At 38.5% G+C, this 144,179-nt stretch overlaps 1 protein-coding gene and 1 non-coding gene across 2 annotated transcripts; one reads left to right on the forward strand and one right to left on the reverse strand.

The window, feature by feature from the left end:
- Positions 1-31,728: 31,728 nt before the first annotated feature.
- Positions 31,729-109,123, reverse strand: LOC108717039 (leucine-, glutamate- and lysine-rich protein 1). Its single transcript, XM_018263764.2, has 13 exons — positions 108,896-109,123; positions 104,585-104,693; positions 98,921-99,135; positions 80,004-80,123; positions 77,875-78,050; positions 72,390-72,575; positions 56,779-56,860; positions 45,826-45,903; positions 41,936-42,139; positions 41,611-41,704; positions 37,641-37,805; positions 35,023-35,322; positions 31,729-33,005 (listed from the first exon to the last, which is right to left on the reverse strand). Exons 2-13 carry the CDS (start codon positions 104,672-104,674, stop codon positions 32,583-32,585), a joined length of 2,133 nt encoding a protein of 710 aa, XP_018119253.1. The 5' UTR covers positions 104,675-104,693; positions 108,896-109,123; the 3' UTR covers positions 31,729-32,582.
- On the forward strand, positions 57,799-57,997 carry LOC121393975. The gene has a single exon (XR_005961436.1). It is a non-coding gene; the product is annotated as a U2 spliceosomal RNA (small nuclear RNA).
- Positions 109,124-144,179: the final 35,056 nt, after the last annotated feature.

The following is a 144,179-nucleotide window of genomic DNA, read 5'->3' on the forward strand; positions in this document are numbered from 1 at the left end:
TGATTAGAAAATCTCCTCCATCCCAAGCTTAATCCTGGGGCTGACCCTAAACTGTGTAATATTAGGGTGGATGATGCAGGAGGGCTGAGCACACAGTTAGGGCTGCTGAGCTTGTTGGCAAGTGATGTGGGTTACAGGGAGGCACAGAATGGAGTGTTATGTGGGTGTGTGAGGTCAGGGCCATATATTCCATAAAGACACCTGAGGGCCCAGGCCTAGGGCCAGTCCTTAGGTTTCTACATATGCCCGCTGGGGTCAAACTGCTGTTTTCTACATCTGAACATGTTTGGATTGTACTGTGCATGTGGCTGTTGATAAAGCAGGGTGGGGTTATAAGGGCAGCAACTGACCCAAAATTCTTGTACAGTAATAGCTGCGTGTGTGACCATTTAATTGCTGGATCATGTTATGATTTACATAGTAGTAAATTTTACACAGTAACACCAAAAAATAAGTGTTTTAAAGGAAAACTATACCCCCCAAACAATGTAGGTCTCTATAAAAAAATATATTGCATAAACAGCTCATATGTAAAACCCTGCTTCATGTAAATAAACCATTTTCATACTAATATACTTTTTTAGTAGTATGTGCCATACTATAGTTTTCCTTTAAAGTAATTGACATAATATAATAAACTGCAGGCGCGCAGATCCCCAGTGCTCCAGTGCGCCTGCTCTCACTAGAGCGCTGGATACCATGTGTGTTATTGTCTAAATCATACTAAACAGAAGTGGAAAGAACCTTATTATAATATGTAGATGAGGAAATCTACCCCAAACCCTTAAATGTACATGTAGAGCTGAGACTTTTCTCAGGTTATTACTATTACTTTTCATTCCCAGTAAAATATAATTACACGTCCATCCAATGATCACACTGGTATATTGACCCTTTAATGTAAACCTGCTGTTGCCTCCTAGAGCCACTTGGTGGCAGTGTTAACAAAGTTAACCTTCAGCTCTGCCAAGTTTATTCATGGAAAAGCTCTGTATCAAATAGACATTGTTCTTATTACCAGTGTATAGGAATATGCTATTAACACTTTACTGACAGTGACCCGTTTGGTTCATAGTGTCCCTTAAAGTTGGGTTTTGCCAGTGAAGAGAATCCCAGTCTGAAGACAGATATAGTAAGAAGCCATAATGACCACTGGCCTATGCAGAAGATGTTGCCATTCTGTTATAAAAGATTGCCTGTATATAAAGACTTTATAAAGGAGTACGGGTGCTGGTGTATGAATGGAAGGCAAGTGGGACACATGGTTTGAAACTAGTGAGACTTGACTGAGGCAATAATTTGTTTGGGTAGAGGGATCTCACGTGATCCTATGATTTTTTCCCAGCACTTATGAAGTTAAACCAACTCCTGAAACATGCGCCAAGGGTCTTTTCTGCTTCCACACGCTGGTTAAAGCCTAATTCTGTTATTGACCTTTTTTCTAAAGCAAAACACCCGCTGACCTGTGAGTGTTCCTTCCAGTAAGTGTAGGTGTATTAAAGGTACATGGAGCTCCATGAGACAGGGAAGTCTCCCAAAGGTGGAGGTGAGCAGACCAGCCTGACTGCATCTCCTCATCACTAGGGTTGCCTAGGCCACAAGAGAAACAGCAGCCAGAGAGCCAGGAACCCTGGGAGAAAGCCAACAATAACAATTAGTCACAGCAGCCACCCAGCCTTACATTTCATCTGTCTGATGCCAAGAGAAACTGAAATGAAGACAAAGTTCTGCAGTTCAGGATAATTGGGTGTTTCCCAGGAACAAATAGACCATCACTGCTGCTGTAAAGGTGGCCATAGACGCACAGATCCTATTGTACGAATCGAGGATTCCTACGATTTTCGGATCGTGTGGAGAGTGCCGACATCTTTCGTCCGGCAGAGATCGTTGTTTGGTCAATCGGACAGGTTTGATTTTGACTCAACCGATCCCGCCGGAGCCCATTGTGCATCATAATCAGCGCCGGATTTGTTTGCCGGCCGCCCCTAGGCCGCGAGGTCTGACCAGGCAGCCGCGTGGTCTTAGCGCCCGCCTACACCTCCCCTTCCCAGCGCAGCTGGTGTAATTGAATGGGGGCGCACACGTCCCCATAATGTGGCTGGGCGGCATGCCGCCCCATTTTTTTGCCGCCCTAGGCCTGGGCCTATGTGGCCTCGCCACAAATCTGGGCCTGATCGTAATCTAGTAATAATAGCCATGCTCGTTAATGGCATATCGGGAAAGATCCGCTTGTTTGGCGATTTCTCCAAACGAGCGGATCTTTGCGTCTATGGCCACCTTAAGACTTACCAGTGCCACATTACTAGTAACACTGACTCCCAGACAATAACATGGGAACTATATAACTTGTGTCCAACTGTACTTTACGGCAATAACTGGAACAGACCTTTCTATATGGCATACACATCCATGTGCTGTGTGTATTTCACACTGTAAGGGGCAGATTTATCAAAGGTCGAGTTCTTTTTCCACAAAAGTTTTTGAGGGTATTTTTGTAGTCAAAACTCGAATTTTCAAGTTAATATAAAACTCAAAAAATGTGAGTTTTAAAAGAAAAAAAACACATTTTTCCAGATTTATTGTACCCCGAAGCTGGAAATCGCTCAAATCTGAAAATACACCATCTAAAACCTGTCAAGGTCATGTGTTTGGTAGTCTGGAATAAATCACTTTGTAGCAGTAAATCTGCTTCTGGATTGCTCTCCTCATTTCCTTTGATTTAAAGGGATACTGTCGTCGGAAAACATGTTTTTTTTTTTTCAAAATGAATCAGTTAATAGTGCTGCTCCAGCAGAATTCTGCACTGAAATCCATTTCTTAAAAGAGCAAACAGATTTTTTTATATTCAATTTTGAAATCTGACATGGGGCTAGAAATATTGTCAGTTTCCCAGCTGCCCCCAGTCATGTGACTTGTGCCTGCACTTTGGGATGGAACTACTTTCTGGCAGGCTGTTATTTCTCCTACTCAATGTAACTGAATCAGTCTCAGTGGGATGTGGCTTTTACAATTAAGTGCTGTTTTTAGATCTATCAGGGAGCTGTTATCTTGTGTTAGGGAGCTGCTATCTGTTTACCTTCCCATTGTTCTGTTGTAAGGCTTTTGGGGGGGGGTGAGGGAGTGGGGTGATATCATTCCAACTTGCAGTACAGCAGTAAAGAGTGACTAAAGTTTATCAGAGCACAAGTCACATGACTGGGGCATCTGGGACAATGACAATATGTCTAGCCCCATGTCAGATTTCATAATTGAATATAAAAAAAATCTGTTTGCTCTTTTGAAAAATGGATTTCAGTACAGAATTCTGCTGGAGCAGCACTATTAACTGATGCGTTTTGAAAAAAACCCAAAAAAAAACATGTTTTCCGATGATAGTATCCCTTTAAGGTCATGTAGGAGTCAATGGCAGAGGTCTCTTGAACCATTTGAAGATGTTAATAGCCTTCATGATGTTTGAGTTTTTTTCAGTGGGTTTCACTTGAAAACTTGATCAACTTAAGCAATTCACATTTTTTTTCACTGAAAACGCAATCAATTCAAGTATTCAAGTTCACCCCGACTATACTAATTACATTTTTTTTTTATTTTTTAGAAACTATTTGAGTTGTGAGTTCATTCGAGGTCTAAAAAAGCTCACATAACTCTAAAATTCAACCTTTGATAAATGGGCCTCTAAGTGTTTATGTTTTATTACCAGCTTAGTCACAGACTAGTGCTACCCCCTAGCTATAACTTCTGATCAGGACTTGCTCCAGTCTGCCCTGGCATTTGGGCAAATCTTTGGCACTGGACAACTAACCAATTACAATCCGCACTTGAAACTGCTGCCCTTCAATTACCCCCAGCTAGCTGCCATCTCTTTTTATTGGCTGCCCAGTGATCAAAAAGAGTTTGACAGCAACTGCCTGTGACTGTAAGTGACCACACTGGGCTCATTTAAAAAACATTGGGCAAATTTGCACATGGGCAGAAACCCTTAGCAACCAATCAGCTTTTAGCATTGGTCACACTTGTGCAGGTAGAACAACAAAAGCAACAATTGTATTTGTTGCCAGCTGATTATGGTGTGAAAATGCTACATTTTGTAAATCTGCGCTACTCTCTTGTACCAGTGATTATTTTGAGTGTACAGATCTGCTAATCAATCAACACTGCCACCTTTCTGCTTGACTATGGGATTGATCATGGGCCAAACATTGATAAAATGATTGTAATGCTTTCTGTAATGAAGGTCTACTGGTTGTTAATAGGGGTGTAACAACAAAGGCATCAAGCCGGGGTATTATTATTATTATTATTATTATTATTATGCATGCCAATTATTACATGAAAGGGCAGTTAATGCTGGTTCCAAACATTTGTTTTCATGTTGCTGGTGGAACAGGCCAGTTTCTAGGGTTAGTAACCCTGTGCCATAAAAGGTTACACTTACCCAATCTGCTGCCACTTACCTTCTGGGTTTCACTGCAGCACATGCATGATGTGTATATGGGATAATGAGAAATAACACTGACCAATAGACAGGAAGAACGTCTGCTTTTAAATAGAATATGGGGATATGGCAGTAATTGTCGAGGGTTTAATGACACAATGAATGAAAAATTACTTATTAACAAACAAGGAAAATAACACACGTCAGACATCAGGTTGTGGAGAAAGGGTTAACTATTCAATGTTAAAACTGACACAACCTTTTTGCTTAGATAACCATTGAACAGTCCATACAGTTGATCTCATACCAACCTGAAACCCAGCTAAACTCTGCTTAGCCCCCAACATGCCACCTTATTTGTTTGCCCATAACAGCCCAGGGATAACCTTCATGACAACACCATTAAATTGATCTTGGGCATCCCCATACCTTGGTTGCTTTATCCATGGAGCAGAAGTCGGCCTGCTGTTGTGTTTTCAGACCACCCTCCACTCTGTGCCTGTACACAAGCAGAAGCTGTACTTTTCAGTGCAGATCGATGGAGCTGGGGAAGGGAGCGGATCTGCTTCTCTCAGCCTGGAAAAAAATGATCCATTTGCCCTGCCATAATGGCCTTCTCCACCTGACTCCAATTCACAATGACCATTAGAACCATTAGATTTACACTCTTGGCAAACTTTGAAATGCAAAAAATTCGACTTTTTCCTACAGTGTTCCTACTGCTGCTCATAATTACACTGTGTGGGAACATAACGTGAAACGGTGCTAAGCCTCAATTCTTGTTCCTCATGAGGTCAGGGCACCTTATTGAGCCAATGTCATTGCCAGACACGTTTATAATAATTATAGCTGGAATTCCACATCTATTTGCCAGGTAACGTTTCTTTCCTTTCAATCCCATTTAAATTAATTTAACACCTTTGAAGCCTAAATTGATGCCATAAAGGAGGTGTTCAGCCCACTTCTTGGCCCAAAATACAAATGAATAAACAAGGATCCAAATTAGAATCTGTTCCTCTGCAAAAAATATCTGTGTGCATAACCAGAAATGAATAATCTACTAAACTTGGGGCATAAACTTGCAGAATCTTAAAGCGGCTGTTCACCTTTAAATTAACTTTTAGTATTATGTAGTGAATGAAATTCGGAGGAAATTTGCAGTTGGTTTCTGTTTTTTTATTACTTGTGGTTTTTGAGTTATTTAGCTTTTTATTCAGCCGCTCTCCAGTTTGCGATTTCAGCAATCAAAATCAAATTGCCCTAGCAACCATGCATTGATTTGAATAAGAGACAGGGATATGAATAGGAGAGACCTGAATAGAAAGGTGAGTAAGAAAAATTAGCAATAACAATAAATATGTAGCTTTACAGCACATTTGTTTTTTGGATGGGGTCAGTGACCTCCACTTGAAAACTGTAAAAGTCAGAAGAAGAAGGCAAATAATTAAAACACTATAGAAAATAAATGATGAAGACCAATTGAAAAGTTGCATAGAACTAGCCATTCTATGCCATACTAAAAGTTAACTTAAAGGTGAACCACCCCTTTAAGAATAAGACTTTGTCCTTTTTGGAATTCTTCAAGAAATTCATAACTTGTCCTTAACTACCACAATATTGAGAGTATTCAGCCTGCCTGGCTTTGGCTTGCTAACTGACACCACCTCGCTGACCCTGCAAAAAATGATAAAAGTATAAAGAAACCTGTAAACAAGATGGATTCATATTCTGAATAATAAACAGCAGCAGAATTGTAATGACTGTAGCCAGTAGCAAATAGCAATTGTTTTTTTTGGTAAGACAGGACGTCCTTGTGCTGCCAGAACTCTCCTTCAGCAAAAAAGACTGAAATCTTGTTAGAAAATGTGTAATACCTGATTTCATTGTTGCTAATTCTGGCATGTGAATAGTAAGCTTCATAAAGCACCAACATGTGGCGTAGGATCCAGTCCTTATCATCTCATGCTTCTCTGAATATAGACCAGTTCCAGCAACTTACTCAATAATCATTTCTTAGACGATCAGACAATTCTGGCAGGTACCCCTAATGGTAATGTGGATAAGGGTCATGGCAAGGGGCGACTGCAGCTGAGATAACGGATAGATATTGGCAATGCCAGTAGTCATGTGGCTGCTGATAAAGGAACCTCTATAGGAAACAAAGCACATACTTCCCTCTTGTTATTTCGGTGCCAGAGGTGAATGATTGACGGCATCATTTTTAATTTCTATACAGGTATATGTAGCAATTTTCTATGCAACATTTGCCACTCTGAATTGTACAAGAATTCAAAAGACCTTTTAGAAAAGCAAAAAAAAATGGTGGTGTCTAAACTGGGTGTTTATACCAATTTGGTGCATGTAAGCACTGCTCTACAGTAATATTAATACACTTATTTAACCAATTACTGGGGGGCCAAAGACACACTCCTCTTATTTTGAGACCCCAAGTGGAGAATAAGGGTTGTAGTGTAACAGCTGTGTAACTACGGCTGGGGAGGGGGCTGTTCTACATAACTGTAGAGGAAGCAGACCCTGCAGTCCAGGCCCCCCTGCAACCAAGGGGTCTGCTTTCTCTATAGTTACACCACTGGAGTGTTACCTTCCCAATAAGAGACAAGCCTTGAAGCCCTCCTGGAAGAAGCATTTTAGTAAATACCTGGCCATACAAACATCTATGCTTTCTTGCTGCTTTCTTGCTGCTCCATACTAATTGAGAGGTTCTCCATGTTCAGAGCAGCCCCTGAAACTTGTCATCAATATAACAGCAATACAAGTGTCAGTTCAGCTGCCCTGGATCATTAACAGAGGTGGAGTTATCTGGAGCAAGCCTCTCTTATAAGTACTTATAAATACCTACTTTACGTGTTTCAGGAGTCAGAAAAAAAGATAATGAACCAGTCTCATTAGCTTACAGCAGGATATCTTTTGGAATACAAATCTTAAAAGACCTGTATAATGGGCCAGAACAACAGTTGAATTAAGAAGGTGATGTGAAATGAACAGTGTCGTTCCAGTATTAGAAGTTACAGTAAGTATTTGTGCATCAGGAATAATGCAGAAGACTGAGCACATACAGTATGGTACAAACAGTTACTTTATATCAAAGGCAGTTAATAGTTTCAGTATGACACCGAACTTTCAGTATTGCTCATCTCTAGGCTACTGAAATAAAAAACAAATCAACAGCAACTGAAATTGGATATTTCGGAAAAAAGGTCAGCCAAGTGGTCGGCTGTGAGCTCTGTGTATAGAGTAGGTGGTTAAGTAAGGGAAGATAAGCTACTGACTGTAAGACTAGGGCTTCATGTTATAACTCAGATACAACATTACTGCACGGTAGCCCAGAGCAGCCAAGTAGGCACTTATTAGGGATCTAACTGCATTAGACCAATCATTGTTGGTACAAGGTGCTCTGCTTTACTAACAAGCTGATCGGTTTTATAAACTGCCAGGAGAATTACTTCTGTATGGCAGTTAATTACAGCTTAACCCATGTACTGCTCAAAATCCTGCAATTTCTGATTATCCTGGGGCAGATATCTATTAATTTTCTACTCAGCAGAACAGGCTACTCATTTTAACCAAGAATAATGTAACATTACTGGACTTCCTAAATCATACAAAATCTAGGTAGGAGAGTCCATTTAGGCACATAATCCATACCGCAAATTCCATTCAACATGAGTGCAATGAATAGGGTTTATGTTTATCTACTTTTTACCTGTTATTTCAATCATGAAAAATCTATGGTTTTATCTTTTTTTTTTAGCTAAATGGGGCAAACAGAGATAATTGAAGCTAATTCATGCTTGTTCTTTGCAAGGCCTATAATTAGATTGCAACAGCATTTATAATCCCCCTGCATAATGGATTCCTCCTAACAAAACAGTCACAGCAGAGGGTGAAGGAAGGGGCTATATACTGCTCATGTTATAATCTGTCTCACTAGGACCAACCATGGAGTCGTTTCTGTTTTTATACATTTAAATCACACATTCAAATGTAATTTTCTGTTCACTGTTTCACCCTCCACATCCAGATCCTTGGAACAATATTGCTAAAACCACCATTAATCCACCATTAATCCACTATATCTCACTGCACACCTTTCATTGACATCCTTCCCACTCAAAAGTCCAGTTCCTGAAAAAAATACATTTAAGAATTTTAGTATGTTAAAGAATGGCTAATTCTAAGCAACTTTTCAATTGGTCTTCATGTTTTCTTTATAGTTTTTGAATTATTTTCCTTCTTCTTCTGACTCTTTCCAGCTTTCAAATGGGGGTTACTGATCCCTTATTCAAATCAATGCATGGTTGCTAGGGTCATTTGGACCCTAGCAACCAGACTGCTGAAATTGCAAACTGGAGAGCTGCCGAATAAAAAGCTAAATAAAACAAAAATGAAAAATAATTAAAAATGAAAATCACATGCAAATATTCTCTATATCATACTAAAAGTTAATAACCCCTTTAACAGACAACACATCTCTCAACACTTTAAACACTGTCCCCCAGATGTCCCATAACAGGGGCACTAAAAAAATCAGGTATCAACATAAAATACCTATCCACCCCCACTACCATTATTTGCTGATGACCCTCTGCAAAAACAAGTTAAACTCTAGGTCAGAAGTTTCCAACATTTTAACCGACTGTTTATGTGTTTGTCAAATATGTATAGAGCTCTACTATTACTGACTATTGCCTATGTTACTCATATACTGTACACTATAACAGTGACCAGACTTTTTTGCCATGCTAAAGCATCATCTTGGTGAGAATTCCTGCCATTTTTGTACTCGGTAATACTCGGTTGTTTGGATTCCAGTTATAGTTACATTCCTTTGATAGCACATTATTTGGTTTGTTCTTTCATGGGAAAATCTAAAATTACACATAATCTGTTTTTGATGTTTATTTTGAAACCACTGAAATTGCACGCCTGGATGGGTAATTTCATATGAGCGGCATATTCATATTGCACTTTTGCATGCACTCCCAGGGTTCCTGACAAATCCTTCATGCTTATTGCTAAACTAACAACATTTGCATAAAGAGCCTGAATTTAATAAATTGCAAATAGCACAGGTCACCCTAGCGCTGGAATAAGTCTGCATTCATGTGCAGTGAGTAGCCGCAATTAGATCACTGGCACAAGCTTAGATTAATACATTACATAGGCTTTGGGTGTAAGGGGAATGGCAAAAAGCCCAAAAGTGCCCACAAATAGCCCCTGTGAGGATTACCTGAAAATGCCCCCACCTACTAAAAACATATAAGGAATAGAGCAGCTGCAGGTAACTATTTTTAGGCAATTGCTACCTCCACTCACTGTTGCTATTCACTTTACTATATTTACCATATAAAGTTATTTTACATCTCAGTGGCTGAAACAGATCCATTGTTTGCCCAGAGTTGGCACAGCCTTTTTAAAGGTCCCATCTTCTTTAGGTGATATAGTATTATCTTTTCCAAATATCACCTAGGTATTATGGTCTTTATAGCAGATCATTGATTTGAACCTGCAAAGCTGGTTCATATTCAAAAGCCCTCAGTTCTTTATAGGCCTGTGAGAAGCTCAGGGTAAAGGCTAAGGAGGGTAAGATTTGGTTAGACAGCCTGTTTGGAGATTCTCATGTAAGCCCAGCTGGAAGGTTAATAAGAGTAACATTTGGGGTGAACAGGTACATATTTTTAAAACTGTCACCAAATAGCTAATAAAGCCATGCCGCCATACTGTAAGCTTGTTTTGAACTAAGGGAAGCCTAGCACACAGGTGGACTTCAAATGCAAGCTTGAGTACCAAGATATGTGACTTATCTACAGGAACAAATAAAAAGGTTTGCTAACATTCCATCTTCTCACACTATGTGAGTGTGAGCTCTCTGACGGAAGAGGCACAAATAGTTTGTTAGCTCAACATATTTCCATACAAGTGGATCCTTGGCGTCAATAACTCTTTAAAGTTCCACCGAAATGCATTTATAATAGCAAATTATAGACCTTCATGGAAACCTGCTCTTGAAATGAGAAGAATCTGATAGGGCAGAGGCAGGTGCAGATGGGATTGTGCAGAAGTTTATATCTACAGAAGAAAAGAAGGGGGTTGACCAATTAATTGCTGTACTCATGTTTATGAAGAAAGACAAGGCTGGTCTTTCCTTTCTTTTCCACGTTGCTTGCTGGACTGTATTTGGGTGCTGGACAGACCAACTTGTAAGTCAATCTATTAGTGTAGGTAGGGGTTTTATGGGGAAAAGATTTTGCTGAAACTCCTTACTGCTTCACAAATGGATGATTCAACCATTTTTTGGAAACAAGAATTTTTTGGTCCCCAACAGCTAAAACCTTTCAGCTCCCTATATTCCTAATCTCTAGGACATTTGCCTGTTCAGACTTCAGTGATCCTCATTAAGATATAAATACCTCTGGTCCCTCCAGCAGCCAATTTGCTGTTCTAGATATTCTTGGAACCCTGTAGGAGACTGACTATTATGATAATATTTCATAGATCCTTAGTAGGGCTGTTAGAAAGCAGGAATCATGCCAAGATTGTTCCATTTTATGGTTAACTGATTCCTTCACAGAAGGTTGTTCTATTCTGGTGGCACAGATTGTATGATGAGCACAGAAATGGAACAATCTGCTCTTTAGAAGCTCATATAGTTTCTTCATAAACCACAGAAGTTAATATAGTAGATAAGATCAGTTTATAGAGGCAATGCTCATATAGAGGCTTGGCAGCAGATGATGGCAGGTTTCCAAAGGCAGCATTATGACTTCTGTGCAAGCAGCCGAGATTCGTGACACCTAATTTTGGTTTGTTACTTCCTCTTGCATTCTTACTTTACATGCCAACCCCTTCCTTGACGTGCTGACCTACTGTATTTATTATATGTATTTGTTAACTTTTGACATTGCAGGTAAAGTTGTTGTACTGTGTTAGCCAGTAAATAATATTACAGGGCAACCCTTTTGAAATAAAAATTAACAAAGTGGTATAAAGGTGACACCACTGGCATAACTATAAAGGGAAGCAGACCCCGCGCTCATGAGGGGGGGGGGCTGGAGAAAAGGGGGAGCCGAACCGCAGGGTCTGTTTCCTCTATAGTCTTGAAATCCCCCTCCCCGCCGCTTTCCTCTTTTAAAAATTGGTGTGCAGATGCAAGGCCCGGCACGCTGTTGTTACACCCGAGTGATACCTTTATTGACTAACTAGGATAATCATAGTAAGCTTTCAGAACATATTAGTTCCTTTTTCAAGCTGAATATAATGAAGCTGTGGTGTTCTCTGGTATATATATATATATATATATATATATATATATATATATATATATATATTTATATATATATACACAACATTCAACTCATAGATCAAATGACCAACAAAAAGCAATATCAACCTGTAAGATGGTAAAGTCATTTACGAGGGGATCTGCAAGAGACAAGCAGATAAAGTACAAGATAATGTGGGTCGAATATAATTTAGGGCTGAATTAATGGAGTGTGGAATAAATATATGATATTTAAAATAAATATGATCTCTTAGTCCAGATTCACATGTTTTTTATTTTCTGACCTTTCTTTGTCCACATAATTAGCCATAAATTCAAGGCCCAGGTTTAATCCCTTCTCCAGTGTATTGAAAGTTTCTATTAATTTGTACTCCCACACTTTTCTTTCATTATCTGTTTTTAAATTGCCCTTAAAGGACAAAGAAAGTCTAAAATAGAATAAGGCTAGAAGGCTGTATTTTGTAACATAAGTATGAACTTACTGCACCACAAAGCCTAATCAAACAAATGATTTATTCTTTCAAAGTTGGCCACAGGGGGTCACCATCTTGTAGCTTTGTTAAACATCTTTGCCTGACCCTGCACATGCTCAGTGTGGTCTGGGCTGCTTAGGGATCGTCATAAACAAAGCTGCTTGAGTTCTGCATGGCTAGTAAGTAAGGCGGGGGCTCCCCCTGCTGTTCATAAGTATGAATGTTTCCCTGCTCAGCAGTTAGGGATCGTCTGACAATTCCTATCCACAGCAGTAAATGAAGGGAGAATTTCACTGCGCACAGTCAGGTTTCTTATAAAAACAGTACACATTTTTTAATTAAAGTATATTGGGGATAGGTTTCTTTTTCATTAAAGAAAGTAAAAATGGGATTTTATTTTTTTGCCTTTTCTTGTCCTTTAAGAACCAAAATATATATCCCACTAGTAAAAACTGGACTGTATTGTTTTTGTATTACAGTGCACCCCTAACATGGGGCTCTACTGGAAATTTTCCGGGGTGGGGGCAAAATTCAAGTTCAACAAACAGGTTCAGTAGAAGCAAGATAGGGCTCATTTAATATTGTACTGGGAATAATAAATCCTATTAGGAAACATGCTTGTTTCTATGTACGGCCACTGCCTACAGCACGTCTCCACATTAACTCTAACCTTCTATTTTATATTACAGGGGCATCGGAGATGGACTTACATTCCAGCAAGGACCGCCTATACATACAGTATAAGGCTATCACCAGGTAAGGCTGCTCTCTAAAGTGGGTGCTGACAAAGATACCCAAGGGGCTCAAGGAGATACTAACCCAATTATAAACATTGTGTATCTTCCATGTAAATGTGATTAAATAGAAATACTGTATAACAGGGGTTTGCCTGGTGTTTCTCCGGAGTGTTACATTTCCCATATTTATTAGAACATTCTAATGAGAGTTGCCACGTTATTTGCTCTGTCTATAGAGTTCAATATAACAGCTCCCCTAGTGGTAATAAATACATATTGCTTTTGCTTATTCTGCCTTTGGAAAGAAATTGTCACTCTCATTAGTATTATGACTGGGGATTAAACACAGTAACACAAAAATTTCACCGGCACACAGGATAATGCAAGCAGGATTAACCTTGCTATGTGATTTATTGCAGCATGCAACGTTTCGGGGTTACCCCCTTTGTCAAGCATACAAACACTAATTGCACCAAAACATTTATAGGTGAAAACAGTCACGTGATAAAAAAGTGGGTGTATCTAATTACAAAGTGAATTCATCAGATTATTATTTAAAATCCATATAAAGTGCAACAGCTGATATAAATATGAAACTTGATATCAGTGAACAAGTGGCATCTTGGATTTGCATCTTGAGTGTATAGATAATCCATAAAAAATTTAAATATCCATAATAGAACGACCATCATAAAATGTCCAATCCAAAAAAGTGTCCAAAAAGGAATAAAAGAGTGTCCATGAACAATGTGTACAAAATATCAAAATGTATATAGAAGTATCAAAATACACAAATAAGATAACAAATTTAAAAATTGCAACATTATAAGCGAATTATTAGTAACAGGAACAAGGGCTATCTTACCCTATACAGAGGAAGGAATCTATCCCTGAGAAAAAAAAAGCATGACATATTATACTCTTCATTTAATCCTTTAGGATACCGGGACTGCAGAAACCAGATCCAGTAGCATTCCCTCTGTAAGAGGTGTTTCTTTTTATCCATTCCTGGTTTAAACTGCACCTTTTCTAGAATCTGCCATCTCAGCTGGGATAGCTGATGACTATTTGAAAAAAATGTTTCGCCAATAGAGTCTCAGTTTTTTGTCTATCAACCCAGTTGCCTGAATTTTTCACAGTCGAAGAAGGTTGTGGTAAGGGAGGTAACGGGCGGTAGTTTCGAATATTTGATTTGTGCTCATTGAGCCTCACCTTAATGTCCGATATAAATTAACCCACATGGGCACTTAATGCAATAAATTACATCTTTCGTATCACATGTAAAAAATCCCTTAATCTCATGCCTGGTGCCAGAGTGTGGGTGTGTCACATAGTTACCAGATGTGATAGCGTTGCAATGGCTACAGTTCCTACAAGGGAAAGTACCATTGCTCTGCATACCTAGTATGTTACGTCTTCCCTTCAAAGGCAATGGTTTACGCTTAATCAATTCACCCACATTTCTCCCTCTCCTGTAAGAAAACAGGGGGGGAGCCCTGAACAAATGTCCATACTTCAGATCAGTGCCCAAAATTTTCCAGTGTTTAAGAATCACTTTACGATGAAAACTAGAATTAGTGTAAAATGTTGTTACAAATGGAATTCTCTGTGTTTTATTATTTCCACCTTTGGATTTCCTAGTTAATGCAACCTCTCTGGGAATATCCCCCACGTCCTTCTGTGTTGTTAGCAATGCAGATCTATCGTACCCTCTCACATCAAATTTATCCACCATTTTGGCTGATTCAGCCATAAAAAGCTCAGAAGTAGACGTAATACGTTTTACCCGCATGAGTTGACTCCGTGGGAGACCTTTAAATAACCCTGGTGGATGAAAACTTGATGGTCTAAGTATATTATTTCTATCCGTTGGTTTGGTATATAAGGTGGTGACAAAGGAAGACTCTTTCACTTGAACGTTAACATCTAAGAAATGTAACTCTAATGGGTTGGCCTCAAACGTAAACTTAATCGTTTGATGCACGCTATTAAGGTGGGCCACAAAATCATGCAACATATCCATAGTCCCAGACCAGATAAAAAACGTATCGTCCACATAACGCATGTATTCATGTATGTACTGATTGTAATCACCATTGGAAAAGATGTGCCTTTTTTCGAAATTATCCATAAAAATGTTTGCATAGGCAGGTGCCATGTTGGCACCCATGGCACAGCCTTGTAACTGTAAGTAATAGTCATCATTATATATAAAATAATTTTTAGTCAAAACAAGCTCCAGTAGCTGACAAATGAAGGTAACTTTATACCCTGGTAGTTTAGAATCAGATAAATACTTATGAAAACATTCTATGCCTTCGATATGTGGAATAGACGTAAAAAGGTCCTTGACATCCAGTGAGCATAAAAAATAATTGCCAACTGGTATGCTTACCTTGTCAAGTCTGGTCAAAAATTCAGTAGTGTCTGTGAGACATGGTTTCAAAGTGGACAAAACCTCTTGTAGGTACATATCTATGAAAATGGCAGGAGGTTGCCAAATCGATCCTACGTTGGAAACTATAGGCCTTCCTGGCGGTCTATCCAGACCTTTATGTACTTTAGGCAAAAAATACACATACGGTACCTTGGGATACTTCTCAATAAGCAATTGGAGGATTTCCTCTGATATCACACCTTCCATTACAGCACCATTCAGGAAAATATTTAGTTCACTTTTAAACTTAATGGTAGGATCCCCCTCCAACCGGGAGTAGTGCAAAACATTATTCAACTGCCGGGAAGCCTCCATATCAAATAGAAATACTGTATAACAGGGGTTTGCCTGGTGTTTCTCCGGAGTGTTACATTTCCCATATTTATTAGAACATTCTAATGAGAGTTGCCACGTTATTTGCTCTGTCTATAGAGTTCAATATAACAGCTCCCCTAGTGGTAATAAATACATATTGCTTTTGCTTATTCTGCCTTTGGAAAGAAATTGTCACTCTCATTAGTATTATGACTGGGGATTAAACACAAACATGTCTATAGGGCTTATGGTGGATCTACAGGGAGGAGGTGGGGATCTGTGAGATCACAGATTTTGAGGATCCACTGGTGGGCCCTTATTTGGCTGCCATCTGTATAAATACACCTGCAAGAGATGAGTAAATGTCATACAGTAAAAATGAGGACTTGTGATCCAGAGAAAATAATACAGAATATGAGTAACTCTGGAAATGATTAATGTTCATGCTTTTAGCATAAATGGCCCTTGACAAGGAGCAGACTCTGATATTTACCACCTCTGCACAAGAAATGTGTGTTTGCTTATGTATAATCCATGTATTTATACTTCCTAGCTCTTGTAGGAAAGAAGAGTTTGCTATTCTGTAATTTCCCTTCCCTTGCATTGCTCTGAATGATGTTAGTATTTCATGCAGCTGCCTAACAGTAGTCACATTAATGGTTCACTAGAAAGGAACACACTGCGCCCAGGGGTTTCGGGGAGTTGCCTTTAGCCGTGTATGCTGGGCCTGCATGTGGGAGAGTCAAAGCAGAGGGCCTGATGTCAATAAAGCTAAAAGTGAACGATGGCCACATACAAAGTATCCCAAGTCATTAAAGTAGAGGATTTGGTTCAGTACAAACTGTCAATTACTACACCTGCTATCTGACATTTAATCTGGCCATACATGTTTCGTACAATTTTCAGTATGTGTATTGAGGCCTCACAATTGAGACAATTATCTATATCATCACCTATCCGCAAATTGCCTTCAATTATCAAAAATTCTGGTCAGGAGTATGGGGAAAGTCAGTATGGGAAAAGGCTCGACAAAATCAATTTTAATCGTACTTTTAATCGACTTTTTCAAATTGTCGCTGATAACCTCGACTTTTTCGGATTATCGAACGAAAACCAGCACCGATCACAATGGCAAGAAACATCTTCATATTGTAAAATAGACATCTGACATTAACTTCTACATGACCTCGCCAGGGTTCAGCTGGAGTTTGGATATATAGCAGCTTTGGAGTATAGGTATTGGATCCGTTATCCTGAAACCCGTTATCCTGAAATGTCGTGAATTACAGGATGGCTGTCTCCCATAGACTCCATTATAATCAAATAATTCAAATTTTTAAAACTGATTCCCTTTTTATCTGTAATAATAAAACAGTACCTTGTACTTGATCCCAACTAATATATAATTAATCTTTATTGAAGGCAAAATAGCCTATTGGGTTTATTTAATGTTTAAAATAATTTTCTAGTAGACTTAAGGTATGAAGATCCAAATTTAAGAAAGATCCATTATCCGAAAACCCCCAGGTCTGGAGCATTCTGAATAATGGTTCCCATACATGTATAATAAATCTCTAAAAATTCCAGCTTTTCCCTTTTAAAAACTCGACCAAAATTCAAGGTTTAATAAATAGGCCCCTATGTGTAGGAGGCTAAAGGTTTTTCCAAACTTTAATTCCTTTAGTTCCCAGGAGAGTGTTGGCAAGCTACGTATGGGCCTATACTATAGTTGGGAAGGGGGGTATGTCCCTTGACAGTTCAGTATTTGGCAATAAGGTGTCAGCATTCCCCTTGTAGTTTATAAGAAAGGAAGCCAACGTGTGCTTGGCCTCTATTGGATCCCACTTGCTGGAGGAGGTGCTGCTGAAGGGCCTGAAATGGAGGGAAGCTCCAGTATGTCAGGTAAGTGCAAGGAAAGATTTGTAGTAGTTCACATTAGGAGTGAGCGGTAGGAATAGGGTAGTTAGCAAAGCAGTCAGAGGTTCCAATGAGGAGGCTAATAAGGGATAGTACGCTACTGTGTCAATACTGCCAGTATAAGGACTCAAGTGGTCAGGCTCAGGAATAGAGAAATTCCTAGAGCAGTGATCCCCAACCAGTAGCTTGTGAGCAACATGTTGCTCTCCAACGCCTTGGATGTTGCTCCCAGTGGCCTCAAAGCAGGATCTTATTTTTGAATTCCAGGCTTGGAGGCGAGTTTTGGTTGTATAAAAACCAGATGTACTGCCAAACAGAGCCTCAATGTAGGTTGACAATCCACACCAGGGCTACCAAATGGCCAATCACAGCACTTATTTGACACCCCAAGAACATTTATATGTGCAGTATGTTTGGATATTTGGACGGCACCCGGTGTTTAAAAATCTCTTTATAATGTGTGCTTCCCCTTTAAATCTTCCACTGCTGTTGAAAGCATGCACAAGAAAGATCCCTTTATATCCAAGTAGTTGTATCCACCATGTGGCTAAAATGTCTACTTACAAGCCTTAATTAAGGTATATTGTCCGTAGTATTAGCAGATCCTTCCTCTCCTTTTAGCACAGTTCCACGAATCCCAATATAGAAAGATATAAATCCAAAATAGTATAACACCATTTATTAAATATATATACTTTAAAAACAAGTTTGCACTCACATTTGTTTTGAAGTAAAATCACATATCAGCTTCTGTTGTTGCACAGGCTTTTACAGCTTCTATGGACTGGCTCTGCCGGTGTATGTAGCTCCCCTGTGGTTCTCCCTGTGAGTCTGATGTGATGTCACGTTTTCCATCTAAAACTATACTGCCCGTCACTGCATACAGTAAGCCCCTTATAATTCATTGTCCCACAGTAATTAATACTTACAGAAATGTGGTTTTCAAATACAGGTATTGAATCCGTTATCCAGAAACCCCATTATTCATAAGGCGCTGAATTTATAAAAATGATTTCCTTTTTCTCTGTAAGAATAAAACAGTACCTTGTACTTGATCCAAACTGAGATATACATACGGTAATCCTTATTGGAAGCAAAACCTGCCTATTGGGTTTATTTAATATTCACATGATTTTCAGTAGTTTAAGTTAGGAAGATCTAAATTATGGAAAGATCTGATTCTGCATAACAGTTCTCATATCTGTACAAATTATTCCTACAAATCAAGCTGTAGTACTTTAATTATAATTCCTTAAAAAAGGTTGTTGTTTTTTTTTCAACTGACAAGGTAATTTAACAATCAGGGGTACATATAGTCCAGCAGTATGTACTGTAATAAATATAAATAATAGCAATGCAGTCATTGTTTGTTCAGACAAACTTCCTTAAATTGTTCCCCAGATAGTACAGAACATCACAGAGTTTCCATAGGAATCAATGTCAAGGCAATTTGCCATCTTCTCCATCGAACAAAAGAGAACAATAAAGCAATCTACTCCTGCACTGTGACTCAACCCCACCTTAAAATCACTTAGCTCTTATAGCTATGATCCTCTGGGCTTATTTGCTTAGGCCGCTGGGATCAGGTGACTCAGCTAAATATATTTCCAGCAAGTGACGTGGGATAAGGTGGCACTTTTGGCTGGACATTGGGCAATTGATGACTATGATGACTAGGCTGAACCATTCTGCCACAGGGAAGCTGTTTGCCCTGGATTGGCTGCAGTGCTTGCGGGTACATTTTAAAAAGACTAGGGACGCACCGAATCCACTATTTTGGATTTGGCCGAACCCCCGAATCCTTTGTGAAGGATTCGGCCGAATTCTGAACCGAATCTTAATTTGCATATGCAAATTAGAGGTGGGAAGGGGAAAAAAATGTTACTCCCTTGTTTTGTGACAAAAAGTCACGTGATTTCCCTCCCCACCTCTAAATGGCATATGCAAATTAGGATTCAGTTCGGCCATGCAGAAGGATCCGGCCGAATCCGAATCCTGCTGAAAAAGGCCCAATCCTGGCGGAATCCCGAACCGAATCCTGGATTTGGTGCATCCCTAAAAAAGACCCCAGAGAACACTAAGGGGGTAGATTTATCAAAGGTCGAAGTTAAAAAGACCAACCGCATGGTGGTCGAAGTTTTTGGGGTCGAAGTGGGCCTACTTCAAATCGCACGATTCGAAGTGGAGCTACTTCGATCTACTGCGATTCAAAGTTTTTTTTAACTTTGACCTTCGATCACCCAAACTCTCCCAATTGTCTCCATACAGCTTCTAGGAGGTCCCCCATAGGCTAAAACAGCACTTCGGCAGCTTTTAGGTGGCGAATGTTCGAAGTCGAAGTTTTAAAGAGACAGTACTTCAAAAAAATTCGACCTTCGAATTTTGACGTTTTTTTCAACTTCGAATCGACGTTGGACTATTCGATGGTCGAAGTACCCAAAAATTACTTCAAATCTTCACTTCGACCTTTGATAAATCTGCCCCTAATTGTGTAGCAGTTTCTAACATCAATGCAAAGTTGCTGCATGAGGGATTGGGGTGTCCGGCAAATAAATGCATGTATGTGGATAGGGGCAGGCTGGTGGCTGCTGTTGTAATAACAATAGGGGAAGTTTCAGAAGCCACTGCTAGAAAAACTGACCACAACCTCTTTATTCAGGAATGAGCTGTCAGTCTTAGTCTCACGCAACCTCACGCTGGCATTAAAGAGAACCTACATGTATTTGCCTTGGATTTTATCCCCACTCGTGTACCAATGAGATGTGTATATATTTACACTGCCCATATTTCACTGACACAATAGCTTTATATAGTATCCTTCCACTGGGAACACAAAGACCCATGGTGAGATGGATGACTGAGCAGGGACAGAGTTTTCCCATTACAATTATCAGGCATTTTAGGCAAAAGCAACGTCTGCAACCCTTGCGAACTGGAATCATTAACTCTAGCAGAACATGAGAGAAGTATACTAGGGCAGATTTATTAAAATGTGAGATAAGAGTTCACCATAATAAAAACACCCACTTTCTATTCATCACTATGGGGTTTTTAGAGGATTATTTATCAATGGGTGAAAGTTATCATTTGATAAATACCCTTTTAAAAATCCCATAGGGTGTTTTTTTTATGGTGAGCTCTTACATTTCGCACATTTTGATAAATCTGAACCTAGAACTTTTCATAGAGCGGTGATGCTCAGCATTCAATCTGCTAATTATTAGTTGATCTACAGCTACCACCATCCCTTCGAAGCCTTTCAGATGAATTGGGCTGCTCAAAACATTAAAATCTTACAAGATATTTTCAGTTAGGATCAAGTACAAGGTACTGTTGTATTATTACAGCAAAAAAAGAAATAATTGTTTAAAAATTTTGATTATTTGGATGAAATGGCGTCTATGGGTGAGAGCCTTTCCATAATTCTCACTTTCTGGATAACGGTTTTCCGGATAAAGGATCCTATATATGTACAGTATATGATCAGCTGCTTTTTTTGCACTTTTTCTTTCTCAGTCTGCTATTTAAGACCTGTCTAGCCTATAGTTGTGTGTAAGTAAACAAACTAGAAGATCATTTACCTTGATTATGTATTGCTCTGAATCCTATAAGCCAAGATAGTGTATTGTTCTCAATCCTATAAAGCATGAAAGTGTATTGCTCTGAATTCTATAAGGAAAGATAGTGTATTGCTCTGAATTCTATAAAGTACAAGATGATATTGCTGTGAAACCTATAAACCAATCTAGTGTATTGCTCTTGTAGGGATGTGATAATGTAGACACCCTCACATAATATTGTCAGGCACATCCTAAAGGTTTCAGATACTTAAATGGGTCCTAATAGGGACTTGTATCATTGCTCTGCTTATGTAAGCCCCTGTAGTTCTCACAGTGTATGCTAGATGGCACTGTGCTATAGTATAAAGGTCTAGGAAACCATGTGGTCTGGGTCCATTTTACTTTAGCCCTTACCTGAGCAGGCAGGAAGGGAATGGGTAGTGGAACCTAGGTGCTTAGGCCCTAGTAAAATGGATAGCTGTACTCTGTCATAGATCACTCTACGTGTGATAGATAGGTTATATAGTTGAGCAGCTCAAGGCACTGACGAGGAGAGTCAGAGAGATTAAGCTCCAGGGTACTAATAACCCAGAAGTAGAAGTGCATAGACTTAGGGATGATAGAATTTCCCCTAGGTTCCACTTAGGGCACAGGCTGAAAGCTGGGGTACCTTCTCTATTTGCTGCTTAACTACTGCTGTAACTGTTCCCTTGCCTGCAGGGATAAAGCTGTGTTCTTGGTGCTGTGAGTATCAGCTAATCCTTTATGCTATTTGTTCTCTGTACTCCTATGTGGATTGTTCTGTAAATACATCAAGTTCCTAGTTAAGCATAAAAGAACCACTGGCGCCCAGTTCTTGTGCATAAGCACATTGTTACAGTTGCACTACACCCTGCCTCCACATTGTTTGTGAGGGCTTGCACCTGTGAGAAAGGTCTCATCCGTGGCACAAATATATTTGAAAGTAAGCTCATAATAGAGAATAGCGCCGCACTCTGAATTCTATAAAGCATGAGAGTGTTTTGCTCTAAATTCTATAAAGCATGAGAGTATATTGCTGTGAATCCTATAAAGCATGAGAGTGTATTGCGCTGAATTCTATAAGGCAAGATAGTGTATTGCAGCAAGATCTAACTCTTTAAGTAGCAGGAAACGTTCCAGTGTGCAAATACAAAACAATATTTTGGAGAAATTAAAATAAATGTGTTCTCCCCAAAGCTGAATGGCTTTATGTATTTACCCATTACGTGTTGTGGTTAGGCACAAAAGGAACTTTTTAATGGTGGTGTCCTTTTAATATTCAGTACAGAAAAGTAGAACATGACCAGTTTTTGTTTCCCCCTTTGCACAAAACAACATTTGTGTGAATGCCAGAAAGGCACATTCCATCTGCCAACACCCACTTTGTTTTACGTCAACAATGTTTAAAAAAAAAAAAAAAATGTCTGTGGTTGCCAAGGAAATAAGTGCACTTGTAAAGGCACAGCAGGTGTGGGAGTGCAAGCTTGATCTTGTTCATTGAGGATGTTCTTAAACAGGAATACTGATCAGTTAATGTACATGGTAAAGTGGGTGCTTAGACAAAATGTAACCTGGCTTACCATGACAAAGCAGTTCATTGCCATTCAGTTCAGCAGGCGACAGTAACGCACTGATGAAATCTAGACTCTCTTTAAACAGAAATGATGAACTGGGGCATGGCATGTACTATGTTTGATGACAGAGGGAAGCTATTTATATAGTCAATGTCTCTTAGAACGAAGCACGTTAAACCATGGAACACCTCTGACACTTATGTTGACAGAGCAAACAGGTTACGTGTGACTCTGCTACTAATGCAGCCAAACAACCCCCAAGCCTCAGACACCAGATTTTTGCCTTTTACAGGCAATATACAGTATACCATTAGATTGGGCTTATTTAGAAAGATGCAGGTGCACCATGTGAACTTACAGAAATAAATATAATTCTATTTTATTTTACACAGACATAGGTGATTCTACCAGAATTTAGGCAAGAAATAACGAATTCATCTTTTTCCGGGAGCATCACAAACATAGTAAGCAATGTTGAACTGGGGCTTTTAGGTCCTACCAAACAGGGTCAGACTGGGCCAGCGGGAAAAACCCAGATCTGTGGCTTCTTCCGGCAAAAACATTGCACGTGTACACTCACACGCCGTGCCGGCGCATAGACGCAGTTGGGGAGTTAGGAGGGGGGCCCTGGGACAGCAGCCCCCGTGGGCCCCGGGCCCCCAGTCCAACCCTGCTACCAGATATTCCCTCTCAAAGCAACTGGATGCAGATAGCAATTAATAGAACAGGTGTTATACAGGCCTATGGTGGAAATAAGAAAGGGTCAATGGCAGTTGTCCTTGGCTGGACCGAATGGGAGATCCTCTAGTAGTGTGAAAAAACATCTGCTTGTAATACATTTCCATGGGAGTCGATGACTCCCATGAAACCTGACTTTTTGTTTAGATAGGGTCATTTTTTTTACAGCAAAATCGAACTTTTGGCTATGAATAGATAAGATCATAATCCAACTTACATGGTGTACCATGGCATTAATTTTTGGTGTTTTTAAAGGAACAGTTCAGTGTAAAAATAAAAACTGGGTAAATAGACAGGTTGTGCAAAATAAAAAAAAATTCTAATATAGTTAGTTAGGCAAAAATGTAATGTATAAAGGCTGGAGTATCTCACATAACAGAACATTACTTCCTGCTTTTCAGCTCTTTAACTCTGAGTTAGTCAGTGAGGGGGGCCACATGGGACATAACTGTTCAGTGAGTTTGTAATTGATCCTCAGCATTCAGCTCAGATTCAAAAGCAACAGTTATGACCCATGTGACCCCCCTCAAGTCATTAATTGGTTACTGCCTGGTAACCAATCAGTAGAAACTAAGAGAGCCACAAAGCAGGAAGTAGTGTTCTGGCAATTATGTTAGACACCCAGTCACTCCAATCTTTATAGATTGCATTTTTGGCTAACTATATTTGAAACCATTTCTATTATACACAGCCTATCTGTTTACCCAGATGCTTTTATATTACCTTTCTTACTACCCTGTTCCTGTATGAGGGGGCTGCCATATTTGTGCAGCAGGAGTCCGTTAGCATTAGAAACTCTAACTGACAGGTCAGGTTGGCAAAACAGTCAGGTTTAGGAACTTCAAGTGACAATTACTTACAAAAGCAGAACTATCAGTGAAAAACGATCAACATGACCTATAGGTAACATTTACTGTAGATTAATATTTTGAAAATAAATGTTTTTAGTGTCAGTATCACTATAAATATGTGTTCATACATGGTGGTGTTATATTGATCTTACTGCACAAGACCCATAACAGCTGATATGCTTATATGGGTTCCTCACCTGCAACAACTTTGCCCATGTTACTACACCACACAATAGCTCTCGGCTAATATTTTAACCTGACCTGCCATTCCATGATTTCAGTAAGACCACTGTGCCCATTTATGGCTACTACCTGTCTCACTTTCACCACACACACCTCCCTCATGGCTAAATCCACCAGCATCCATTCACTGCAGTCACACTTCAGACATACTGCTATCACACTGACAGACATGTGCCACTGCTCTTCTTTAATTAATCTGTCACCTTGCAATTACTCTAGAATGATGAATACATTGTGAACATTCCAGGCAATCACACAGTACAAAGAATCCAGCCCAAGAAATAGACAATATCTCCCCCAATCCTGCTGTACCTCTCCCTACTCAGCTCTGTATGGACATTGGAGGAGCAACGCGTTTTTTTTGCTATTATTTCTTCACTGGTCGGCCTTTTATATTATTGAAAAAGGCTAAACAAGATCTAAACGCTATTGATTAAAAGTATGATTAACTTTGATGTGTGAATATACAATCCCTCTCTGGGGCTTTTGTGAAAACAGAAATAAAATCCTCACTCGGTCAGACCACTAACTTGCCCCTTTTGCAGAGCTAATTAAAAAGGTTTTCTTTCCACAATCAAAGCAATATACACAGTAGTGAATAGATCACTATTATATATATATATATATATATATATATATATATATATATATATATATATATATATATATATATATATATATATATAGCAGAGTGAGGCGCTACAAGTGGACCAGCTGGGTCTGATTAGCCTCAGATGAGTAATCAGGAGTCCTTAGGGTAGAACTCCACAAGCGGCTTTTGTTGGATCGACACCCGGCAACAAAACACACGACAAGTCGGATGGAGACGCAGGCGTCAAGATTCTAATTGGACTGAATGAAAAGTCGCAGGTAAAAACATTACATTCCAGATGTTGGACGTGGATGCAGAAAGCAGAGTCTTCATCCGACAGTTGGACCGTGTAGTTGTTACCTCCAACTTTTCATTTAGTCCAATTATATCATGACGCGTGCGACTACATCATGTGTTTTGTCGCTGGGCGTCGATCCGACGAAAAACGCTCATGGAGTTCTACCCTTTAACCCCAGGCTGGTCAGTCTCTGGAAATCTCTGACTGGGAGAGACACACAGAGATGGTCTGGAATTCTGACATTAAGGTTTCTATGTGCATGTACACACAAGGACAATCATGGGAAGGTCTGTAATTTGACTGCCTTTTTGTTGTTATTGAACTGATACTGCTGCCAAAAGCTATTTTTGTTGTTTGTAAAGAAAAACTGTCTTTATTTTATACGTTTGCTGCCGGCTGAAATAAAGGCCAAATTTTCTTTTTCAGACTTTTGCTGTCCTGACGCTTACTCTGTGGGAACCTTTCATAGTCCCCCTGCCTCACAGAGCTGATAATCTGCATTGCTCTGCCCTTTCAACAGCTGCCCCAGTACCCCAGCAGTGCTGATATTTCTATGGTCCTGATTGCTGCAGGGTCAGTGACAGGCTGCTTAATGGACCAAGCTCTTATCCAATCAGGAAAGCTCAATTAGAAATCCCGCAATGGAATATTGAAGCTGAGACTTCAATTGCACATTAAATATCAACAGCTGATTAATAAGATCCATAGATTATTATGCAATATAACTCTATATGGGAAATGCAAAGCACCATCGCCAAAAGCACCAGCTTTTATGAGTTATTCTGCTTGTGAAATTAAACTCCTCTTATCAAGGGAAATACATCATTATTTCAAAATTACAACACAAGACTTACTGACATTTTAAGCTTGATGCGCATGCAGCATACACAGCACAGCTGATCTGTAGTACAGGTATGGGATCTGTTATCCAGAATGCTTGGGACCTGGGGTTTTCTGGATAAGGGATATTTCCATAATTTTGATCACCATACCTTAAGTCTCTTAAAAATCATTTAAACATTAAATTAAAACAATAGGATTATTTTGTCATCAACATGGACACATGCAGCTTCGATACCATCAAGTACAAACTACTGTTTTATTATTATGGAGAAAAATTAAATCATTTTAAAAAAAAAACAATGGCAATTTTACATTTTAAAGAAAAAACAGATACAGATACAGTGGTTTCCTGCAATTGACATGATGTTAGACCCAATTACGTTGGCAAGTTTTGGAAGTTGTTAAATATCGAGCAAGAGGAGGTGACTTACAGAAACTGAAGTAATCTGGATAAAAAAACGTAATAGCTTAGCACCATTAGGTATGAATGATTCATGGAGCATAAAATGTTTTTTGTGGTAAGGCAACTTGTTGTTTGATATGTAATATCTAATCTGCTGCTTTTCATCTACAGATAATCTTATGCTGCCCTAGTTATAAATGAAATCAACACTTGGTAAGATAATGTTTACTGATATGAAGGCAACTGATTTTTGAAATAGTGGATAGGAGAAAACCTATGGGTGTAACATGCTACTTACCGGTATGTTAGGTGAATCTTAAATCTATGGGTATAAGACCTTTGGTTACCAGGGTAGTTCCCGTTGGCCATCAAAATTTGGACTGCATTCATTTGGGTCAGGCTTTCACGTGACCAGAGAGCAATTACCCAAAAGAAAAACTAATTTGTTTGGAATTCAAACCAACTAGACTGTTGTAGTTGGACCAATGAACTCGCTGGGAGGTGTGGCATGGACTAAGTGCCTAATTTACGTAGATTTAAACACTGGTTGGGGAATGTAAACGTACACTTAACAAAGAACATGCTGACCTGAAACATGTAGTGTTGCTGCATTGCTAATTAAATGAAGTTTGCAGCATAGTTCTGCCCCTCTGCTTCCTCCAATTTTATTTTTATAATACAGATTTCACTGGTTTCTGGATAAAGCTGGCCATAGACGCAAAGATCTGATCGTACGAATTGAGGATTCGTACGATTTTCGGACCGTGTGTGGAGAGTCCCGACATTTTTCGCCCGGCGGAGATCGGTCGTTTGGTTCGATCGGACAGTTTAAAAGATTTCTGTCGGCAGCGGGTAATATCTCTGCATGTATTGCCGATCGTACGATTTTCAGTGGGAGACTGTCACTAGCTTTTGTCGGACATAACTATCGTACGATTGCTGTCAGGGGCAGAACATCGGGTCATCTGTTCTTTTACTACTTTATTTGATCGGAATGGTTAGTGGCAGGTCGGGAGATGGGGAAGTCCGATCGTAGGTTGATTCGTACGAACGGATCTTTGCGTCTGTGGCCAGCTTAAGGGATCCTTTACCTATACAGATATAAGATCTGTTCTCAGAATGCTCGAGACCTGGGGTTTTCCACATAAGGGGTCTTTCCATAATTTGAATCTTCATGTCAAGTCTACTAGAAAATCATGTAAACATTAAATAAACCAAATAGGCTGATTTTGCTTCCAATAAGGATAAATAACATCTTAGTTGGGTTCAAGTACAAGCTACTGTTTTATTATTACAGAGAAAAATGAATTCAGTTTTAAAAATCAGAATAGATTAAAATGGAGTCTATGCAAGTGCTACATGTACTGAACCCATAACTACTGGTAAATGAGCCATTTTGTCTCAGTCATGGCAATGAACACTACTGTCTTTTACTGTCCATGTTACGATTTAGGATGAGACTTACCAATAGTTGTACCAATACTTCTGAATTCGTCAGACTGCTGACCCCATAGCTGGAAGCACCTGCAGTGATGTAGTGGTGTACACAGGTAAAACAAAGGCAGGTCAATGTAACTGGGGAACACAATCTGCTCATAGAACCAGGTGTTGGTTGCTAATAGAATACAAAGGAATGCTGTGTAGCTGGTGACAATGATATATCAGTATGAGAATCGAGGCAATAAAGGAACTCATAAATAACATTAGATCATTGATTTGTCAATGCATATAGCTGATATGTACCATCAGTGAAGATGTCAGTCAGTACATGATATTTAGCAAACCTATGTTGAACCTGAATGAAGTAACCCTTTATTTGGAAGTATTTCCAACTCTTTAAAGTTGGATAAATAAAAAAAACCTAATTTTGTAGGCAATTAATATGGTAATAAGTTATATATGGTGTTGCTTTTACATGGTGCTAAAAATTAATATTATCTTTAAAAATAGTCCCTTTATTAGAGCTCCCTATAGATGTTCAATGGTCCCTGTTCGTGTTTCAAATGAGGGGAGGGCATGTCCTAATGGTCCTTGCCAGAAGCACAGTAGGAGGGGATAGCCAATCACAGCCCTGCAGTCACAAAAGCACAGACAGGCTTCAGTCCCCTATCAGGTCCTGCTAGCTGCTGATTGGTTCCTGTCCTACAGTGCAGTGAGCCAGCGAGTGAGTGCCGCCCTCTCCCCTGCACAGCCTGGGAATTCAGGGAGCAGGAAGTGGAAGAGAAGAAAGGGATTATTAGGGTTTTTGCAGAAATATTCAATAAATCAGTCTAAAACACTACTTTTTTAAGCACAATTCTTCTATCTGTCTAAATGAGTATAATGCACTGGTACGTTCTTATTTTTTACACAAAATGTCTCCTTTAAGGTCGCAGACATGGTGTAGATTAGCATCTCATAAAGATTCCATCTGCCGACTTGAATGAGGACATTTGCTAATCTTAGACTTTGTTTTTAAAGAAAAGTGCAGTTTGCCCAGAGTTCTGTCAATCATTTCAGAGAAATATGTAGAGGGTGATTGAGATGAAAGATTGTTAAGTACGCAGGCCGCTTTAGGAAATCTGTCCAATCATGCTGAAAGTGTCATGCAGAAATATGAGGTGTGGAGCATGTGCAGTATGGCTATTGCCATTATACACAATGAATGCATCACAAGGAAGTGTCCTTTAAATTGACTTTACAAGAATGACTTTAACCTCAAGCTGGTTATAGATATAGTAGGTCTGCTATTACAGATAATGTAGCACACCTCATTATGCCAAAAAGAGCCTCTTTCCCATTAGTGTAGGACTGAATTTGTTCTGAAAAGGTTCTATACACTGATTTTTTTCAAGGTTGCTTCCAAGTGGCTGTCTGCTTATATTAAATTATAATGGCAACATAACCCTTTCACTGCCAAGGGCATATAATTTTCTTTGCCAACAAAAGAGGAACAAAGTGCCTGCATTGTAGATTCTACCTTTCTGCATTCCATTCAAACACCTGCATTTAGTTGCATTTTTTAAAGGCAGCATACAGCATTTTCAAACATTCATTTTTGATGAGTATATATACAGGCATGAGATCCATTATTAAGAAACCTGTTATTCAGAAAGCTTTAAATTACAGAAAGGCCGTCTCCCATAGACTCCATTTTATCCAAGTAATCCAATTTTTTTTAGATATAATTGATAGTGATGGGTGAACCAAATACATTGAAGTTTTGACGCGCCCCAATTTTTTTTTTACCTATTACAGTCTATGGCTGTCATTTTGGCAGCAAAAATTTCACTCATCACTTATAATTAATTAGAAGCAAAACCAGTCTATTGGATTTATTTAACGTTTACATGATTTTCTAGTAGACGTAAGGTATGAAAATCCAAATTACGGAACGATTAGTTATCCAGAAAATCCCAGGTCCCGAGGATTCTGGATAACAGGTCCCATACCTGTATTTATAAAGAACTCATGAAATTCCATTTACATTAAAATAATACACATGGACACTATATACAGGTTTTGAGCATGTGTTTTCACAATCAAATACTTGTGTATAAAGGTCATTAGATGAGAGGAGGCTTATCAATGCAGGATATCTGGAACTCCTATCTAAGGTGAAAAGATTATCCAACCTGTGCCTCTCCAGTTGTTGTTCAAATATATACATTGTGCTGGGTTTTCTGCATAACAGATCTTCCCGTAATTTGGATCTTCACACCTTAAGTCTACTAGAAAATCATATAAATATTACATTTTCCCAATAGGCTGGTTGGTCAAGTACAAAGTACTGTTTTATTATTACAGAAAAAAGAAAATTATTTGGATAAAATGGAGTCTATAAGAGACAACCTTTCCATAATTTGGAGCATTCTGGATAATGGGTTTCCGGGTAACTAATCCTATATCTGAATTAAAAATCATTAGGCATATAATATATTCTTTGTACACTTATCCTTGCCTCTCAGATGCTGGGGCCCGTAGCCAATGCCCTGCCCCAGCTAACAGCCGTGACAAAATATAAATATTTACAGTTAGTGCAGTGAAGACACACGGGCAGATTTGGGGAGCAGAGTGAATAGAGTGAGGCCATGGATAGGTGGGGGATTCAGTAGGGCAAAGAACTGTAGGGGTTAATGGGCTTTGTGGCAAATACACTGGGAGAATGGTTGCAGGCAAAACCCACAGCCAACCTGTACCTATAAGATTCAATAATGAATGTAGTTACACAGCTACACACAGGTTCATTTATTAGTCTCTATAACTCACACACACAGGGTTTGTCAGATCTTCTTACATTACACACATTAACACTAAGAGGCAGATTTATCAATGGTCATATTCGAATTTTTGAATTTTTTTATGGTCAAAACTGTCAAATTTGACTAGGGAATTATTCAAATTCGATTTGAGGTTTTTTTTTCTAAAAAAAAAAATTGATTTTCAAAATGTATCATACTCTGGACCTTTAAGAACTCAAATTCGACTATTCGCTACCTAAAACCTGCCAAATTGCTGTTTAATTCAATGGGAGAGGTCCAGGGATCAATCTTGAGTTGTTTGCAGCCTTCCTGACATTCGAGTTTTTAAAATTCAAATTGAATTTGATTCGAATTCGATTTGAGTTTTTGGGTCAATTCCATTCGTCCGAGTTTTATATTTAAATATGTTTTTTTAAAATAAATTTTGATTGGTCGAATTTATGGGAGTTTCGGGGGATAATCACATGAATTTGAAATTCGACCTTTGATAAATTTTAAGGTGTGCTAACTAGAGATGCACCAAATCCAGGATTCGGTTCGGCCAGGATTTTGCCTTTTTCAGCAGGATTCGGCCGAATCCTTCTGCCCAGCCGAACCGTATCCGGATTTGCATATGCAAATTAGGGGCGGGGGAAGGAAAATTGTGTGACTTTTTGTCACAAAACAAGGAAGTAAAAAATGTTTTCCCCTTCCCACCCCTAATTAGCATATACAAATTAGGGTTCGGATTCGGTTTTCGGCCGAACTTTCGCGAAGGATTCGGGGGTTCGGCCGAATCCAAAATAGTAGATTCGGTGCATCCCTAGTGCTAACCATAAGATTTAAGCATTTTATAAGCTTATTGCAGGTTCTTAATGGTAATTTTAAAAAAAAGTGTTCATGTAAAAAGGAACAAAATATTATACTATATAGATGTGGCAAGAGAATATCCTTTATTATGGAATACAAGTCCAGTGAGGGGCAAGTGCCCCCCCTTGCCCCTATCTGTGGATGCCCATGCTGCAAAATATCATCATGGAGACTCAGAGTCGTCAGTGGACCAGAGACAATTAGATCAGACTTGAAATCATCATCACTCTCTCAGAAACCATTTTTATCATTTAATAATGTATTCATGCAATGATTCTAGCCTCATCTGTATTTCCTGGTTGTAAAGCAAGCCCACATACATACATCACATAGTGAGCCAGTGTCATTTACAGGTAACCCCTCCATGCCAGTAAGAGTGTGGATGCCTTATATCATAAGCTGTGATCAGATTTGCACCCGCATGCTTAGGAGAGAGAAACATCTTAAACATCATTCTTCCAAGGAAAAGAGAAACAAACATCTCCACTTGAACTTCAGCCAATAGTTCTTTAAAAAGAACAAAACAAAAAAAATGTCACCTTTATGTGGAAATTCCCCAGCTTTAGGCAATAATGTGCATAGATATATTATAAAATAACTGTCCTTTCTCTGATCCCTATTCTTTTAAAAACACTCACAGCAGATGTTGAGACAGAAATATCCCATGATCTACTGAGAGAATTCTGCAATATTTAACCATTACGTAACCCTAACCCAGGAGAAAAGTCCTTGCTTTGTGGCACTGGAAATGCACATCATGGCTGAGTAGAATTTCTTTTAAGAATGGCAGTTATTGTTTGTCTCATGTCAGTGACAGATGCTGCTCTCTCTTTTGCTGGAGGTGGTGATGGTAACAAGGGCAAACTCCTGTGGCTGCTGTGTCTGTGTTTGTTCATAGTGGATGTGATCCCGGTCCCTGGTGCTGGTGCATAGGATCCCAGAAGACTTGTTAGTTTGGCTGGAGCAGTGGATGATATGCCTAGTGAATGCTTCTGCCCTGGGCTGGGTAGAGTGTTGGAAAGTGCAGTCTTATCAGAATGAAAAGTTCTCTGTGATAATGAAAGGCCCCCACTTACTCTTTTCAGCTCAATAAGCTGTTCTCTGGCCTGAGTTAATGCTTCTGTGAGCTCATAGCGTTCTTCACACTCCAAGCGCACTGTTTCCTTAAGGAATGCGTTCTGGAAATAGAAATCCAGTTATATCCTATGTTTCACTTAATACAAGAGATGTAATCATATAAATATATAAAGCCATACATGTAGTGATGAGCGGATCTGTCCCGAAAAATTTGCGAAACGGCTACATTCAACAAAATGCATTGAAGTTAATGACTGTTTTTACGCGCAACAATTTTTTACGTGTGCAAAATTTTTCTCACTCTAAATACATTAAAGTCAGTGGGAGTTTTTTCTTTTGAGACTTTTTTGTCCTAATGCATTAAAGTCAATGGGTGTTTTTTCTTATGGCAATATTTTTTGTCCTAATGCATTAGGGTGGTAGCACACATTCAGATTCGGGGAGATTAGTCGCCCAGTGACAAACCTCCTCTTCTTCAGGCAACTATTCTTCCCGAAATGCCTTCCTGCCGGCAAGAATGTGGATCCCCGGCGGGATGGCACTCGGGGATGGAATTCGGCTTTCCTTATGGCGACTTTTTTGTCCTAATGCATTAAAGGCAATGCCCGTTTTTTCTAATGGTGACTTTTTTTGTCCTAATGCATTGGAGTCAATGGGTGTTTTTTTCCTCATGGCTGTTTTTTTCCAGTCAAATTTCCCGCAGCGGATCTTCGCCGCAGTTTCGTGAAAAAAATTGGGAAATTCTGAATTTGACATAAAACCATGGCTGCCGAATAAATTCGCTCATCACTACATACATGATGCCATGCAATGAATTGTTGCAACAATTAAAGCAAAATTTAACAGTAAAATTCCCCACACTAAGCAGTCTGTTTACTAAAGCGCGGTACATTTGACAATATGTTTCCGCATGTTATCGCTGTGAATATTTTTCCGCCAAAATATTCGCAGTGACTACATTTACTAAACAGCGATGCAGTCAGAAGTCATTGCAATCACTTGCTGTAACTACATTGATGAACCAGCTTACGTTGCGAATTTTCTGGTGACAAATTAAGTTTGCGAATATTTATGCTATAAAATAGTCTTGTTTTATGGCGTTTATTATGGCATGATTCATGGCCAGATATGTATCTTCAAAACTGCTAAACTTTATAGATATTATCAACAACACAGTAACCAGATTTCACCCAATCAAACATGTATGCTTCATATAAATCCACATTTTAATACATCCACTTTTTAATACATCCACAAGACCTGCCCCTGCCAATAGAATCATATAAATACAATTCATAAACAAGTTTTACCAATAAATCTGTGTGCATCATATAGATGTAGTTTAATCTAGGCTGACGAAGCCATAGTTACTCCTAGCCATAATAAATCGTCTTTCAGATGAAAAAGCTGCTGTAGCAGCAGACAAAAGAATAATCCAAAACATCTTTGATTATCCTGTCACTTCTCTCCTGGCAACAGGAACAGAATGATGGTGGTAAAATTTTGCAAATATTCTGGCATTAATTTTGTCTTTCATACATTTCGCTGTTTAGTAAACCAGGCATTAATGTGTACGTAGCGTTATTTTCAGCAAATGCGATAACTGCCGAGCACGTATTCTTGGGCAAGAAAATTTGCAAATTTAATTTTACCGCAGGTTAGTTAACTGGTAAAAACATATTCGGCGATAAATTTGTCTATATTTTGCCCTCATATTTTTACCACGATTTAGTAAACGGACCACTGAGTTTGCTGTCTTACAAACCTGCCAGTGTGTGGACAATGGAGGGCCAGATTCAAATAAAAGACAAAATGTTATTTTATGGTTTATCACGTGAAAACTTATGGGCAAGATTCAATATTAGGAGAAAAAAACATTCCTCCTAATTCATTCCAGTTTAAAACCAGAGTTTTCACCTAATAAACAGTGAAATATGTTTTTCTCACTGAATTGTATCTGGCTCTATGGACAATCTGGAATTGAACTTTTCTCCTCATATAGAATTGGGCTGAAAGTGTGAACCCTTTTCAATACAGGAAGAGAGTTAGTTGTGGATACACTAAGAGGAAAAAGTTGACCAGAAATTAGAGACACTTGCAACTGTGAACTCTATTTACCTCTTGTATTACTTTGTCTAGGTGACGTCTCAGCTGGTCTGTGTTTTGTGTGAGTTCATTCAGTTTTTCTGACTTTACATTTAAGTCTCTCCTTGCTTCCTCAAGAACAGAGTTGTTTTTGTTCTGTTCTCTCTTTAAGCTAAGATCCAGCTCAGAAATCATCTTTTTCAAGTTTCCAATTTCAGATTCCTTTGCTTGATCTTTTTCTGTTAGTCTGGTCTGGGTCTCCAGTAACTGCTTCTCCAGCAGGTTTATCTCTGTGGTTAGTTCTTCAGAAGCCTGGGCTATCAGCATGGCTATCTGCAATAACATTACCAAACATCTTGAATAAGACATGTAGAAAAGAATACACTGTACACATTACATATAATCTTTAGAGATGGTAAACTGCACAGAAAGAAAGAAAGATTCCCTAGTGTCTGTAAAATTGTTACTGACAGCTGTAGGGTATTTAGGAATCAAAGCCAAAAAGAGGGGGCACTAATGGTTAGATTTGGGGGTCACAAAGAAGGTGGGGTTATTGGCGGGGCTTGTGCAGATCATGGGTTTTGACATGAGAAATTTAGGGCATATCGGGGGTGTGACCATGCATGGGACAAGGATAGCCTTAATATGAGCTCCTATTTAGTGCATAATTCATCCTCTCGCTGCAGTTATAAATGAAGCGGCTGCTCTCTGAAACTTGAAGCACGTCACTTATTCCTCCTTAATTTAGACCAAGACCATGGTTCATGCACATGAACCATGGCTACGTCTGCATATCAGAATTGAGCTGCCCAGGTTGATTCAAATGAAAGTATATCGCTGCACTAGGTGTGGATGCACAAAGGGATGAAGTCAGCTGATCCAAGATGGTGCTTAAGAGCTGCTGCACAACAAGATGTTTTGCAGGGAGATTCATGGAATAGTAAGGCTTTTTCTGCAAAGTAAAACTAGTGATTAACAAGGGGCAGAGGAGGACTAATATGAGGTAGAATAAAAGTGTGCTGATTTTCCTTGTCCTTTAAGCTTGTCTGTGCTAAAAAGACCTTATAACACCAGAAAATGACCTTTTTAGGTACAGCCTTTAATAAAAAGCACAGTGGGATTTCCATTGTTGCCCAGACTTTGGCACATAAACATTTAATGGCATTCTGTATGTCTGAAGAGACTGCAGTGCCATCTGAAGACAAACAATAGAAAAAGCAGATGTACTGACCCAGCCACCTGCTGGCTAATAGTTGAAATATAACATAACATAAGGCATAAAGCATGATATGCCTGATTAAATAGTTTTTTAAAGTTGCAGGGTGTCAGTGATGAAATTGATCAAACATGAAAATGAGTAACTCATAATATTTCTTCTTTGGAATAGTGGATGAAATAATGCCTGTGGTGTACAAAATAATCTCCCCCTCTAAACCAAGTTCTTACATTTTGCCAGACTCCTATAATAATGCTTGTACAGGTTGTTCATTTCAGACCTGAAAACCAGCAGCTCCAGCATTTACATCGTGTCATTTCTGGCACAAAGCAATAGATAATATTTCCATATCATAAGATTTAGTGCTTAGAACAGTCTCTTTAGTTATTAGATCAGCACAAATTGTATGTTCTATGCATGGATAAAATTGCTTTTGAAAGGTGATGTGCAGCTTCATGTGCAAATGAGAGATTGCTTGGAAATATATTTAATGTTTATCAAGACATTTACATATAAGTGATCCTGAAACAGCCCAGAACACATTACTCATACAGATAGATATTCTAATACTGGGCTTGTTTTACATTTTATTTTTTATTTTGTTTGGAATGCTTTAAGAAATAGAGGTGACAACTTTAAAAATAATACAGGCAATTCCATGGAGGTCATTTAGAGAACAGCCTTATCAACTGCACACTTGATAGGGACAGCTAGCCAGAGAGCGTCTTCTGTAGTATAGGGAGAATTATGCATTCTGGTAGTTCAAAGAGCTGCTTCTTCAAAAGCAAACTCATGGGCAATGTATAAAGTGCAACACACATGGTCCTTTGTGCCTTATTAATGTACTTTTTATCCTGCCTTGCACAAAGGGAGGCCTCTTGTCATGGGAACCCGTTTGGAAAGTCTCATAGTATGACCTTTATCTAGATAAGTATCATACTTAATATAATTTATTACATAACCCTCCATAGGTTGTAGCTCCACTGGGGTTGGGACTAATGTGAAGGCTGAGCAATCTCTGTAAAGTGCTACACAATATATAAATAACTTTTTTATTTGTCTTGGTGTTCAAATCTGAATCTGACTTTCACCTTTAAAACCTGACAAAGTCTGCGCACATTCTCTTTCTTTTCCTAACCCGTTACCTATGCCTTCCTCCTGAAAATTACTCTTCTCTCAAATCTCAAATTATTCTTGCCCCGCCTCTGCAAATTTATGTTTCAGGATTTTTTCTATATCAATCTTTATACTTACAGAAGAACCAGGGGAAGTAAGAATCAGGAAACAAACTCATACAGTTGAGATTGTCTTATTCAAACCAACCTCCTTACATTGCCTTCAGTTGGTACCTGTTCATATACAAGCAACAGACTGCATACCTAAAGAAGAAAGAAAATGGGGATGGCCAGCCATATTTTTAGAGTGATTATCAAACCTTTTCTTCCAGTTCTTGTTGCTGCTTTTGGAGTTTTTTAATTAATTCTTCATTCTTCTGTCTTTCGATATTAAATTCCATACTTGCGTCTTCCTTATATTTTTGCTCCGTTTCCTCAAGTTTTCTTAAATATTTATTGCGTTCATTCTCCAGCTCTGCTTCTAGCTATTTGGTGAAAAACAAACACAATAAAAAATAAATGTATTTGCATGAATTGTGTTATAACAATGCATGCTACATGGGAAATACACGGTTTTAAAGAGCAATAACTGGTCACATATGGACTGATTTCCATGTAGTCTAATTGGTCAGACTGCAAGTCGTTAGAAAAGACTGCAGGAGGTTTGGCCATATCTGGAAGTTTTAACCAAAGAAGAAAAGATTATAGCTGTTCAGCTATTTTTTTTTAAATTTGCCTACATAAACCTATAACACTCATTTGATATGAATAAAACAAAACAGCACAAAGTGGTAATTTAATTTTTTCAGCTGTTTCAGAGACAGATAAAGCTATAAAAGCCTCTTTCCTTTTGACAGCTATTACAGAGCTTCTGGCCCAGCGGTTACTTTTCCTATGAAGGAGCACATGTGACATAAGTCTCACCATAAAGGCTGTAGTGTGGCCAGTTATCTGTTTATATTGTTGGACTCAGCATTAAGCATCTTTTCCCAGTCTGGCACAGCTGTCTATAATGACCAAAAGCACTGTATGTTGGAAACTCCATTTTCTCAGTAGCATACATTGAGAAATTACTATTGCATTAAAGTGGATTTTAAAAAGTAGGTAGCTCCAAAATAGCTAAGAAAAAATCTATAAAATGTAATAGCACAAATGCAGAAGAGAGCACATTTTAGTACATTTAATTTTATCTGAGGGGTTACAACCCCTATAAAATGTAAGTTCTATTAACTATCTGAACATTACAAAGAAGGGCTTATGGCTTTATTAAAGAAAATAGCAGAGTTAATGTATTTTTAATCTCCAATATCTTCCAGTCGTAGCCCTTCTTTGAATATACAGTAAAAGCACTTCACTTTATAAATATTTCACCTCTACCTTAAATACCAGTCCAGTCAATACTGTTGACTAGACAATGCCTTCCCTCACAGAACTATTCCCCCCAAACAGAAAATGTGACTTGTCTTTAATGCCAAGGGAATAACTCTATGTGGGAGCATTAATAATATAAAAGGAAGAGTGAATTGTTATCAGCCCTGGTGATGTCTTCCAAGCAGCAAGAAAACAAAAGCGAGCTTGAATAAAGAAATGTTTTCATGCTTTGGGATTATTATATAACACACCCTTTTAGTGACTGGACTTTAAGTACTAAGAAGATTGAGTACTGGAACAGTTTGTGAAAAAAGGCCCATTATATTTGGCAGAAGCACACCCCTGAACTACATCTCTCTATTATGCCTTCCTAGAAGTTCATAATTAACGAAAAGGCACTTTCCCAGTGCGTTCTGGTTAACTACTAATAACAGCAATGTGTCTCTGTGAATTAGGGCGTATGGGAGTGTGCAATGGGAATTGTTCTTTGATTTCAGATACAGCCATGAAGAACTGACTTATATCCATTAGGGCAGCTGCCAGAAAACAAATACTCCTAACTCCCCACATCTGATTGGACAAAGGCGGGAATCTCCAATTCCTTCTCCTGGATTTTATTGTTCAGAAATGAAGTATTCCCAGATCTAAATTCATACAACATGAAGTTGGAATTCTAATGGACTGGAAAAGGGCAATATGGAATTCATAACATGCAAGGGGTTTAAATAATGCCCAGTAAACTGTGTATTCAACTGTTTGGTTTGTTATAAATGTAAATAATCCTGAAGAATTTCCATTTGCAAGATAAAGGACTGAACTACCCAGTCTCTAAGGACTCAAGCAGCATGATATTGTGCAGTGCATTAAATAATGCAACTGTTGAATTAAAGGAGAACTAAAGCCTAACTAAAGAAGTAGGCTAGAAATGTTGCACATTATATTTTGGGCTTCTGTACCAGCCCAATGCAACCACCAGCCCATCTTCTTTTCTGCTGATTCACTGCCATTGATCTGTGCTGCTGTCACTTACTGAGCTTAGGGACCCACTCACAATGTACAGTACACACAGAATATAAATGTCATAATACAAGCCTGACTACATAAAACAGAAAACATTGCAATTAGCATCAGAATTTAATAATCTGCACTGTAGCATTTGCTTATATTACAGGCAACCTAATTTTATGCTTGATAATTTGCAATGGCCCCTAAGCTTAGCTTCTCAACCGCTGCAAAAAGCCCACTGAGCATTTGAGTGTCACTTTCCAAGATGGTGACCCCCCGTGACAAGTTTGAAGTCCTCGATCATTGCTGCTATCGAGATGCTGAAACTTTAGGCTGATGAAATAAGATCGTTATATAAAATATGGCATTTATTGCCATATTTCTTTTTAGGGTTTAGTTCTCCTTTAAGTCTTGGTCACACACATAGATGTCCACAAAGTGTCTAGAATAATCAATTGGATGTATAAATATACATATGTGCTCAATAAGTTTCAAATAGCCAAGTGTTTCCTGGTCAAAACCATTAGTTCTGTTTCAATCTGATAGTTCTAATTGTTGTGAAAGCTTACACATTGAACTTTATTTCCAGTTGGAAGATGAGATTCAGTGCTGATTAAAGGTCACACACCAGGGGTGTAATAATATACAAGCCACTTATACCCTTAATAGGAGTACATTAGCCAAATCCTTGATAGAAGAGGACTTAAGGGTACCTGCAGATAAACTTGGCTTTAGGAAGTAATGACAGTAAGAAGCAGGGCAAAGATGGTTTCAAGCTGTATAAAATGGGGCATAGATTCCTTGGTTGAGAGGATCATTTGCCCCTTACAACGCGCTGATAGAATATGCTGTGCTGTTTTGGTCTCCAGTTATCGAATGGAATATTATTAAATTAGAGACAGTCCATAAAGGGCAACTAAACTGGTAAAGGGTATAGAAAGTCTATGGGGGAATGTAATTAAAGTCGCAAAGAGAAAAACAATTCACACCAATAAGACTAAAAATCCACATCTCGCAATGTATTATTGTTCCTTAAACTGTTATTGCATTGCGAATTTTAATTGCGCAGTCTTAAGAAGTGCTTGAAGGTGTCGAAATCTTTTGGAGCAAACATAACGACTTTTTCAGTAAGAAGTTTCATTACATTTATAAAATTTGCAAACGGTCTTCCACTGTCGGAAGTGGTCGCTAAACAGTTTCCGGGTTCGCAAAATATATATTGAATTCGCACAAAGCAAAATTTGTTTGCGCAAAGGCATAACTTTTTGCATAGCGTATGGTTTTTCCGTTACCGACGTTTATTACATTCCCCCCAACGACTTCCATCTACTTATGAAGAACAACTGGCCAAGTTGGGGATGTTCATGCTGGAGAAGAGGTGCTTAAAAGGGGGGATATGATAACTATGTATAAATATATAAGGTGATCATAATAACTCTCTAATGCTTTATTTATCAATAGGCTTTTTACGCAGACACAAGGGCATCCACTGAGATTAGAAGAAACTTCTAATTCCAAATTAATATTCGAAAAAGTTTTTTACAGTGAGCGTTGTGAAGACATAGAAGTTGTGGTTCTGCTGGCCAATACATTAGATAGCTAGAGATAGTTAGATGGCTTTTTAGCAAGTAAGCACATATAGGATTATTAAAACTTGCTCAGCACAAAGTTGAATCAGGGACAGGTCTGATTGCCATCTTTGAATTCTCCCCTCTGAGGCAAATTGGAGAGGCTTCAGATGTGTTTTTTTGCCTTACTCTGTTTCAACTAACAGGCAGGTTTCAATTTTTATTTGGACCAAATGGTTAATGTTTAACCTGAACTACCATGTTACAGTTTAATATAAATCTCAAAGCAGCCGATCAGATATGTAAATATATGCTATAGGTGCTATAATTATCTTTATGTTTTTACCTTTGCATCCCTGCTCTCATTACTCAGAATTCTTTGCCTGAGGGCATCCTGCAGCTGTTCAATTCTGTTCTGATAGGAAACAAACTTCAGTTCTCTGCAAGACAGCAAGAGTTCTTATTCATAAAAAATTAATAAACAGATTAAGCAGCACACTGGCCTCTAGAGTGATGCACTCTCTTCATTCCCTTTAATTGCAATGCCTACAGTCAAAGAACTTGAATGTAAACTTCTGAGTCAAAGTCTGCATGTGGATGTACAGGGTCAATTTATAATTGAATGGCTCCAGCTCTGCCCACCTAATATTTTTCTATAGATAATGAAGCACCTTTCGCGTTGCAAATCTGCAATTTCTTCTTGAGACTGCTTTAAAACTTCCTTCAGTGCTTCCAGTTCACTCTCTAAGCGCTGAGTTCTTCTTTTGCAATTTTCCCCGGCCCTTTCTTTCTCAGCAAAGTCTTCCTGTAGCTGACGATTGTTTTCTTGAAATTGTGCCAGCAAATCTTCTCTCTCTTTTAGTTCCTTATTAAGTCTGAGAAATAAACAGTAAGGGCTCAGAATTACTGAACAAGGAGGGAGGTATTATTTATATAAAGCAGAGAAGTATTTGTTTAGGAAGTGGGATTTGAATACCAGACCTCTGGGCTGTGGTGTAGTCCACTTTACATAAAAAGTCATCAAAGGTATTTTAACACCTTCCAATAAAGACAAAGACCCTCCTTGTCTCAGTGCTTCATGGTTTCGTGAGCACTATTTCACTATTTGTGTCTGTACTCATATGACCTACCCTTGGGGTGTATAAGAGGAGCAATCACTGGTCTCCTAAACATATAAAACAACAGGGACTTAATTAACAGCACAGTCAAAATATTTTTATGTTCCACTAAAGAAAGGCTATCAACACTGGAAAATTGGGTTATCTGTGACCCTCCACAGACTTATATGCAAGACACAAGTCTCATATAACCTGAATCCTGAGCATGCAGAATATAGCAGAATCAGTACACCCTCAAGCTGATGGATTGGACTTCAGTAAACCATCGTGACCAGCCAGCAGTTAGCTTTAATCTGTCTACAATAGTTAAAGGGATTCTGTCAAGGGAAAACATGTTTTTTTCCCAAAATGCATCAGTTAATAGTGCTGCTCCAGCAGAATTCTTTACTGAAATTCTTTTTTCAAAAGAGCAAACGTTTTTTTTTATATTTAATTTTGAAATCTAACATGGTGCTAGACATATTGCCAGTTTCTCAGATGCCCCAGAGGCCCAGACTGGCAATCTGTGGGTTCTGGCAAATGCCAGAGGGGCTGCTGTAATATGCCATAGAAAGTGACCATTAAGTGGGCCTCTGTGTACTAGGAATGCCAGGGCCTATTTTGAGTCTCAGTCCAGTCCTCTGCCCCAATCATATGATGTGTGCTCTAATAAACTTCAGTCACACTTTACTGCTGCACTGCAAGTTGGAGTGATATCACCCCCTCCCATTTCTCTCCAGCAGCTGATGAGCAGAACAAAGGGAATGCAACAGGATAACAGCTCCCTGACAAAATAACAGCTCCTTGGTAGATATGAGAATAGCACTCAATAGTAAAAATCCAAGTCCCACTGCGACTCCTCCAGTTACACTGAGTAGGAGAAACAATAGCTTAATTGAAAGCAGTTCCATCATGAAGTGCTGGCTCTTTCTGAAAGCACAGAATCAGGCAAAATCACCTGATATGGCTGCCTACACACCAATATTACAACTAAAAAAAATACACTTGTTGGTTCAGGAATAATAGTTTTTATGGTAGAGGGAATTATTTGTGTAAACAAATTAATTTAGAAATAAAAATGACACCATAAAAATCATGACAGATTCCCTTTAAAGAGCTTGATATGCTATGCTGGAAAGGCGAAGATGAAGTGAAAGCAAACATTCTTGCCTGCCTTGTACTAAAACAATTGCACCTTTGCAGGCAGCCCTAGCATCCAATCCAAGACATGCTTTCGTTATTTTACTTGCAACATACTGATCTAAGATATCTCTATATTTAGTGGATTCATCTGATTGCAAATAGAAATCATAAATGCATCTTTTTAGGAACACGTATTTTATCAATTCTCAGAAAACTGAATTCTACCCATTACCACCCTTTGTCTTTTTATTTTTTGTTTTGCTAACTCAGCTTTTGTGACTGTATGAATATTTCACGATTAGCCTTTTTTGTATCTACCTGCCTTGTTGCAGGACCTATGTTTTAAGTGTCCTTGTGTCAAACACCTATTTCCCTGAGGAGAGTACTAGGAACAATCAGAGCTTTAGTGCCACCCTACTTTCAGTGCAGCATAAATATACTAAAGCTTGACATGCTGGAAAACACTGTAGAAATTAAAACTATTTTAAGAGCAACGTTGCCATGGTAAATGACCCCACTATTCTTTGCTATGTTAGTACTTTCCTGCTACCACATTTATGCAAGTTAAATGACAAGTGATACATTTTGATGTGAAATACAGCTAAAGAGTATGTGAGATATTATTTCGGTGCAGCAATCCAAGAAAATGTGTCTTGCTTAGAAATATAAAGAATACTTCTACATGCCTCCCCCACCTGTTCATAGAACACATGCAGAGTTGTATTCATCAGGGAAGTGCAGGTCCTTTAGGTCTCTATTCTAGAGAGCAAGAACCTATGCCCACAGTTGCTGACAGCAGTGTTGGATGCACAAAATGAATCTCTGAGGGTACTGTATAAAAGTACAGAGTGACACATATTAATGAGCAGGTTTTGCTATTAACTTACATCAACCTACTGTACTTCCACCTCGCCTTTGTTGGCAGAAAAGGCAGATGCTCCTGAAATCAACTCACTATTCTGAGTCTTCATTAACTTCTGCCCTGAGTATATTTAATTTATATTTAATTGTAGCGTCTTTGGGATAGTTAGAGGGAATTGAAATTAGGGATGCACCGAATCCAGGATTCGGTTCGGGATTCGGCCATTTTCAGCAGGATTCGGATTCGGCCGAATCCTTCTGCCCGGCCGAACCGAATCCGAATCCTAATTTGCATATGCAAATTAGGGGTGGGGAGGGAAATTGCGTGACTTTTTGTCAGAAAACAAGGAAGTAAAAAATGTTTTCCCCTTCTCACCCCTGATTTGCATATGCAAATTAGGGTTCGGATTCGGTTCGGTATTCGGCCGAATCCTTCACGAAGGATTCGGGGGTTCGGCCGAATCCAAAAAAGTGGATTCGGTGCATCCCTAATTGAAATACAGGGCAATAATAGAAGCACTATAAAGCTATAAATTCCATTTTATAACATCATAGTGATCTGCAAGTTCAGAGTTTGGCAAACATGCATTTGTCAACCTGCAAACATGGTTCATCAAGACAATCTAAAGGTGAGAATCTCTAGCTGTCCTGGGCACACAAGGAGGACAGCTCTTGGATGATAATTTGCAATGGAGCAGGTATGGCTTTCAACCTGCAATGGAGCAGGTTTGGCTTTCAACATTGTACATATGTTTGCTCAGATAAGGCTGCTGTACCTACTATGAAATGACACAAAGCAAAACACACAGTTCTTAGGCTTTAGTTGCCCTCTAATTGTGCTTTTAGCACAATGGCCCTTTATCCAGTTACAGTAAGCATGTATCCTGAAGAAATTATATGTTCACTGTGTGGAACCAAAACAAATAAAGAATTAGAACCCTTTTCATCTTAAATAATCTACACAGCTGACTTTCCAGGTGGTGAGGAGTATTGAATTTTACCAAAATAAAGGATGAATAATATCAGGGTAAGGTATCACCAGCAATGCTAAATCCCCATGTAACCCAGATACAAAACAAGTTAGACATGAATTTTTCTTTAGTTGATATTTCTGCTGCATGTGGCCCCTGAACTACATTGTTATGCTTCATATTCTGCTACTGTCCTAATAGGCTACTTGTGGCTTTTTGGAAAGACAGACAGTCACATACAGTTCCTACACAGTTTCTCACCTTTAGACTGTCCAGATAAAAGCCTAGATTCTAAACCGAACTCTACAGTGAGGGAATTTAATCACAATTTATGAAAAGTATTTTGAGTTTATAATCATCACTTTAGAGTCAGGTAGTGGGAATCACGTCCATAATGACCCAAGGCATGGAATACTGCCATCCTTCTGAATTAAACATTTTTTTCAGACAAGCTAAAGACAAACAATAACATTAAAATATTTAATCTACCTTAGTTCTGCAGTGTCCTTATCATACTCCATTCTGCGAAGTCTTGTGAGTATATCATTCATTTCCTTTGATTTTGTCCTGAGTTTGAGGAAAATAAAAGACAAGAAGATAAGAAGCTTTTTTTTAAAAAAATTATATATGGGAAATGATCTGACACTGGGTAAAGTAAGTACATGCGTTGGCCATTAGTCTAACAGTATGCCTATTTCCTTCCAAGAAAAAATGTAACCAACAGTGCATAAGGGGGCAGCAAGATACCAGTTAAATGCCCAATGACATATAAGCTAATAATAAATATTTACATGCTCCTGTGTAGTTGCAGCTGGAAAAGCTGAATGACTTCAATTTCTAATAAATATTATTAGTAAATATGTAAATTATAATCATTATGAATTTGCGAATGTTTAGCACTCAATGTAAAATCAGTTGCTGGCGAATATTACATTGTGCATTTTCGCTAAGCAAAGGTTAAGCATTAACACCTGCTCTGGAGTTTTTACACTTGTGAAATTTAAAGGGGAACTCCGGGTTCAAAACCAAATTTTATAAAGAAACCCCTAATATACCCATCACCGTTATCGGTTTCTTCAAAAAGTATGAATAAATGCCATTTTCTATGCTGAAATCCAGCCGTTAAACAGTTCTTTCTGCATCATTTGAAATCCTGGCAAGGAAGGAGGGACTAAAACAGCTTACAGACAGCATGCAGGAACTAAGATGTTCTGTTGCTTATTGAAATCATGTGTGCAGAGAATTGTGGGGTTTGGAGGATGCAGGCTGAGGACAGATGGCTGTTGATACAAAGTAACTGTAGTCAGCCAGCTCAGCAAAGTAGTCAGAGAGATCAGAAGGAGAGCAGGGGGCTAGGCTTAGGGAACTGTTCCAAACGATTACAAATCATGAAAAGTCTGCATATATTTTAATTGATGTACATTGCAAACTTGCTTGAAATTGTGTTGTCTTTTCAAAAAGCTCAAGTTATGTTTTTGTGGAGTTCTCCTTTAAACACATATGCTGCAAATGTGCTAGCAAATATATTATCTTCCCCCAATAGAGTTTGGAATTTTCTGTCTGGACATAAGACAACTCATTCTTTAAATTGTCAATGCTGTATTTTTGATTAGTGACAGTGTGATTCTCACAGTGTAATATCAGTAAACGTCTCATTTAGAAGAATATCAGGTGTCATTATAAGCACATGTCCTACAGTTTATCTGCTTAGCACACTGCCAAATGTGGGTGTTCCAGTATTAAATGCTTTTCTGTTGTTTTTTAAACAGATATAGATGGCTAATAATACATGCTGAGAAACTAGGCAGGACTTTCCTAGAGTAGATTTATGAGCTGATCTAAAACTTGTTTTTGACTAAGGCAAGCACCAGGTGAGGTTTTATTTTTTTGAACTGTTACTTTCTAGGTTTGTCTTCTGTCTGACTTCTGAATTACGCTATGACCCCCTCTGCTACATTGCATCTTAGACTTTGTTCTGCAATCCCTAGTGCTCTGTTTCCTCCTCAGTCCTTGCTTCCTGGTCCTGAGGGACTCACAGCCTGGCTGCATCATAATAAATAAATGAGATATAATGAAGTGTGCTGTGCAAGAAGAGGGCCACAAAAGAGAACCCTACAAGGCTACATGCAGCCTCGTTGCATCCATCTGTGGTGTTGTTGTACAGCTGTGGTCTAGATATATTTCTAGTTTTCTTTTAGTGGTTTTTAGACTAACTGTCAACAAAACAACTAAACACTGTACTCTGAAGGGCTGGGAAAATGATGCTTGATTTAATGTGAACTATTGCAAAAGTTGAACAGATTGTTAAAAGCATTCTCGATAGGATCAATGGAAATTGACATCTTCTGCAGATTTCAAATGATTTCCTGTAACTATACACTTTTTGCCTCGGCTAACTCATTTGTGTGTATTTCTACACTGAGGCAGAGTCCAACTAAGAGTAGCCAAAAAATATATAATCCTTTACGTTTGCATTATGAACCTGCATATGGCAAGTCACTGTAGTCTGTGAAAATAAAAAGAACAGTATAGAAGGATCAGATGCAAATAGAAAGATAATCAAAAAACTAAGATGGACATAGGAGAGCCCACAATTAAAAGCACAAAGATTAACAAGATACTTAAAGGGATACTGTCATGGGAAAAAAATTTTGTTTCAAAATGAATCAGTTAATAGAATTGCTCCAGCAGAATTCTGCACTGAAATCCATTTCTCAAAAGAGCAAACAGATTTTTTTAAATTAAATTTTGAAATCTGACATGGGGCTAGACATATTGTCAATTTCCCAGCTGCCCTAAGTCATGTGACTTTGGGGAAGCTCCATTTGATGAAGGACATTTTCCTACTCCTGATATCAACTGCAATAGGCCTGAAGAAAGTGAACCTATAAGGCGTACTGAGAGAATCAGAAAACTACCTGCATGGATCCAGGACTATGTGATGTGAATAATGTATATTACTGCTTTAAGATGCATTGTTGTTTATTACATTTGCCCAAATGCTTTCCTACTATAGGGGGAATATGTGGTGTTTATACAAATGGTATAAAATTCCAATAAACTTTTTCCGCTTAGCTCAATTTCCGTAAATAATTAATAATGGTGTGAGGTGCTCAATGTTAGCCCTGCTGCAAATGGAGCTTTCTTCAATACACGAACAAATAGAAACAAGGCACACTCACTATTATGCTTCTGCAAAAAGTTCAAATCCTTTTCATTTTATTTTAAGTGAGATCCCAGCAAATGTTTCGGGGCAAGCCCCTTCTTCCAGTGTTTATACAAATGGCCTGCGGGTGTCACTGTGCACAGGACTTGTACTGTGCATACACAGGACTTTCTGAACAGCTTGAAAGTGAAAGTAAAAGCTTACTGTTGTGTAATGCCTGCATGAGCCTGCTAATAAAGCACTGTTATACTCTACTCATCCTCGGCTACCCAAAACATAACATATGGGGTAAAGGAAACATTGCTTTCCATACTTACTGAAATGTTCTTTTTCTGGCTACTCTTAGTCAGCATCGCTTCCCCACACTTTCTTTTTGTTGAAATAAATTATATGACCATCCTAGGGCAGGGTCTCTGCTTTAATAATTTGAAAGATGGGAGGAACTTTTCTGGTTTGTCCGTGAGGGGCAGGGAACCCTACCCAAATGTGTTGCTAACATGAAGAGTTGAAAGTTGAAAGTTTCTGCATGCATGAAAAACAATTTTCACTTTGTATCTGTTTTTAATATCATACTTATTAATATTCTCTAAAATTATACCTAAAAAGTAATAATCAACTTTGTAAAGTCCTTTTAAATAAGTACAGAACAAAAAATTAATTATATGACTTACTCTCTCTTCTCTGTTTCATAACAGACAAGTCAGCGGTAATTTAAATGTAGACCTGGTATGACCTGTTATTTATCATAAATACTTAAACAAATCAGTCATTGGCCAGTATATATATATTAATGAACACGTACATAAGACATGTCAATAACTGCAGGCAAACATGTCTCCATAGATTTTCCTTCATTGTAAACCCAAATATATTGTCCGTACCATATGTGTTGCTGTGGAGACACGTACATATTTACACTAACAACATTTTCCTTTAGAATGCTGTCTGGGATTTGTTTTTAAACAATATGCTGAAACTAAAAAAGAATGTATTCACCTTAATATTGAAAGTTCCCATCACAGCTATGAAGTAATGATGAAGTAATCACATGAATGAGACTTCCATGCTTATTTAGTTAACTGTAGTAGGATATTGCTTTTTCACATCTTGAAATATTTATAGAACTCATTTAAATTGCTGAGGTAAAGCGGCTAAAAGATTGAAACTTGAGTTTATCTTCATCATTTCACTTGATATTTTATAACAGAACAGAGCCATGTCTCTATGAGCAGCCCTCCCCAGACAAATCACACTGATCCCTATCAGCAAAGTATTAGCCACAAAGCCATTACTTTACTAAAGGTCAAATCATACCAGACAGATAACATTCAATGTAATAGCACAAATTCTTTACTTTGCAACCTCTTATTCTCCCAAGAGGGCCTTGTACTAAAATACTACACAGCTATTTCCACAAGAATAAAAAACCCTTTTGCTATCTTGTGTGCTAACCTATAACAGCCTCATCAGGATCTGAAGGAACTCTCATTACTTTCTATGACCCCTTACCGTTTTGCTAAATCTCCCAGAACCTGGTCCTGTATGCTGTATTTAAAGGTCACTTTAGAATTTAAAAACCTCTCTTTCAATTGGAAGAGATCATTCTATACTCTAAATAATGTTAAAGAATGTGACAGCCAAAGATAGCATCTGCCAACCCCACTGCACAACTTAGTCAAAGAGGAGGTACAGGGGGGACATATGGATTTAATTATCATTTAACACCACAGACTAACACCAATAGCAGTTCTACATTAATTTTGTATTGCTAGTGGCAATTTTCAGACCTTGCACAGTCTACTGTGCAAATAACGTGGCAACTTTCAATGATATGTAAAGACAATATGCCAAAAAAATATTGTGTGTGTGAATTATGCCTTCAACCCTTATTGTATAAGGCTGACTACATATGTTTTCCATCTGTATATTTAAGCCAATGAGATGCTCCTAAAACCCCCTTGCCTTTAATGAGTTCTTCTAACAGTACTGGCAGGTCTTGCCCCCCAAAAACATACAGGATCAGGGGCAATTATGGGCAATTTCCGCCTAGCTAAAAACGCTGGAGGAGAAAATACCCCTGGTACCACAGCCTTAGGGTAAAGTAAAAGTAAGACCTTAGTTATAAACATCTAGATCTAAGTTATAAACAGGATATATGTTGCATTGCAGGAGTCAGCTTTATTATTTCAGTAGTAAATTTAATATAGAACTCCAGCTGTGTGACCTGAGTAAGAACTCAATGTTTTGAATATTTACCAAAACCATTTACGTCTGTTTCACTGATCTCTACACGTCAACTGTGTCCATTTGCTTAAGCTGTATTTACAACTCTGTATTTGAAGTATGAAGTGCCGCATAGATTGTCAGCACTACGTAAGAATAAAAACACAGGAACTCAGCTGACCTCCATGAATGAGTCAGGCCCTGGGCAGAACTAATTATAATCTGACTGAACTTCATGGAGAGTATCACACTGCTTTTGTTAAATAAATACATACTAAGCATCTTAGCTAAATGTGTTTGTGTGAATACCCAAATCATTATTTTACCTTCCACATAATAATGTGTTACATGCACGCAGGTGTAGTATATAGTGCAATAAAAAGGTTTGAAATAAACAATTTGTTAGCAGTATATTTGTACTATAAAACATTTCTAAATAATGCAATGAAGCAATGAAAAAGGCTTGAATAAATAACTTGTTAGCAGCATATTTGTACTATAAACATTTCTAAACAGAAATTTCTAAAGAAATACAATGCATCTAGCAGTAGTGATGAGCGAACCTGTCCTTTAGCGAAACTAACGAATAATTTGCAAACTTTTTTGCTGCGTGACAATTTTTTTTGTCTCAGGTCATTTTTTGGAGTAAACTTGGCACCTTGTTTCTGCTGTGGGAGGGCAAAATCACATGCATTTTGCTCCATTTACTGCTACACACAGGCCATACATTGTTAGAGAACCTCCTATCCACTATGCTACATCTGCTTTTTTCAATAGCGAACAAGGCTCCCATGTTGCCAAATTCTTAAAAAGGTCTGGGATTTTTTGGTCAAATAGTAATGGTATCTGCTACTACACTATGATGCTGTTTAAGCAAAAAGTATCAACTATAGTTTATATATTACTACTAGCTTACAAACACAGGCACAACACATAATAAATCTGACCACCAACAGATAATATCTGGGTGCCTTGTATACCCCATTAAATTTAATAAACCATATATTTATGTGTATGTCCTTATATAGAGAGTGTGACGGCTCAGATCCCTTTTGTTGATGTGGAAGGATACAATGACGTATGCATGTATTACATGTCTTTTATTTGGTCAAGCTTTTTTGTTTTGTAGCTCAACGCGAAACAAGCCGCATTTTTTTATGTGATTTCAAATTTATGCCGTTGGCCAAATGCAGAACTATGCAGTGAATATGAACATACCGAAATGTTTCGCTCATCACTATTTAGCAGTTTTCGTGCATTCCCCTGATATCTAAAGGTTTCTGATGATTTTGCATAAATTGCAGGGGAAAAAAAACGCTGTGGGCATGCCCAGACCATTTCAGTGACGTCAGCTGAGAGATGTGGGCATGTGCATCGAGTTTTTGTGGGTTCAGGAGAGGTTTTGCGCACGTGTGTGACATCACTTCCTGTCATGTCACTTCCGCTTACATCACAGACCTGGAAAATTTTGGTGGCATGCTAGTACACACCCCTAATCTCACAGCACCTTGTTCTCTGAAGTAGAAAGCTCTGTAAAAGCAAAATTTGCAGCTTAAATTCTTTTGGGATAAATATGTTACAGTTTTCACAAAACTGTTGGGGAGTAAGCTTCCAGGCAAAATCTCTAAAGTTCAGGTTATTCGGGTTCCCAATTGCATTGAGATAATGGCTTTGAATGGACCATTGCAAGACATTCACTTTTTTGTTTTTGAGTCACTCAAACTTTATTTAATTTACTTTCTCTTTTGTTATGTATTGCTTACTTCTAAGAAAAGATGGCTAATAGTCCTTTCACTGCCAGGTGACTTTCACACTTCACTTGCATTAACTTCCAGGTTATTTTTGAACATTTTTAATTAGGGATGTACCGAATCCTGGATTTGGTTCGGGATTCGGCCTTTTACTGAATCCTAATTTGCATATGAAAATATGGGCAGGAAGGGAAATCAAGTGACTGTTGGTCACAAAACAAGGAAGTAAAAATAATTTTTTATTTCCACTTTTTCCTTTCCCACCCCTAATTTGTTTATGCTTATGCAAATAGGGATTCAGTTCAGTATCTTTCACAAAAATAGTTTGCCGATATACATTCAATTGCTAAAGTATGCAGCATATAAAGACATTAAAACACTTAAATGATGTGTACAAATTTTCATGGCGGACACTGAATACTTTAAAGCAATCATACTGCCTGTGTTTTATGTGTCCTAAAAGTAAGATGAACCCAGAAAACCATACAATTTTGAGAAATTAATATTCTGATTACTTAAAAAGGATAAATATGTCTTTCTGTTCTAAACTAGAAATGTAAGCTAATTATATATCACAAGAAAACCAAGAACAATACAGAATCACCAAATCAAATAAAATCAAACAAAGGCAGCAATAAAAAATATTTTTGTACAGTGATATCAGTAATCAAATTTCAGTTTCACTAGTCCCTTGATTTTGTATGCACAAACCAGCAATCAACAGCTATGTGGAACTGAAAATGCCACAGTTTACCCAAATACAATAAAAAAGAAATGATGCAGTGTGATGTTCCATTATCTAGCAGAAAAGTCTGTTGGGCAGACGGTGGTGTCCACATAATACTGCCCATATATTATTACCTCTTCAAATGGATAATTTTATCTAAAAATATTACTATTAACACTTTCCTAAACCATGACAGCCAGGAAAGTATTTAACAAACTGACACATTCATCAAAGCATTGATGGCGTTTATCAATGTCTATTTGCTAGATTCTTTGAGCAGTTTTCATTTTGTGCCATTAGGTCTCAGCTATTAGCTGGGCTCTAAAAGCCCCCCGAATTGAAAATTAACAAGCACTGAACTAAAATTAAAGGGGACCTGTCACCCCATGAATAATTCCAAGTTATTTTCTATCATGTTAGTTGAGCAAAATATAATGTGTTTATACTGCATTTATTATTTAATTTAAATGTGTTTCCTTCAGTGTTGGAGTTACACAATCATAGCACACAGGCAGGAGCCATTTTGTGGACAATGTTAGTAAGACCAGTTGTCTATCACCTCAAAATCTTGTGTATGCACCAAAATGGGGGACCTAATGCCCATACACAGTGCCTAACACAATTATAGAGCATTAGATGGGAGGGGTAGTGCGAGGAGGGCAGTGACATCTAGGAATTGCTGAATGAAAAGTGAAAGTAATTGGTATAGAGGTGGGGCAGGTAATATTTGATTGACACCCCAGATATTTAAACACCTTTATAACAGGCATGGATGTTTTAATGAAAAAAAAAGAATTTTGGTTGCATGTTTAATTTGCAAATTACTTTTATTATACAGCTTTTTATGTGTAAGTGACAGGTCCCCTTTAAGTACATTTAATGGTGGCAATTCGGAAAATACATTTTCTGCTCTGTTCAATCACTTATCCCGGCAATGAAAAACTAAATAACTGATAATTTTATCACCTGTTTTAAAATAGCACTGTCTACATCATACGAACATTTAAGTTCAAGGTGAACAGTCCTTGTAAAGGGGATGTTCCTCGTAGGGCAACTAATTTCGATGCTGTCCCTGTTGCCATAAGAAGCATTTTGGCAATAGGGACTTGTTTAAAAAAATTGTGCTTATCTGGTGGGTAAGTTCTTAAAATCAGCAATTATTTTGTTTTACTTTGGCAACAGGGACAGCATAGAAAATCTCCTTTAACAGAGTTTGTATAACTATGCTTTAACGGTTACCAAGCTTCTAATTGTTTTTCATCTTAAGTATAATCAGATCAATTTGTAGGGTTCAAATGAAAAATGGAATAGCAATATCCTATTTTTGTCTATAAACTAATTTTCTGATGAATAATCCTAGAGTTAATCCCTGTCTAACTAAAACAGAACAAAACATAGGATAGTGCATAGGATTTTGCCTCTGGGATCTGAAAAACATTGTTTTCATTTAGATTAAAATAAATATTTCAATTAGTAGTGACTAAAGGGCTTCCTCAAGAGAATGTAATTTAGCAACACTGCAAATAAATTGTTGCTAGGCATATTAAATATTTGCAGGCTGTTATGTATTCGTTCTTAAAGCTCTTACATTTGAAAGAAGGGCCAGTTCCGGAATCCCCAAAGCTACTTTGGTTCACTCACTGTGGAAATGCATATGAAAAGAATTTATATACACGTGTATATAGGCAAGAATGAACCATAGAGTGCAAAAATAGATTTTATCTGTGTTCACAATGCATACATTCTGATTATGACTAGCTAATATGTTTAAGGTGACTTGCATAAATATGCTACCCTTCCCCACCCAGATGTTTCAATATTTTTGTTACAAACTGGGATTTTTATAATTAGAATTTTGCACTTTTTAGGTGCAACATGGTAACGCAAATATTCATTAAACATTTGTTGGTTACATAAATATTTACCCACCGCCCCCCCTGAATAAATGTGACTGCATAATACACGTCGTGTCACTTGCCCTGGTTACTCTAAATTTGAAAAGGTGAGTATGATTGTGAGTATGATTGTGAGTATGGGGAGCTAAGCTCACAGTATGCTGTTGTGGTGGAAGCGCTGAGAGACAGGCCAGTGGTAGGGGAGGTGAGGGAGAGTGTTGAAAAGAGGTACTTGCCTTGTGGCAAAGTTTGGGAATTAATTAACTGTGCTATCTAACAAACATGACCTATGTGAAGAACATCTTGCAGAAAGAATGAGCCAATATCACTCCCAAACAGCTGTACAAATCTGATATTTCAATACCCCAAAAGCCTTGCAACTGTAATTGCTGCCAAAGGTGTTTTCTACTAAGTATGGCCTCAGGGATTCAGTCAACCAACAAATTAACATTTTTGATTTACAGTAAAAAAACACTTTGCACCTTAAAAGTGTTAATTATGCAGTGTAACTCAAAACGATAACATTCCTAATTGAATACAGACTGTAACACATCAAAGGGTGAAAAATACAACAGGCAGGGTGAATACTTGTTCAAGGAAATATGTATAGCTAATATCCTGAATACAGAAGCATTGTATGTTAATACTCCTATAGCATGTCTCTGTAACACACTGGGGGGGCACTGCTGCTATTAGTGCTCTGGTTGGTTTTACTTTGTCCACAAGTCTTAACATCCACAGCCAACAGCTTGGCAGTTTGGGTGCAGTTTGATCTCTGCTCAGCTGCCAAAGCTAAAAGGATGAACACAATTGCACTCAAGGGCACATCTTGCTAATCTGACTATGGCAGACGTTTGTATCACTGAGAACTGACTAAAAATCAATAGGTGCACTATTGAATAAGGGTGTAAATCTGTGATGTATAGATACAGCTTACTTACCATGGGATGCAATTATACTAGGAGTGGCATGCATTTTCCTTCTACCCGACTCTCTCAGTGAAAATGACATGAATCCCATGAAATTGATGTGAAAATATCACACCAAGTTTGTGGAAGTCACTGTGGGAATGACAAATTATGGGTATCTGATACCAGAACCTGTGCCACTTGCAAAGGTAAGCGAAAGGTAAACATTTTCATGGCAAAATCAACGCCATATATGTGTGCACTAGCCAACAGTGCCTGTCCGTGAACTTAATGGAAGGAGCGGATCTACTGTAAATACATTTTTGGCTGCAATTACAATTGCAAGTGTTTGGGAGTAAAGACCCCAGCTGTGTGGCAGTGATGTTGGCTGTAAAAACGCAGGTGGACAAAGAGCCTTGTGTGACAATGGCATTAAAGCGGGCCTTTTGCAAAGAAGGAAATTGGGCCTTTTATTACAGTGTCCATTTAATTGTTAGAATTTTGCCAGGATATAACCAAAGATGTAAAAAGAAAGTTTTGACACTATTATGCAGAGAAAATACAAACTATGAGTGTACCTCTCGAAAATGTACTAGCAATCTGAGCTGCCAATCCTGAGGGTGTGATGGCAGCAGAGGGATGTTTGCAGTCAAAACAAATGTCAATACATTCAGCGCTACATAATATGTTGGCATATCTTAAATACGTGTTAGTAGTAATCATATTAAGTAGGAGGCTACTTCAGACCTAATAAAAAAACCAAAACACTTACACAACAGTTTCCTTTTGATGGTTCATTTCTTTAGTCAAATTCAGTAGATTCAGTTCTGCAGTTTCCTTTTCTTGCTGTAGATCTGTATGGGAAGTTATAGCAATTAGCTCATATTCTGTAATTACCCAATATGATTCTTCTAAAGAATAAGAACAGTGGTCATGTATTCAAAGTAGAATAAAAGGAAGTAATTGGTTATCAAGCAGTTGGGGAGTCCAAGTCCAGCTCTTGGCTAACTACATGCAGGTTGACAGACACATCGGGGATTATTTCCTAAAACTCAAATTTATCTAATCTTTTTATTAAACCAAGCTAAACCAAAATATCATCCACGATTTTAACTTGTTTATTTCTAAAATAACTCGAAAAATCTGGAGCGGAAAAAGATGAGATAAAATTGATCAAAAACTTAAATTGTACACATTTTTCGGATTTGCTGCACGAATCACTAAATTTTTTGGGTAGTGCCCGAAACCCCCTATTTTTTGGATTATTGGATGATACCTATCGCAGATCATGATTTCTTAAAATTGTAAAAGGGACATCTGCCATTGATTTATACATGACCTTGGCAGGTTTGAGATGGCAGAGTTTCGGATTTGGACATTTAGCAGCTTCGGGGTACAATAAAGCTTGATAAATTTAAGTTTTTTTTGAATTTTTTGAATTTAAAGTTTTTCCTCGACCAGAAAAAAAATGGAGGTTTAGTAAATAATCTCCATCATTTACATAACAACAATATAAAAAATATATTTGCATAACAACAATATAAAAAATATAATAATATTCTTGCCCCATATTCAGTCTACTTTTTGGTTGCTCTGGTCAATACTCATAATGAGCACAATCAGTTTAAATTCCAGGTAAAAAAATGAAGTAGAATAGAAATGCAAAAAAAAAACAACAAATAAATGTGTTGATTCCAGTCTATTTCATATTAAACGTTTACTTAATGGTGATCTCTCCATATCACAATTAGGGGCAGATTTACCCCTCCCTCCTCTCTAGGCAGTCTGTGGTTTATCTGGGCTTTGGCTAAGATCAAGTGTAGTATCTGTTCTTATCAGTTTACCATTTGGGAGCATGCACCCCACTGAGGGAAGAGTGAATCACTTGATTGTGGCCATGGGCCAGGAGGCATGCATTGAAGCCTGAGCTTTTTTGTGCTCCAGGATTAGCACCTCTGAGGTGCCTGCCTTCACAGGTCTGCACACCCCACTTGTGATTATGGCACTGTGCACACTTTATGATGGGCCTTACATGCATCATGTACTCTTTTACCCCTGGGCATAATTGACATTTTTTTATCACTGGATGAAAGGCGGTCTCACCATAATTTTTTTACTATTTCACTATTTATTCTAATTATTGACACTCCTGTTTTGTCACTGCACTTTTGTATATTTTTTTTATTTTTCTATATATAGACACTTGGACCTGCAAGATGACCCGGGGTTGGGGGATGTGTGGCCATTAGTTTCCTTCTCCTGTGAAAACCTGGCCCCGCCATGGGTGCAAAGATTTGGGACCAGTTTGGGAGTCAATGGAGCTTTACTCACTCTTCTGCTACAGGATGTGGTTGAGCGGACCACCCTAAACTTGCTCAGAAGGGGATCTGAAGGCCTTTTGGCCAAGGGGTTGGGAATAAAGGGGCTCACTCCACTGTCAGGTGTGGCCCCATGGAACAGTTGATTGTCTAGGTTTTAGCAGTTATTAATAAGTGTATCTGCTGTGGCGTTCTCATGGCCATAACCCAACTGTATTTCAGTTGTCCACTGTCTAGATCCTGAAAAATTAAGCAAAGACTAGAGTCTTGAACCAGGGTCTGGCCTGTGAAACATTACAGAGCAAACTTTGAGAGCTTTCAACATTTTGTCCTTTCTCCATTTCTGGATTTTTGTCCATGTCAAAAATCGATTACTCTTGCTAAGTTTAGCATAACCATATGTGAATAATTCATTAATCATATTACAGGTAGTAGAGCTCTTATCCGGAAACCTGTTATCCAGAAAGCATTGAATTACAGGAAGGCCATCTTCCAACGACTCAATTTTAAAATAGCATGATCCCAAGTACATTTGATATAAATCATCCTTATTGGAGGCAAAACAATTATACTGGGTTTATTTAATGTTTTAATTATTTTTGGTAGACAAGTTATGGTGATCAAAATGATGGAAAGACAGGTCCTGAGCATTCTGGATAAAAGGTCCCACACCTGTTTAGTGTGTGGCTCTGTCCCAGACTGTAATTGAAGATCACTTTGCAAATCTATCAACAAAAATGATATACAATATGAGGCTATTGTGCTGAACGAAATAATAGTGGAATGAGGAAGCATGATGATTACAAGTCATATATCTTTTTACAAATGATTGTTCAATCAGCACAGAATGTGGGTGGTTAATGGTTTAAGTCACAAGCATTCCTTGAAATATTTCCCTCCAAAGAATTTAAAGTCATTGTTCTTGGAAGATTTATTCACAAGAAATTGCTGCCATTAATCGTTACACTGGAATGCCCTGAAAGGCACCTAAGAGGAAAAATAAAAAAGATCTCTTGTGAAATCCTACACAGATGTAATGTTTGTGTGTGAGTTTGTTCTCCATCGCTAGGAGATTAGCACAGGGCAAGCGATTACAGTGGGGAAAAAAGAAACCGATGGTCTTGCTTCACATGAAAGGAACTGCTGAAATGATACTGTTGGAAAGTCATCTGTTATTCAGCACTAGAAATCACTGTCAATGCATACAGACAAATGTAGAGCAGTGAAGGCTGCATTTTGCTAATAGAGATACAGAATGGGGACCTTCTGAAATAGAACAGACCAGATAAGAGAGAAGAGAGCAGTCTTTGTTAGGGTAAAGTGCCTGTGCTTAAATATCTATATTTTTAGAAGATAATTTATTTGGGTTTTTTAGAGCCCTTCTGCAATGCCAGCTTTGACTAAATACATATCAAAGAGAAGCTGATAAATTAAACAAAATAGGCAAGTCATTGCTAAGAGACTTTGAAAGTCTCTGTTTGCCAAGTTAGTCTGTTCTGTCATACTGCACCCCTTGCCATCTAATAATAAGACAACAGAGATTAAACCTTTGGGTAACACAGTGGGGTATATTTATCAAAGAGTGAAGTTAATAGTGAAGTTCTGCCACTAGAGTGAAATTCCGCCACTCTCCATTCATTTCTATGGGATTTTTATAGGTGTATTTATTAAAGGGTGAACTTTCACTTTCACCCATTGATAAATACGCCTTTCAAAATCCCATAGAAATGAATTGAGAGCTGCGGAGTTTCACTCTAGTGGCGGAACTTCACTCTAGTGGCGGAACTTCACTCTTTGATAAATTTACCCCATTATGGTTTTAAAGGGGCAATAACGCTTAAACATTTTCTTAATTTACAAGGGTTGTTTGACTTAATATAAATGTTGTTATAGATGGACCCATTATAAGAAACTTTATTATTTGTATCCTGCATCTTTCTGTCCTGCACCTGAATTTTTCTAGTCATGTCATCTCCTATCCACCTTCATTTCTGACTAAGGTAAGCAAAGGTTTGCTACCAAGGTAGCACACTGATAAAAGTTACAATGCCAAGCATAACAGCTGCATAAAATGTGTACATAATGAAAAAATTAAGAACAAATGCAGATGGTCTTAGAATACAGCAATCTACTACACACTTAAAGGGGTTGTTCACCATTGAGTTGACTTTTAGTATGATGTAGCAAGTGATATTCTGAGACTATTTGCAATTGGCTTATTTGCAATTGGCTTTCATTTTATATTATTTGTGGTTTTTGAGTTATTTGAATAATAGACTGGAATATGAATAGGGGAGGGCATGAATAGAAAGATGAGTAATAAAAAGCAACAACAGCAATGGGGCAGATTTATTAAGGGTCAAATTGACATTTTTTTAATGGTCAAAACTGTCAAATTCGACTAGGGAATTATCGAAACTAAATTCGAGGGTTTTTTTTCATTCGAATTTAATTTTCGAAATTTGTCATACTCTGGCCCTTTAAGAATTCAAATCTGACTATTCTCCACCTAAAACCAGCCAAATGACTGTATAACAAGCAGACAGCAGGTTTAACCCAGAGCTGAACTGAAGGGCCAAATAGCCGCACTGATTGCAGAAACCCTGCTCATTTGAATTTCCCTCCTTCACAAGCACACACACCTGTTGTGACCAGAATGGAAAGTTTTCTTCGTGCTTTGGCAAATTCGTGCTTCACTATTCTGAGTTAAGAGGTACGGAGGACAAACCCTGGCCATAGAAAGCCTCTGATGAAGTCGCTAAGCGACGAAAAGCGTAAGGCATAGACGGCTGACGTCATCTCTGAGGCTCAGAAAGTAACCAGCGGCGTGTAAAGGCAACGCGGGTCGGAGCCCTAACTGCAAACCACTAAAGAGACTTGTGACAGCACGGAGTGAAACTGAGAGAGATGTTATGGCTGTTTTTAACCACTTAAATGTGAGTGTAACCAATTGGTTTTTATTGTTATAGAATAAAAAGGATTTTACATTATATTTTTTCGCTTAACTTCTTCTAGCAAGTGAGAATATTCTACAGCTTCATTTCTGCAAACTTTTGATGAGCACATGTTATTTTTAAAACGTAAGTACCCATCCAACACCTACCCTTGGTGAATTTTAAAGGGTAATTGCACCTAAGGTATATTTGGGAATCTAAGAGGTTGTGGAACTACAACGCCATAAGGAATTACTACACTATAAAATTCCCTATTTTTCCCTTTTGATCTTATTTTTTTCCCCTGAGCTTCATTTAGCGCTGACCTCTGTATACTTTGGATTCCTATTTATTTACTCAAGGAGAAACGAGGATTGTTGGGTCGGATAACAAAGGGGAAGATCCAGAAACGTTGGACATTTTTCTTTTCAGCAAACTAAATGATTGTATAAGTCAATGGTAGAGGTCCTCTTTTTTCAGAGAAAAAACTCAAATCGAGTTTGGTCGAATTTAATTCGAGTTTTCGAGTCGGTAAAATTAGTCCTGGTTTTACATATTCAATTTTACTAATAAATAGTTGAATATTCGAATCTCAAGTAAAATCGAATTCATTTGAGTTAAAAAAAACTCACATGAATTTGAAATTCAACCCTTGATGAATGTGCTACCCCATATGTAGCCTTACAGGGCATTTATTTGTTTAGATGGGGTCAGTGACTTCCACTTGAAAGCTGGAAAAGTCAGAAGAAGAAGGCAAATAATTCAAATACTATAAAAAATAAATAATGAAGACCAACTGAAAAGTTGCTTAGAATTGGCCATTCTATAACATACTAAAAGTTAAATTACAGGTGAAATAAACTTGTAAACTACCCCATTAAGTTGCATTGTCACATCCCTACTTCTCTCTGGCACCTGTGACCCAATTTTAAGGGAAATGTTTTAGGGAGTGCATTTTAAACTGAACACCTGGAAAGAGTACATGCCCATTTGCATGCCATATGTTTGCACAGATAATGATGTAGAATGGATCTAAACTGATGACTGAGCCATGGAACTTATCTGTGTAATTAAACACAGAGTAAAATCTTCTAAAACACAAACAATAGCAGGCATATAAAGCAACATTTTTAACAACCAATATTCATTGTTCTCACAAACATTTACTCCTATCCTATGCCCTTGGCCATCCGGACAGTAACTAGGGAAGTCTCTTTTCCTGGTTGGCAAAATAAAACAACAACCCAACATGTTCCGGATATCTCCTTTGTGTAACCAAGGCACCTGGGGTTTCCCTGGGAGACACAGACAGGGAAAATAAATATGGATGATTTCTACTTAGACAAAGTGGCAGTTTAATAAAAGAGCTTCCTCATAGTAACTTGTACAAGTATTCATTCAATTGTGCTCAGTAAAAGCTAATGCATATGCTCATATATTTTTATAGTTTCTCTTTGCCAGTCTATGAGCAAACATAGGGATCTGTTCCTGTTGCAGCTGTGCCTGGCCATTACCATATTCAGTCACATTGCTTGGACATGCCCCTAAGTGGTATTAGGTATGGTTTGTGCCCTGTCTGCTTGGTGCCTTACTGATATGGGTTAATCAAATGGTGGCTTATGGAAAGTAACGGCAAAGAGAACAATAGGAATAACATTCAAACAATTCTCAAGAAAAGTGGCCACTTACTGAAGCGGGGTATGAAGACTGCACAGTGGGGTTCTTGAAACATTTTGGATAGATGTTGGTGCTTTGTGGACTGACACTGCTGTTATGCTACAGGGTACAAAACATGTAGCAGGGGGCCCTAGCAATACAGGCATATTAAAGCAGCCAGGAACTGCAGCACTACCGAGCCCTCCAGGCTGGCATTGTATCTTAAGCATTAGGTGATTGACATGCATTCAGTCTATGAAATGAAGCCTGCTGTACTAGATGCAAGTGCCACAATGGCAGCAACTCCCTTGATGCAATTGGTGCAGGAGCAGCAACTTCCTGCCATGCCAGGTAACATCCATATATGGAAATATACTATTTATAGTGCCAAAATAAAGGATTTCTCTTTGCAAATGACAAAGTTAGAAACACCTTTAAGTGAACTATGGAGAGCTTAATAGAGAAAATAAAAGGTTTAGTGTCCATTTAAAGAAAAACGAAACCCCTCCTACAGCTAGGGTTGCCACCTTTTCCAGAAAAAAAACACCGGCCTTCTTATATCTTTATATTTTTTCCCTATTATAACATTGGGATCATACCAGCCAGGTGGCAACCCTACCTACAGCTAAAATCCCCTATTCACCACCCTCCACTGGCCACCCTCCCTGCTTCCTCCCCACACACTGTTCTACTAGAATAATTGTACCGTCCAGCAACACAAAACACAAAAGTAATATTTTGCCTATTAAAATTAAAAAAGAAATGGTGGTCTTTCTTTGAAAAAGTGTTCTACAGTCTCATCCCTGTCCCCTGCCTCTTTGTAGCTTTAATACAGAAGTGATTACCGAGACAACACTACCTTTAAAGAGACTGATATGGGCATGCTGAAAGTTTGCCCATTCCTCCTGACAGATACTGCTTTTACTGGAACTTATATTGACAAATACTAGTGATGTGCGAGTCGACTCAGAACCCAGGGTGACCCATGGGTTGACCCCTGGTTGAAATTTTGGCGAACCATTGTGGGTTAGTGTTGGGTGCAAATCAGACTGGAGAAATACACTGCTACACTGCTCCCAAAGATTTCTTGTCTTAAAAGCAGAGACGTCTACAGAAGCAGTAAAAAAGTAAGACGATGTGGGTATTGGTCAAGTGGAGGTCCTACAATGGAACCTTTTTGCGGGTACGGGTCGGGTGCAGGTTAAGTTTGGTCTCATCTGCACTAACATATATTGAAAAGTTACTTACTTAGAATTAGAATCTTTCCAAAATGTATTTTTGGATATGTGTCCCATTTAAAAACTACAATAAAACAGGAAGAACAGCAATTCAGTTGCTCAGAATGATAAGGAAACATTTGCTGCAAGATGCTCACTTATGGCTTGTATGAGAAAAACAAGGAACTGAGCCTCAAGACAAAGCAGGCAAGTAAAAGGTGTTACCCACTTTACAGTGTTTTGTTTATACCACTATCTACCCAACACAAAACATGATGTACTTTTCATTTCCTCTGTCTGTTGCATTTCATGGTTTCTCCTGAGAGGTATTAGAACAAGAAACCAGAAAGAAAGATTGTTTTTCCGTTTCATTTTACCTGATCTAGCTGTAGAACATTGGTTAAGACAATTTAATATGGCTACAATTAATTTTGCTGAAGGGAGACTTTCAACAGGACTTTGAAACGAGATTTGAAGTTAAATCTCTTGTATTCTGCTGGAATACAAGCAGATGTTGCTAAACAGGGATAGTGTTTTAAATGAAGTAGTACTCTAATCTCTAACTTGTTCTGGCATTTAAACTCATTTCAAACATTTTGTTTCACTTTGATGTGCATTTGAATTAAACAATTCACCTTTCCCCATCTTCTTTTTATTGTGAGGCCCCTTTCTAATATCAGGATGACATTTATAATTTACTTACTACAGACTACTAAGCATATTTTACTAATATCTCCAAATTGAGCTATATTAAGCAGACTATTTCCCTCTGCTTTTTAAGGGTAAAACCATTCTCTCTGGCAGCAAAAATAACCAGGTAATTATACTCTCCATTACAATGCACCTCGTCCCTAAGAAGCTTTGTTTGTTATATGGATGCACAAGACTAGTAGACACATTGTGAATTGCATGCAACTTACACGCACCTACCATGTCGGTGTATGTTTTGTGTCCTGTAGTTGTCCACAAACACCCCCATGATCGATTTCAATTATTGACTACAGACAAGCATTTTTGGGAGACTTGACGGCGCAGTAGCGCCCTTCCCTATGGACATTACCCTAAGACAGACAGTAGATGAGCTCTTGCATCAGAATACAGTGTTCAGTCCAAATTGCAGCCTCTGGAAACTTTAAGGGCTGAATTTCCATTTTTAAACAGAAAAAAAGTAGAAAAAAAATCACAGCACCTTCACATGGAAAATGTCTAATTCACTTAAGTGTACATGTGGTTATTATCAGTTCATTTGACTTTAAATATTGCCAAAGGGATCTACTGCATCAAGATAAAACAAAAGTCTGGATGCTAAATGGCACAAGTTTTTTTTATGAACATCCATCAAGATAAACTGGTTATTACACTGGTTATTTTTAGACCTGTTGTTTCTGTTCTTAAGTAACTATTGTCTGTACATATTTGGGTACATTTGCACACAGAGAAAAGCTGCAAAAAATTAAAGCCTCTATATGTTCTCAACTCAAAACCAGACATTCAGAAGGAGATGCAATGTTTCTGCCTTATTTAAGAGAAAATATAGCAGGAAAGAGCAATAATCCTACTCAGGGTTAGGAAAACCTGCATTTTTTAAATAGCCATATGGTTTTGAACAGGCTGTTGTAGAGATGTTTAGTTCAGATGTGAGTCAGTCCTTTATATGCTGTACCAGGCTAGTATCTGAAGCCATGCGAGGGAGTAGTCCATAGGTTCATAAAAGGTATTATCTTTGCATATCAAAGTGTAGATAAATCCACCATTTCCAGATTTCTGAAACAGATGCTAAGAGTAACCAGCATTTAAAGCCAAGGATTTACTCAGCTCACACAATCTGTATTCACAGGCACAGCATCTTAGCAGAATGCTTAATCACTGCACGCAGTCCACTGTGCTTCATGGAGAAGAAGCTATATTCCCGGAAAACTCCCTTTGTGCTTTGCTTTGTGTCCTTGCTGCTTTTTCTGTACTAGGCAGGAAAAGTCCACCTCTTTATATATGGGTGTGAAAGTGGTAGCTACATATTGGTTTTCCTGTCAAACTTTTCTAATATATAAGCAACATTACACTTATATTCCATTTAAAATTGTTCCTGGTGCAAGTAATAAAAACCTAGGTTGGAGCAACTTGATATATATTTCTGTCCAGGTTATTAGAGTTTATACAAATTTCGGGGGGTTGGGGAAGCACTCTAAAGGCTAAATTAAAATATATTTAAGTATAATGGAAATGCTTCTTACAATGCACTTCCCTGTTCCCATGTCTCATAAATAATTCAGTATAAATGCAAGTGCATGTGTTTACAAAACAGGGGTTTTTATTTACAAAGTTATGATCATAAAGTTGAAAAACAACCATACCACGTCAAGGTAAACCCCATATGGCGGTCCCTAACTTGTTTACCTCAGGTCATTGTATAAAAAGACTTAGTTCACTGCATAATAGCATTTCTTGTATTCAATGTGTGTTGAACATTGGTTTCAGTCTGAAGGCTGAATCCTCCCCCGCCAGTAAGCGGTTTTTAAGAGAGAGAGAGATAGTCCAAACCAACGCCCATATTTAAAAGCATAGGACCACCATTAGTTTAAAGGGTTGGGTATGGGGTGTTATCACAAAATATTCTCCACAACCCCCCGAAATTTGTTTATTGTATTAGCTGGAAGCTGTGGCTTAGCTTCATGTGTTTTTTTTGTAATAGCACCCCATACCCACACCCATGCTTTTCACAGGGTTAAACACAGAGCAAAAATGGGAAGTCTTTAAAATGCTGCTTAATAAATATACATGTCAGTATATTCCAGTGTTGTTAGTGGAGTATTGCAGGGGTCTGTACTAGGTCCCTTGCTTTTCAACTTGGTAATTAATGACCTGGAGGCAGGCCCAGACTGGCAATCTGTGGGTTCTGGCAAATGCCAGAGGGGCTGCTGTAGGATGCTATAGACATTCAGTATTTATTGGGCTGGTGGATAGTTGTTTGGGCCTCTATGTACTTGAAATGCCAGGGCTTATTCTGAATCCCAGTCCGGACCTGCCTGGAGGTGGGCATTGAAAGAACTGTTTCTATTTTTGCAGATGATACTAAATTGTGCAAAACTATAAGTTCTATGCAGGATGCTGCCATTTTGCAGAGTGATTTGTCTAAGTTGGAAAACTGGGCAGCAAACTGGAAAGTGAGGTTCAATGTTGATAAGTGCAAGGTTATGCCCTTTGGCAAAAATAATATAAATGCAAGTTATACTCTAAATGACCTTAACTGAGAAGGATCTTGGTTTTTTTTTGTAGATTACACATTGTCTAATTCTGGGCAGTGTCATTATGTGGCCACTAAAGCAAATAAATTTCTGTCTTGCATGAAAACGGACAATAACTCAAGGGATGAAAACATAATTATGCCTCTTTATAGGTCCCTGGTAAGGCCTCACTTGGAGTATGCAGTGCAGTTTTTGGACTCCAGTCCTTAAGCGGGATATAATGCAGGCATGTATGAGCTGGGAAAAGTGCAGAGATGTGCAACTAAACTGGTTAGAGGGATGGAAGACTTAAATTATGAAAATAGATGCTTTTAAGAGTGGTTTGGATAATTTCTTGGACAGATATAATATCATATGCTTTTGTGATACTAAATTCTATAGTTAGCATAGATATGGGTATATATAATTCATGTGAAGGCATGGAGGGGTGTGTGTATGGATGCCGGGTTTTCATTTGGAGGGGTTGAACTTGATGGACTTTTTTCAAACCGATTTAACTATGTAATTATGTAACTATGTAACAAGAGAAGGGTGTGTGGTAGTTGATAAAAAAGGTTGTGGGTGGCCAACTAAAGACAATAACAACACAAACAATACCAAACATTATAGCTTAGACAGTAGTACCTTCATAGAATCTGTAGGGGAAAAAAGCAAAACTAAAATAGACATCAATTGCCATAGATTTCTTATTTGCTGTTAAATTAACTTTCTAGCATCAAATAATACCTGTGGTCCCAAAGTTTACATAGCATGAAAGAACTTTTAGATTGTATTTCAGCAACTGAAAAAGAGGAATCTTTTTGTGTTTTGTACTGTATATGATCAAGTGTGCCATACTTACACCGCACAACAACTTTATCATATTGGGGCTCTTTTACTAACTCAGATGCAATTGGTCACTTACTAACACCCAGGAAGCAAAACAGGCACTTGTGCCCCAAGGAATGCTGCACTGTACACCTAGCACTGAAAATTGAGAACTAGGTACAGAAAGCAGTGTCAGGATGTGCGGGCTAGCCCTATCCTTACCACCTGTGTGCCTCCCGCCTCTCACCAACACAACACGGACTAACTCATCCAGCACTATATTCACAAGGGATGTAGCAGTTCTCAGAAATGGATTGCAGAGACCTGCAGTAATGCACACTAGGCAAAGTTTAAAAAAAATGGCAGATTGCACACTGCATTGTTACATTAAAGTGGACCTGTCACCTACACATAAAAAACTGCATAATGAAAGCCCTTTCCAAATTAAATATGGAACCCCAAAAATATTTTTCATTAAAACATCCATACCTGTTATAAAGGTGTTTAAATATCTAAACTGTCAATCGAATATTACCGCTCCGCCTCTTTGCCCGTGGCATAGAGGAGGGGCAGTCAATTACTTTCACTTTCCATTCAGCACTTCCTACATGTCACTGCTCTCCTCACATTCCCCCCTCCCTCCTCAGGCTCTATAATTGTGTAGGGCACTGCACATGGACATTAGGTCCCTCATTCTGGTTCATACATAAGATTTTGTGGTGATACACAATTTCCCTTAATAACCGTGTCCACAAAATGGCAGCTGCCTGCTTGCTGTGATTGTATAATTCCAAAACAGAAGGAAACTAAATTTAAATAATAAATACAGTGTAAGTAAAGTTTATTTTGCTCAACTAACATGATAGAAAAGAATTTGAAAATATTTCTTAGGGTAACAGGTCCCCTTTAAGGACCCCTGTTAACTTGTACAAGTACAGTAATCAACAGCAGTCAATCAGGACTTTTTATTTTCTAACTTGTAGACAGTACACAGCTGAGTGTTAACTGGTTGCTATTGTCAGCTGCACTTGTGCAAATTGGAACCTCTGTTCTTAAATATATTTTGCTGTCTCTAAAGCATACTGCTGCTTCTTGATCTTAACTGATACATAAAAAAAATGGTGTTTCGAATTATAATAAACAACTCAATATAAAACGTTTGTTCCAAAAATGTTTCCTTTATAAATATTTGCTTTATTTCTATAAAAAGCTTAAACCTCTAGTAGGTCAAAATAACAGCACAAAAATGCTAAACAGTTTACAATAACATTTTGATTCACTGCACATAGCTTCTCTGAAGTGTTGATCTGTTAAATCCTCTTTGTGAATCCATTCCCAAAGAGAATATTTGTGTGGGTCCTTTATGCACTTAAATACAATTATTATACACCCAGGCACATCTTCTGTGCCTTGATATGGGACTGGCTGTCAATAAACATTTTAGAAGGAGATCTTCAAGGGGTCCTGTCACCCTAAAAATAATTCCAAATCCTAATCTTTTGAATTTGTCAAGTAAAATAAACTTTACTTATATAGATTGGAATCCATGATTAGAGCATTCAGGCAAGCACCATTTTGTGAACCTGTTATCATGGTGAGCTTTGCACACATCCTAAAATCTCATGTATGTACCAAAAAGGGGGACCTGATGAACTTGCCAATGCAAAGGCTAAATAATTATAGAAAGTTAAGAGGGCAGGGGCACGTGAGGCAGGCAGTGATGTCAAGGAACTGCAGGAATATAAGAGTTTTATGTGTAGGTATTGATGTTTTAATAAACAAAAGAGTTGTATGTTTAATTTGAAAATTACTATAAATGTACAGCTTTTTATGTCTGGGTGACAGGTCCCCTTAAAGCAATTCTGAAAGTTCTTTAAGTACCTTAGAGTAGCAATGTAATTTCCTACTTAGATCATTGTTATTGGTGATCAGATGCATATACATTGGCCCAGGACTATGAGTCAGCTTCTCATGTTCATTTACCAACTGTCACGTTCGGCACCCTATATCCAGAACCCAAGCTAAGCTCCCTGGTCTTGGCTCTCACTTCTGCCTTTAACCTCGGGAGGAGCCCTTGGCTAATCGGATGCCGCCAGGTCTTAATAGAGAGAGGAGCAAAGCTAACGGTTCTGGACGAGCAAAGGGGCACGATCGTCTCACCAGGATACTGGAAGGAAGAACACCATCAGGAACAGGCAGGCTGGGCCAGCACAAGCAGAGAATTGTCAGACAGGCCGGAATCAGGATTGGAGAATGTAGAATAGTCAGTGGACAGGCAAAGGATCAGGATTGGAGAGGTCAGAATAGTCACAGACAGGCAGGATCAGGATTGGAGAGGTCAGAGTAGTTAATCAGGCAGGCAAGGGTCAATACACTAAAGATCAATAGGATTCACAAACACCCAGGAACAAGCTAATTGAACCTAACAACAGTAAATCATATCAAAACAGACATTCCCTTATATACGGTTTGAATTTGGCGCCATTGCGGGCTGACGTCACAAGTCAGCATCACTGCACCTTTAATAAAAACGGAATTGTGCGTGTCTTAGAGAAAGCCGGCACTGGAGAGAAGGGAGCTACGCAGCGGGTGTCCATGCCGAAGGAGCGGCGATGGACCCCACTGCCCACTAGATCACCAGGGTAAGGTTCCCTTACACCAACTTGCAAATCATGAAGTTTTAAGTAGGGAATGAGAGTGATTTGGGTCAAGATGGCATCTGTCAACAACTGTATTCAAGGACACAATATGGCTCTGGGAGTTCTTTACAATGCAGAACAGAAGAAAGGCCAGGGACTCAATGCTTAGAAACACATTAAAAATGGTGGTGTGACTTTATTTATCCTTTTGAGTGCCTTAAACCATCAATTCATAGTCAGGAAGAGGCATGCATTCTAAAATACTTTCTGCATTTGAACTTTCAAAATAATATTTTGAATATATGTTGTGAAAATGTTCAAATATCAATTCCATAAACTTGCATTATCTAGGTTGCTATTCTACATGAAGACGAAAAGATTTTTATGGTCCCATGCTTTCCTAATAGTCCATAAACTCTGCTACACACTTATAACATTGACATATTTTGAATGAACTCATCTAATAGTGCCCTTTGATTCGTCATCTAGTACAAACATCTAATGCCTCAAATTGTTATACTTCTCCTAATAAAAAGCAAGTAAAATAGTTTGACAGGATGTTTTAGAAATATGCTGACTTCTTTTATTTTACTTAAAATACAGCAGGGTTCAGTCTCAGTCTCACCCCGCTTCCAAAAACTGGGTTAAATTCATAACATATGAGAATCCAAGAGAATGTCTTTTAAATATTACATGAGATGTTCAGTTAGGTTGAGGTCTGGTGACTATGGGAAAAACAATGCAAGACAACAGTTCCTGCACTCCTTGAGTTTTAAATTGGCTTGGTACAGTTCTAAGCATGTTCAGGTTCATTGTTCTGCTGGAAAACAAATGATCACCACTTACCTGATAAACAGGTACTTGAGCCTGGACAAGTCACCATCCCCTTAACAGGCGAAATATTGCTACACATTTGCCTACATTCTCTATGATCTATTTCTGCTACAAATAAGTGGTAGGCTCTATACTGGTCAGAACCTACAGGTCAGTTCATAAATAAGTCTTAAAAGCCACTTATATCCCAATTCCAATCCCATATGAAGGGAACTCTCCCCAATACAAAATCATTACTAAGATGCAGTCTACACAATGAAAAGATATTAGCAACCAAGATAAAAATCAGTGTGTCCTCTAAAGATGAACAACAATCTTTCCTGCACAAATTTATTTTTGTCATGCTTCATATTCCAATGCTCTCTCTACTGAAGGCCATGGCACTGGCAAAATTTCTGAGAATGATACAAATTTTCTTTTAGGCCCATAGGTCATAGTTGTCATAATTGAATATTTAATGGGGCAGATTCAAATTGAAATGAAAAACTTATATCATCCATTATCATGTGAAAACTCTATTAAAGTATATGGGAAAATATGGAACTGAATTAGGAGGTGCAGGTAGATTTTTCTCATGTAAATAAAATCTTGCCAATATTATTTTTTTAAATGAAATTCCCTGTTAATCTACCTATGTCTGTTTCTACCAAGTTTCTGTTATAAGCAAGGCAGGAACAGTTCCAAGTCACTGAAGCATTGTACATGTAATAGATTCCATAACAATAATATCCTCTTACCAGACACCTGCATCTGCAGCTCATGACATCTGTTTTTCAGCTCTTTCTCACTCTCACGTGAAACTTTCAGTTGCTGAGATGTTGACTGAAGAGAGTCTGATGTGGCTTGTAGATCACTCACTAGGTTCCTTAAGGTAGAATTTTCTTTCTCTGATGCCCCAAGAAATTCCTTAAGGCTCATTAATTCTAAAGAGATTCAAATAATAGTAGCAGCAATAGTGTATTATTAGTAAAAGCAGTAATAGTGCAGTTAATATAATATCAAATAATACATGTCTGGAGATAGTACCATTTAAAGGTTCCCCCGAAAATGCAGTGTTTGTGATCCCGCTCTAATTTTCAGGGTTGGACTGGGCCGACAGGTTACCGGAAGAAATCATAGTGGACCCAACCCTTACGGATGCCACCCCAGGCACAATCCTGCCTCCCTGGGCCTCAGGATGGGGAATCAGTTTGCATCAGATGTACGCAATGTGGTTGGTTCCCAAGGGGGTTGCAGGGCCTCCACAGCTGAGAAGTGGGCCTCAAACACTGCTACACTTTGCCATATAAACCTCTCTTAGAAAATCATAATATAAAATACAGTACAAATAACTTTAGCACCCCCAATAACTGCTCTTTATGCATAGTTCCATCTATTGTACATTTTTTGTCTACAAAAACAAATGAAATACTGTAACTATTAATCTGAGAGGTTCCCTTAAAATGTATTGCAGACAATAATATTCAGTGTTCAGATATTCAGTGGCTGATTACTAGGGTCACCAATTCTGGCATCCAACAAGTGGTCTAGATGAGACACCAGAAGCTGGATGAAAAATGATCTTAGTGGAAAAAAGGAAACATAATACATATATTCTTGCAATCAATCTGCAGTGTTTGTCCTAATAAAGTAAATGAAGGTGCTATCTACTGATGATTATTAAAAGCAGAGTTTACCTTAATTGTTAAACTAATGGCAGGGAATGTTTGGGTTTTAAGCAGGAGTTAAGCTGGCCACAGACACAAAGATCCGATCGTACGAATCAACCTACGATCCGACTTCCCCATCTCCCGACCTGCCACTAACCATTCCGATCAAATAAAGTACAAAAGAACACATCAGCCGATGTTCTGTCCCTGACAGCAATCGTACGATATCTATGTCCGACAAAAGCTAGTGACAGTCTCCCTCTGAAAATCGTACGATCGGCAATACATGCAGAGATATTATCGGCAGCCGACAGAAATCTTTTAACCTGTCCGATTGACCAAATGACCAATCTCCACCGGACTAAAAATTACAGGGACTCTCCACACATGGTCCGAAAATCGTATGAATCCTCGATTCGTACGATCAGATCTTTGCGTCTATGGCCAGCTTTAATCTGTGAAGCAAGGTAGGTCAATTGGTCATTACTCTGTGTGGAGCACTTGTACAATAACTGTAAATGATCAACATCACATTTTATTGCTCCAAACAAAAATCTTGTCAGATCCTGTTTTATCAAAAGCAGAGCAACTGGGAACAGGCTGTTTCTATTCTATTTGTTCTAGTTTGAAGAAATTAACTATGCTGAAAAACTAATTCTTCTGCAGATTGCACACGTGCATGCGATGTTTTTTTTCCTGGCAAATAAATGGCACACAACTAAAGGGCATGTAACTGCATGCCCCTGTCGATCCACATTAGGGTATTTTGTTGTGGGGACAGTTGCATGCAATAAACTCACTGGTGCAAATTTTATTCCTGAATTTCTAGGCAAAAACTGTTGTGCCGGTGTGAGGCACAAGCAATTATGCTGAGAAACATGCAGCACTGTGGGGAAAATACATGGTGAATTGTTCAAGTTTTGTTTATTTGTGCAATGGTGAAGGAGATCATTTAAAATGTTCCTGAATATAGGGCTGAATAACTATATTTAAACATTTTCAACATAAAATGGAAAATTACTCAGCGTATACTTTGCTCTATAAAAGCAACATCTGCAGCTATTGTCAGGTGAAACAATTTCATGTGAGCGACAGAAGCTTTTTAAGGCTTAGTAATATTCTCATAAGCTGCACAAAAATAGAAAGAGCACATATTATCTCTATAAATAGTAAAGTGTACTAGCTATATATTCTCCCACTAACAACAGGCTTAGAGGGAACATAAGTATGTCATTCCTTTAAAATGTCCTTGGCAAACAGGAAGTGTTCCGATTATTCTGAGTATTGCCCGAGGGTGTGGTATATCCCATTTAATATGACATGCTGAAATGTTGCAAGGCAACTGGAAATTAAATTCTCAAACAGATTATGCACAATCGCGCATACACTGGGGCCTTCAAAATGGTAGAAGAGTAGTCTTTACCAGGCTTCAAATGACAAATGTACACATTTTCAGGATAACCAGATAAAGCATTTGTCTTGATAAAGCTTGCGGACACTGAAGTGATCATTGTTGCTACCTACTGTCAAATGGCCAATACTCAATCCTACAGTACTTCCTTCACATATTCACCGACTGCACTAGCTACAATTCGGAAAATAAAGAATAATTTACAGTTATTTCAAGAAAAGAACATTAATTGAAGATGACATCAGTCTCCAGAGTTGGATATTTGATAAACATTCTGCCGTTTGAAAGTATGATCCTTTCCCTGCAGAGCAGTTAGGGACCGTCTGAAGTTTCCTATCTGCAGTTGTCAGAGTAAGTAAAACGAAGGGGGAATTTCACTGCATACAGTCAGGTTTCTTATAAAAACGGTAGACATTTTTTAATGAAAGTATATTGGAGATAGATTTATTTTTCATTAAAGAAAGTAAAAATGGGATTTTATTTGTTTTCCTTTACATCCCCTTTAAGTCTGCTGTGTGTAAAGCCGTTTGTCACATCTGCAGGCAGGTTGAAAAAAAAAACGCATAGTACTGTAACAGAAACTCCCATGATGCATCCGTTCTTCACCAAGACCGTGGATTCTGCCTCCTTCACCAACTCTAAGGCTGCGCATGAGGATTAAACAGCCCTCGTGAGTGTGCTTTGTTAGCCTAAGGACATGCGATTCAGCCACAAACCTCTTCCACTTACCATCCCACTGGTATGCGCACACCAATAGCAACGCTTGAAAACGGTAAAAGAGCAGAGGGTAACAGGGGTTAACAGAGTTAATCAGCGCACAAGCTTTTCAGACATGCTCAAGTTCGTGGTGGGCATAATAATTTTGGCGCATGCGCACTAGATTCACTGGCACCATCTTGATTTTCAAGCAAAAAGAAAATGTCTGCGCTGAATAGGAATAAATAATATTTTACTGAACGAGGCAGTACAGCATGGAGTGATCTTTCAAATTATGGGGTATTTATAAAAATACTTTCCTTGTCCTTCAAGTAATTTGTATAAAAAGGCATTCAACCTCATGATTTAGTATATTCATGGAACTCCTTAGTGACTTATAATACCCCTATATTTCAAAATAGGTGGAACATTATTCACTATATATATATATATATATATATATATATATATATATATATATATATATATATATATATATATTGAAAAGAGAGTCAGCACACTCTGTATAATTTCAAGTGAAAAACAAGTGTTGGTTTATTCACACATCTCATCCGACGTTTCGGTCCCACATGGGGACCTTTCTCATCCTTGAGAAAGGTCCCCATGTGGGACCGAAACGTCGGATGAGATGTGTGAATAAACCAACACTTGTTTTTCACTTGAAATTATACAGAGTGTTCTGACTCTCTTTTCAATATTACTACAAACTTGGTCGTGCACCTCTGGCTTCGTTCTTTGACTGAGTGCAGGCACTGTCTGATACTATATATATATATATATATATATATATATATATATGTTTTAATTATATAGCACTACTTATGTACAAAGTGCTGTACAGCACAACAATAAATTAATAGAACAAACAGGGGGCATTACAATAATAAATACAAATAAATACAGAGAACAGTTACATTTAAGATTAAGGGACAGATTAAAGCTCACCACAGAAAAAGTCACTCACTTTCTATTCATTCCTATGGGATTTTTAGATGAATATTTAGCAGTAGGTGAAAGTTAGAGTTCACCATTTGATAAAAAAATCCCATTGGGATGACCAGAAAGTGGGGGAGTTTTTTTGTGGTGAGCTCTAATTTCACACTTTGATAAATCTGCCTCTAAGTGTTAAAGAGACAAGAGGAAGGATTTGCCTGCCCATTTTACAATCTAATATATATACACTGTGTGTATATATGTGTATACACACACATATATATTTAGCTTATCTTTCTTAGATCAATAACATTTAGGCATATGGCTGAAATAAATGGTAGTGCAATCTGGAGATTTACAAAGACTGTAATCACATACACACACATAGGGCTATGAAATATAATGCATATAATATAACACATCAATTCAGTAGATACAGTAGGCACACTGCACCTGTTAACCAATTTTCTAATTGTGCACCTATCTATTTAGACTTTTTGGGTCTATCTTTCATCCTCTTGGTAATTTTGTTGCAATTCTTTTGGCTATCCCTTGATATTCTTTATAATCCTTTTATTTAGCACTCAGACTCAAAGGAAAAGTCGCTGGAAACGAATGATTTCAAGCACTTATTCCTACTTACTTATTGCCTGATACTGAAGCACGCTATTCATTATACAGTTCTATTATTGCCAGATGATATTCGACGTTTTTGGCTCATTGATAATTATGTCTGTGTGCTTTAATCTTTTTTTCTAGTGAAGGTGTCAGCATTGCAGGACAATCTAAATGAAAGCCGGAGGAGAAAGAAAGCATTTCACAGATGCTGGCTGTTCCTCCTGATTTGTAAGTGATGATGGATTCAAATATGAACAAAGGAATTATTATATGTGTTAGTGAAATGATGTGACAGTGGTCAACACTTAAGAGTCATGCGATATTTTACTGACATATGAATCAGTGTAAGGAGAAAAGCTTAAGTACAAGACCATAAATAAAATGGAATAGATCAAAAATGGAGCATTGCTGTAACAGCTTACATTTGTTAAATATTGATGTGTAAGTCATTTTGATAACAGGCTCTAAGATTTCTGCATACTTAGTGGTACCCAAGTAGTGATCATGGAAGCTGTTGGTTTTCAGGTAGGAGGTTCCCAATTAACCACCCCACTCCAGGTCTGGGTATCTAGCTAAACTATGGCTCTTATCCCTCCCACACACCCCCATTGATCAAGCAATTTTCCCCTAAACCTGGTTGATCCACCTCGTTACTTCCGGCTTATCGAGATTGCACTTCTGGTTTTGCATAAGAGTCAAATAAATATTGCAAGTAAAGATGGATTATTATGTTGTTTTTACCCTACAAGATACATAGGTTGAGGTACTTAGGTTACAGATAACCATGGGTTGGTTTGCTTCTAATTTTTTTGTGTTTTTTTTTAATAAAAAATAAAATAAATAGAATACATATAAAAATACACCTTCACAACAGATATAAAAGTGACCACTCACCTGCTGTATGTGATTTGGATATTTCTTCTACTTGGGTAACAAGCTCCTTTCTAACAGATATCCACTTTTTTGAGGTATCATTCATATAGTTTTTAATTGTCATGTGTTCTGACTGTAGAGCTCTAAGCAATGACATGGCCTTTGACAGATATGAGCGCTGTTTAGTAGATTCTTCTCTGTTTAATTGAAAAAATAAATATATATATATATAATTTTGCTGGGGAATTTTTTTTGCAAATATTATCAGTAAGTAATCTGCTGAACTACAAGCTGTGAATTATATTGAAGAAAGACTGGTTTAACCATATAGCATATTTTAGGTGCATATGACGAGAAGCACCTTCGACTGCTTCAAACCTTAATTTGCATGTTTGAATTATTATTAACATGCATAATATCTTACATTTCAGCAAGATGCATTTTGATAAATTAACCTTGAAAGCAACATCTGCTGTAGATTGTAAATGGTCCTGCAGGGTTTAAAAGTTGTGTTATTTAAAAGTGAGCACACTTTGCTACTTCCCTTAAAGGGGACCCGTCACCCAAAAAAAACCATTCCAAATCCTATTTTATCACATTAGTCAAGCAAAATGAACTTTAATTACAATATATAAATTATTTGAATCTTGTTTCCTTCAGTCTGGGAATTCATAATTATAGCTAGCAAACAGGAGCCATTTTGTGGACAGTGTTATTAAGGCAAGTCTTGCATCATCTCAGAATCTTGTTTGTGCACCAGAATGTGGGACCCGACGTCCATTCCTATGCCCTGGCTACACAATTAAATGGTAAAGAGAATGGGGCAATGTGGGGAGAGCAGTGACATCTAGGAAGTGCTGAATGGAAAGTGAAAGTAATTGTCTGCCCCGCCTCTATGCCACTGGCATAGAGGAGGGGCAGACAATATTTGATTGACAGCTGAGATTTTTAAATGAGCTTACAGCAGCTATGAATGGTTTAATAAAAAATAGAATTTGGATTTCATGTCGAATTTTAAAAGGACTTTTATTATACAGATTTTTGTGTCTGGATGACAGGTCCACTTTAAGGGTCTGACCACACGGGCAGATTCGGATCTGCCTTCCCCTGCCTTCCACTGGCTAAAAAGAAAATCACCTGGGGGCAGGCACTCGGAGCGCTTCATTTTCCAAAGTCAACCCGAAGTTTCCTCGTGAGGCAATTCAAGGCGACTTCGGAAAACAAAGCTCTTCGAGTGCCTGCCCACAGGCGATTTTCATTTTAGCCACCAGAAGGCAGATCAGGGAGATTAGTCGCCGCGAAGAAGAGGAGATTTGTCACCTGGCGACTAATCTCCCCGTTTGGCCAGACCCTAAGGCCTCTGCAGGCTACAGTGGTTGAACAACACAAAATAGTTTACAAGCAGTTTTACTGACAAATTCTTATATCCTCCATATTCAGAGCAACATGCGTTTTAAGATTATTGAGGAAGTCAATTTATTTAGGAAATCTACATTCCCGCAAGGCATCTGTGAATGCAAAAAAAAGTCTCTTTAATCTATTTCTTTAGAGTATAAAAGGCATTTCATTTGATCTGCTGGGTAGCGAATGATCTGCAATGTATTAGCAGTCTTTTTTTTTCAAAGGAATTAAAACATCACTGAAAAATATGTTATCCGTCTGGATTTGTGTTGACTGTTAAAAAACACACACACACTGAAATAGGTCTGCCCCAACAGAAATAGCATTCAGCTGGGTAATAAATATCACTTGCAGACAATTCAGAACAGAAGCAGCCACATTTGCTATCCAAGGTATACCCTGCAGCAGTGCTTGTAAACTTCCACTCTAAACTAGCCAGACATTAAAAAATCAGACCCACTGGGAAAACTCTGAAGGTTTCCCATGGGCCACTTTATTATTTATTTGCTAAAAATGATCAACTCTGATTTGTCTTTATGTACTGTATTATTCTGCTTTTTTTCCTTGTGGCTTTGCTATGACAACAGAGCTTTGTGTTTTGGACAAGACATGTTAGAAAGCATATTTACTTTACCATATCATCGGTAGATACATTGTATTCACTTTGTTATGTTGACTTCAAATAGATGGATGCTAAAACAAGCCACTATTTATATTATAATAGCATCGCAGTGAAACTTTTTGGTTACCCCAGGATCTGCAGCTGATTATGGGCAGCTTTGACTTCTTCTTTGTAGTTTCTAAGTTCCTTTTTAAGGATCTCCAGCTCTTCTTCTCTTTTCTGCAGTTGCACACAAGCAACTCTCAACCTGCCAAGGAAAAAATAATAAATAAAAACAGGGCATTTATTGAAAAGCATTTTATTCATTAAAGCAATTCAGATCCTATACCTTAGAAGCCATTCGTTTTAATGAAATTACAAAATACTGCATTATTAGCGTCTATGTGACAAATGAGTGTTTTTAGATATACTTTTCAGAGTAACTAGTAAGGTAACAACATTTGAATTAACATAAAAATGCAGCTTAAAGGACAAGGAATGCACAATTCATGGGAGTGCCAAAATATGACCTACAGTGAACTATTGTCACAGGGAGAGTTTTTAGACCAGCTCTGCTCTCTTTACTGTTTTAATTTGTCACTTGTCATATACTTGGTGAGAAACCAGCATGGCTTGTGTTGCAGTGTTTGCCCAACCCTACTGGGTGCCACAATTAGGAGGAAACTCCTGGAGTTCAACTGCAGTAATAACCGCTTAGGTTTAACATGGCTATGTTTCCGTTGAAAAGTTCCCTTGATTCTAAGCAGGTTTTATGCTGAACAAAGCAATTAACTTCTTCCCCACCCCACTAAATATAAGAAAAGTAAATCAAGCTCTGGCTCTGGCAGCCCATTGTGCTTTCCATACGACATGCCACAAATATTTCATAAGTTTCTTATTACTCAAAGCATATGACTGAGTTGAAGGAATTACCTTCATAATATCAAAGTCTTAAGTTAATGTCTTAAGGTATGGAAAGGAACAGAAAACATACCACACATATTTTTTCTATAGAGCAAGCCCCAATTTCATATTGCAACATGATACGTGTTTGGAGCGGCACAGCTGAATTGTTCTTACACTGGGAAGAATTTGTTCAAGACGGCACAGTAAATATCAAACATTTTGTAAAATATTTTCTGGCTGTTACTAAGCACACCGTTGGTGACTAATGCTAGAAATATATGAGTTATGATTTATTAGCTTTTGTTTATTGCTTCAGCACAGACACCTAAAAACTGGTATAGCAAACCTTTAAAGGGGAAATTCACCTTTTCATAATACTTTAGCATGTTATATAAAGGGTCATTTGTATTTTCCTGGGGCACAGTTGCTAGAGCGGTAAGGGGCAGGATAGTGTCAGACTGAAAATATGGCATAAGGAATATGCTAGCCGAAACCTCTCTTTAACTCCTTCTATAGGGCAGGTGGTAAGGACAGGGCCCTGTTGTGGGCTGCACCTCCTGCCACTCCCTAAATTGTGTTTTTGAATGATATGAAAGTTAGGAGGCATGTAGCCTTAAACCCTCCCACCCCTAGCAATACAGGGCTGATTAACACAATCAACACTGTATTCCTGGAGCAAGAAGCAGATCTCTACACTTCGCAAAAGTAGGGTTGCCAACTTTTAGCCGGGCAGGGGGTGGGGCCGTGATGCAGAGAGGGCAGGCAGTGATGTTGGGGGCAGGTGCATGACACTGCAATCTGCAATTGGCCAATCGCCATGTCAGTCATAAGGAATCCTGCCCAGTTTTCCTTAATTGGAAAACCGGGCAGGCAGTTTTGACCCTGGCAGCCCTTCAAAATACCGGGCTGTCCAGGTCAAAACCAGACAGGTAGCAACCCTATGCAAAAGTGCAGGGACCTGTAGTTATACAAGTAAGGAATACACAGCGTGCAAAGTGCAAAAAAGACCAATCGTAGCCTTCTGCACTTTGTACACTGTGTTCTTCATGGTAACTGACCTAATCTAACCAACTACTCAATCAGTCTTCATCAATATTTTATGTAATCTCCTGCTGATCTTCCTTTGTAACTGCTTCCTGGTTGCTAGGGGAATCATGATATTTATGGCTTATTAACTTTTGTCTATTGCTTTAGTACAGACACTAGTAAGGCCTTTAAATGGCAAATTTATGTTTATATTACATTTTATATGTTGAGTGTAGACAAATCTAAGCAACTACCCAGTTGGCCTTTATTATATTTTGTATGGTTTATAAATATGTGTGTTTAGTTCCTATTCTGCCTATTTCCAGCCTCCAACTGAAAAAGCTATCTGGATCACTGACCACAACAAAAATCAACTGTGAGGGTTCAGTTTTTCTATTATTTTATTTTAGCATTCCATAATGCTGTCTGGTTGCTAGGGTTATTAAGCCCTACTAAGCAGTTGTGAGAGTTGCACAACAAAAAATGTAAATATTTAGCTTAACTGAGTGTCAGCAACCCTAGGGTTAACTAAATGCAGGAAGTGCACAGAAAGTGCAGTGGCTGAAACCACTTAATCTAGAAAATGAATAGCAAAATTGTTCAGTGGACCACTCAATTTTTTTTTTGGGGGGGGGGTTATAGTATACCCCTTTACACTCACTGCTCACATTCTAATTGGCTTAAATCCCACCAGAGATCTGTTGCAGTTATGCTGACCATGTGATTTAGCACTTAGGTCCTCTATCAGGTCAGGCACTGAGTTATACAAAATCAGCATGGGACCAGAGAACTTCATGTGCTGCCCAATGGCATATAGAAGTGACTGGCTGTTCTAGTTAGGTTAGCTTCTATGTTTGGGGGATAAAATAAGGGATCAAGGCCTTGTTTAATTCAAGCAAATCATTTGTAAGCATAGAACAAAGGTGAGATTATCACCCCAGAAAAAATTTGGCTGCATTTCCAAATGAAAACACCTTCACGTTCTCATAAGATTCCACTTTTTTTTTTTTTTTTTTGCTTAAACATCTCTAAAAAAATTTAAAAAAAACCTGTGGAGACTAAACAAGGACAAATCACCACATGTGAGATAATCTTGTTATTTGAGATGGGCCCTGAAAGGAACAGATAAATTCTTCATTAGAAGCCCTACCTAAAAATCGTAATTTTACTCCACGGAGAGATTATGTTATGTCCTGTGACTCTTTCTTGAATTACCACTGGTTCCCCTGCCTGATTACCATATGGCTGTCATTTAAGGAACTTTCATTGACTAGAATAAGTATAACTTGGTCAACACTGAAAAGTTTGTAAATTTCCCCTCAGGCAGCACAGTGTTATATAATTTTTCTTACCATTTGGTTTATTCTTGCTTGGACATGTCAAAAGTATAGCCCTGCAATTGTTATGAATTACAATACCCATCAACCTCAGGCTACAGATGTCCATCCAGAAACATAACAGTGACTTGGCATTGCACCGTAGCAAAGAAAGAGCATATGTGCACTAAAGATCTTACAAAGGAGAGATTTTAACAAAATAAACCTATCGTCCAGATCAGCATGTCCACTGATGTAACCTGTGTGTTTTCTGAAAACAAGACTGCATCTTCTGAAACATATAATGGAAAATATCTATCTGGGAAACTCAGTACAAATTCTTGAACAAAGATAAAGCAGAGGATAACTAACTCGGGACTAGGTAATAACATAAACAAAGTAAAATATGGATTTAACTCCATTATGTATCACAAGTACATATTATTATATATATTATGAGGCTCCAAACCAAAATAAGATTGCAATACCTAGAATATATCGCTGAATACAAAACATTGCATAAAATGCTTTGCTGTCAATATAAATTTATCCTGGGTTAGTAAGCATTATCTACAATGCACTGTATTATAGGTGAACTTCGGATACAGGCAATGTATTCTTAATTGTGTCTAGCTATGTCCCCTCTTGATGTCAAGTCAAGTGGATTTTATGGTCATTTCAACCATAAACAGTAAATAAAGTACATAGTAGAAATGAAATGGCGTTCCTCCAGAAGCCCCCTGGTGCTATACAACAACTCTAGTACACGGTCATGCAGGGCAAAGTGGACATTTCAGTTCCTTATGAATATATTCAGTTCAGTCCTTGGGAGTTGAGATGCCTGATGGCTTGTGGAAATAGACTGTTTCGCATTCTGGAAGTCAGCGCTCGAATACTGTGGTATCTTTTACAGGATGGCAAGAGGGTAAAGAGATCATGTGCAGGGTGGGTGCTATCCCTGACAATGCTGGTAGCCTTCTGGAGACAGCGGGTGTGGTAAATATCCATAATGGCAGGAAGCGAGACCCCAATGATCTTCTCCGCTGTCCTCACCACCCGCTGCAGGATCTTGCGATCTGATACAGAGCAGTTTACATACCAGGAAGTGATGCAGCTGCATAAAATGTTTTCAATAGACCCTCTGTAGAAGATAGTGAGAATGGGAGGTGGAAGGTGGGCTTTTTTCAGCTTTCGCAGAAAGTAGAGACACTGCTGTGCTTTCTTCACTATAGAGCTGGTGTTAAGGGACCAGGAGAGGTTCTCTGCCAGATGTAGCCCAAGGAATTTGGTACTCCTGACAATTTCCACCAGAGATCCGTCAATGTACAGTGGAGAATTATCCCCACATGTTCTAAAGTCAACAACTATTTCCTTTGTTTTGTTTGGATTCATAGACAGATTATTGACTTTGCACCAGTCCGTTAGCCATTTCAGCTCTTGTCTATATGCTGAATCGTTGTTCTTGCTGATGAGACCCACTACGGTTGTATCATCAGCGAACTTGATGATATGATTGGATCCATGACTTGCCACACAGTCATGAGTCAGCAGTGTGAACAGCAGTGGACTAAGCACACAACCTTGGGGAGCTCCTGTGCTCAGTGTGATGGTACTGGAGGTGTTTTTTCCCATTTGGACTACATGAGGTCTCTTGGTCAGGAAGTCCAGGATCCAGTTGCAGATAGAGATGTTCAGGCCCAGCATGCTCAGCTTAACACTCAAGTGCTGAGGAATGATTGTATTGAATGCTGAGCTGAAGTCTATGAACAGCATACGTACATATGTGTCTTTATTGTCTAGGTGGCTAAGTGACAAGTGCAGGGTAGTGGCGATGGCATCGATGTGCACTTGTCCACAAGTCATGGCACCAAAGTATACATCATATACTAGAACACAAAGTGATTTTACACACAAGGTGGCTCTGGCATATTGTATGTATTGAGAGAAGCAAGATGGAGGCAATACAACTTTATTATTGCCCAATATGCAGCCACCAGCTAAGGATACATCCATGTACTAAAAGCTACTGAGTAGCACCTTCTTCAAGCGGCAAAAGCCTTGATTCCTATGAAGTGGGAATCTTCTACAGCGCCTACGTACAGTATATAGAAAGGCTGTCTAAAGTAGAGGAGATCAGGTGGCTAGAGGAACTCACAAAAATATTTCTTAAAATGAGTCCACGCTATTGGAGAATCTGGTACCCCTGGATTCAATATAAACATATATGTAGAAGGTAGAAAGTAGAAGGTAGAAAACCTACACCTGGCTCTTGTTGAGCTCTCCAAGTTCTAGAATACCGTTCTGGACTGATCCTTTTGTATGGTATATAGGTATGATATGCTTTGGTACTAATGACTTGTTGTCAAAATCCTGCTACTCATATAAATAATTCTGGTAAATGTATTTGCTTTTGTCGGATCCCCTCCCCTTTTCTCCTTCTTTATCCCTTTAGTTTGTTATTCAAAATAGTAAATCAAGAATTAAAAAAAAATTAAAGCTACTGAGTGTTAAGGTTATTCTTATTGTCTGATTCAAATATAATTGTATACCATCCTTTTGCATGGTATATAGTTATGATAAGCTTTGGAAGTAATGATTTGTTGTCAAAATCCTGCTACTGACATAAATAATTCTGGTAAATGTATTTGCTTGTTTCAGATCCCCTCCCCTTTTCTCCTTCTGTATCTCTTTACTTTGTTATTCAAAATAATAAATCAAGAATTAAAAAAAATAAAAGCCACTAAGTAACAGAGAGAACATTTACAATGGATGAGCTAAGTCATATAACCTGGCAGAGAAAACACAAATGCCATTACCATCTAGTACTATAAGTGCCCATTGTCAGTGACTTCAATGGCATCACTATTTCTCTGCCCAACAAGCAATCAGTACAGTTATAGCCTCTACAGTATATACATTGTAAGTTCTTGAGAGCACACCACTTTCTACTGTTTGTACCACTTTGATGCTAGAGTTCGTAACCGATATTAGCCATAAATATGTTTGAAAACAGATCAGTTATTCAGGGGCAAGACTATTTTTTGTTGGCTATGAAAAATATTAACAGTAATAAGGGAGAATATCATCTCCCCCACCTATAATAGAAAATGCTATTTATAATACAGAATATAGGCGCAATAAGTGTTTTTTTTCCCAACATTGATGAGCAAAATTGTACATGTGTGGCAAAAACATATTGAGGAATATATACAGTGAAATGATATTAACTTGAGGCAGAAAAAAAAACACCACAGCAGAAATGTACACAAAGATACTGCTTGTAAATAATCAAATAATACCCTCAGTTGGTTGTATGGAAAGGACAGTTTTATGGTTAACTTAATCCCCACTCAGGACATATAGCTACTTTAAGGTTACATAGTTAAATTGGGTTGAAAAAAGACAAAGTCCACCAAGTTCAACCCCTCCAAATGAAAACCCAGTATCCACACACACCCCTCCATACTTTCACATAAATTATATTTAGCCATATCTATACTGAAAAAACGAATGGTGCTGTTACCTCAAACAAACTGCGAAAAACCTTTATGTCGAAACCTTGTGATGCACCTCCGCCGTGTGTGCTGCTGAATAAGTCCACAAATATAAAGTTCGCAAGGATCGACCAAGACTGCAGGTTAACTGCTCAAGCTTTAGTGTTAACTGCTCAAGCTTTAGTGTTTATTGTTTAACACAATTTAAACAATAAACACTAAAGCTTGAGCAGTTAACCTGCAGTCTTGGTCGATCCATATCTACAGTATACTGTGTTTAGTATCACAATAGCCTTTGATATTCTGTCTGTCCAAAAAATCATCCAAGCCATTCTTAAAGGCATTAACTGAATCAGCCATCACAACATCACCCAGCAGAGCATTCCACAACCTCACTGTCCTGACTGTGAAGAACCCCCTACGTTGCTTCAAATGAAAGTTCTTTTCTTCTAGTCTGAAGGGGTGGCCTCTGGTACTGTGATCCTCTTTATGGGTAAAAAGGTCCCCTGCTATTTGTCTATAATGTCCTCTAATGTACTTGTAAAGTGTAATCATGTCCCCTCGCAAGTGCCTTTTTTCCAGAGAAAACAACCCCAACCTTGACAGTCTACCATCATAATTTAAGTCTTCCATACCTCTAACCAGTTTAGTTGAAAGTCTCTGCACTCTCTCCAGCTCATACATCCCTTCATTATATCCCTCTTAAGGACTGGAGTCCAAAAACTGAACTGCATACTCCAGATGAGGCCTTACCAGGGACCTATAAAGAGGCATAATTATGTTTTCATCCCTTGAGTTAATGCCCTTTCTTATGTAAGACAGAACTTTATTTGCTTTAGTGGCCACATAATGACACTGCCCAGAATTAGACAATGTGTTATCTACAAAAACCCCTAGTTCCTTCTCATTTAAGGAAACTCCCAACACACTGCCATTTAGTGTATAACTTGCACTTATATTATTTTTGCCAAAGTGCATAACCTTGCATTTATCAACATTGAACCTCATTTTCCAGTTTGCTGGAAAATTTCTATTACCTGTAACCCAATATTTGGAACATCTGGTCTTCTGGGATGTGTTTTATCCCAAGTAAGGACAAACTGAAGGTAAGTGGCTTTATTTGTTATTGGACTCCTTTCCAGAAATGTTTACAAGACCACTACGTATAGTGATTTGAAGTTGAAGCAGGATACATATTTACCAACCTTAATTTTTTCCTAGCTACATGATTAATGTACTTTGTAGCTGTGTTAGACTATCTTAAAGCCTCTTCCCATTATAAGAAGTCAAACTAATTTTTAAAATATTATTTTGCTGTAGATTTGACCAATTTGTACCTTCCATTCAATAATATGCAGCAAAGGGCCTTATATTCTCTGTTTTTAATGTTATTTTGTTTGTGTGGCAGAACTAAGTATTTTGCAAATCTTATTCAGTCACATACCTGTTTCACCCTATTCAAGTGTTTATAATCAATGAATAGCAACTGCACCGCATCCTGAAAAAGGCCTATTGCGTATAAATACTTTGCAGCATACATTAGTGTGTACCCTGGCAGAGCTATATAAAATAATGAATAAAAGCAAAACAGTGTGTTCTCTCTTCATAACTCTTTGTTAAGAGCTAAAGAATAGAGAAAATTGCAGGAAGCTGCATAGACCTTGAATAGCTGCAGAGATTTTAAATTTCGGAATGTTCTTCTAAAACATTTGGCAAGTTAAACAGGTACAGGAGGGTCAATTGTGATTACAAAATGTGCATCACTGCCTTCAAGCAGGAAGCAAAGTACACCTCTGATCTATATTTATAGTTTATAGATTAGAAGCTTAATGAAAAAGCTTACCTAACATATCTGAACCATTGTGAATACAGTATTAATATTTTGTATTAGATTCCGAATGCCAAAAACTAGAAAAGTTTGCGGTTTTTTTTTAATATAAAATCCGAATTTTTAGCGAGAAAACAAAACTTTTTCGTGATTTATTGTACCCAGAGTCTGCAAAAAGTCAGAATCAGAAAATCCGGCATTTCAGACCTATCGAGGTTGTATATAAATCATCTTATTTGGAATTTTCTGTGGGCTGCGCTGGAATTAGCCTGAAAATCCAACAGTTTCTGACTTTTTCGGCCAAAAATCTAAAAAAATTAAAAAATCTAATGATTTTTTCGTGTTTCTCCCTGATCCAATTAAATTGTGCTTTTTTAATAGTAAATAAGGTCCAATCGTGGATTCTAGTTTGATCTGACTTTTTTTGATAAGAATTCAGACTTTGATAAATAAGGCCCTTTCTGTTCTGTTCAGTCATTTGTAAAAGTATTTTTCTTGAATGCCCATTGGTATGCATAAAACAGCATGGAAACCAATCAGCACCTATATTTGTGCAGTAAAAAACTAATAGCAAATACTTGGTTTGTTCCTCTCTCTGTGTACCCTGAAAACATCTTTGAATGTATGTCTTGTTGGGTGCACATGTCAAATAGTATATCTTAAGTCAACTTCTATCTCTGAATACCCAGGCACCGCCAAATTAACTTTTTTAAAATGTGTCAAGCCCTAGGTACCCAGTAGCACTATATAAACACACACATCATGCACAGTGATTCTACATGCTGAAGGCACTAACCAATAATCATAGCAGAAGCCAGGTCAGAAATGATAACTTCTGCCACAGAAAAAGAATTATATAAAAGTGCTGATTTATCAAATACAAGAATATAGCAATATATATTATAGTAAACTGTTATGCTCTTTAGAGTGGAGTGTAAGTGCAGAAATAAAACAGAACATATGCATACTAGAATAGTAAATGCTAGGCTGCTGTTACAGTAGTTAGTCAGAGGAAAACAGAATCCAGTAAGCGCCAGGATACGATTACGTGTGATTTCACCATGTGATTGAGCACTCACCATAATCGATGTGTCACTTTATGAATGCTGGCAGAAGGAATACAAAATAAACATATAACTATGAGGCTGCAGCCAGGAATCTGAGATAAGAGGCAATTTATGTTCTGCACAAGGGAAAGCTACAGTGAATAAGACTAACTAAATGCAGTTTTTTTATTTTTACTGGGAAGCATGAAAGAAAGAAAGCATCAAGCATATAAACTATAATAAAGGAACTTAGGGTGCATACATAACCTACTAATGTAAAACTAAACAGGTAGTTAGATTACACTTATAATAACTGTTTTAAATTTAACAACAAATCCTATTCAGATATGGCAGCATTACGTACAGTTTGGAGTGTGATAGAAGATGCTTATTTGTGTCAGTTCCTACAGACATTTTCTGTATATATCATGCTAGAAGCTAGATGATGCCCCAACAGTTCCTCCTGGGACAGTGGAACCTCTCCACATGGCCACTCAAGGAGACTCCTCTGAAGGGTACAGAACCTAAAAAATTGTCTTTTGTACTTGGGCATTCAAATTCATTAGAATCATCTTGACAAAAGAAGGATAACTGGCTTTTTACACTATGATGAGTCATGAGATCATCTGAGACCACCACATTTTTTTGTGGGAGCTTGTAAAATACAAGATCCCAAATCAACCGTACCCACGCTCATGAGTTCCACCTGCTACAATAAAAAAAAAAGGCCTGCGACATGGCACTCGCAGCGATTGCTAATGAGGCAACTTCGGGCGACTTTGGAAAACGAAGTGCCGCAAGTGCCATGCCGAATCTCCAGGTGTGACCTAACTCTTACAGTGCAGATAACTACTTATAAAATATAAAGGTTATCAACTACAAACAAAAAACTTGCAGTCTTAACAATCCCCCTTTGTGTAACCTATGAATGAGAGTCAACAGCAGCAGGGGTGAAATGTAGCAAGTCATTTCCAAACTTCAGCAACTGAAAAGGCCAGACACTTTCTTTCTGCTGCAGCACTCATACATATTTAATTCTGATAAGCTATTCCTTTCAGCCAACAGAGGCATGACACATTTCAGGACAGCTATCAGTTTCTGTCTTCTAGCATCCAACTCCTGTTTACATGCAAGGTAGTATCCCTTGGGAAAGTCTGCACTGCCTTTAAAATGGAAAGCTTTCCACGTACCCTGAGAGGTGTCATACCATGCATGCCGTGTCACTGCCATTTCTCAGAACATATTGATGTGCTGCCAAGTCAAGCATGGTAACAAAACCACAGACCATTCCAGCTCTAGGCCAACACAGCATGCTTTTATGCACTTTATTATAGAACAACAAAATGACCCACTCTACTTTGGCTTTTACACGGAAGGCAAATTAGTTTTAATAGTGTTCAGTATACACATATGAAGAGTGCAGGTTAGTAGGGATCTGTCAGTTAAAGGGGTCTTCTTGCAGAAGGGTACAAACAGGTAACAATTTTAAAGGGCAACTAAAGGCTCAACAAACGATAACTATTTTATGATGGTTAAGCATGCAGCTGTTGTGCTGATTACCACTGCTGGGCATTTGTGTTTGGAAACAGCAAGAAACTCTGTAATTGGGTCTGTAATTCTGGGTAATACAAGAAGATGGCTAAAATACTGGGCATACCATTCATACATCCTGAACAGGGAGCTGTCGGCTCTCAATTTCTTAGTAATCATATCATATACATGCTGCTGTTTATAGGTCACACTATTACACACAAAGCCTGTGCTGGAACATATTGAAATTTGCACTCTAACTCTATAATATACAGTGCCTTGCACTTAACAAGCCCAGAAAACATTGTGCTGATGATAAAATACTCATGTTGGGCTTTTTAAATGTTTTAGTGGTAATTTTTGACTTGGTGCAAATTATTATAGAAAGCCAATATCGTCGCAAAAAAAACATCTCCTACTTGTACAGGTATGGGACCTGTTATTCAGAATGCTCGGTACCAGGGGTTTTCTGGATAAGGGATCTTTCCGTAATTTGGATTTCCATACCTTAAAGGGGTTGTTCACTTTTGAGATAACTTTTAGTAAGATGTTGAGAGTGATATTCTGAAATAATTTGCAATTTGTTATAATTGAAGGTTTTTGAGTTATTTAGCTTTTTATTTTAGCAACTCTTCAATTTGCATTTTAAGCAATCTGGTAACTAGGGCCAAAATTACCCTAGCAACCATGCATCGATTTGAATAAGAGACTGGTATATGAATAGGAGAAAGTCTGAATAGAAGGATCAGTAATAAAAAGTAGCAATAACAATACATTTGTAGCCTGACAGAGCATTTGTTTTTTTAGAAGGGGACAGCGAGTGCATAGAATTAAGTCCAATGCCAAAAACTTGTAGTTTTTTTAAATACGAATTTTTGGTAAAAAAAAAAAATTAGATTTCTTCATGATTTACTATACCCCGGGGCTGCTAAAAGTCTGAATCTGAAAATACTCCATCTCCAAGATGTCGGGGTCAATGGCAAAGGTCCTATTTCAAATTTGAAGATATCATGGTCTGCACTGAGTTAAAAAAAAAAAAATCGAGGGTTTCGAGCAATTTCACGAAAAATTCTAGCGTTTCAGGCATAAAACCTGAAAAATTGGGGTTTTTTTCCTCAAAAACACAAATTTTCGAGATTTTTTCCCAAACCGATTTTGAGTTTTTTCAATGATAAATAAGATCAAATCATGGATTGTACTTTTTTTACTTAAAAAATCTGAAAAATTGGATTTTGATAAAAAACTCCTCATTTTACACTGTTTTTTTGAACAGACAATTTCAAGTGATGTGCATATTGAGTGTCATAGTGCACATCACAAAATTCAACTGCACTAGACGTTCTTACCAAAGCAACGGCAAATTGGGCCATGAGAATGTATCTGTATATTATTTCCGTGGAAGGGAGGTTATTTATTTATTCTGCCATTCTTATGGTCTTGTGCAGTAGTGTTATATATATAGAAAACAGAAAAACAAATATAACAGAAAGAGAATATACAGCTAAAAAGAAGCTCTCACTTGGGCTTATCATCCAAAGGAAATGTGTGTGTAAAATGTTTGTGCCATTGAAAGATTACCTTTGTGTACATGGGAAGTCTACCCCATTTCATTCTTTTATTCATGTTACTAGAATGTATGCTGAGGTCACTGCTTTGATTTCTAATTTTACAGAACTTAAAGGAAAACTATACCCCCAAAATGAACACTTAAGCAACAGATAGTTTACATCATATTAAGTGGCATATTAAAGAATCTTACCAAACTGGTCTATATATTTAAGTAAATATTGCCCTTTTACATCTCTTGCCTTGAACCACCATTTTCTGATGATCTGTATGTTGCCTCAGAGATCACCTGACCAGAAAAACTGCAGCTCTAACTGTAACAGGAAGAAGTGTTGAAGCAAAAGACAGAACTCTTGACTGGCTCATGTGACCTAACAAGTATGGTTTGTTGGTATGTTTGTGTGCACAGTGAATCGCACGATCCCAGGGATGGCCCTTATTTTTTAAAATGGCAATTTTCTATTAAGGATTACCCAATGGCACATACTACTAAAAACTAAATTATTATGAAAATGGTTCATTTACATGAAGAAGAGTTTTACATATGAGCTGTTGTATTCAATATCTTTTTATAGAGACCTACATTGTTCAGGGTATAGTTTTCCTTTAAAATAGAGAACATGATGATGAGTAGCAGTCGGAAGAACAGCAGCTCACAGGTTACTTATATATAGCTTATAAGCTATTAAAGGAGAATATTCACCTAAAATATTTAGTTGGTGTCTATTTTGAAAGCTTCTGAATTGTATCCCTTTTTGCTCGCCAACATGGAATTCACATGGAAACAGCAGCCAGCAGCGGAGCCTTGTATATCTCCCCAACAGTGATTCGCATGTTAGCCAATGGAGAGGAAATATTTTGATGCCCGCTGTATCTGAGATTAATCATGGGCAACGAAATATCCAATGTCATTGCCCTAATGTTTAAAGGGGTTGTTCACCTTCCAAACTCCAAAAGTTCAGTTGGTTTCAGATAGTTCACCAGATATTAAAACTTTTTCCAACTATTTTCTATTTGTGACCGTTTTTCTATATTGAAGTGTAAATCTAATTTTTCACCTTTCTAAAACTGCTGGGGGGAAAATCTGAAAAGAACTCAACTGAAAAAGTTTTTGGAAGGTGGACAACCCCTTTAGTTGTATCTGCCTACAAATCCTTCCCAACTCAGCAGTGGCAGGGTACCCTGGCTCAACAGTTCAACCTGACACTGGACATTACATGACTGGCGCATTATTATTTCTGTATTATGGACTTTGCACAAAACTTCTCACAAAAACTATTTATTGATTTGTGACACAATTAAAAGAAAGTGAAAATAAATCTCTGTCAGCTACTAATTGCGGATAGGTATAATCCAATGCGTTTTGGGAACAACTGCCTTAATTATAGGCTTCATACACATATGAATAAATTATTATGCCAAATTAAACTGTTGCAGCCACCTGTAAAAAGAAATGTCATTGGCTCCTTGATCAAGTTCTTATTAGTTCAGGTCCTAAGGACCTATAATAATGAATTCATTCATTAAATAAAGAAATCATTAAAAGCCCCTATTTCCTTCCACTATAAGGGATTTAATGTATTGTTCCAGTCTTTAAATATTCCCTCAGTGTTTGCCTTTGTTAGGTCATTCCATCTGTGCAGAGGGTACAAGAAACCCCCAATCCACCCTGCCTTTTAATATTAGCTTGTTAACTGCTACAAGAACAATGTCTATTATTCTTAGTGGTTTGTTGCTCCACTGAACAGGTTACTGTGTTCCATTAAGGCAGAATGTAAAATTAAATTTAATGTTCTGGTTAATTTTGTAGAAAAAAAGGCTTTTTTTTACAATTTCAAGACATCCAAAACGCATTTCAGTGGCTCCATTAAGGGAACAGTTTCCTGTATGTGTGTGTTCTGGCCTCGGAGATATATTATAAACTTATTTTTTTTTTAAATCTGCTACGTTTTACCTAGCTTGGTCTATGAATTAATACATTTTAAGGTGCCGTTAACATCAAATAATGTAACAGCAATCATGTGCAGCAAAAGTTAAATTTTTAAGCAAAAGTAGTGGCTCACTGGCAGAAATGTGGAGTCACAAGGGCTGATAACTTGCACATTCTAAATGCACATTTTTAGCCAAGGAAATACAAGCCAACACCCCTGAATATCAATCTGTGTGCCATATGCCAATATTTATGCAATAAAACTGTATTCTTGTAAAAATTCTAAGTTTGCTACAGAGACTTAATTTATACAGAATTTATACTAAGCACGATTGCAGAATAAAGCAGTATGGATAGCTAATTTATGGCCCTGGGCCCCCCAGAAAATTTGGCCACCCAGCACCAGGTATGTTAAATTGGGGGAACAACCTGCAGTCCCATTGTGTATGCACATGTCTCATTATCACTCTTCTGCAGGTGACTACCAGGCTCTCTTATGTCCTGGCCCCTCTGCTGTTGCTTTCTTCTGCAATAATGATACCACTTGTGTAAATACATTAATGTGTTACTAAGTTACTTGCAAACAGATTCAGAGTTCCCATCATTTAGAAAACATTTAGAATGCCCATAATTCATTGCTTAATAAACATGAAACCATTCCTTTTATTGATTCCTAAATGGGCAGTTATTGTCAATGTCAATACCAGACCAGACCAGCTATGCGGAGGATTCTTTGGATTCAGCTGAACATTGAACCGAATCGTGCTCTTAACTGCACTTTTGTGCTGAAAAAGGCGATTGTGCTGAAAAAGGCGAATCCTGCTGAATAAGGCTTGGATTTGGCCAAATCTTGGATTCAGTGCATCTATAAATGCTATGTATGTCCCACATATGTACAATAATGTATCTCAACTATTATTATTATTATTAACATTTATTTATATAGTGCCAGCATAGTTCGCAGAGCTGATTTTAGGACACCAAAGACTGCCATGATCATAAAAATACATGATGATGCCCAAGGTCAAGTGCCTTCATATAATACAAAGTGATTTATGATATAAAGGTACAGTGTACTCGGATTTGTAAGTTTGTTCTCATTTGTAACACAAATGTGACAAAAATGAACACTAAGGGGCAAATTTACTTATGGTGGTTACTTAACCCTCGGTATTCGACTGCCGAATTGAAATCGAAGGATTTACTGCAAATAGTTCGATCGAACGATTAAATCCTTCGATCGAACGATTAAATCCTTCGATCGAACGATTAAATCCTTCGATCGAACGATTAAATCCTTCGATCGAACGATTAAATCCTTCGATCGAACGATTAAATCCTTCGATCGAACGATTAAATCCTTCGATCGAACGATTAATCGAACGATTAAATCCTTCGATCGAACGATTAAATCCTTCGATCGAACGATTAAATCCTTCGATCGAACGATTAAATCCTTCGAACGAACGATTAAATCCTTCGATCGAACGATTAAATCCTTTCGATCGAACGATTAAATCCTTCAAATCCTTCGATTCTAAGGATTTGAATCCATCGATCAAAGGATTTTTCTAGACCTAAAAATTGTTCCAAAGCCTATGGGGACCTTCCCCAGAGGCTAACATTGACTTCGGTAGGTTTTAGGTGGCGAACTAGGGGGTCGAAGTTTTTTTTAAAGAGACAGTACTTCGACTATCGAATGATCGACCGATTTTTAGTTCTAAATGTTCGATTCAAAGTCATAGTCGAAAGGTCGCAGTAGCCAATTCGATGGTCGAAGTAGCCAAAAAAACATTCGAAATTCGAAGTTTTTTTTATTCTATTCCTTCACTCAAACTAAGTAAATGGGCCCCTTATTCTTAGTCATATATCATAAAGCACACTTAGTAAGTATATATTTTATAGGTTATTATTGGTGCATACACTGTATAGTCAAGCTTTACCTCTTTCAAAACCCATCCAAATCATTAAGCTCCAATGCAAATAAAACGATTCAGTTAAATTCTTTCCATACAGAAATAATTTGTTAAAGGAGAAGGAAAGGTTAAAACTAAGTAAGCCTTATCAGAAAGGTTCTCCTAAATATACCAGTAAACCCTCAAAGTAGTGCTGCTCTGAGTCCTCTGTCAAAAGAAACACAGCATTTCTTTCCTTCTATTGTGTACACATGGGCTTCTGTATCAGACTCCCTGCCTTCAGCTTAAACCTCCTTGCCCGAGCATGCTCAGTTTGATCCTCCCCCCCCCCCGCTGGAATCAGAGCCCAGAGCTATACGTGAGCAGGGAGAGACTCAGGTAGGAAGTGATGTCACACCAAGCTAATACTGCAGCTGCTATCCTAAACAAACAAAGAGCTTCTACAGCAAGTATGGTAAAACATTCTACAGAATAAACATAGCATTCTAGCTTGCACTATTGCAGCTAATCTATTGGCAATAAAATGCCTCCATATATTTCCTTCTCCTTTAATAAGAGTTTGCAACAAAAGCATATTTGCCTCTAATAAAAAAAAAACGATGCTTCACACTTTGTAGTGTTCTTTTGTTTGGTTGTACTTTTGTCACTATACTTTCAACAGTATTCTTTAAACATCAATATTTCAATTCTTTTTTTTAAAGTGTCACGTCTTGAGAGTCTGAGAACCCCTGACCTAGAGACTAATGGCGTGCCCTTTCGAACAGTACTTAATGCTCTATTAAGCACTGGGTGCACACTGTTGGGATCTGCCTGGATCACTGTGTAACATTAAATAAAGGTCGCTACAAGTTCATGCATAAAATGGTTTTATTAACAGATGCAAAACGGCGACTTGTCCTTTGCCAAGCCACAGCTGGGTATAGGTTTCTGTTACAAGCATTCATCTTTCGGTCTGTATAGACAAGAAAAAATATATAAAAAAGCTGATGATTTTCTTGGCAGGGTTAATCCCCATAGACACCAAGTGCACCTCTAGTGGTCATACAAAGACTCTCCTGTTTGATACTGGTGCCAACAACAGAGTAAAACCTTTCTCCCTACACCTCTTTGAGGTCTACATAGGTGAGATAAGGAGTGCTCAGAAAGAAAAAGACGAGGAGAGTCTTGCTAGAGAAGGAAGTAATTACAGCTGCAGCTGAACTAGAAATAGTAATAGAGAAATAATAGAGAAACTGAATAAGTCTGAATGCAGGGAGAAAAGCATGTTATTCTGAGGAATGCTTGGAGTAAGTTTAGGGGATCCTAAAATAAAAGGCGTACTTATACTTTAGGTGACAACAGGGTATATTATTTGGATCTACAGTATGTTGATAGGACCTAGGATAGGAAATAGATCTTTCCGTAATTTGTATCTCCATACCTTAAGTATGCTAAAAAGCATACACATTAAATTGTTTTGCCACCAATATGGGTTTATGCAGCTAAGTTAAGGATCAAGTAAAAGGTATTGTTTTGTTATTACAGTTATTACAGTAAAAATGGAAATCATTTAAAAAATTGCAATTATTTGTATATACAGAAGTATTTGTTGAGAAAGCAACGTGGTGCAAAAGAGTTACAGCCAATGCTTGTTTTGGCATTAATCAAGCAAGAACTAGTGACCTACCCCCATATTTAAGTCAGTGGGGGTCATTTATAAAGTTCGCGCAGCGCATATTTTTCGCAAATGGTTGTATTGCGCATGTTTTTTGCTGAGCGCTAATATATTGCACTGCTCTGCCCGTCTTTCCGGTTTTTGCGAATTCGCAGTGTGAATAAATTTTCGCAAATGGCGCGCAAATGAGACAGTAGTTTGCGCGAGCGCACCCAATGTGCGAGGTTGTTGTGCGCGAAAATAGCGTTAAATTCGCAGTTTGCAAAACTGTTTTGCAAATATTTTATCCGCCACCAAAGTTGTGGTGTAATTGAGTAGCAGAGTGTGCGCATAAAGATTCGCAATTTGCGAATTGTGACATATTTATAAAGCCCCTTTAGATATTCGCATTGTGAATAAAAAATTCGCAATTCTGTATGCACCCTCTTATTCAGCTTTATAAATATAACCATGCACAGGGCAAATATATTCACTTTGCGAACCAATCTGCCCTGCGCGAACTTTATAAATGACCCCCACTATCTACTGATTTAGAGTTTGGTAACTTTAGCTCTTAAAATGGGGCATAAATACAACTCTAATTATTCCAAGTCAGCCAATATATGCTAGGAGATGTGGTACAACAAAATTTAAAGATCCACAGGATAAAGATTTCTTCATTAGATTATTATTTTCTATTGCCCTAAGCCTGGAAGGAAAGGTTGCGTAAATATTTAATTACTGCTCTTTAAGAACTAAGTAATAAAGTTTTACTTCTGGCATGCTGGAGGATTGCTTTCCCTTCACACATCTGCTTTGAACTATATTAATGAGTGTTAAAAATAAAAACTAAAAGCAAATAGCATGTTCTAACCTTTCGGTTTTGGACTCGCTGTCAGTCTTGTTGTGTTCAAGTTCTTGTCTCAAATGCCTAAGATCATCTTGAAGTTGATTTTCCCGATCCACGCTTCCTTGGTAAAACTTCAGTTCTTTTTCCATTGCCTTCATTTTTTCTTCTAATAATTTAAACTCGTGGAGTATTAAGTAGCTGACGCCGCAATACTTGCACACAGTCTCATCACGGGGTATCTGGGAAAAATCAAATACACGACACTCTAAATTACATGTTTAGTTATGAAATAACTAAACAAGTTCAACCAAAATTCTATTCTCTTTACAAATGTATAATCTGTATATAAGGGGTAGGAAGGTACAGGAACCTATTGGCCCAGCATGAACCGTACCATCTCATCAGTCCTTTCTTGGGTAAGACTCTGTAAACCCAATGTCTTGCGGCAGCTTCTGCATCTAATAGTTTTGAAAGTGAACCCTAATATCAAGCATTCTGCTGGGCCCTTGGGGTAGCAGATCGACACTGAAACAGTTACCAGGTTCCATAATGTATAAGATAAAGTACAATAAACACATCATTAAAAGGATACATTACAAAAAGAGTTAAAGGGGTTCTTTAAAAAAAAGTTTTATTTTTGGGGGGGTTGCGAAGTGAAAAAATGTGATTCTAAGTAATTCTACAATATATATTCATTGTGTTGTTTTTAGGTTATTTGAAAATGTAAAAATATCTGTTTATTTTTTCTGCACTTCTGGCTCTGCCTAAGGGTCATATTTATATATAGGCAAAAGCCAAAAAACAAATTATCTCTTCAACAGCCATCAGACCTTGCTGTCCAAATATGATGGTGGAGCTGGGGTGCCATGGGTACCTAGCTCACTGGTGCGGGGGAAATGATATCATGCGCAAGGAAGTGACATAACATGCATGGCAAGTTTGCTAGCTGGGGGGGGCACTGGACCTAAATACAGCACTGCTCTGACTCCTGAAACAATGCTGCAAATGGGTTAAAGCCGAATACATCACCTAGAGAAGAATTGACTCCTGTTACGGTACATCTCAGAGAACATGAACGTATGAAGAAAAAACACTGCTTTTAACAGCAGGTTACATTTGCAAAATAATTTAAAACCACTGAAAATCATGAATAACTTGTATTGGAGAGTTGCTTAGAATTATATATTTATATATAACTGTTTTTGGGTGGTGGTCCTTAGAGCAGTACTGCATGTTTTGTCCCTTTAATAAGGCCATACTTGTTTCAGTTTGACATCATAGAACATGAACACAAAATTTTCTCACTCAATATTAATTTCCTATTCCAGTCACAATACTAATAAACAATGCTACACAGACCAAGTGTGACCAGACCACCGTAGCTAACTATGTAGGGCTAACTGAGTGCACAAAAGATGTGCTCAGACTTTCATGTAAGCCTCAGGTATGTCTTTAGAAAAAAGAAATTAAAAAATTATGGTTTTAAAGGGTGGTTTACCTTAAAATTAACTTTTAACATGTTTCAGACAATCACATTCAAATACATCAATGTCCAAAAGATATGTGGATTTGAAGTCTGTACAAGGCAATAGAAAATGTTTGTGTCTTACTTCCTTGTAGTTCTATATATATAGCTCTATGTTGCCACTCCACTAAACTGGAGCTCATCTTCCTTTTCTTTTTGGTTTTGCTGGCTTAATAAAAATATGTAACTGGTCCTCATTTTATGAGTTTAATATTGTTCGTTCTGCTCTCTACTTTGTAATTTGAATGGTTGGTTGCTGGTTCTGACTCACCCTAGAAACCAGGTGTTGGTTTGGAATCAGAACAGAAGATGAAAGATAAGCATTAAAGGGCACCTATCACAGCCAAAATCAAACACATATTAACAATCTGACCAGTACAACCTAAACACGTTTAATCAAACTACATATATAGTTTTTTGAAAAAAACTGCAGGTTTTAAAAAATCCCATGCTTTGTCAAATGGGTTCTTTCACTGAGGGAGCTTTGTGGAAAAAATTCAAACTGCTCACGCACACCCAGTAGAATACTAACCCTGGTGCTCGGGGAAAAGGGCTTCGGCAAACCCACGACAATATGAAGAAAAGAATTCACCGGCACACAGGTATTGCTGGCAGGGTGAAAGCCCTTGCTTTAAAGTTTAATAGTGCGACATGCAACGTTTCGGGGACAACCCCTTTATCAAGCATCTTTTCTTCTTTCACTGAGGGAGGCCATACTGAGACTATAACAGAGACTATAACATGCAAATTTCAGGAGCATGCTCAGATTGTAGCAGTGCCTTGAGTATTCTACCCAGAATGCCTAGCTTTAGTAAACTCCTCCACAAGAAGTATCAGGAGATTTCCCTATCTTGTCCCCTGCTGGTGATGTTATTATGCAAATGAAGGGCACACACTAACTTCCAGAAGGTGGCAGCACTACTGAAAAGCAGCTAACACAGAGGTTTGGCTGAATTGAAAATAGCTTAGAAGGGTTGATAAGCAACCAAGGAATTTCAACTGAGCATGTGCAAGGTTTCAGAGCTACAGTTGGCTGGGAAGATATAGGTAGGGGGAGCCAGTGAAATCCAAGATGCCTGCCTCAGCTAGAACTGCAGTGGAGATAGGGGAGATCTTGCAGAAGGTATAGTGAGCTGATGATTTACATTAAACAAACAATTTTAACTTTCACACAGTGTATTTACTTATTAAATGATTTTAGTTATGATTGGTGCTCTTTAAGAAGTAACAATAAAACATGTAGCCTCTGAGAGAATCATTTTTGTTGTTGCCGAGGTCTGTGATCCAAACCTGATAACTAATATAATTGCATTATGAAAAAAATGTTAACATGGAAATCATTTAAATAACAATAATAAATAAAAAAATGAAGACCAAATAAAAACTTGCTAGGATCAAGCCAATCTATAATATAAAAATAAATTTAAAAGCAAATTCTTCTCTATGATGCCAGTTAAGAGCATGCTGGCCGATTAGCTTATTCCCTTCCCTTAACATGACATATTTATACTTGTGTATGTTTTCTTGACATAAACTCTATTAACTAACTTACAGCCACTTGTTCTCTTAATTGAACCTTAAAAGGGTATGGCTATGCAAGTATCGGTGATGATCTGCTGCAAACAAGTCATAACCCTCACCGAGTACTTTCAGAACTTTTTCACTGTTTGACTTTTAAAACATCTCCGTTTAAAAGTCATGCAACATTTGAATGTGATAAAAGCTTTTGTTAGGACCCCCTGGGATGACCATGAAGTTACAACAGTCATTTACTGTTTTCATTGGAAAATACAACATGTACTCAGAAAAAACAGATATATGATCTTCTTTTCCGAAAAACCAAAATGAAAGGCACGGGTTCCAACTTGAAAACTATTGTTGACTTTATTGAAAAAGGGGACAAAATGAGCTGTTATGAGAAGTTATCTTTAGAAGAACACGGTGTATTCATGTGCTGCCTCTTTTCTCAAATAAGAACACTTCTAGTGACTGTGTGTTCCAGAATATATAATCCTTCTTCCTGAAGAAAAGGCTAAATTTAAGGTTAATGCTGAGAAGTTTCTATGTGAAGCATTTAAAACATTACTTTGTCGCTGATATAAATTGGTCAATTCTGGCCACTTCATTAACAAAAGGCATTCTGCCCTGTACCTCATTCAGAACTATTACAGTTTTCTATATATTGCTACAAATTACCATTGGTTACATAATACTGTAAAATATAAGGCGGCAACAAGTTCAGGCTAAGCCAAATCTTTACACAGACCTAAGGGCTGATTTACTAAAATAGGTATGAAAGTGTTAGCAATAGCAACCAATCAACAAATAGTTTTGATTGGGCTACTTCGAGATAAGTTACATAAAATTAAAATAGAAATCTTACTGGTTGCTATGGGTAATGGTGAATGTTGTAATTTAGCATGTTAATAAATCAGCCCCCCTTATGCTTTATAACCCAGATTCACAGCTAAATAATATATTCATGACATCACTTCTGTGAGTTAATACAATGTTGCTGTAGTTCAATGTGCATTAGAAGTGGTAGATATCCATCAAGTCCTCCACTTCAGCTCTATGGAAAATTCTTTGTGCGGTAATGTATTTGCATTACAGTGGATGGATACTAATGCAGCTATATTGCAAATTCTGGTGAGACTGGTTATACTTCACTGTACTATTCACAGTTGGGGAAAAGTTCAAAAACCTGGTGCAAAACACTATCACCCTCCCCCCCCCACACACACAAAGGGGCAAATTTGCTTATGGTCGAATATCGAGGGTTATTTAACACTCAATATTCGACTGCCGAATTAAAATCCTTCGACTTCGAATATCGAAGTCGAAGGATTTAGCGCATTTCCTATGATCGTACGATCGAAGGATATATCGTTCGATTCCATCGATCGAAGGATTTTCCTTCAATCGGAAAATTGTTAGGAAGCCTATGGGGACCTTCCCCATAGGCTAACATTGACTTCGGTAGCTTTTAGGTAGTGAACTAGGGGGTCGAATTTTTTTTTTAAAGAGACAGTACTTCGACTATCGAATGGTGAATAGTCAAATGATTTTTAGTTAGAATCGTTCGATTTGAAGTCGAAGTCGTACTCGAAGGTCGAAGTAGCCCATTCTATGGTCGAAGCAGCCAAAAAAAACATTCGAAATTCAAAGTTTTTTTTCTTATATTCCTTCACTCGAACTAAGTAAATTGGCCCCACAAAGTATAACTTGTGCTCTTCTTTACACCCAACACTGTCAGGTGTACTACAACTGCTTATGATCTCAATATAGAGCACAAAGAGTTGCGCTTGACTGTGAATGTTACATTGATAACAATGTTCTCCCTGATGGCAGCATTGCCATATGTTCCATATGTCTTCTTCACATCTTGCCACAATTTCAGATATTTATTTTCCTATTTTGAAGACTAAACACATTATCTATGTATATTGAAATAGTATTTTAACTTTAAGGGAGGAGAAAGAACATACAGAATAAAGCTATATGATCAGGCTTTTAAAGGGGAAATCAACTTTAACTGAAATGTAAAGAACTGGCATACACACTATAAATTCATACTGATATTTTACCAGATGTGCATACGCAAACACCATTTACAGTGACTTAACTAGATGTTACTGTGCCCCACAGCAAACTAATTTTTGGGCCCCCAACATATCCAGAAGTTGTCCTGTTTCACCAATATATATGTTGAAATTTCTCATTAATTAAGGCCTCATTGGGCCACCTATACCTCCGCCCCCCCCCCCCCGCAGGGTCTGCTTCCTCTGTAGTTACGTCCCTGACCATTTGTATATTTTGCTATGTGTACCATACATGTCTGTGAAAGCCAGTCTTTTCCTAAAGCCTGCTAGTTTGGTGAGACAAAGAAAGGACAACTATAATCACGAGCATCTTGATGTGAGCTGAAAAGGCTAAAAGTGAAAGTTCTCCAAATAAAACTGAAGTAGTTCTGATTGATATGATTGCACAGCTGATTTCTGAAATGTTCCCAATGAAGGCATTAACTGTGGCGCAAAAGATGGAGGGAAAGTGCCAATTACTGTTACACCTTGATTGGGCTGTTTGTCTAGCCCTTGAACTAAGAGACATAAAGTGCATTTTTTTGCTTCCGCACACAAAGAGATTTGTGATTAATCCCATACCTTCTGAATTTCTTCTGGTAGTGGATGCATTGGGATTTGCCTGTCCATGTCCTCGACTAACTGTGATATCGGATCCACAGAGGGAGCCATACAAGGTTGTAAATGGAGGCTGAAAGAATGGAATAAGTGGTATTATATCATACATATTATACATTATATATACACATACATTGCTGTGTCTCAGGATAGTCTTTCTTTAAAGTTGGTCAACTACAGGCACAGAAAGGTTGTTAAAAGTTGGCATCTGAGTTGCCACTTTGTTTATTTTCAGTGACTTTTTCTGCCATATATAGAGGATATAGAATCTGGTGCTTGAATGGAAGTATTATGATTTCTTTATAAGGTTTGATCACTCATAAACTAAACCAGTTTGTCAGAAAGTAAACATGATAAAACATATGTTGTATCAGATATAAGACCCACTTTATTGTTCTTGGACACCATACACCAGCAAGCACAGAATGCAGATTCTGTTTTTTTTACTAAATTGAAAGGCCTTTAGAGTGTTAATAAGAACAAAACTTTAATTTGTTCAGATACAAACAAAATGTGATCCTGAGAGCTGAATGCTCTGATCAGCTCCATTTAGCTACCATGTGGATAAAAAGTTGGCAAAAATCTACTTGTCTTACATGTATCAGAGGGTAATTTATTAATGATTTGCTGATTGTAAACTTTCCTTAAAGGGGACGTACCCACAAAAGCTGTTTTTGCATAATTAAAGAAAATGTCATTCTAAACAAGAAACCAGTATACATTAAGAATAATTGATGATTTTAAAATAATTTGTAAATGTTACTTAAAGACATTGTTTGTTCCCTGAAACAATGTAAAAGAAGTTTGCTCTCCTCAAGCAGACCAGGAGATATAACGCAGATACTAAATTCAATAATGATTATGTTAATTTTAAATTAATGTATACCAGAAAGTTCCTTTGCATGACATATTCTCAATGCAACAAATAACAGTTTTTTGGCAGATTAGACATGTTGATAAATCAAAATATGTTATAAAGGTTTAAGACAGTATAAACAAGTTATTATTGAGGGTGTTTGTTAAAAAGAGACAATATACAGTAGCTCCTAAGAAGATATAAGTTGAAGAGCTAGCTGATTAAAAAGAATATTTTTTATTTTTAAGTAATATTCCCCAGAAGTCTGCACATATTCCATTTTCATTATTTGCCTGTAGTATAAATCATGGTGGGCGATGCTGAGTTTTTGAAACTTATGGAAAACATTTTTATCATCAATTTTTTCCAAATGCACTTTTGAACATAGCAAATCCCAAAAATGCCAGCAGAGACCTGTGGAAAGAAATCATTATGTGGACAAGTAACAAGATCAATCTGCATGCTCAAGTGATGCTTCTGCTCTCCTGTGAGCACACTCTGTGATTTCATTCAGTTCTTCAGTACCATTTACTCTTATTATATGTACTACTTTGGGTTTTACTGTCCTTACAGTCTCCTTTCTGCATTCAAGTGTTTTTAACCTGACTTTTATCAGAGGTGGCAAATATGTTAACCTTTATATTACATTTTTAATTTCTAATAGCATTCCTGTTTTGCCTATTATGTCTGCAATTGAAACTGCTACCTTTTTCTTGGTGCCACAGGCTGGTTACATGAGAGAAGCCCAGTTGAAGAAGTTAGAGAAGCTGGTCTTGCGTTACATGAGCTCCACTAAAACATATATGGGCTTATCTACTAGGGTTGCCACCTGTTTGGTTTCGAGTTTTCTTAGGCTTTTTTGGGTCTCAACTCGTTTCTCAGCCTTGTGAAACCCAAACAATAATTTCGCCAATAATTGAAAAACATCTAAATATAATGATACTCACCATGATTTGTTCTGTCATTGTGGCTTAGCTATCATCAACCACAATGTATTATTAGTACAGAAAGAAAAAGCAAATCAGTCAAAAATGAGACATTACTGTACTTCAAAGGTTTTTGCAGAACTGGTTTCTGTATAATCGATCCCATACTTTTAATTAAAGCAATGAGCTTACTCATCAGACAGAGCTAGGGTTACTACCTGTCCAACAGACATCACAGTTTTTCAAAGGACTGTCCTTTTCAAAACTTTTGTTAAAAACGTTGAGAAAACTGGTGAAAAGTGATAGAGTAACCCCAGCCTCATAACCCCACCCAACATCATTGTGCCCTTCCCTGACATCATCATGCCCACTCCCCCAGCATCACTGCCCCACCCAGTGTTGCCACCTGGCCGGTATTTTACCGGCCTAGCCGGTAAAACAGCTGCCAAGGTCGGGGCCAGTATTACAGATTTACCAGCAATGTAGCTGCCGGTAAATTTGTAATACACCTAACAAAAGCTCGTGACCGCAGCCTGGTCAAAGCAAACCTTTTTCCTGCCGGCTTCTTGCCAAACGCGTGTTGTGGCTCCGCCCCTTTTTACGTCACGACCCACCCAGCCAATCGTGCACCGTGGCTCCGCCCCCTTTATCGTCACGGCCCACCATTTTATTCCCTCCACCGGCTGGTGGAAATTTTTGTAAAAGGTGGCAACCCTAGCCCCACCCCTGATGCCATCAGCCACATACAGGCTTGGACTGGCAATCTGTGGGTTCTGGCAAATGCCAGAGGGGCTGCTGTAAGATGCCATAGATAGTCACTATTTATTGGGCTGGTGGGGGGCTGTTTGGGCCTCTGTGCAGTTTAAATTCCAGGGCCTATTTTGACTCCCAGTCCAGACCTGGCCACATCTTCTTTGTTTAGGTTTAGCCACTGGAAAAGGGGGCAATCGTATCATCTATAGCTGCAGAAGTAGACATGGACATTGTGTAAATTGAAGCCATTCATTAAAAATACATGTAGGATTGTGGATAAAAAATGTGGCAAATTTTATCCAAAATCACACTTTGCAACTTCCACGTGCATGTGTAGTAAATAAGCCCTATAAACTCCTTCCAGATGGTTTCCTGGCAGGAAACTAATTGATAACCACTGGGCAATACTTCTAATTCTAGGGATGCACTGAATCCACTATTTTATGATTCAGCCGAATCCCAAATACTTTCTAAAAGATTCCGAATCCAAATTTGCATATATAAAATATGCAAAGTGATGCCTTCTGGAATCAGAAGGTATTTACTTGTCTCATGCCATACACACAGCACTGCCTAGATACCAAAAATTTGAGTTTTGATTCTCCCATAAGGCATCATGGGCGGAGACATGCAAATCACTCCTTTGTGTCCCATTGGCCAACTATGCATCCAGAACCACTGGTTTATAGCACAGATATAGCCTAATGGTTCAGAGCCATATATCCAAACTTGCAGACAGCCTGTTTCGATCTTGTTAGATCTCATCATATCAAAAATAGGGACACGGGGGAGAAAGAGAACTACTCGCATATTATGCAGCTAAAGAAATTTTTGATTTTCTTGTTTGTGTGACAAAATGCTATGTGATTTTTTTTGGATTCGGTTTCAGTTCAGCCAGGCACTTGGAATCCTGCTGAAAAAGGCCGAATCTTGGCCGAATCCCAAACCAAATCCTGGATTCTGTGCAACCCTACTTCTAACCACTTTGCCATAGTGATGTGCAGGTTGACCCAAATCTAGGGTTGCCACTTTTTCTGTAAAAAAATACCGGCCTTCCTATATATTTATCTTTTTTCCCTATTAACAACATTGGGATCAACCATCATTTTTACCAGCCAGGCCGCTAAAATACCGACCAGGTGGCAACCCTAGCCAAATCCCATGGGCTTGGACGGTTTTGGTTGAAATTTGGGCAACCATTGTAGGTTAAGTTTGGGGGCAGGTCAGACTGGTGAAATACACTCCTCCTCTTCCCCTAAGATTCCCTGTCTTAGGGTAGGGACACACTGGGCGATTTGGGGAGTTTTAGTCGCCTGGCGACTAATCGCCGCGACTTTTCTCCCCGAATGCCTCCCCTCGCTCTGCGCCTGGCTAAAATGAAAAATCGCCTGCGCTAATCACACGCGGCGATTCGTTTTCCGAAGTCGCCCGAAGTTTCCTCGTGAGGCAGGGGGACACAATATTAGTGCACAAACTATTTGCCTTTCAACAAATTTCCTCATCTTCCTGAATCTCTGCAAAAGCAACAGCCTATACATGGCCATAAACTCCACCAAAATGAACCCCTGCAATAAGGTTCCCTGTTCTATACAGAGTTCACACGTAGTGCAACCCATAAGGAGGAGCCAGCCGGAAATGATACCCCCAGTTTGCTGTTCAATAGCATCCGGCAATAGGCAGCCGAGGAGGAGGTGACTAATAAAGTGCAGGTATTCCCCGATATACAGAGCGCCCACATACCGTCACATCCAGCTCTGCGCTTACTATCCGGAACACGAACTGTAGAGCAAGTTCTACGTTTTTCCTGGCTGTCTTTCAATACGGCGTCCGCGGTAACTATGGCAATGGGCGAAGCAAGCGCCTACACTCGGGCAGATGGCATTGCGCATGCGTAAACAGGGACGCGAGCGGCCAAGGGCGAAACTGAAAGTAGTAGCGTTTGGCGCTCCTGCGCTTATTGGAGATGTCGTAATAGGATGGTTGCTAGGATACGAGGAGCACAGACGCGTGTGAAATCTGGGAGGATATGACTAACAATAGAATGAAATCAACTGAAAAATAATATACGTGTCTACTAAATGCAGTTAGCAGGCTACAACAAGTAACTGATCATAACTGTGGTTTGCAGTTCGAAACTTCGAAATTATCCCTGCAATCCACTAAATTGCAGGTTTTGAAAGGAGTAGTGAAGGTGGAATCAATGGGAGTCACTGGGGTGCACAATGTTATGTGCCCAATGTTATGTGCCCAATGTTAGGCGCATGCAGCGAAAGGAATTGCACCCAGTGTCTGAATCAAGGTTAGGGTTGTCACCTGACCAGTATTTTACTGGCTGTCAGCTGACCAATAAAAATTATGCTTGACCCCCAATATTATTAATAGGGAAAAAATCAAAATACACAGGGAGGCCAGTATTTTTCTCCAAAAAAGGTGGCAACCGTAATCGGGGTCCGTGACCCACCGGTGTTGCTGCCTCAGTGTCCATTTTATTTGTGTATTTTTTTAATTAGCCTTCCTATTTTGCCTCTTCCAACCCTAAAGTTAAAATTGCTGCCTGGAATTTTACTTAGATCTCAACGTCATCGGCACCATCATTCCAAACTTTCTGGACCCACTTTACTTCACCTACTACCCTAATGGATCTACATAAGATGCAGTCACTCTAGAATTCCATTCCTCTCTTCTACCTTGAAAAGCCAAACATAGTTTTGTGTTTTTTCTAATTTTGTCCTCAACACTATAATTCCTGCTAAACGTAATAACAAACGTGCACATCTTGGTCTGACCAATTTACTTTTCTACTTGGTTCTCAACTTCCTCACCAACATCCCACAGACTGTAAAGGCAGGAAGACAGACCTCTTCCATTAACACATGTACATCCCAGGAACACTGCCTGCTATTTCTCTGGATATCTTTGTCCATAACTACAAGGACTTCAAATAGATCCAGTGACAGGCCAACTTGATTTCAGTGTGAAATGCAAGTCTTCCGGATGCGAAGATTTGTGGCGAGGCCACAAAGGCCCGGACCTAGGGCGGCAAAATTTCAGGGGCGGCATGCAGGCCAGCCACATTATAGAGAACACTGGTGACCCGCATCTCCATGGCGCATTGTGCACCTGGGGGGGAAGGTTGAGCACAAAGGAAGGCAGGCACTAGGACCATGCGGCCTAGGGGCCCCAAAGAGGAAAATCCAGGCCTGAGGAGGCTACTGCCCATGTAGGGGCTGAAATTGGCCTATAGGCATATTTTAGCAGGCTGATATTGGCCCCTGTGTGGCACTTAGCCATAATCTAACTTTTTTCTCTGTTATAGCTGCTTTTCTCTAAACTAACCTGGTCTTTAGAAACTGTGCCATACCTCACTGGCATATGGGACAACCAGTTGCACAGAAAGACGCAAACAGATTCATTGGTGTGACATTCAGATTACTCTACGATCTATTCAGGACACCTGACTATGGATTCCTTCCCGAAAGCTTGTGTGATATGCCTTGCCCTCAGTTATTAAATTGTGTAGGCTCTGTCTAGAATCTGTGTGCCTCTGTCCTTTTTTGTGCTTTAGTAGACTTCAGCTTGGAGATGTTTTTGGATTTTGTGAATACCAGTACTACATGGTATATGTTAAAGTGTGTGCAAAACCAGATTGTGTAACATTTTTAAATATAAATACCCCAATGGGCCAATTCTAAAAGACGAGCATCGTAGTTTATGCCAAAAACAGAGTATACATTAGTATGAATTTATATAAATTCATATAAATTTCAGTTGTAGTCAGGAATGTGGAACTTGTTTATATTACATACACAAGAAACATATTACATACACATTAAAGTACCTGCATTTGCTAATTTGCCTATATAAATGCAATGAGGCTGCAATGTGCTTGTATAAATCTGTTTCACAGCCCCCTCCCCAAAAAAAAGCTTAAAATTCAAGTAACCGAGGAATCAATTTACACAATTTGTATGCATTTAAGCATAATTATGAATCTTGTGTCCTTAAAAAGTGTTAATCTCACTATACTTTTGAGCTTTCCAGTAGAAAATATTCGACTGGTTCTCAGGCACTGAAAGAGTTAAAGGATATAATCAGATATGCTGAAAAGCTAACGCTGTTGGTGGTGGGGTGAATAAGATTTCCCTTTAGTGACTAACACTGTCTCCTCCAGAACAGAACTGTTTGCCACGTTCACAAGATGTGACAGGCAGCAGGATCAATCTGTTAATCATCTCTCCAGAGGAAATTCTTACTGAGTAAGAATTCCTGGAGAAAGAAGTCATTGAATCAGTTCTGTAACTAGACACACCACCAGTACAGTAGAGGGAATTCATGTGATTACTAATAGGAAGCATCACTAAACTGCTAGAAGACTGGTGGCATATATAAGGTAACATAGTAGGGAACTTGTGATAAACCCTTTGTGGCTGGTATAATGGGAGGCTAGATTAATTTATTCTCCCAAATAAATTGGCTACTTTGTTACCATGGCAGCTATTCGGACAAAAAAAGTCAGTGATTAGCCTTTTTATGTATATTTTAGAATATTGTTCTCTCATAACGCACTAGTATTAATACTGTAATGTTTTATATTCATCCCCAATGTAGCATTTTTTGATGAATGGACTATTACCATGTCTCTTAATGCTGCTGAACTTTGACATAGTTGTGATGATAAATGAAGGTGGTTGTTTTTTTAGACAAATACATTCTCTTCTCTGAACTATTTCTTTCTGAGAACAATGTTTACATATTCTGGGTATATGCTAATAAACCCTTTTTCTGCCGGGTGTCAACACATTGCATTTTAAAATTCCTAACCTTATTGGCTTGTTGTAGAGTCCTGCAGCGGGTCGGGTACCCGCGGGTAGAAATTCTGGGTGCAGGTGTAGATGCGGGTCGGCAGTTTTGCAGGTCACGGGTTGGGCCGCGGGTCTTCTCAATATCAATTTTTACTCCTTTTTTCTGATCTTGTCTACTTCTTATTATGTCACTTCATGACATCACTTCCTGTTTTACTTCTTTTTTTTCTGATCACGCCTACTTCCGATGATGTCACTTCCAGTTTAAAATGACAGCACTTCCTGATTCTTGATGGTCAGCGGGTCGCGGGTCCGGGTTGCGGATAAGGTACTTGCGGGTTGCGGGTTGGGTAGCGGGTCCAAGAGGGTAAGAATGCAGGTCTGGGTTGCGGATTGCAGGTTGCTGGTATGGGTCGGGTACGGGTTCCATAAAATGGACCAGTGCAGGACTCTAGCCTTGTTGATTTTTGGAAAGCGGGAGGACAGTAAGGGCTGAAATATGCCTTCTTCAGATCCGACGTGATGAGAGGAAGCAGATGCGCTGAGACGGATGCGCCGAATATAATGTAAGTAATAGAAATGTCGGACCTACAAGCTGCGTGTATCAGACATGACACGACTATCGGATGAAGGCGCAACATGCAGCTTTCGTCATTTCTATTGCTTACATTATATTCGGCGCATCTGTCTCGTTGCATCCGCTTCATCTCATCGCGTCGGATCTGAAGAAGGCGCACCTTATATTTCAGCCCTAAAACTCATGGGGGGGGGGGAAGACACACACACCTGTGGAGCAGGAGGCAAGATTAAGGAGAGAGTATGAGACACACCTGGGGGGCAGTGAAGTTCTTAAATAGAGAAAAACACCTGGGGAGAACAGAGAGGTCATTGAGATCTCATGAATAGAGACGTATAAAGACACACCTGTTATCACCTGGTTTGGGAGACTCACAGAGATAGAAACACACCTGTATAAGAGAGTGGAAGGCAGAAATACACCTGGATAGACAATCCTGCGGAAAGAACCATTTTTTATAGCTTGGTACAATTCTGAATTTTTTGCAGTGCCATTCCCAGTTTTCAGTATCCTGGGGTGGTATTTTTTATTACCGCCAGACTCCAGCCTGCAAATCTTAATTCACTACATGAAGTTGGGCTGCTGCATGTGATTTAACTATGCCGAATAACACAATTCCTTAAAAAGTTCTACACTCAACATGCATCTGATTCATTGATAATTCTATTGCTTCATTATACATTTTACACAGGGACTAAGTTTTAACTGCAACTTACTTGCTGCTGTCAAGGTTAAAACTCCCAAACATGGTTGCCCTTTTAATGGCCACCAGTGGGATCACCTGACTATAGCTGGAAAGAGTGGGAGCTACAACATGGAGCTGGCTACTGCTCCTGTATAAACTATAATGAACAAGGGAAAATTGTGCTCACCACTAATTTTAAAACCAGGGGTGCAATGAGGCTGTGACCACAAAATACATATATTATGTATTATATACAAGAGGTCCTATATCTATATCTATATATATATATATATATATATATATATATATATATATATATATATATATATATATATATAGACATACCTGAAACCATAATAGTCTGGATGTGCTGCAGGGGCCATTTCCCCTCTTTAGTCTCACAAAGTTATCCAAACCCTCTCTTGCCTTCTAAAGTGATGAATTCTGGCAGAGGAACTTCAAGTCCAGAGTCCATTATTTCACAATGGAGCAAGGTGAGGGAAGGTATTGAAACTTAAAACCATAATAGCTTAAAAACATGAAAAAATAATCATAGTACACATACTGTAGTATAAGGTAGAGCAATGGTTTTATGTGAATGCGTAGCTGAGGCAAACATTCTGGTGTAAAAAGAGGTTTCAGCTTTGTATAAACTGGTGTTGAGCATCACAGCATTTTACAACAAGTTTCACACCGTCACCTGAATTTGTCCCTTTGACTTCAATAGATTATGCCATTATGTTGTAAAATACTGGCATAATTTTCGGCAGTAAAAACATTCTACAAATACGCTAGTTACCTCTTTGTAATGGATTCTTTCTTTGATCAGTATGAATGCCTTTAATTCATATATAAGGACATATGTAAGCTGTTTAATAAATACCCAACTTTACAATGTTTTTGACATAACATAATTGATATTTGCCCCCTGGGGTCCCTTTAATTCAGGACAAATGAGGATACAGGAGATAACCTTGGTTGAAGGGCAGGTAAGAAGCTTCAATTAAATTTCAGTAGAGTTGGGCCTTATCTTCTGCTGGACTGCTCATTAAAATTCCAGGAGTATCTTTAATAGATACAGCTGCAAGGAGCAAACACCTGCTCAAACACAAAAAGGAGGAAGTGCCTAGTTACAAAGAGTAATTAATGATGAGATATACACTGAGAGGAAAGATATAAAATAAATGTTTGGATATCTCAAGAAAAAAAAAAAAGAACACTAGTTCTGCTGCCAATCCAATTGACACAAAAGGCCCCACGTTGTTCCAAGTTTTGTTCTATTTTCCCTTATATTTCCTTTCTGCTTTCCATCACTATCCATTTATATTTTTAAATTTTTCTATTATGTTTGCTTGTGCTTCAGTAGTTAATGCTCCTCTCACCAATGGGCACAGAGCCGGATTGGGCCCAATCAGCTATGACTGATCACTTCTGCATTGGGTATTGGTGTCATAGGCTCTACTGAATCCAAACCCAAATTTACATATAAGTTTGAAAAAAAATCTATTAAAACATTATTAAATGTCATAAAGTCAATCTTGTATTCAGCACAACTCCATCAATAATTGCAAACAACTAATAACCAAGATAACGGTCAAATCAACAACTGCCTCAATAAACAGGAATTCCATGATATTTTTGTGAGTTGCTGCATACATTTTGCAATATGTATGTGGTTAAAAAAAAAAAGAATTTTAAAGGAATAAAAATTGTTTGCAGAAAAAAAAAAACAAGTCTTACCTTAGCATCCATGTAGCCATTTTGTGAAGTCAGAATGGAAAACAATAAATTACATTTTTTTGGTCACTGGGCTCAATAGCCTTGACAACCAAATAGCAATTTAAACTGCAAGCTGGAAATAGGCAGACTAGGTTGAAAATAAAAACCATAAAAAATGAAGATCAAATAAATAGTTGGTATTACACCACTCATAACTAAACTTTACATTTAAAGAGTAGCTAAATCCAGTCTGCTCCTATACAGGTATGGGATCCGTTATCCGGAACCCTTTATCCAGAAAGTTCTGAATTACGTATAGGCTGCCTCCCACAGACTCAATTATAATAAATGAATCCAAATTTTTTAAAACAATTTATTTTTTATCTGTAGTAATAAAACTACCTTGTACATGATCCAAACTGAGATATAATCTTTATTGGAAGCAAACCCAGCCTATTGGATTAATTTAATGTTTAAATGATTTTCTAGTAGACTTAAGGTATGAAGATCCAAATTACAGAAAGATCTGTTATCTGGAAAACCCCAGGTCCCAAGCATTCTGGATAACAGGTCCCATACCTGTTTACAGTAAGCACAAAAAAGGCTTTTACAGCAATTATCAGAGTCTCATATTTTGAGTTGTATTTACTTTTCTGCTACAGAGAGTAGTAAGCTGCTCCTAGTATCCTGTGTTAATGTTGTTGTAAGTCGAAGTACAGAAAACTATAACAGAATAGCAGAATAAGAGTGAATGGGATAAAAGAAGGCTGTCCAACTGGAGGCTTGTGGGTCAAATGCAGCTGTCAAAAAAGATTTTTATGGCCCACAGCCTACAGTATGGGCTTCACAGACTTCCTAAATAGGGATTAATGTGTGAAATAGAGCTTGCCACAGTTCACCAGCGGGAAATTCCACTGCTCTTTGTTTACCTTTACCTGTATAGGACTTTTAGGATAATATTTATTGAATATAAAAAAGTTACATATACAGGGCCTTTCACCCCAAAATATCTTATAGGAGTAAGAGTTGGGGAGTTTACCTTTACTGAATCGAGGTGAACTTGATTTATACCTGGGGGAGGCCTATGTATCAACATTTGAGTTTGAAAAACTCAAAAGCTCACCAAAACTTGAATGTGAGCTTATTTGTAAAATAAATCTGGAACACTTGGTTCATAGTATAAGAATGTATGCGCCTCCTGTAATAAATGTTCCACCAAACTTTGAGTCTTTCTCTCTCCCCACCGGCTTTAATGTCTCTTAGATCATGTAGAATTTATATATATGCCTCTGTTCTCGTAAATGTGGGGTAGCGTTCTCTCCCTCCAAACGCCAGCACCTCTCCGCTCACCCTCAAAAACACAAGATACAGAAGCAGTTGTGTGCTGCTGTGATACCAACACAATGTCCCTGCTTGATTTGTGCTCACAGGATCCTCCAGATACAATCCCGTGTAGGTGCTTTTTCGCAATGTAATCCTGCTTGCAGTCCCGTCTGTTGCCTTCTGTTCCCGCCGCTCCTTGTTCGGTTTGATTAAGCTTTTTTTTGCAATAAAAGTAGTACACACTTACATTTAAAAACAAAATTTTCGGCCTAACGCGTTTCATGATTGGAATCACTTCCTCAGAGGCTCTAATCTATCTCAAAAGGTTACTCCTCACATACGCATCATAATTACATTGCCACTTCTCATTGGCTAATAATTTAAAAAGCTCATTAAATTCATGTTCAATAAATGAATTCCTAAAACATCTAGTTAAAATATATACAGCAGGAGATCAAAATAAATATGTCCGGTGGGAAGAGAGAGAGACTCAAAGTTTGGTGGAACATTTATTACAGGAGGCTCATACATTCTTATACTATTTACATTTTTGGGGGTGGAATACTCTATTGCGTTGCACATTCGACTACAGTAGAACCCCCATTTTACATTTTTCAGGGGAACAGAAAAAATGGTTTAAAATCCAGGAAAATTAGGGAAATGTATTATATTATGCATAATATATAAATAGGACCACAAAACAACAATGTAAAATGAGGGGAAACTTAAAATCAGGGGATATAAAACTGAGGTTCCACTGTATTATAATTGCACAAGGTGTAAGCTCAGTTTTAACTGGAAAACGTAACTAAAAATACGCAGCAAATTCACATTCAACTTTTGAATTGTCTAATTGAAAAGAATCACTTAAACTTTGCCTAGGCAACTCCCATTGACTTCTACGTGAACTTGGCAGCGTTTATATGCTGATTTTTTACATTCAATTTTTTTGCACTTGATAAATCTCAGAAATTAATTCAAGTTGGGCTATTGTTTTGACGTCAAATCTTATGGCAGGTAAGACATTGTGACATATCTTCTTACTCCTAATGAGCCAGCAAAATATGTCATCTCAAAGGGTTTGCCGTTTATTTCTGATTGGAACTCTTTTTATAATCAGAGCAGGCTGCTTCTGCTTAGCAAGCTTGGACTTGGATAAACCCTTTCAAGCTGCCTGAGTGACTGATAAGAAGAAAGGCTTCGCTCTGTTCTGAAACTGCCTGGAATGTTGATCTGACAAATGGTAACAATTATAGCAGGGTTGAGAATTCCCTTTACGGTTACGATTTTTAAACCATATATATTGTCCAACAGATAATTCTATTCTGTTGGTAAATAGTTGGTTAATGAATTCAATAGATGGCGTCCCAAATAAAACACCTTAGGCATACAAACAAAAAAGAAACAGCGTGCAATGTCTGAAATCTTTTTTAGCTATATGGTGGTCTTCTTAAAGGGGTGGTTCACCTTTAAGTAAGCTTTTAGTATGCTATAGGAAGGTCAATTCTAAATAACTTTTTAATTGGTTTTCATTATTCATTCTTTGTAGTTTTCAAATGATTTGCCATTTTCTTTTTATTCTTTTCAACTTTCAAATGGGGTTCACTGGCCCCATCTGAAAAACAAATGCTCAAGGCTACAAATGTATTGTACAGAGAACAGAATAGCGGTGCTCTATGGATAGTGTAATTCAGTATAAAGCCTTGGCAATAAGTTGTGTCATTTTGATATTCACACTTGCTGCTGTGTCTGTGCAGCAGATAACTGCTGCAAAAAAACAGTAAAACATCTTGGCAGTTTGTAGGCGCTGACAAAAATGCATACACAGGAGAAAAGAGGTCCGGAGCTTTACTGTAGTTCCCAATTCTTAGTCTGTTTTTGCATTTGCTAAAACTTGATTTACAATTTATTTGTATATGAAAATGACAGAGCAGCCATATGACAACACTGTTTTACAACATATGCACAAACTGTTTTCACAGTGTCTAATACTTATTTGTCTCCACTTATTGAATGAGGTCCTGTTCTTGGTTGAAACCCCAGCATTAACATCACTGCAGGTTCTGCATATGCTATTGGGATGGCATTCTGTATCCTAAAGCTGGCCATAGACGCAAAGATAAAGTTGTGCGTAACAAAAGTTTGACGATTTTCAGAACGTGTGTGGATTGTGTCCACATTTTTTGTAACATGACAATCGGTTGTCGATCATACAGGTTAGAAGATTTCTGTCGGCTAACGATAATATCTCTGCATGTATTGCTTGACGAGATCAATGGGTGACTGTCACTACTATGTATAGGACATAATGATTGCTGTCTGTCAATTAATGGCCAGAACATCTTCTGATTTGTACTTTTCATTATGTTATTTAATCTAAATGGTTAGTTGTAGGTCAGGAGATTGCAACGCATGATCGTTTGTTGGACATAAGCAGGGCAGCCATCAGAGGGGCACAGGGGCACTGCTCTACCAGGCCTAAAGGGGGCCTGGCTGCAATTTTCGTAATAGCGGGCCCCCCCCCTTGACAGTGCCGAAACCATGCCACACCTGTTGAAGTCTCGAACCTCTGAAGTCCTGAAGAGCCAAATTCCAGAAGAGCCGAAGTCCCGAAAGAACCGGAATCCCAAAGCAGCAAAAAGACCCGAAGCCATGAAAGGAGCCGAAGTTGAAGTCACCAAAGCCACGAAAAGATCCGAAGCCACGAAAGGAGCCGAAGTTGAAGTTCTACAGAACGCCAATGTGCTGTTTTTTTTTTATTAAACCCCTGGCCACCAGTGTATTATTTTAATACTCTATATGCACCTGCCACCAATGTCTTATAACATAAATATTCTCTGGGGCCCCAATGTTTATTTTTAACCTATAAGGGTGCTGTTTTTTTTAAAAAAAAAAAAAATTTATAGGCGGCCCTGGCACCATTTTTTTTTAACTTGTAGGGGGCCCTGACCACCAATGTTTTTTTAGGGTTTACCTTTTATAGGGATCTGTGGTGGGGGCTTGGGTGGGCGGGGCCAAGAAAATGTTGTTGTATGGGGCCCTGTGATTTTTAATGGTGGCCCTGGACATAAGAATAAAATCTGCATGTCTATAGCCAGCTTTAGGCTTGTGACACTGGGCATTTTGTCCATGAGACAACGTTTCACATGGAGGCCCAGTAGGTGGGGCTGTGGGTCACAGAGTTCCATTTTATGCTGGAAATGACAAAGTGTGACCCCTAGCACAGGACAGTGGTGTGACTTTGAGCATAAAATCATCCTGAGTTACTGCCACTTATTGTCAAGTGCTGTTTTATGCTGAAAGTCTGTGCTGTGCTGAGATGGGTTCACTTTAATTTAATTCCGCAAGTATGCTGGGAGTCAAAATGCTATATGCTATGCTATATATGGTATGTTGGGACCAATTGACTCCAAATAGGTACGAGGAGGTCCTCCATAGGCTAAAACAGCAATTCGGCAGTTTTAGATGGCGAATTGTTGAAGTCGAATTTTTAACGAGACAGTATATGATAAATTTCGAAATTTTAATATTCTCATTTTTATTAAATTCAAATCGAATTTGGACTATTCCCTGGTCGAAGTACACAAAAATTGGCTTGAATTTTGAATTTTTTTCATTAGAATTTTCACTTCGACCTTTGATAAATCTGCCCCTATATGTAGAGGGGTAATTTTGCCACATGTGCTTGGCAAAGTACAGAAACAGGCCCGGATTTGTGGAAAGGCCACCAAGGGCCGGGCCTAGGGCGGCAGGATATTGGGGGGCAGCATGCTGCCCAACTACACTCACATTGGTTCAGAAACACTAGGGTGGGCTGTAGATAAAAGTTTTTTAAATTTCCCGTGCGTCAATCCCCATTGCTCCAGTCCCAATGATGAAAATTTGTGCAAATACAAGGGAGGGGACTGGGGCGACTAATGTCAGCGGGCCTAGGGGTGCCTGATATGTAAATCCGGTCCTGTACAGAAATGCCATGCTTATTACTTGAAATAAGTTCTTCTGGGGGCACATGCAGCATGTGAGCAAAAAGTCTTATTATTTCAAGCAGTAAGCCGTTGCCTCTAGCACAAGAATGGCAAACTCAGTGACGTACCTGACCAAATGATGTCAGTTAAAACTCAGGGCTGCTTTATTTCTTATGTAGGAGAATAAAACAGCATATAAGGGGTTAACAAACCTGTCTACACCTTTTGAGATTTTGTGCTTACATTTGCAAATACAATTACATTATGCATCTCTCAGCATTTTCACTCTGGTTATATATATATATATATATTCTTACAACAAATGCTGTATAATACAAAATGCTCCAAACAAGTATTTAAAGGTGAAAAGGGGGTGCAAAGTCAAAGCAGGAGGGTAACATGCTCCACCCAAACTCCTGCTCTTGCAATGTCAGTTGTATGTAATGCCTCCAGCAGCATCTGTCCTACAAGCCGTGTGTAAATTACCACCAGCAAATGGTTGGCACGGCAACCAGAATGTTGCTAGTCTGAGAAATAAACACTCGCTGTTTTGTTTTCTTCACCAAACAAACAGAAAAGGGCAGTTGTTTTACTAGAGGCGAGGGCCTCCTATTATCAGCGCTGACTGTTTCCCCCACATACACATGCCTGAAAAGGCTTAAGATCATCATTCAAGGATACAAATTTACCATAAACATTCTTTACGCCTCTATTTACAATGTATTTTGCTATTTACAGTTGAAGTTCTCTCTCTGAACTGACATGCCTTTAGACTTGCTACAGTGCAGTGCACACAAACGCAAACAAGTGTGAGTGCTGCAGGCTGTACATACGGGCAGATGGTCAATAGGCCTTTAAATCTAATAATGGATGTGCAACAATTTACTGAATGAAAATGCCAGGTATGTTTTGCCAATGTCAATGAGCTCCTATAACCTGTTGTTGACGTTGGAGCTTTTCATGCAGATTTGGAATTGGAGTACTGTGTGTGTGTCGCCTGCATTTAACAAATCACCTTTAAAGTGAAAGGAGCACATGCTTTCCCTTAGATCTGTAGCACTGTATTGTGTGGCTTTTACGGCTGGAATGCAGGCAATGCTAAGCTTCTGACGTCACTCCCAAACAACTTCAAGGGTGACATCATCTCTAAATCTAAACTATGCATGTGATACAGATCAGAGGTGCAGTTCAACAACAGTTGGAAGGTCATTTATTGAACTTTATTATCATCTCTTATATATACTGTTAAGCTACTGTATATATACATTAATAGCACAGACAAACTGTCTCCCCGCAGAAGAGTCGATTAGTCGCCAGGCGACTAAATCTCCCCCAATCTGCCGTGTGCCCCTGCCCTAAGGGCTAGTCCACACGGGGAGATAGCGACGCGTTTGCGGTCGCGGCGACAAAGCGCCGCGACAGGCGCAGGCGACAGTTTTGTATGGGCGCCTATGTAAAAACGCCTGTGCTAACCACACGAGGCGATGCGCTTTTCAACAGTCGCCTGAAAATGCCTCGCCAGGCTTTTTCAGGCGACTGTTGAAAAGCGCATCGCCTCGTGTGGTTAGCACAGGCGTTTTTACATAGGCGCCCATACAAAACTGTCGCCTGCGCCGGTCACGGCGCTTTGTCGCCGCGACCGCAAACGTGTCGCTATCTCCCCGTGTGGACTAGCCCTAAGGCTACACATTTATTGCTATTGCTACTTTTTTTTTTTGCTAGTGTAATTTGGACTCTAGCAACCAGATTGCTGAAACTGCAAGCTAGAGACACGCTGAATAAAAAGCTAAATAACTCAAGATCCACAAATAATAATAAAAAAAAAGTAAACTAATTGCAAATCTAAACAATTTAAAGGTGAACAACCCCTTTTACATTATATGAATATAGTAATACAGTACTATCCCTCCTTGATTCATTTCCATGGTACACTAGCACTCAAATCTTTCCTGCATTGCCCCAGCTTCTCTAACCCCAGTTGCCTTTAGCACTGACCAATTTACAGCCCAGCTGTTGCTAAACTACAAGCCTCCCTGCTTATTTACACAACCACTTCTTGGTGAGGGATATCCTTTAACCCTTTGCTGGATACGTGCCACATGAGAGCGAGCTGCACGCAAAGTTGTGTCCCAAGCCGTAAGAACAAGAAGTGAAGTGTGTGCTACAAATAGCAAGTCGGTGTGGGTTAGTGCTATAATCCACCACACGCATAGCGTGACTACAACCCGGGAGCAGCTCAATAACTGGCCGTTGCTCCACCCTCCGATCACCTGCTCTTCTCTCCTCTTCCCCCAAGCACAGGAAAAGGGCTCAAAGGGCAGCTGTGAGGCAGCACGAAATGCATGCAGTGTACAGCCTGGCCTTATCACGCAAGCCCGAGCACAGAGAGCGATGCGTGCAAAGCGCACAGCCCAGTGGTGGGAGGGATCGCCCTGATCACACGAACACGGCGTGAGGGCTTCTCACATAGCCTGGCGCTGATTAGGAAGCCGGGTATCTGTTGTACAGTCAGCTGGGAGCGGCTCATGCTTCAGACAGGGACTTCCATAGGGATCTTGTGCGGGGGGGATAGTCGTGAGCCACTTAATAATCACACACAAGTGTACATGAGCATGTATATACACTGCAGTACTATACATAGCAATCACAGCCATGGGGAAGCAAGTGGGAGAGGAGGATACACGGGTCCTGTCACACAACTTGTGCTTTGTGTTTGTTAAATAAACCACACCATGATAATTGTCTGTGGGGCACTTCATCATGGCAGGAGAGGCACCCTCAGCATTCCCACCTGATTTAGCTGCAAGCGTCTGGCAGGGTTTGGGCAAAGTCATGCACCTACGGGTGCTAATCATGGGGTCGGTGGGTTGCACCTAGCGTTGCCACCTGACCGGTATTGTACTGGCCTGGCCGGTTAAAAATAATGGTTGATCCCAATTTTATTAATAGGGATAAAAGATAAATATATAGGAAGGCCGCTATTTTTTTCCAGAAAAGGCGGCAACCCTAATTGCACCTGTTTTGGCACTTTGCACCCAGCCCCACACTGTTATTGAGCCCGAAGGTGCCAACCAGGCCTCTGCTTTACAATTAATACATTTGTGTCCTGATTGAGATTCAAAATAAGCCCTGGCATTTCAAGAAAAGGTGGCAATCCTAGTTGCACTTAGGGTTGCCACCTTGCCGGTTTTTTACCGGCCTGGCCGGTTAAAAATAATGGTTGATCCCACTGTTATTAATAGGGATAAAAGATAAATATATAGGAAGGCCGGTATTTTTTTCCAGAAAAGGCAGCAACCCTAATTGCACCTGTTTTGGCACTTTGCACCCAGCCCCACACTGTTATTGAGCCCGAAGGTGCCAACCAGGCCTCTGCTTTACAATTAAGACATTTATGTCCTGACTGAGATTCAAAATAAGCTCTTGCATTTCAAGTACATAGAGACCCAAACCAGGGCAATTAAGAAGCTAGCCTCAGGTGGCAGTAGCCCACACGTTACCAGGGGTGGCAAAAAGCCACTCCTGGTAACTAAGAACCAAATATCAGATTTTTTTGAAACCAGAATTTTGACTTTTCTAGTGCAGAGAGCACAATTGCCCTCTCTATACACTAGCAATGCGACCCCCTCAACCCTCACAGAAGCTCTGACTGTTAGGTGCAGGGGGCAGCATTGCAAAGTTCGCCTTAAATGTTCAGGGGCGGTGAATATTCCCTGGCCCAAACAGACCCCCACAAGCCCAATATATAGTGTAACTTGTCTATGGAAATTTACAGCAGTCCTGGCATTTGCCTGAACCTACAGATTGCCAGTCTGGCCTGAAAACACAAAACACATGATGCTATTGTTATGAGGGCAGAAAGATAATATAGAATGGAAGGTTTCACATTTTGTGATAGTAGTACAAGGAATCAGCACCAAATTAATGGAAATGGTGACATGTTTGACAAACAGAGCTATTTCTGAATGGGAATTTCCCCCAGGATTTAGCAAATACAGGATCAGGGCAAAGAAAGGCAAACAGACAAAATACAGAAGTATTTTTAAGTGAGTGTAATTGTTCAAAATAAGTACAAATATTTGCTTTTGTGACCTTGACCCAATAAATAAAACATAAGTGTTTCCACACACTGCAAATCTAAAGTTGGCTGTGTCAGGCGCCATCTTTACAAAATCATGTTGCTTGTGTGGCATGTGTATCTTAATGGGGGGGGCAGTAACAAGCATTGTGCAGTACTGAAAATTGTAGTGTTTGCCCAGTGTCTGGCTCTGGAGTGAGTGCCAATCAGCAGCTCTAGATGGGTGGGCACATTGCTTTAGTGCAGTGTCAAACTGTAGGTCTGCTGGGGTGGCTGGAGCAGTGAAGTGTTAGGGGGACCTCAGCCTGAAGGACAGTAAGGGTTGAAATTTGAAAAGATTGTCTATTTTCCAATCTGTTGACTCTATGGGGTCCCAACAAATGTTTGACCTCCAAAGGTGGGCTTACTTGGGAAAGTTCAACAATGACTGCATTAGTGTATCTTCTGCCTCAGTTGCATTGGCTATCCTCTTTAGCTTTGCAAGCCAAAGGCTGTATTCCTCTGTCAATTGAACTGGACAACAATGCCATATTCACTATTGTTTCCAGATCTCTCTAGAGGCGTCAGCTCATTCTGTCTCCAAACTACCTCCCACCCTTCCCTTTGGGTGAATAATATTTATCTTCTGATGTGGCTATTATGTCTTATAGCTATGCAATTGCTGTAGCCCCTCTATGGCTGCCAATCATATCTTCATTGCTTTAAAGCAGCCCATGGAAGTACAGCAAGTGCCTTCATGCTGCACTGTCACACTGAAAATGAGCAGTGGCCATTGCTGTGATGGGTGCTCTGCTCAGTCATGACTGGGAGAGGATAAATGTGTTGTGCAGCTGTTTTGCTTGGCTACCCTGGCTGCCTGTCGAAGTTCACTGTGGAACACTGTACAGATTGGGAAGGTATGCGCACACTCTCAGCGTGTCCCTAAATTCATGCAGAAAATTGATGAGGAAAAAAGTCTCTTAAAGAAAAGGGGAAGTTTCAGTTGCCTCTATAAATAATATTTAGACACAACACTGTTTGGCAACAGTTTTGGCTATAATAAAATTACACACAAAATGTCCTTTAGCTCACAAAAAATAAATACACTTCCTAGACATTTAATTATTGTCTATTTGTGTGAGAAAACTGTACCTACTAGTGGACATACTGGAGAGAATGATGAGCATTTTCTGCAGGTGTTGATGTACCGTTAGTGCAGCTGCCCAGGGAACCTGGGAAATCAGGGACACCAAAACTAATCCTGCATGGGCCCTGTGCTGTATGTATGCCTGGCAATGGATATCTGTAAATTTCTGAGCACTATATAAAGGATAGTAATGATATTTTAATATTCACGTGTGGAAGTGTGAAACAGAACTGTCACGCAACAGGGAAATGCAACTAGAAGCACACCTCCTCCCCCCACATCCTTATATGTGATAATAAGAGATCCTGATGGGTTTATATACTAGCATCTGAATTGAGTCTCAATACCTGTTTCTTGTGAAGATTATACAATCTGCAGATAATTACTGCAACATTTTAAAAACGATCCACAATTATTGGTATCAACAAGTAACCTTACGTGCTTTATGTTAACGGGTTGTTCACCTTTGAGTTAACTTTAGTATGATGCAGAGAGTGATATTCTGAGACAAATTGCAATTGGTTTTCATTTTTTATTATTTGTGGTTCTTGAGTTATTTAGCTTTTTATTCAGTAGCTCTCCATTTTGCGATCTGGTTGCTAGGCTCCAAATTACCCTAGCAACCATTGATTTGAATAAGAGAATGGAATATGAATAGGAGAGGGACTGACTATTAAGATGAGTAATTAAAAGTAGCAATAACAATGACTTCACCGAGCATTTGTTTTTAGATGGGGGTCAGTGACCCCTATTTGAAAGCTGGAAAAAGCCAGAAGATGGAAAATAATTCAAAAACTATAAAAATTAAATAATGATGACCAATTGAAAAGTTGCTTAGAATTGGCCATACTAAAGTTAACTTAACTTTAATTTAAAGGGGTGATTTTTAGCAGAGAATGATATTGTGAGACAATTTGCAATTGGTTTTCATTGTTTATTCTTTGTGGTTTTTGGGTTATTCATCTTTTTATTGAGCATCTGAATTTTAGCAATCTGGTTGCTAGGGTCCAAATGACCCTAGCAACCATGCATTGATATAAAAAATAGACTGGAATTTGAATAGGAGAGGGCCGACATAGAAACATAAGTAAATAACAAGGGTAGGACGGATGTTTTCGGCATAATCCGACACGCTGCAACAAAACGCCAGCGTCAAATCGCATGCGACGGAAATAAGGTAAATGAATGCATTCAGATGATCCGATGCGCCACGACTGTCGGATGCAGATGTGTCGTGGCGATTTGACACTGGCGTTTTGTCGCAGCGCATCGAATCACGCTGAAAACGTCCGTGCAGTACTACCCTAAGTAATAAAAAAGTTGCAAAAACAATAAATCGGTAGCTTTAGAGAGAATTGTTTTTTATCTAGATGATGGGGTCAGTGACCCCCATTCGAAAGCCAGAAAGAGTCAGAAGAAGCCAAATAATTAAAAAAAACTATAAAGAAAATGAAAAAAATTAAGACCAATTGAAAAGTTTCTTAGCATTAGCCATTCTGTATCATACTAAAAGTAAACTTAAAGGTGAACTACCCCTTTAATTTCTAACCTCTTGGGGTCTTACAATAATGTTGCAAACAAGGGTTACAGAATAAAAATACCCCTGAAGGGGTGGGGAGTGGGGACTATATTTTGAAATTCATATATAGCTGAAAGAGAGAGACTGTTGTACGATTTCCTGTTCTTTGCAGCTCCTTTAAGAAGATATCTGCAATGGAATTGATGGGTTCAGGTCTGAAGGTTACAATGGCCGGCCGCCTGCTGCTGGAATTCATTATTATGTGCGGAGTAGGGGAGTGCACCTCGCGCTGCTTGGAGTGTACTATGTGCGAGCAGAGACCTAACACGCTCTTTCCTTGTTCCGTATCAACCCGCCGATGTCGTGACAACTGTCCCTGAGCTCAACATAAATATGCACGCGTGGAAGTGTGAAACAGAACTGTCACGCATCAGGGAAATGCGACTAGAAGCACACCTCCACCTTCGCTCATGAATATGATAAGAACTAGAGAGTGACACGTCCCTGTACCCTGCCCGCCCAGCGGGTGACTCAGCCTCCTCCTCTGTGTTGGACAGGCAGCCTGTCAGGCGTGATACAGGCAATTGCTGACAATTAGCCCTCGTTTCTAGGGAAAGTTCTCGTGTGGAGATTGTCCCTACTTATATTGCTGTTACTGCTGTTAATAGTGACTCGCATGGCGGCATTTCCATGTATCTCTCAGAATATCTTGCGTCTAAAGCAGAACTGTACCGTGTAGGCATATTTCAGTGGCGCTATAGCATTATTCGTTTGTGTGTATGTATTAGGGGAAAACCCGTCAATAAAAAGCACTGCTAATCATATTAACCTTTTATGTTAATATTTAGTGATATTAGCATGTCGTTCAACTGAAAAACATAGAGATAATCTCATCAGGCCCATATTTGTGGAAAGGCCACCCGCTGTCCACGGTCCCCCTACTGTGAGGTGCCTCTCTGCGCCACCCGGCCCACGCATGAAGGCGAGCATGTGCTGCACGACGCCGAAAAAAAAAATTCTGCCATTTCCAATATCGGAAGAGGGGTCTGGCCCAGCGGGGGCCCATGAGGATCCGACCCTGCTTAGGGCAGCAGGATGTAGAGGGTGGCATGCTGCCCAACTAGGGTTGCCACTTGGTTGGTATTTTACCAGCCTGGCCGGTAAAAATGAAAGTTGATCCCAATCTTTTAATAGGGAAAAAAGATAAATATATAACAAGGCCGGTATTTTTTTCCAGAAAAGGTGGCAACCCTATGCCCAACCAGGCCCAGATTTGTGGAGAGGCCACCAAGGCCCGGGCCTAGGGCGGCAGTATTTTAGGGGCCACACCCAGTGTCGGACTGGGCCTGTAGGACACCGGAAAAAAACCTGGTGGGCCCCTGCCGGCCCAGACCAGCTTCTAGTAGGGTCGCCATCTTTTCTGGAAAAAAATACAGGCCTTCCTATATATCTATCTTTTTTCCCTATTAATTACATTGGGATCAACCATATTTTTTTACCGGCTAGGCCGGTAAAATACCGGCCAGGTGACAACCCTAGCTACTAGGGTTGCTACCTGTCTAGTTTTGACCCAGTAATTTGAAGGGCTGCCTGGGTCAAAACTTCCTGCCCGGTTTTCCACTGGCAGAATAGGTGGCAACCCTAACTGCTACCCTGGCTCCGGCTGGCCTATAAAGTAATGAAATGCGCACAGCATATCGTGTTAGCGCAACAATTCAGGCAGCCGGGCAGGGAATAGGATGTCGGGAGGGGGCCCCCGGGGACTGCCAAGAGGTGGGCCCCCAAGGCTCCAGTCTGACCCTGACTACACCCACATTGGTTCACAAACACTGGGGATGCGCAGGAGATAGTTTAATAGTTTTCCCTGTGTGCAAATCCCCATTGCTCTGGTCCTGATGATGAAAATTTGAGTGAATAAAAATCCGGCCCTGTGCTCAACCACACCCACATTGGTTCAGAAACACTGTGGATGCTCAGGAGATAAAATAGTTTTTTAAATTTCTCATGAGCCAATCCCCATTGTTCAAGTCCAGACAATGAAAATGTGTGCAAATAAAATGGAGGGTACAGGGGTGACTAACGTCAGAAGGCCTAGGGGTGCCCTGAATCTATATGTTTGGTTCACCAACATGGCTTTGTGCTGTGATGCTGAGATGATGTGGCCACAAGCAAGAATCACGAAAGGTGATGCTTCAGATGGAAACAGTTTTATCCACTACCCACAGGGACTTTCTGTTGTGCGTGTGCTTAGTCATGTCCTGCATCTGATCTCACACACACGCACAGTTTGCCTCGTATACTTATATGTGTGATAATGAAAGCAGGGAAGCCCAGTGTGAGCAGCTGTTGAACTGGAAATCCCAGTATCCCTGCGCTGGAGGATGCAGGAAATTGTAGCTCCACAACAACTGACAGAGGTTAACATCCCTCATATAAAGTATAGGGAATTTACCACAAAAAAAAAAATCTAAATGTTACTTGTGTATAATTTCTCAGTACAGCACTCACAATGTTTGACAATTCTCTGTGTACATTCTCTATGAATGGTGACAGACTGAGCTATTATTATTTGTCTTTCATTTCTGATGCGTTTATTTCTACATTCTGAGGTATTCTTCCCTAGGTGAAATCAGGATATCCATAAGGAATGGGACTTGTGGTGGCACAGTGCATAGCATTACATTTGCAGTCGGGCTCATTTATAAAGAATGGGCAATTTTGCACCAGGGCAGTAACCCTTAGCAACCAATCAGTGATTAGCTTTTTTCATCCAGCTGCAGGTTGAGCAGTGAAAGCAATCATCTGATTGGTTGCCATGGGTTACTGCCCAGGTGCAAATTTGCCCAGTCTTTATAAATGACCCCCTCTGGTGTATCCAAAAATAAACCCTAAAAATGCTACCAAAATAAAAGTGGCCTCTCAAGTGGCAGCATTACGGCCTATTGCAGGCAGTAAGGAACGGTCTGGCTTGTTCCCACCAATACTGCACTCTGCACTTCATGTTGGTTTTTTTTTGTATCCTGCTGCGAAGCAGAGGAGCAGGGAATGAAGTGTCTACTAAATGAGAATTAAGGTTTGTTTTTGCACTGATACTGATACATTTATAGCCAGTTTGCACATTTTCACCTGTTAACTTGAACTACAGTAAACAAACAGGCTGCTTAATCATAGTTGGAAATCATAGTCCAACCATAGCTGATGGTTGGCCTTCTCCAGTATATTCATTCATACTGTATACACATCTTGCATGGCAGATGTTCTGTATACAGGATATCACATCCCCTTTTTGTCTCTGCTACAGAACATATACAGTGCTGTTCCAATTGTCATTCCGCACAATAAATGAGCAGGTATATCCTGCAATTTGAATGCCTGTGTGCCGATCTTCTCTTGTTCTATAGCAGATGTGAGGTTGCCGGAGCCAGGCTGAGCTGAATAAGGGTGTGCGCTGGTTCTATCTATTCTGATTGCCAATTGTTATTTTCTCATCTCATGCTGTGTTGTCAATCAAAATGCAGATGCATGGTGCACAGATATTTACTTTGGCCTGCTGGGAAAGGCACTTTCTGTGCTGTACTGAGATATATATATATATATATACAGTATATATATATATATATATATATATATATATATATATATATATATACTTACAGAAACACTTGTATTTTAATATTACTTTCACTAAAAGATAACTAGAATTACACATTGCTTCTGCATAGATCATTCTGCACCATTCTTGAATATCTGTATGAAATAAAGGATTATTATTCATATTATCTTTATTAACATGTATGAATCAGATGGCAAAATATTCCACAGCACTGTACAATAAATGGGTATATAAATTAAACATTAAGATTACATATTAAAAACAACAACCAATAACCGACAAAAGAGGTAAAGAGGTCCCTGTCCAAGATGAAAATTTTGGATATGAAATCTGAAGATATTTAGAATACCATTTCTTGGGTGCATCACAACAGGACATCAAAAACAACTCAAATTATAGGTAATGTGTTATCCCTGTGCAAAAGTCCTGCTCACCAGTTAGCCTTTGTAAGCAGAGCCTGCAATTATAGGTTTCCATTGCCAGCCATTGTGAGCCCCCAAACAGATGACAGAGATATCTCAAAGGGACCCTTTGTAGTGATAGTAGCAGTTTGGTGAGTCAGGTGACAGCTGGAGCCTTGTGGGGTTCATTATCTGTACTGCTGCTGCTTCCCTAGAGGAAAGCAGCAGTAGCGTTACCAATACTGAGTCTCTGTTGCACTGCATATTTTGATCACTTTGCTCACTCTTAGCTATAGCTACAGGGAATCATTTCCTCTTAGCTTGATATTTGGGGGCTCCCCAACAAACCTGTGACATACTGGATTTGCTTCCCTAACAAATATTTAGGTCAATACAGTTTACCATATCTGATCTTTTATTAAGGTACACTGTACCAAAATTCAGCATTTTATTATCCTGTTTTCTTTTTTAATTTGTTTTAATTTAAACAATACCTGTATGTGCCTTCTGCATGTGGCCTTTAATGAATGGGATCTGTGTAGATTAGTAAAAACAACTAGTCTGATCTAGGAAAGAGCTTTGCACCTTGTCATATGGTATTACAGGAAGGCAGAATGGTGAGGAAAAGGGAAGAGGAAAAAAGGTAGGAGATAGGAACTCACTGGTAGTTAATGGTAGCTACAGATGTGGCAGTCGTAGGTGCATGACATATTAACATATGAAAGTGTCAAAGGAATTTAAATCAAAAGTGACAAATAAAAACTCAAGGCTTATATAAACTGTAAGAAGCCCACAGTGATTTATTTAGTGACATGTCTAAAATGTCAAAAGCAATATGTAGGTTGCACCAATAGGACAGGAAAGAATTAGGGAACATCTAAGTCAAATCAAGAATCCAAAAGCTGCGGAAAAAAGTAATACAGTATAACAAGACATTTTGCACAGTGTAATGGGAGTAACACAACTTTTTTTCTCAGTACAAGGGATTGAAAGAGTGAGGCCAGGAATAAGAGGAGGTGATCTAGTAGGCCTTTTAGCAGAAAGGGAGGTATAGTGAATTTTTTATTGGCATACATAGTTACTAATTGGTGTTAATTATGAATTTGACATTACGTGTTTTATTTCATGTATAGAGTTTTCAGAAGTCAATAAACACAATTGTGACTATATTTAGTAAGACTATAGTTATACCTGAGAATAGTTTAGTTGAACAAGAGTGTATGTGATTATTATCAATATAATTATAAATGGAACATTAACTCTGATTAATATTTTATGGTAAACTGTAAAATCTGTTTAAAATGTTTTAATAGGGCTCGCAACATATGCTTTTTACAAATTCTGTACTATGCTGAGTATAGGCAAACTGAGGAATAGAACCCTAACAATATGTATGCATAATCTTGCTCAGACATCCGAGTGTTCTGTGGCAATGTCTGATTTTAAAAAATACAAGGGTGGGACCTTTTTGGGTATAAATCTTCATGTTTAATTGAGTATTATTAATGCCTATGATTAAGTTGCAGAGGGTATGAAATGCATAAGGCGGGAATCTTTTTTAAATTGATTTTTGAATAACTTTTTAAGATATTATAGAGTTATGGGATATTTTCTTGGTATATATATATTATACTGTATGTACCCTTGGAACTGGGGGCTTTATCCCTGGAACTATGGTCCTTTTTGACAGGACACTTAAAGGGTTATTTACTATGCCCAGAATGCAAAAATCTTTTTTTTTTTTTTATAAAATCGGGCTTTTAAAAAATCACAAATTTTTCGGAATTTATTAAACCCCGAGGCTGGAAAACTCTGAAATATGAAATCCCGGCATCTCAGACCTGTCGAGGTTGCATATAAGTCAATGGGAGACGTCCCAATGATTTTATTGATTTGCGCTGGGTCTCGTGCCAAACCTCGAAGTTTTCGGAGGTTTCGGGCAAAAATCTGAGGTTTCGGGTGAAAAATTTTCGGGAAAATGTAATAATAAATAAAATTTTCTTCTAATGATGCACATTTCAGTCTGCTGTTCTGTTGGTTTGGGTTGCTTCACTAAACAAACTTGGCAATAGAAAGGTGTCCATACCTTGTATAGCCCTTTGTATATTATCTGTCCATTCAGCCTGCAGTTTATTTATGGCTGCCTTTACATATTCTAAAGTGATTTCCACCAACCAGCAGTAGCAATTCCAACAGACACTGCCTCTCTCGTTCAGATGAACAGAAAGTAGTTATTCGTAACCAAGGATATTTTGGTTTCTGCCGTTCTCCCTAAAACATCTGACAGGTGTAGCAATTTTGGGAATATTGTCTGCTGTATTTTTTCCTTGCTGAAATGCAGTGTCTAAACTCAGATATTGCCTTTATATTGTATCTGCCTCTGTATATCACAGTGCAAGTACATTATACAAAATTTCCCACATCCAAAGTCTTCTGATTGATCCTTGCTTACAAGCTAGGTCTTGCATGCTGGATTAAAAGAGGAAAGGAAACAATGTGCAATATAGTTTGAAAGAAATTTAGACACTGATACTGACAGTTGTATTATTATTATTTTTAGTCAAACTCAATAACATACCAAAAAGAGATGCTTTTGAAAGGCCTAGTTCTATATAGAAATCACATACAAAGTTAACCATGTACTTCCGTGAGCTCAATATATTTGGTAGCTTTAACAAGGCCCAATGATACATATAGCTTTCCTTTAGAATATCAACTCAATACAAAATGTAGAGGAAGACCAGGTGCACTGGGGTTACACTAATAAAGAAGTGGGCTGTGAGCTCCATTTATCATGAAAGTCAACTGAATCCATAAAGAATACTGGGGCCTGCATGCAGCGAAGACTGACACCACACAAGGGGTGTTCTTTAATAATGTGCTATTTAGAATTTTATGTGTATTGTTATTAAACATGCTCAGTTGGCATTCATTGTTGAACATAGTCTAGTGAATAAAGGATTTCTTGAAAGATTGGGTCGGTAGGTGCATTAACACCTAAAACACGAAAAGCAAGGCAAGCTGGGGAGCGTGTGGTACTGCAAACAAAGAGAAAAAGCTGAACATCCCTTCTTTTGTGCTCTCTTACATAAGCTCCTTTTCTCTGAGTCGTGATCAGAAATCTATGATGAAATTCTCGGGAACCTTTAGGTTTTTACCTGATATGCCATGCAGCATGCGATGGCGAAGGTGTAATATAATAGGACAGATGAGACCGTCTGCTAATGTGCCAAATCAATAGCCTGAAGCGTAACAGAACAGCACGAGCAACAGAAATAGCAACTGCTAAATGGAGGGATTAATCATCTGGGTATTGATATGTTACCACCAGGCAGCAACATCAGGATCGTGCTGAAGCTGTCTGTACTATTACACACAAACCAATCACATAGGTTTTTTTCCCCTTTTCTCCTCTTTCAATTCATCAAATCCTCAGTGCCATGGATAAATATCATGGGGCCCGGGCATTAAAGGCCAATCTGTCCAGAAAAAAATGAATGTAAATCAGGGATGTCCAAACTGCAATCCTTCATTTGTTCTGAACCACAGCTCTCAGAATCCTACTGACAGAAAATATACATTACTGCCACAAACACAAACCCATTGGAAGGCCTTGTCTTTATTTAGGGTCAAGTGCACAAAAACTACATTAAAAATAATGTACCTGTGCCTAAAAGACAAAATATAAAGCACAGCTATGATATTTGAAAAGTATTTACCAAGATCATTTTTAAAATAAAACATAGTCTGTGTTGTTAAATATTTGTTGCACAACAGGCATTCAGAGAGCCGATACTCTTGGTGGCAATATGTACACATGCTTCTCATCTTGTATAGGTGACACTAGTCTATAAGTAGTGGCCATCAAACTATCCTATGTGACATGTAACTTACTTAATACAGGAATGATTAAAAAAGATTATGGAGCATATATGCCAAGCAAAAAAGGCAGGTCTCCCCCAATTTTCTTTGCCCCCCCCCTAAAGGTGCCCATCCTGCTGGACAGAAGTAGATTTAAAGGTGAATGCTTTTTTTTTGGAATACATTTTGGAAATATTTCTGAACAGCTGCCAGCAAACCAGAAGACCACTACTTATATACAATACTCCATTAACAGATATTCACATTTGAGTTAATGATGTAGAGAGTGACATTCTGAGACAATTTGCAATTGGTTTTCATTTTTTTTTATTTGTGGTTTTTGAGTCATTTAGCCTTTTTTCAGCAGTTTGCAATTTCAGCTGTAGTTGCTAGGGTCCAAATTAACCTAGAAACCATAAACTTATTTGAATAAGAGACTAGAATATGAATTGGGAGAGGGACTGAAAGAAAGAAAGATGAGTAATAAAAAGTAGCAATAACAATACATTTGTAGCCTTACAGAGCATATGTTTTTTAGGTGGAGTCCCCCTCCATTTGAGATTAGAAGAAGGGAAATCATTCAAAAAACAAATAAATAATGAAGACCAATTGACAAGTTGACCATTTTATAGCATACTAAAAGTTAACTTAAAGGTGAAACAACCCTTTAAACATTTACATTTTTGGTTTGGTCAAAAGGTCTTCATGAAAAATTTATTGTAGATCACTAGAAATTGGATCACTAGCACTACTCCCTATGCTGTCATGGTGGCTCCCTTCATCTATCCTGAGGCTAACTATCCTCAAAAAATACTCATATAGATTACCATCTGTTTTATTATATCTAAAGGCTGTAGAGAGGAGATTGAAAAGAGGAAGACAAAAGTGCCATGAGGGGAAGCGAGGAAGATACGATAGAGGAAGAGGGGAACAGAATGGAGTAAAAGGAAAGAAAAATATTATAGGATTGTTGAAGAAATGACAGAGAAAGAAAGGAGGGGGATTTTAACATTAGGCAGATGGAAAAAAGCAACAGCTGAAAAAGAGATTATGAATTGTGAAGTGCAGTAATGGGGTCAGGAGGCAAAGCAAGCAGTACATTTATAAGGCTGAAGAAAATAGTGTTGAAGAGAATACAGATTTTGGAAGAAGACTACTTGTGGGTAAAGGGTCAGACTAAATAAGGCAGCAAGAAATAAGGAGAGCAAAAAGAATGCTTATCCTAGAAATTATTATCCAAGTAATAGATTGTGTACAGCAGGTAAATGCACACAGTCCCACTCATGCCTGCAATTGTATGCACAAATCTGACTGTAAGATTTCAGCACTCAAAAAACTGTTTTATTTGGATGAAATAAGCATATGCTAATAAAGTTACTAAACACAAATTTGCTGTTTCCTGTTTATGAGGGCTTTTGATGACCACACAAAATATTAAGAATATTAAATTGTTGCGACTGAAAGTTGTTAAGATCTCAAAGTTGTAGTTACATTAGGAATACATTTCATTATGATTCAGATGTTAGCTATACCACTCTTTCAATTTGCATCAGCTGTAAAAATGTGGCGGTGTTGTTCTTACTAGAACAGCTAAAACAATCTCAACAGCATGGCAGACAACTTGTAAAAAAAAATATACACTTACCATGGTAAAAATCTAAGTCTATGGAAGTATGTTTTCCACCTTTTGTTTTTCTTTGTAAGGTCAATGATAAACTGTACGTAACATGCAAACAAGGGTGGAAATGCAAAGCAGCAGTTTAAAGGAACAGATCAACTGCTAAATAGCAAAATATCTTAAACACTTGCTGAGAGGTTGCAGGGTTCGGAAAGCTTCCAATTTGAACAACTTGATATCCTTGCTGTTATATATTGCTGCCTATGCATTCTGTAGGAACTCAAGACAGAACTGCAACACCTTGCTGAGGTTTGTCACAGCTGATGGAGTCACAGCTTCTCTTTACCCACAGGATGTGGACAAAGTGATTTTTAAGTCAAACTGCAACTGCAGAGGCCTTTCAGTCTGAGCAAACAGAGTACAGTGAGTTCTAGGGAAACCTCTGCAATTTATGTATTATTTGTGCCATGTTATGACTCTGCCGGAGCTTCACTGATCTAAAGCAGAACTGGAGTTAGCGCCCCCAAATGAGTCATTATTTTGGTTATTTTGAAATGCCATTTAAAGATTCTGCACAATAACCCCATATGTAATAACAGACACAAATTTTTGCCAGTAGCAGTAACATACAGTATAGCAACCAATAAGATGTTTAGATGCGTCTAAACGGATGACAAGAAGATTGGTAGTGGTTACTATGGGTTACTGCACATGGACAAACGTAATGTCTTTTATTACATATTCATGAGGAGATAAGGAGCAGCTCTTTATACAGAGGGCATACAAAGATGTGTCAGAAAGTGCTATGGCAAAAGTGGTCTTCTTTTCTTATTTAGTACAGGAAATAAAAATATTTCTTAATTGAAAGAATAAACAAAAAGTGTGTTTAGCATATGCTCTATTTAGCTGATGTTGAAAAAGTGCATATACTGCCCCTTTAAAGAAACATTACTTAAAATCAACTAACCATTCAAATGTCAGCTGAGATAAAATAACACTTTGTTTTTCAGATCTTTGTCTAGTGGTTCTGCGTTGGTGGATTTGAGGTATCCATGTGGAAAGCTGCCAAAAAAAGGATTTTTTTTTAGGTTGGAACAGCAAATCTCTGTATTCCACTCACTATCTGGATCAAATGACAAGCAATCACATCGCACAACTGCTGTAATCCTACCAACAGGAAACTTGCAGTCACCAGTATTCCTGGTTTTCCCATCTCCAGCCCAGCAGAATCATCCATTAGATATGCAATAATATATTTCCAATCCTTGGTGGGGGGCAACCAAAACCTCTATTCTTTTTGTCAACCAAAGCATTGGACATAGGCATATCAGTTTCCACCCAACATGAAATAAATCCAATAGGCTGGTTTTGCTTCAAATAAGGATTAATTATATCTTAGTTTGGATCAAGTACAATGTAATATTTTATTATTACAGAGAAAAATAAATACTTTTTTAACATTTGGATTATTTGGATAAAATGGTGTCTACGGGAGACAGCCTTTCCGTAATTCAGAGCTTCTGGATAACAGGTTTCCGGATAAGGGATCCTACACCTGTACTTGTCAGTTCAATACTAAATGGTCACTATACTGATGAGGTCAGTAGGAAAGCAAGTATTTGTAAATTCTTTGTAGATCTACTTGATGAATTTTTATAGATTTATAAAACCCCAAAGCTGCTAAAAATCTGAATCTGAAATACTCCATCTCAAACCTGTCAAGACCATGTAGAAGTCAATGGCAGATGTCCCTGAAGTTGTTTCTTGACATTGTGATCTGCTCTGAATAATCAGAAAACATCAGGGTTTTCGCAGCAAACGTTTGATAAAAATTGAGTTTTCAGAGCGTCAATTGTACCATATGAATTGACGCTCAATTTTGCAGCGACGTTATGTCTCTTATTTTTTTTCAACAAAAATTATTGATAAATGAGTTCAATTTGTGGAAGGGAGTTTGGTCAACTTTGTTTTCATAAAAATCTGAGATTAGTTCGAGTTAACCAGCTAAGGCTTCCTTTTTGGTAAACCCAACAAACTGCACAGCTCTATGTGTCATTCAGTGGTTGCTACAGAAACTAATGTGCTGTCTTGCCTAAAAGGAGCATTAACTCAATGGATAAAATTAACTACAGGACTGATGCACAATTGTTTCTAGCTTTTAAACTGTCTATGCAAGGGTGTCACTGCTGTCTTACCCTTGTTTTAGAGCAGAGCTATCACTTGGTTATCCATTGTAAAGGTGTGTAGCATTTCTTTTGTACCTACCCAATTGGTACATACTGGTACTACTGACAAAATTAATTATTAGCAGATGAAGGATTTAAAGAGTCAGTTCAGCTATCTATGCTCTAATGAGGGACAGATGGATTAAAAATGGTGGAGAAGTTTGTCTTGCCATGCACTAAAGTTACTGGGGATAGCACTGGGAAGGGTGGTTGGTAAGAAAAAAAAGCTTTTAAGGCATTCAAGTTAGCTGGGACAGCTGGAACTTTTAGAAACTACAAGATGGCCAATAAATCATACAAACACAAGCTAGGATGGAAAAGGGTATTGCAGCAAGAAATAAAATGAATCCAAAATTATTTTTTTAAATATGTAAATAGTACAAAATGAAGCAAGAAGTGGTGGAGCCCTTATTATCAAATGGGGTCTGTTGGTTGATGAGAGCATAGAAAAAGCAGAGATTCTGAACTACTTTTTGTCTGTCTACACAACTGAGGAGCCAGTTAATAAGGGCTCCCTTTTTAATAGACCCAGTTCTAATAATATACAGTAACTACTGATGCATGGGTCAAAAGAGACTTAAACATGTAAAGGTAAACAAAAGGTCCAGGGCCGGATGGTATTCATCCTAGGGTACTAAACATGCTTTGCTCTGTGAGTGCCAAACCTCTTTGCTTAATTATTCAGGATTCATGGAAGTCTGGTATGGTGCCAAGAGACTAGTGAATTGCTAATGTGGTGCCGCTATTCAAAAAGGGATCCTGTTCTCAGCCTCAAAACTATAGGCTGTCAGTGGTAGGAAAGCTTTTTCAAGGGGTATAAAGGGATAAGACTCTTGACTTCATTGCAAATAATAATACTATTTTTGTTTGTGCCAGCATGGTTTTATGTGTAACCGATCTTGCCAGACTAATTTCATTTCTTTTTATGAGAAGTTGAGCAGAGACCTTAACTCTGGGGTGGCAGTGGATCTACTTAGACTTTGCTAAAGCATTTCATACAGTATCACACAGAAGGTTACTGGTTAAAATAAGGAATGTTGGCCTGGAAAAGAGTATTTGTACTTGGATAGAGAACTGGCTAAAAGATAGATTACAGAGAGTGGTGGTAAATGGAAGATTTTATAATTGGACCACTGTTGTTAGTGGAGAACCACAAGGGTCTGTCCTTGGTCCTTTGGTTTTTAACTTGTTTATTATGGATTTGATTTGAAGTTCACTGAAAGTCCTGTTTCTATTTTTTCTGATTTCTGATACTATATTGAGCAAAACTACAAGTTTCATGCAGAATACTGCCACTTTGCAAAGAGATTTGACAAAATTGTAAAACTAGGCAGCAAACTGGAAAATGTTGATAAGTGGAAATTATGCACTTTGGTAGAAATAATATACATTGAGATACACTATTTAAATGGTATTGTGTATGGAGTCTCCTTAATTGAGAAGGGTTTGGGCATTTTTTGTAGATAACATGTTGTCTAATTCCAGGCAGTGTCATTCTGTGACTACTAAAGAAAATAAAGTTCTGTCTTGCATAAACACAATTTGAAAACATAATGTTGCTTCTTTATAGACACTTGGCAAGGCCTGACCTTGAGAATGCAGTGCAGTTTCAGGCTTCAGTCCTTAAGATGGGTATACATGAGCTGGAAAGAGTGCAGTAAACTGGTAACAGGGATGGAAGTTTCAAACTGTGAGGATAGACTGTCAAGGTTGGGGTTGTTTCTCTTGAGAAAAGGCGCTTGCAAGGGGACTTGATTACTCTTTACAAGTATATTAGAGGACATTACTGACATATTTTTTCCCCATTAAAACAATCAATGCACCAGAGTCCACCCCTTTAGATTAAAGGAACAGAAATTTCATTTGAAGCAACGTAGGTGGTCCTTCACGGTGAGGACAGTGAGGTTGTGGAATGCTCTGCCGGTTGATGTTGTGATGGCTGATTCTGCTAATGCCTTTAAGAGGGGCTTGGATGATTTCCTGAACAAGCATAATATCAAAAACTATTGTGATACCAAAATCTACAATAAGGGGCACATTTACTAAGTGAACTCCGAAATTCGATAGTCAATGTTTTTTTTTTGATTAAGTTTAAGATGGCGAACTGTCGAAGTCGAAGTTTTTTAAAGAGACAGTACTACGATTTTCGAATGGTCGAATATTTGAAGTTTTTTCAAATCAAATTTTGGCCTATTCGATGGTCGAAGTACAAAGAATTACTTCGAAAATCGAAGTTTTTGAATCTGTAGTAAATGGGCCCCTACGTGTAGATATTTATGTGTATTTTTTACATATGCGAGTTGATGTATAAGTGTATACTGTATATGTGCACTGGGGTTCGTTTTGAACTTGATGGATGTAGCTCTTTTTTCAACCAACTTAACTATGTAATTATGAAACTATGTAATTACCTTAAAGGAGAAGGAAAGTCATCTTGCACTTGGAGTTGTTAGGCACCCCCAAGCGATTGTATTTATTTACCTGAAACCCCAGGCTGGTGCTCCTATCAGCAGAAAACTGCACCAGCCCGGAATTATTCCAGCAGGCACCACGGATCGATCCTCTTCTTTCTTCAAATTTCCCAGGGCAGACGCATCTGCAGTTGAACGAAATAGGCAACTTTTTAGTTAAAGTTTGTTTTTTTTTGTTCTATTGCACATGCACAGTCGCGCGAAGAAAGAGGAAGATGGAAGAGGATCGCTCCGTGGTGCTCACTGGAAGAATCCTGGGCTATTGAAGTTTTCTGCTGATAGGAGCACCGGCCCGGGATTTCAAGTAAGTCAATACAATCAATTGGGGGTGCCTAACATTTGGCACCCCCAAGTGCACAAAGACTTTCCTTCTCCTTTAAATATATATGCAAACAATAATTGTCTCAGTTCTCACATCATGAGTCTATCATGTACTTAAGAAAACATTTATGCCTAATAAAAAAAATAAAGTTTGATAATAGTACTGTATATGTAAGAAATCTGGAGAACAGCCCTTGTGCCTGATTTTATACAAGTCTAACAGTATCTTTTGTTATGTTATCTGTTTGGGCATTGTGCTTTATTTCAGGCCTTATGTTGGTAGATTGTGCAGAATACTTACATCTGCTCTACAGCATTCTCTATAACAAACACCCACATATCTCTCTGTAAGTATTTAAAAAGCTGTGCCTGCAGAGGCATAATTAAAGAGTACTAGGAATGTTTTCAGTTACTTTCATTCAACAGAGCACGGGAGGATATGATATGAGAAGGCAGGTGGCTTGTCAAGACTGACTTGTAATTTGTCTTGCTGCTGTTAAATGTGATAGCAGATTGTATAACTGAAGAACGAGGAATAAAATGTGCTTTCGGTATTGTTTATGCACAATGTGCTGAGATGAGAAAATGTACGTATTAGTGGAAAAACATAATATTATGAGTAAGGCCATAGAGGTCACCAAGCAAAGCCGAAAGCTTGTGAAATAAAAATACAGTCAATTGAGATGCCCATTCTGCAGCCCTCTGGCTGTTGTTTAGCTGCAAATCACAGTAACCCCCCCATAGCCAGGAACCTTAGATAGAGGCAATATTAAAGGGATTTTCAAACTGTACAGCTGCAATCAAGTATTTTTCTCAGCCTTTATTTATATAGCATTGACACATTTATATGGTGCTTTACAGATTATTCATGATTCACATCAGTCCACAACCCAGCAGAATTTATCATCTAAGTTGCCTATCGTATTTCCACAACAAACTAGGGTCAATTTCATACACCTGTATGTTTTTGGAATATGAGAGGACACGGGAGTGATCAATAAGATGAAACTCCAGCACACGGATGCTTAAGGGTTCATAACCCGTGTTTATTGTCAATGCCAAACAGGAAACCAGGAGTGCCCAGGCATACAGACTTCTTACAGACAGTAGCCACGTCAGAAATGAACTCAGTTATTGGGTTAATACAACCCTCACAAGATCTCAGTGGCATGCTTTTTATTCATTATGAACCTCTGGGAATTCCTAAAGTATTGTCATCCTTATTAGTTCTTTTATATTTTTGTCCATCACAGTGCTAAACAAATAAAAAATTCAGCCTCAAAAGGGAAATGTTATAAGCCAATACAGGAAAATAAGATCTCTGCTCTTCTAAACATATACTCCATTATTGTTATAGACATTTACCTTCTTTTTACTATCCACAATAAACTTTGCTATCAGCAAACATTGCTACTTCCCTTGTAAACTAAAATAAACCTATAACAAAAGTTTTGGGATTATTGTCTGTACCACCCTCAGCCTTGGGAATGGTTTGTGTTATTGTGGTTTAGTCCTTCTTTCTGTTTGTCTGGTGTCTGCCTTCAGCCTCTACCTGGTACCCACACTGCTCTACCTGGTACCCACACTGCTTGCCCCAATCTGGACCTGCCTGTTCATGATCTGTCTCATTCTTCTGTAACCCCAGTTTTGGCTGATTCACCTGGTTCTTTACATTAATCGTGAAATGTGAACTATACCTTAGCTCTAACTGCTCTGAAACATGTCTTCTGTGCACCCAAAATGAACCATTAAGAATACAATCCAGATTCTGAAATTATTTGTGTAACTGTGTGCCATATTCAAATTCTCAATTGTTTATCACATTCTATAGGCCCCTAATTCTCTCAGATTTACTAAAGGGCGGAGTGGGCGTCGCTAGCGTAATTTCGCCAGAAATCCAATCTACAGGGACATCGCCAATTTACTACCAGGCACAGACAACAATTCACTAGTGCGTGAGACCGTCGCTAGCATAGTTTCACACCCTATTGCCAGGCGAATTTTTGCTCAGGTGAAAGATCGCTACTCTGTTAATTCTCTATAGTGTGGATTTTACAGAAAGGTACCTCATTTTCCAGAGCTTCCTTCACCAGCTTAGACCAGACAAACTGATAAGATGAAGCTACATCCTCCTCAATCTTATGTGAGTGACATCATATCCTGTATGCCGGAAAGTCATAAAAATGCTGGCGGGATTGCCTTTAAAAGTCCTAACTACTAAATATTTTTGCATTAACATTTTTTCCCCAACCATTTGAGAGGCATGGCACATTTGTTTTAGGGTGTACTCATATCTAGGGCACTAGAGGATCTCTTTTGTCTTTATTTACTTCCTTGAAATGTGTAATAAGTGGCCACTTCAAGCATTTGCACCAGCATCCCTAATAAAACCTATATGTACCTGCGCTATCCAAATTGACCTAAGTGTAAGAGTACTAACGAAGTTTCGCTAGGCAGAATTTAACGCTAGTGAAAGGCCACTAAGAAATGCTCACACTGGCGAATTAATGATAGCGAAATTTTGCCAGCATTCGGCTGCTGAGACGCAATTTTGTGAATTAGTGGTGGTAAAAAATTTACGCCTGGTGAAGTATATTTGCCCCAATGAGTTTTATGTTACATCTGAGAACCAGAATTTTATCTCTGATTAACTTATGGAAAATGATAGTCATTCTTTTATATAATGTTAAAATACACCTGTCACTGTTTCCCTTGTCTAA

Source organism: Xenopus laevis, chromosome 5L, assembly GCF_017654675.1.
Source record: "Xenopus laevis strain J_2021 chromosome 5L, Xenopus_laevis_v10.1, whole genome shotgun sequence".
In the NCBI taxonomy this organism is placed as follows: Eukaryota; Metazoa; Chordata; class Amphibia; order Anura; family Pipidae; genus Xenopus; species Xenopus laevis.

Coding starts and splice junctions, on each gene's coding strand:
- LOC108717039 (XM_018263764.2), bottom strand. CDS start 104,674: ATGGCTCCCTCTGTGGATCCGATATCACAGTTAGTCGAGGACATGGAC. Junction 80,124..98,920: donor AGCGAGTCCAAAACCGAAAG/GTTAGAACATGC, acceptor TTTCCTTGGCAG/GTTGAGAGTTGCTTGTGTGC. Junction 35,323..37,640: donor AACAAGAACTGGAAGAAAAG/GTTTGATAATCA, acceptor ATGTTATTGCAG/ATAGCCATGCTGATAGCCCA.